Below are 141,801 nucleotides of genomic sequence, written 5' to 3'. Positions count from 1 at the left end.
GTGAGGGGGGGGAGTCAGACATTCCTTGGTGGGAGCTTCACTCCACCCTGTGTCAGAGGTAGAGCCACGGGTAGGTCTTATCATCTAACCGGAAGCTCAGTAGTTGGCTGTGATGCAATGGCAGACATGCAGTGTTTGATGGTATTTTGGGCTTGGAGATTTGTTTGTGGCATCATGGAGGGGGTTGATGACTGTGGTGTGATAACCTAGAGGGTCAGGATGTCACCTGCAATGTCTGGGAGGATCAGGATGGCCATATTGGGGGGTTGGGATGGCAATATCGGAGGTTCAGGATGGCAAAGTTGGGGGGTCAGGATGGCAGTGTCTGGGGTTCAGACTGGCGGTGTCTGGGGGTCAGGATGGCGGTGTCAGGGGGTCAGGATGGCAGTGTTGGGGGTTCAGGATGGCAGTGTCAGGGGGTCAGGATGGCAGTGTCTTGGGGATCAGGATGGCAGCGTCTTGGGGTTCAGGATTTGGACTGCGAGGCTCTGGTGGGGGGTTGGGGATGCTTAGTCTGCCTTGATCTGGGTATAACCACAATGTAAATTTGCTCGCGTTGGGATTCCCCCCTGGTAAGGGGAAGCCGGGACGGGGGATTCCCTTCGTTCAACCCCGATGCTAAAGGAGCTTGCAGGGAGTGGCTGCCTGGGGAAGCGGTCGGTCATGGCCGTCATGGTTCCTGCCTTCGCCCTGAGCGACCCTCTGAGGCTGCTCACCATCGGGCCCCTCCCCTGGCTCCCTCACCCCCGCCTCTGCTCCCCCAGGGCCCGCAGTGGGTGGAAGGCGACCTGCCGCGCTGACCTCGCCACGTCTCTGAGCCAGTAGGAGGCGCCTTGTCCTCCACTTCCTGTTTCCGGTATCTGGGCCTCCGCCGTTGCCAGGGAAACCAGCCTCAAATACCCGGAAGCCAACCGGCGCTGGCCTCTAGGTTCCGAGAGCGGGGTGGGGGTGGGGGGGCCTGAGAGTAATTGAGTTGGAAGGGAAGCTGGTTTTCAAGTGGGCTTTATGTTAAAATGTATCCTTTGGTCAGTTTGAAATCTGCCCTTAATAACTGCATATCCCCGATGTCATCTGCCTGCTTGGCAGCTTACGGCTTTTAAGGAGAAGTTATCCGAAAGCAGGGAATGGAATGGGCTGTAGCAAATGTTTGTTATCCAGGTCCCAGGTGTATTAAAACCAGGATTCAGGGTGAAACGAGGACAGGGGATTAGGACCACGGGGAGCGTGTGAAAGGAGACAGCCGTGGCTCAGGTGGAAGATGAGGCTGGGAGGGGCCAGGCAATTTATAAATAAAGGGCGTTCATGTCAGAGAGAAAATAGGTGAGGGTGGGGGTAGGGTCTGGAGCCAAAGGAAGGCAGGGGCAATGATGAGTCATGCTTAGGAGGGAGGGGCTCCTTGGAGGAGACCCACTCTTTGTGGGCCCATTACACAAAGCATTTGGGAAAGGTTCCCTGCAAAGATGATTTATATCTATATCTATATAGCTATATATCCATGTCTATATCATCTCTATTTCTATATATCTGTATCTGTAACTATATAACCATATCTATCCATAACTCTATATATCATAACTCTATATATCATCTGTATCTATCTACATGTATGTAAATATGCTAATGCATATTAATCTTCATCTATATTAACTTAAAAACAACCACAGCAAATAATCAAACAACAAAAAACAAGTAATTTCTTTAACACTTAAACCAAGGGAAATGGTTTAAGTAAGGGAGAAAATGGATTTTTCTTAAAGTAAATGGCCTGGAGGAAACCTCAGGGAAAGTGAGTCACCCAGGCATTTTAGATGAAGTGGTATCCAGAGACTGTGGGTTACTCAGCCCCTTCAGAGTGGGAAAGGAGTGGGTGATCGCCTTTTGCTGCAGGGAGCTGGACAAATACTGATTAAATCATCTCATGCTGGAAGTGCACTCTTGATGGGGGAACGCTGGATGCTGAAATCAGAGGTTGGTGTCTCCAGCTTGCCAGGTAGCTCTAGGCAAAATATTAATCCACTCTGTTCCATGCTTAGAGTTGTCAGGCACTGGGACCACCCAGTAGCCCCTCACACCCCCACCACCTCCACCCCCACTCCCAGGGACAGGATTTGATGGGACAGTAGCTCATCCAGCTCCCACAAGATTTGAGGAGGCCCTTGTTCTCCACATTGGAGGCATTGTTTTTCCTTCCATTCTGAGAACTGTCCCAGGAGACCCACAAATTTCTGCTTGGCTTTGTTTCACGTTGCTCAGCCAGAAATCTCCAAAGGAGGGTTTAATAAGGCCTTTAGCTCATGATGCCTGCTGGGATCAAAGGTGAGGGTGTGTGGGGAAGCTGTTTGGTTTAGGACTAGCAGGAAACACATACTGTACAAAAGTACGTTCCATGTACGGGGCTCACTGGCTTGGGCTCGCTGACTTGTGTGGCTCCCAGCTCTGATTCTTCTGAGATTCCCTGAACCTTAGTTTCCCTCAGATGGAAGAGGCAGATAATAAGAGTCTCCTTGTTGAAGAGAGGGGCTAGTCAATGGAAACAGTCTGGCACAGCACTGGGCTGCACTGCCCCCTGTGAGACCACCCCAGGCAGCCTGCAGTCACATCTGGCAGCTGGGACCCTGTGCTTCTCTGATCACATCCACCCCTGTCCCCAGCAGAGGAGAGAGGCACAGGCAGGCCCAGAACATGGCCCCCTGCCCCGCAGCACCCTGCCTGCAGCTCCTTACCACACTGTGGGCTAAAGCCCAAGGCCAGAGATCTGAGGCTCCCTTGCTGAGCCCCCAGCTGGGTGGAAGCCAGGATGACCAACCTCCATGTCCTGGGGCACTGCCCAGCCCCCTTCTGGACCATAAGCAGATGTCTATTCCTTATAAAGACCAAGGGAAGAGAAAGGCCAGGAGAGGTCCACTCTGATGAGAGTTTTCATTTAGAATGATGTTTGGGTGTTGGCATCATCAATGGAAGAAGGAAAGGATGGTTGTATCCCTCCCCCCGCCCCCCCAAAAAAACATGGCCTGCCTGGAGTTCAATACCAGCCACAGCCTTGTGGAGACATTTTTTCAAGGCATGTTTGCTGAGGATGTTCTCCCTTCTCTGCCCTAATATTGCTGGCCTGTGAGTTCATTCCCTTCCACTGCTGCAGGTCCCCTGGGAAAATTGCCAACTGTCCACAGGCCCTTTGGACACCTTTTCCCTGGGTACCATTCACCAGCTCAGCGAGGGGCATGGAGAGAGGTTGGGGATTTGCTTTGTGGGCTTCCATCGCAGGGCAAAGGAGGTGTGGTACAATGAGTGCGAGCAGGGCTGTTATCTGCTCCTTTCTAGAGCATAGAATCTAGTTGGGATTAGGGGAGGCTGAGAAAGCTTTAGATCCATCCCGTGTACACAGAGAGGCATGAGGTCCCAGCTGCCAGGAATGAAATTTAGCTCCCAAGATTTTCTTTAGCTCTAGAAAACCTGATCTGGTAGAATCTCACTTGGAAGGCAAATCTATTAAACAGTTGTAAAAGCAGCCGTGTGGTGGTTGCAATAGTTAGGGAGCTGGGGAGGGAAGTCTTGAAGCTCACTGACACAGCCTCCCCTGCCCAGGCATCTCCAGGCTTTTCTATGCTATTGCATTTGGGAAACTGAGAACCCAAGACTAGAGAGTGCGGTCGCAGTTGACTCGTCTGGGGGAGGGTGGCGGCCGGTTGTTAAATCCTAGGCTCTCAGGATTGCTCCGAGGGTACCGGCGGCGGGGGCTCTTTCCCGGAGGCGAGGGCGAGGCGGGGGACTTGGCCAGGTCCCCGGCGGGAGGCGTGCAAAGTTTGGAGGGCGGCGAGAAAGGAACAGGCGGAACACGTTTCTTTTTGGGTGATGAAAACCAAGAGAGAGTTTATTAGGGGAGAGTACAAGCTTATATTGGGCGGTTTGGAGGGCGGGGTAGCTATAAGGGTTAAAGGCTTGGATTGGTTCTGAGAGGACGCGGAAGCTGTTTGCCGTGGGCAGGAGTTGCTCTGGCAACGGTGCATGCGCACTGGCGGTGGGGGAGTCGCTCTGGCAACGGGGAGTGTCTGGGCAAGATAAGGGGGTGGGGAAAAGGCGGTTCCCTCCGGCAAGCCTCCCCTAACAGTGGTATTTTGGGTGAGGAAATGGGGCCTGCCTCCGGCCTCACTTTCCCAGGCCCGGGGGGCTGTGGAGGGTGCACTCACCCGTACCCACTACCCTCCCCAGGGGTGGATCCGGTCCCCCAGCCCAGGCCCGCCAAGTTGAAGCACGTAATCAGTGTCCCGCAAGAGAGGCTTGGTTATGTAGCAATAGCAAGCATATGGCAGTTGCTGGGGCCAGAAAGCAGATTTCCTGGGGAGGATATGGTATGGTTGACCCAGGACATCCTTTCCTAACTTGAGATGGTTTTGTGACTCCCTCATTCTCCCTCCTGCCCCCAGCACTCTTTCTGCTCCAGCCTCCTGCCCCTGAGACAGCAGCAGGGCCACACGGACCCTTCCCACTGGCCTAGAGCCTGCCGACTTAGAGTTCCTCACTGCCCTCAGCTCAGCCTCCCAGTTCCAGCAATTACTCAGGGAAATGGGAGGCTTTGTCTATCCTCCAAGGTACTGCTTCTACCCTTGCTTGTCAATTTTGAGTCTTACTAAAAGTTGGCTTTGGCCAGGAATCAAATGCCCCCCAGCCCCTATGATGCCACATTCCCAGGAGGGCCTGGTGGCTGCTGCTGATTCACAGAGTGGTAATTGCTTGTTGTGCAGTGATTGCCAGCCCTGAGACCCCACCCTCCCTGAGCTGGGGGTGACACTGTTAACATGCCGTGGTCTGCTCTGCTTTGTACAAATTGCCCCACATTCTCAGGGCTCAGAAGTTCCAACCAGTGAGCCAGGTTACAGGCACCAGTAGACAGGGTAGCCTGGTGAGGAAGTAGAAGCCACCTTTCACAGCTCAGGTGAGCTGCTTTACCTGGGGGCGGCAGCGGTTGGTGCCCCCGGGAGCCTCGTTTGGGGTTCAGGTCAGGGGGTGTCCTAGTGAGTAAGGAGGGAGCACGGGCAGGTGGGTGGGGGGAATAGGAGTTCCTCGCTTCCCTCACAAGCTGTTCTAATAGAGACTCCAGGCTGTGCACAGAAGAGAAATAAACTTCATTGTCTTCTTGGATTAGCATTCTTACTGCGTGTTTCCCGAGGAAAATGTCAACCGTTCCGAACCCTTGTGCAGAACCGCTTGCAACAGAGCAGAGAACCAAAACACTGCTGCCTCATTCGAGTAAAAGGAAAAGAGGCAATTAAGAACTGCATTATAAGTAACATGTATTGCTTCTTTTTGAAGATAACATTGATACATGCTCGTTTTGGGTAGAATGTTTAGAAAATACAGATAAATGAAAAGAAGAATATAAAAGTCAGTTGTAATCTCCGAACCAAGAAATAAATGCCTTTCCAGTGCTTTTTTTTTTTATCATTTTTCTTCCATCCATACATAGAGAATATGTGTATTTACAAAATTATTTACTGCCTATATGTTTTATATCCAGACTTACCCACATGCTGCTATATTGGGAGTATTTCCCCATTCTTTTATTTTTCAGAAGTATCATTTTCAATGGAAACACATTCAACCTTACAGAGAGCCATCATTTATTTTATCATCCTATATGATGAATATTCATGTATTTTTGCCATATTAGTATAGAATAGTGTTGCAATGAACATTCAAAATAAATACAATTTTAGTTATATCTATATTTCCTTATCACTTTTTTTTAAGAAGTAGAATTAACAAACCAAGGATAATAAATTATTTTAGGCCCTTGATGCACTTGAAACATATTTTCAAACTATTTACAGAAAGGTTCACAATTTTCACATCTACCGTTAGTAATGGGAATTTCTGTTATATCATATACTCAAAGCACAGAGTAATTTAGTAAACATTTTTGTTAATTTAGTAGCAAAATGAAAAATTGAATGTTACTAAATTTGCATTGCTGATTTGTGAGTTTATACATTTTATTTTTTATTTTTTTTGTCATTACAGTTTATGTATTTTAGATCCTGTAGGAAGTAAATAGTGGAGTTATAAATAAAAAATGCAGTAGTATTGGTATTTATATATACCATGTGATCTTTACTGGAAATCTTTATTTCTTCATGTAGTATCAGTCAATTGTTTAGTGTCTCTTCCTTTCAGCCTGCTCAACTCCCTTTAGTATTTCTTATAGGACTGATTACTGGTGATGAAGTCCCTCAGCTTTTGATTATCTGGGCATGTTTTTATCTCCCCCTCATTTTTATCCTCCAGGTGTTTGTGAATTCTCCAAGTCTCTGATGGTTATTGACTTCTATTTGTATTCCACTGTGGTCAGAGAATGTACTTTGAACAAATTCATTTTTTTTTTTTTTTAATTTATTGAGGCTTGTTTTTATGCCCCAGCATACGGTCCATTCTGGGAAAAGATCTGTGATCACTAGAGAAGAATGTGTGTCCCAGTGACCTGGGATGTAATATTCTATATATGTCTGTTAAAATTTTCTATATCTCTCTCTCCTTTCTTTGTTTCTCTGTCGGTAGGCCTCCCTTTAGTATCTGAAGTAGGGCAGCTCTTTTATTAGCAAAATCTCTCAGCATTTGTTTGCTGTGAAAAATTTAAGGTCTCCCTCAAATTTGAAGGAGAGTTTTGCTGGATAAAGTATTCTTGGTTGGAAATTTTTCTCTCTCAGAATTTTAAATATGTCATGCCACTGCCTTCTCACCTCCATGGTGGCTGCTGAGTAGTCACTACTTAGTGTTATGTTGTTTCCTTTGTACGTGGTGAATTGCTTTTCTCTTGCTCCTTTCAGAACTTGCTCCTTCTCTTCAGTATTTGAGAGTCTGATCAGAATATGTCTCGGAGTGGATTTATTTGGATTTATTCTATTTGGAGTTCTCTTGGCATTTATGCTTTGTATATTTATATTGTGTAGAAGGTTTGGGAAGTTTTCCCCAACAATTTCTTTGAATACTCTTTCTAGACCTTTACCCTTCTCTTCCCCTTCTGGGACACCAATGAGTCTTAAATTTGGACATTTTATTTTATCTATTGTATCCCTGAGATCCATTTCAAGTTTTTTGACTTTTTTCTCCATTCTTTCTTTTGTTCTTTCATTTTCTGTTCTGTGTTCCTCAAGGAGGCTGAGTTGTTGTTCAGCTTCCTCTAATCTTGTATTATGAGTATCCAGAGTCTTTTTTTTTTCATTATTGTAAATGCTATTTTTTTTATTTTAAGTCTTCATTTTATTGACATATATTCACATACCACGCAGTCATAGAAAACAAATCGTACATTCGATTGTTCACAGTACCATTACATAGTTGTACATTCATCACCTAAACCAATCCCTGACACCTTCATTAGCACACACACAAAAATAACAAGAATAATAATTAAAGTAAAAAAAGAACACTGGGTGCCTTTGTCTGTTTGTTTGTTTCCTTCCCCTATTTTTCTACTCTTCCATCCATAAACTAGACAAAGGGGAGTATGGTCCTTATGACTTTCCCGAGCCCATTGTCACCCCTCATAAGCTACATTTTTATACAATTGTCTTCGAGATTCATGGGTTCTGGGTTGTAGTTTGATAGTTTCAGGTATCTACCACCAGCTACCCCAATTCATTAGAAACTAAAAAGGGTTGTCTAAATTGTGCGTAAGAGTGCCACCAGAATGACCTCTCAGCTCCTTTTGGAATCTCTCTGCCACTGAAGCTTATTTCATTTCCTTTCACATCCCCCTTTTGGTCAAGAAGATGTTCTCCATCCCATGATGCCAGGTCTACATTCCTCCCCTGGAGTCATATTCCACATTGCCAGGGAGATTCACTCCCCTGGGTGTCTTATCCCATGTAGGGAGGAGGGCAGTGATTTCACCTTTCAAGTTGGCTTTCAAGAGGGCCACATCTGAGCAACAAAGAGACATTCAGGAGGAGGTTCTTAGGCACAATTATAGGGAGGCCTAGTCTCTCCATTGCAGCAACAGTCTTCCCAAGGGTGAATCCTGTGGTAGAGAGCTCAACTCATCAAACCACCAGGCCCCTATGTCTGTGGTCATGTTAGCAACCATCGAGGTGCGGTAGGCCAATACCCCTGCATTCTCTACAGGCTCCTCAAGGGGGCCCTACATATTTTTTTCCTTGTTTTTTTTTAACTTTTTTTTTTTAAATCAACTGTATGAAAAATAAAAAAATAAAAAAAAAATTTTTTAAAAACATACAATAAAAGAACATTTCAAACAGACCATAACAAGGGAGTAAGAAAAAGACAACTAACCTAAGATAACTACTATAGTCCCAACATGTTCCTACTCTACCCCAAGAAAGTAACCTCATATAGCAACATTTCTGTGAACTTGTTCCTACTCTACCCATCAGAAATTAACAGACCATAGTCATTCCTGGGCATTCCCAGAACATTAAATTTACCCACGATAGCTTATCTGTTCTTATTGGATTATTGTTCCCCCTTCCTTAATTGCTCTCTATCACTAATTCCCCTACATTCTACATTATAAACCATTTGTTTTACATTTTTCAAACTTCACATTAGTGGTAACATATAATATTTCTCTTTTTGTGCCTGGCTTATTTCGCTCAGCATTATGTCTTCAAGGTTCATCCATATTGTCATATGTTTCATGACATTGTTCCTTCTTACTGCTGTGTAGTATTCCATCGTGTGTATATACCACATTTTATTTATCCACTCATCTGTTGAAGGACATTTGGGTTGTTTCCATCTCTTGGCAATTGTGAATAATGCTGCTGTGAACATTGGCGTGCAGATATCTGTTCGTGTCACTGCTTTCCGATCTTCTGGGTATATACCGAGAAGTGCAATCGCTGGATTGAATGGTAGCTCTATATCTAGTTTTCCAATGAACTGCCAGACTGACTTCCAGAGTGGCTGAACCATTATACAGTCCCACCAACAATGAATAAGAGTTCCAATTTCTCCACATCCCCTCCAGCATTTGTAGTTTCCTGTTTGTTTAATGGCAGCCACTCTAACCGGTGTTAGATGGTATCTCATTGTGGTCTTAATTTGTATCTCTCTAAAAGCTGAACATTTTTTCATGTGTTTTTTTGCCTATTTGTATTTCCTCTTCAGAGAAATGTCTTTTCATATCTTTTGCCCATTTTATAATTGGGCTGTCTGTACTATTGTCATTGAGTTGTAGGATGTCTTTATGTACGCAAGATATCAGTCTTTTGTCAGATACATGATGTCCATCATAACTGTCTCCAAAAGGGTCAACGTCCTCATGCTGCCCACAGCAGATGAGTAAGTTATTAGTCAAAAACATGCATTCCCCTTGGCCTCTCCAGGCAGATCTGGAGCCTTCTGCCTGGGCAGTGCAGGAGTGAGTCTCAGTGCCCCCCACCCCCAGCCCTGGCCCCTTGGTCCCCTGAAGAGCCCCTGGCACCCGCAGGTGACTGCAGCGCCCAGTGTTCGTCCTCACCCCAGTCCCCCTCCTCCCCCTGATCCCGTCCATCCCAGCCCCTCCCTGCAGTGCTCCACTCTCGCCTTAGAACCTCTGAGGATTCTGGGGATCCAGGGAGGCTGGGGGAGAGACGTGTGCACCCATTTCCAGCACCACCCTGTGCTCTGGGCACCTGCTGTCTGCAGGTCCCTCTCTCTCCTAGGCTAGTGGGAGGAGGGGAGACAGGGCCAGAACCATGCAGGCTGAGCCCAGCACCAGCGGAAATGGGGGACAGTGGGGGTGCCAGGGCCTTTAGTAGAGGGGAGGGGATCCCACAGTGGGTCCCAAAAGAGGAGCCTGCAAGCAGGGTCTTGGCACCAGGCTGGGCTGGGACGTTCAAGGAGGGTTTGGGGAGCGCACATCCGGGGGGGGGCCTCGAGGGGCCTGAACAGGAGCTCGCGGAGCTCTTGAGGGTTCAGGGCATTCAGGGATGCAAGAGCCTGGCACCCAATCCAGAGTGGAGGCCCAAAAGAGAGGTGAGGACACTTCGGCATGCAAGGGGCACCCGGGTTTGGGATGCAGGGAGCACTTCAGCACCTTGGAGAGAAGCCAGGGCTGCAGGGGAAGCAGGAGGCAGAGCCAAGGGGAGGAGGGGGTGCAGTGGAGCCAGGGGATGAGGACAGCCTTCTCTGCGTCTGGCTCCCAGGAAGCAAGTACGTGGGAAGGACCCTGGCAGGTGGCTCAAGTGCAGACAAACTCAGAAGCCTCCAGGGGTGCTGTCAGGGGAGTGGAAGAACCCAGAAGAGGGGTGCTGGGGATATGTCTTCCTAGAGGAGGGGAGCTTACCCTGGAAGGCAGGAGCCTGCAGACCTTCCTGTAGGGCAGCCCCAGGGAGGAGCTGCTCAGCCTAGAGCTCTGGGGGTGCAGCAGGCAGAGGTCGGCAGGGCTGGGGGTGAGGAGGGGAGGCGGCTGGTGCTGGGGAGGGTGGGGCCTGGTTTCTCCTCCAGGGGCCTGGGACAAGGCCTCCTCACCTCCTCAGCTGGGCCGGGCCCCCCCCCCCCACTGCGGCCAACCCTCTGCCCCTGGCCTGAGGCCAGCCTGGCTGGGCCGGCTCCACCACATCATGTCAGATTAGCCTGACCCCAGGCCCCTGTCCCCAGGGCCATCGCTGCCTGCCCCGGCCCGCGCATCTCCTCTGACAGCAGCTGAGAGGGTTGCACTGGCAGCCCGGGGGGCTCACTGCTCCCAGCATTTGGCCTTTTCCTCTGAGGAGCACAGGAACCCCAGGGCCCTGGCACTCTGATTCAGCGTGTCTGCTCCTTCCCCTAGCGCTGACTCGAGGGGAAAGCAGCCAGTGGGACTGAGTCCACCTCAGGGGTCTGTGGCAGTGGGAGGGGGGCCCGGATAAGCAGGAGGCACCTTTCTAAACTCAGCCCTCCCCGTGGGCCTTGACTCACAGCTCCAAAGGCGTGAAACATTCCCCGATCTGACTGGGGACGTCCGAGGCAGGGCTCCGGGTGGGGCTTGTAGGGGCTGGAGGCTGTGGGGTCAGGGATGAGCTCCGCCCAGCCAGGCTGGGCCCATGGGGACAGCAGAGCAAGGCCCCGCTGTGCTGACCAGCCCAGGGTCAGGAGGCCAGAGCAGTGTCCCCCAGGTCAGTCACCCCTGCATCTTTGTCCACCCATGAGGGGTGATTGGTTAACAACCACCCCCATCTCAACCCCCTTTTCTCTGTTTTTTTTTTTTTTTTCAGAGAAAGTATTAACTCCGTTGAACAGAAACTTCGGTATGAAGTTGCTGATGGGCCTCTAAACCTGGATGAAGGACTTAAAAAGTTACCAGCTGCTGGAGCCTGGAGAATTTTTCCAGATTGACAAAATTCTCAGGATATTTCTTGGATCATCTAACCCCTCTTCTCCCAACATTTCCTCACTTTGTTGCAGGCAAATTAGCAGATTAAGAAGCAGATCCACTGGGGCAAGATGGCGGCATAGAGAGGAGTGGAAGCTAAGTAGTCCCCCTGGAGCAAGTACAAAAAACCAGAAACAACTAGTAAATAATCCAGAATAACTGCGGGGGGACAAACGAGACCATCCATTCATCATACACCAACCTGAATTGGGAGGAATGCCCGAGAAAACAGCATAAAATCTGTAAGTAAAACCTGCGGAACCAGGTCGGGAGACCCCCTCCCCCATAGCCCGAGCTGCAAAGCCTCATGGTGCCAGAGAGAAGCTCTCTCCCAGCAAGCAAATACAGCTCAGCTGAGCTCCAACTGGGGTTTTAAGTAGCGAGTGTGAACTGCTCACTACAGGTACGCATCCCCAAAAAACAGACAGAGGCTTTGGGTGACGACTGACCTGGGAGAGCCGGAGGGTTGCCTTGGACTGGGTCTGAAGGGGACTATCTGTTTCTTTTTTGGCTCAGTGGAGAAAGCCCCAGTCATTTTCAGTTTCCAGGGCTGTGACTCTGGGAAGGGTGGAGACACCACAAGCAGAGAGAGACACCATTGAAATGCTAATAACCCCCCACTAGGAGGTCTATCTTCTCTAAGAGGAAAGGGGTGGGGCCCTTTCCATTCAGAACCAGACCCCAGAGCCTGGGGGAACACGGCCCTACCTCCTCACACCAGTCAAGAATTATAGGCCAACAGGCGTCACCTGCTGGGCAGAAAAGCACAGTGACCCGAGGCATCAAAGGGTGGAGCAATTTTCTAAGACACACCCACAGGGAAACCAGATACTGAATATTTCTTCCCTCTGGGACCTGAGCTTGTTCTGGTCTGGGAAAACCTGATTTGGATAACCAAGGAAACCATGCCTAGACAACAGAAAATTACAACCTACACTAAGAAAAACAAAGTTATGGCCCAGTCAAAGGAACAAACGTACACTTCAACAGAGATACAGGAATTTAAACAACTAATGCTAAATTAATTCAAAAAGTTTAGAGAAGATATTGCAAAAGAGATAGAGGCTGTAAAGGAAGCACTGGACATGTATACGGCAGAAATCAAAAGTTCAAAAAACCTACTAGTAGAATCTATGGAAATGAAAGGCACAACACAAGAGATGAAAGACACAATGGAAACATACAACAGCAGATCTCAAGAGGCAGAAGAAAACACTCAGGAACTGGAGAACAAAACACCTGAAAGCCTACACGCAAAGGAGCAGATGGAGAAAAGAATGAAAAAATATGAGCAACGTCTCCGGGAACTCAAGGATGAAACAAAGTACAATAATGTACGTATCATTGGTGTCCTAGAAGGAGAAGAGAAGGGAAAGGGGGCAGAAGCAATAATAGAGGAAATAATTAATGAAAATTTCCCGTCTCTTATGAAAGACATAAAATTACAGATCCAAGAAGCGCAGCGTACTCCAAACAGAAGAGATATGAATAGGCCTACGCCAAGACACTTAATAATCAGATTATCAAATGTCAAAGACAAAGAGAGAATCCTGAAAGCAGCAAGAGAAAAGCGATCCATTACATACAAAGGAAGCTTAATAAGACTTTGTGCGATCTCTCAGCAGAAACCATGGAGGCAAGAAGGAAGTGGTGTGATATATTTAAGATACTGAAAGAGAAAAACCACCAACCAAGAATCCTGTATCCAGCAAAGCTGTCCTTCAAATGTGAGGGAGAGCTCAAAATATTTTCTGACAAACAGACAATGAGAGACTTTGTGAACAAGACACCTGCCCTACAGGAAATACTAAAGGGACCACTACAGGGTGATAGAAGACAGGAGTGCGTGGTTTGGAACACAATTTTGGGAGATGGTAGCACAGCAATGTAAGTACACTGAACAAAGGTAACTATGAATATGGTTGAGAGAGGAAGGTGGGGAGCATGTGAGACACCACAAGAAAGGAGGAAAGATAAAGAGTGGGACTGTGTAACTTGGTGAAATCTAGAGTATTCAACAGTTGTGATAAAATGTACAAATATGTTCTTTTACGAGGGAGAACAAGCAAATGTGAACCTTGCAAGGTGTTAAAAATGGGGAGGCATTGGGGGAGGGATCCAATCAGCATAAACTAGAGACTGTAACTAATAGAATCATTGTATTATGCTTCCTTTAATGTAACAAAGGTGATATACCAAGGTGAATGCAGATAAGAGGGGGGGATAGGAGAGGCATGTTAGACACTTGACATTGGTGGTGTTGTCTGATTCTTTATTCTACTTTGATTTAAGGTTATTTTTCCTTTTGCTGCTTCCTAGCTGTCATTTTTTTGTTTCCTCTTTCTTTTGCCTCTCTACCTTCTTTGACTCTCCCTCCTGCCTTGTGGAAGAAATGTAGATGCTCTTGCTTAGTATGAGCAGAATGTTCAATTAGGATGAACTTAAATGTTTGGAAATGAACAGGGGTGTTGGTAGCAAGATGTGAGAATAACTAACAGTGCTGAATGGTGTGTGAATGAGGTGGAAAGGGGAAGCTCAGAGTCATATATGTCACCAGAAGGAAAGTTGGAGGTGAAAAGATGGAAATGTGTAAAACTGAATCCTATGGTGGGCAATGTCCATGATCAACTGTACAAATACTAGAAATCACTTCATGAACCAGAACGAATGTATGACAATACAATTAGAAGTTAATAATAGAGGGGCATATAGGGAAGAACTATATACCTATTACAAACTATATACTACAGTTAGTAGTATTTCAACATTTTTTCATGAACAGTAACAAACATACTATATCAATACTAGGAGTCAACAATTGAGGGGGGTTGGTTAGGGATAGGGGAGGTTTAGAGTTTCCTTTTTTTCTTTTTTCATCTTTCACTTTATTTCTTTCTGGAGTAATGAAAAGTTTCTAAAAATTGAACAAAAATTAAGTGTGATGGATGCACAGCTGTATGAGGGTACCCAGGGGCAAGTGATTGTACACTTTGGATCTTTGGATAATTGTATGGTATCTGAACAATCTCAATAAAAATGAAAAAAAAAAAGAAAAAAGAAGCAGATCCAGGGAGGTAAGTGGCTCCTGGACGTCGGTGTCCCAGGTGCAGATGGCAAAGCCAGGCTTGGGGGGCAGCGAGGTCCGGGTTCCAGTTCCAGCACAGCCACGTTCGTGGCAGGACCAGAGGGAACATAGCATGGAGCTCTTCCTCATAAGCCTATGCCATGTCCTTGCAGGAAGCCCTAACATTGGAGTTCAAGGAAATGCTTTTCGACTGCAGTGTCGAAGGAGAGAGTTATCTGCAGATTCAAGTTCAGCAGAACCAACATCGATGGTAAATACCCACCTCGAAGCCTCTGAGTCTCAAATGGTCCCACACAAGGCCACATTTCTGCTGAGACAACCGAGTCTTCCCAGCCCTGGCTGACCACTCGCTGTGGACATGGTGGGGTTGGAGGCAGTGTGGGCTAGTGGGATACAGACCAGGCCAGGGGGACTGACCGCCTTTCACCTCATCTGTAAAGTGGGGAGTCTTTAATCCCCAGTGCACTGGAGCATCTGGAGCAGGGCTGAGCTCTCGGCCGAGGCAGGCTGCAGGGGCTGGGCTGCCCTCCCAGGGTGTCCTCCCCGAGAGCCAGGGATGGAGGCCACAGCTCTCTTGCTGGCAGGAATCATCGGCATCCTGGCTCTGCCCCTTGCCTGGTGGTAGCATGTCCAGGGCAGGTCTGTTTGTCCCCACTTGAGAGAAGGAGCCCCTGCCAGGCCTGGGCTCCAGCATCAGAGGCCCAGACCCGATGGAGCCTTCCTTTCTGAGCCTCTGTTTTCTTTCCTGTAAAATGGGGCCAAGGGTAGTTGCACTAACAAAACAAGATCACGTCTGTACATCATGAGGTGCACTTGAGGGCCTAATAACTGTAAAAATTTAAAACGGAACCCATTACTTGGAAGTCCTCGGGTGTCAGGCAAGTCCCATGGAGGGCAGGGGGCCCAGGAAGCTGAAGGTCCAGGCTGGCGTCGTCTTGGAGCTGAGGTGGGGTGGGCTTCCTCAAAGCCGGGGCTGGGGGACTTCCCACGTCACCCTCCCCTCCCCAGCGGGCCCCTCGAGACCTTCATTTGCTCCGATTCTATCTTTCCATCCAATGAGGTCTTCTTGGGGCCATCTGGTCAACCTGGAACCGCTCCCATCCCCAGCACTCCTCAGTGTCTCTGCTCCTCTCTGTGAGCACAGGGAGTGGGGGGGCCCTCGCCACTGGCCCACCGCCCTGCAGCATCTGTGGTGGCCTCAGAATGCCGTTCCCCTTTACCTGTACCTTCTCAGAGTGTGTGGGGACCAGCACCCCCTAATCCTGGGAGCCAGAAGTGGCAGAGGACTCCCTATGGCAGTAGAGCACCCAGTGCTGGGGACGCTCCAGCTCCAAGAGTCCTCACCGCCACCCAATGGGGATTCCTGTGTGTGGATCGGGAACTGGGGCAGGGGAGGTTGAAGTGTCTGTCCAAGGCCCCAGGTGATGTGGCCCCAGGTGTCGTGAAGAGAGGCGGCTCCTGTTCCTGAGAAGAGAGGTCCTGGGGCCGCCGGAGCCCCCTGACTGCCCCGGGAATGTGTCCAGATCTGTCCGGGCAGCCTGCAGTCCCTGTGCCCAACCTGGGGCCACTGCTGTCCCTTGCAGGCAGTCCTGGGGGACGGGCACACGGCCACAGCACACAGGCAGGGCCTGGGCTGTCTGCAGCCGCATCCAAGGCACATCGCCAGGAGTTCCGATGCACCAGGGAGGATTTGTCCCATTTCTGATCTCATTTTCCTCTTGTTAACATATCTGGGACAACACTTTGGAAAACGCAGACCAGAAAACAGAAATGTAAAAGTCATTGCTTCTCTGTGTTGCACATTTTCTGACTTTGGCACGTGCTATTTCTACAATGGAAAGAAGGTTCGTAAATGTGGCAAATGAAGACTTTGGTTTGATGAGCTAATCCAGGGACAGCCTCCTTCCTGGTGGCCCGGCCGGCTGGTCACTCACTCCCGGCAGCCCCCGAGCCGTCGGGTGGGCAGGTGGGTGCCTGCAGACCCCTGCTCGCCTGCTCCAGACCACGGATGTTTGCAAGCCAACCCCACCCCCTCAGACCCCGCTTTCAGGTTAACCCCAGCCCGCCCACCCCTCAGAGCCAACCCTGTCCTCGGACCCGGCTTTGGAGATTAGTGCCCAGGAGCGCTCAGATGATGGAGTCACGGCTCAGCTGATGGTTGAGGGGCCACAGCTGGTCCCCGGGGAAACGACCGTGCTGCTGAGGATGGCCCCGATCCGTGGTAGAAAAGAGAAAAGCAAAGATGAGTACTAGAGCTTCTTAATTGCAAGACTGATGCACAGCAGGAAAAGGAAAACAAAGAAAAGAATGTAGAGCAAAATAGGACCCCAGTCCCACACCCAGAGATAACTACTGCTGACACGCTCATGTTTTTCTCAACTTTGATGGAAGGAAAGGAAACTCAGGTGGAAACGAAGAAACTGTCGTGTCCCACAAATGTTTCCTCACGAGACCTGTTAGTGCATGAGAACAGCTCTCCACCTGCTGGTTTCTGTTAAACACCAGGGTTAGAATGGGTGACCAGGCCTTCCTTTTATAGGGACAGTTTCTTATTAGGAGAATTTAGGCTATTTGTATGTGAAGTGATGCGATGTCTGGGATTTGCTTGCAGGAGGGTGTCCCTGAGAGCGTCTGGAGGGCTGGCCAGCTGCGGTCAGTGTGTCCTTCTGCTGGAGCAGGCAGTGCAGCTCCCGTCAGCTCCGAGCTCACCCCTCATGGGGCGCAGGGCTTGGGGGACCCCGCCTCCCTCCTGCAGACAGACAGGCAGATGCCGTGGTGTGGGAAACTGAGTCTTCCATGTTGCCTGAGGCATATCTAGGGTGGTGGCTTAGAACGCTGAGCTGCAGGCCTGCATAGAATGCCATGCAGGCCCACCCTGTAAAGATGTGTGTCTTGTGACTACCATTGTCTTAAACCTAGATTGTATTCACCTGATGTAAACCTAGATTGGATACACCTGATGTAAATATAGGTATCTGGTGGGCTCTCCCCCACCTGAGCACCTTTAGCATATACACCTGATCTTCTGAAATAAATAGCTGGAGCAAGGCTGCATTGTCGCCCACTTAGCACGAGATGCAAGTGGGCCCCCTGCTCCCTTAATTCTTAGCTTTGTGTCCGTGTCTCATTCCTGTGTCGCCCTGTCAGCAATATCCCTCTTTTTTCCTTACTTTCCTTTATTCTAAAAAATTGTTCCATTCTCGATTTGCAGAATCATGATCAAAATTCTTACCCATTGCATATCATCAAATTTGTCTCATCAAATTTGTCTGAATATCACTAAATAATAAATCATCTGGGCTCTAAAAATTACTAATTGGGAAGTAATCTGCTTTGATTACATTGGTTTATTTTACATTGGTTTATTCCCTATGCTTTAAACCAGCTGCTTTAATAAAGGAATTCCTGATTTAAAATGAGAATGTAGGGTAAGAGAGCTAGTCTTATTGTTGGACTGGTCATGCTCCTTCAAGGCCCTTTGAAAACACAATTAAGTTTTAATACACAATAAATGTACCTTTTACATATGTTTCAGTCTTAGGTCAACTTATAAAGAATAGACTAAATAAATACATATTTAAATTATAATGTCATGTAAAAAGGTTGACTGAATAGAGTTTATGGCCCTGATGTGGAAGACATCAACATTAAATAATTAATTTTAAACTATTAAGTATTTATACTGTTTGCTTTTCAAAATAAATGCATGTTCCTCTAAAAAAAAAAAAACAAACAGGAAGCCAATAATGGTGCAAAGGAGGGATAAAAATGTATAAGACATACAAAAAGCAAGAAGCAAAATGTTAGAAGCAAGTCTTTCCTTTTAAATAATTATCTTAAGTGTAAATGGATTAAACACTCCAATAAAAAGGCAAAGATTGTCAGAATGAATAAATAAGCATGATCCAACTATATGCTGTTTATGAGAGACTCATTTTAAATCCAAAGACACAAATAGGTGGAAAGTGAAAAGATGGAAAATAATGTTCCACACAGATTATAACCAAAAGAGAGCCAAGGTGGATACTCATTTCAGATAAAATAGACAGTATGTCAAAAACTCTACAAGTGGCAAAGATGGATATTATATATTGATAAAAGGGCCAATTCAACAAGCAGATATAACAATTATAAACATATGTGCACCTGACAACAGGGTCCCCAAATACATGAAGCAAACCTAGAAAAGAGTTGAAGGGAGAAATAGACAGTACTATAATAATAGGCAGAGGTATCAGCATTATTTTCCACACTGCATAGAACATTGAGACAGAAAGTCAACATGGGATTAGAAGACTTGAACAGCACCATAAGCCGTATAGATCTAATGGACATACATAGAACAATTCACCCAATGACAGCAGAATACATATTTTTCTCAAGTACTCATGGATCACTCTGTAAGAAGACCATATGTTAAGGCATAAGACAAATCAATAAATTTTAAAAGACTGAAATCATGCAAAGTAGCTTCTTTTTTTTTTTTTTTTGATTTTTTAAAAAGTTCAGTTTTATTGAGATATATTCACATACCATACAATCATCCATGGTGTACAATCAACTGTTCACAGTATCATCATATAGTTGTGTATTCATCACCCCAATCTATTTTTGAACATTTTCCTTACATCAGAAAGAAACAGAAGAAAAAATAAAAGTGAAAAAGGACACCCAAATCATCCTCCCCCATCCCACCCTATTTTTCATTTAGTTTTTGTCCCCATTTTTCTACTCATCCATCCGTACATGAGATAAAGGGAGTGCGATCCACAAGGTTTTCACAATCACACTGTCACCCCTTGTAAGCTACATTGTTATACAGTCGTCTTCAAGAGTCAAGGCTACTTGGGTTGCAGTTTGATAGTTTCAGGCCTTTACTTCTAGCTATTCCAGTACATCGAAACCTAAAAAGTGTTCTCTATATAGTGTGCAAGAATGTCCGCCAGAGTGACCTCTCAATTCCATTTGAAATCTCTCAGCCACTGAAGCTTTTTTTTGTTTCATTTCACATCCCCCTTTTGGTCAAGAAGAGGTTTTCAATTCCACAATGCCGGGTCCAGATTCACCCCCAGGAGTCATATCCTGCATTGCCAGGGATATTTACACCCCTGGGAGTCGGGTCCCATAGAGGGGAGGGCAGTGAGTTCACCTGTCGAGATGGCTCAGTTAGAGAGAGAGAGAGAGGGCCACATCTGAGCAACAAAGAGGTACTCAGGGGGAGACTCCTAGGCACAATTATAAGCAGGTTTAGCCTCTCCTTTGCAGTAACAAGCTTCATAGGGGCAAGCCCCAAGACAGAGGGCTCAGCATATCAAGCCATGAGTCCCCAGTTTTTGTGAGAACATCAGAAGCAATCCAGGTGAGGAAGTCCAACACCTCCGCATCCTCCCCCAGCTCTTCAGGTGGTCCCCGAATATATATTTTTATTCCAAGCCCAAATTACTTTGGGATATGTTGAAATAGCTTGATTTTTAAAAATACAAATGGATGACTTTTAAAAAGTGAGTTTAATCTATTCACATTTGGACTTATTTCAAATATCCTTTGTATTTTCTGCTTATCACCTTTTTTGTTTACATTTTTTCACTCAGATTAATGAATTATTTTAATGATCCCTTTTTCCTCCATGCTGAGGTGGAAGCTATAAATTGTGCATTTCTTTTTTTTTTTTAATTAAATTCAGTTTTATTGAAATACATTCACACACCATACAATCATCCATGATATACAATCCACTGTCCACAGTATGACAACATAGTTACGTGTTCATCACCACAATCTTTCTCTGAACATTTTCCTTACATCAGAAAGAACCAGAACAAGAATAAAAAATAAAAGTAAAAAAAACACCCAAATCATCCCCCCATCCCACCCCATTTGTCCTTTAGTTTTTATCCCCATTCCTCCACTCATCCATACACTAGATAAAGGGGGTGTGATCCACAAGGTCTTCACAATCACACTGTCACCCCTTGTAATCTACATTATTACATAATTGTCTTTAGGAGTCCAGACTGCTGGATTGGAGTTTGGTAGTTTCAGGTATTTACTTCTAGCTATTCTAATACATTAAAACCTAAGAGGTGTTATCTATATAGTGCATAAGAATGTCCACCAGAGTGACCTCTCGACTCCATTTGGAATCTCTCAGCCACTGAAACTATTTCGTCTCATTTTGCATCCCCCTTTTGGTCAAGAAGATACTCTCAGTCCCACGATGCCGGGTCCACATTCATCCCCGGGAGTCATATTCTGCATTGCCAGGGAGATTTACACCCCTGGGAGTCCGGTCCCATGTAGGGGGGAGGGCAGTGAGTTCACCTGTTGAGATGGCTCAGAGAGAAAGAGGGGGCCACATCTGAGCAACAAAGAGGTACTCAGGGGGAGACTCTTAGGCACCATTACATACAACTTTAGATTCTCCTTTGTGGTAATGAGCTTCATAAGGCTAAGGGGCATTCTTAAAAGGGAAGCAGCAACTTAGCAAATAAACCAGAACCTCCCAGTTAGAAAGCATGGGCTCACCGCGCACTTCCTATGGCGGAAACCCACAGGGCAAAGGGAATGGGACACTAATGGATGAGAAAGGGCAAACAAATTTTCAAATGACAGAGCATAGACCATCAAGGGGAGGGAGGAGCCAATGTTCTATCCAGGGCAGAAAGACCCAGAAGCACCCAGACCCGTCAAGGGTCGCGTGCAGGGGAATTGCCTCAAATCCTGAGATCCCGGGTCCCCTCTTGCTACCCAGAGGGGCAGACCCGACTTTACCCTCTGGGGAAAATGAACCCCTGGAGCTCTGGGCTTTGGGCACCAGGCACGGCAGAGGCTGGGGATAAAGAGGGGCTGACAAGATGGGAACGAAGTGGAAGTCTGTATGGGGAAACCGAGGCTCAAGAACCCAGGCAGCCAGACTTAAACCCCAGCAGGAAATTGTGGATACTTCTCTGGAAAAGCTGAGCTACCCAGAGATTAGCTGTCCACCGCTCAAGCTTTCCAGGGCAATGGCGTCCCCCACTCACATCCCCTGGGGAGGTCCACCAGCCAGCAAGCCCTGTCCTTGCACTCAGCTTCCAGCCAGCTTCCGGTGCCCCCTCATGCTGGATGAGAACAGAACGACCCCCAGCCAGGTCCAGAGAGGGAGGCCGGGAAGGAAGGCCTGGGCTCTCTCCCACACCACCCAGATGCCCCTACTTCTCAGAACCTCTCAAACCTTTCTGGCTCTGGTAGGCAAAGCACAGATTTCCCCAGGGGGGTGGGGGAGGGGGAATCCCATTTCCCAGCAGCTGCTGCCAGGGGTCCGGGCACTCCTTTCCTGGCTGGGAAGCAGGAAATGCCTCCCAGTGAAGACCAGTCCAGGAGGCACCGCCCATGGGGCCAGTGGCTTTGACAGGGTTGATGGGCCTGCCCTCTTGGGCACTTCCTGCTTTGAATGTCCCTTCCACCCCAACCCCCCAGGGCTTCCCCAGAGCCTGGCGGCTGAGCAGGGTAGGTGGGCTGTGAAGGAGTGGACAGAAGCCCAGAGAAGGCCTGGCTCCGGGCCTCCCCCCACACCTGCACTCAGGGCTGAGACCCGCTGGGCCTGGCAGGTCTGCCCCGCACCCGAACCCCCATGGGGGGTCCTGGTGCTGGGCTCAGAGCATCACCTGGGAAATGTGTGTCCAGTGAATATCTCAATGAGATGGTGACGCCTTTGTCTAACGGAGCCCAGCATTTAGAGACAGCCAAGAGCATTCCAGATGGGCTGTTCAGAAGCCAGGTCCTGGATTTTGCTTGGACATTTATCCCTTCATTCCTCAAAGATTTGTTGAGCACCTGCTCTGGGTCTGGCCACAGGTCAAGGGCTGGGGACTGGGGAAAGAGGCCTCAGAGCAAAAGACATTGTGGGATTGGCCCCAGGAGTGCCGGGAAAGAGAAGGACAGGTGTGCTGCAAGCCTCCGGTGTGGGGTGTGTGTGTGTGTGTGTGTGTGTGTCAAGGTCAGGAAAGCGTGAGTAGGAGGTGGATGGGGGGACAGGCCGGGGATAGTTCTGTGGCAGAGGCCCAAGGCAGGGACAGCAAGGGGCAGAAGGGGGCACGGAGGGCAGAGGTGGGGAGAGTGTGAGGAAAGATGTTACAGAGGGTCCGGGTGGACCACAAGGGCCCCCCTGTACAGAGTCACAGCAAAGACCACTTTTTCTCCTGAAAGTAAAAGGTTGCCAAACGGGATCAGCTTTGCATTTTGTAGTCTCCCTGGGGCTGAAGGGCCAAGACCAGGTCTGTCCTGCCTGTAAGAAGACTGGAATATTCCTGCAGAAATCCAGAAATGGCCCAGCACCAGGTACGATAGATAATCAGTATAATGGCGCCAATGCTCATTATGTGCTGGTGATGATGGCAAACACGTATGCAGTCTTAGCATGATGCGGGTGCTGCCGTGAGCACTTTCAAATATTGCCTTATTTACTAGTCAGACTGCCCTAGGAGAATAAGACATTTCCCCCCACTCAGCAGGGAGATGAGGGCAGCCTGGCAAAAGATGGGGTGGGGGCGCCTTTCAGCAGCAGGACAGAGGCAGGCCCTGAGGGGGCGTTTGGAGTCCCATGAAAGTCCCCCTTTTTAAAAAACATTTCTATTATGGTAATATAGACCTAACATAAAAAATTTACCATTTCAACCACTTTTAAGTGTACAATTCAGCGGCATTAATTACATTCACAAAGTTGTGCAGCCACCACCACTCTTTCCAAAATTTCCCATCCCCCCCAAAGAGAAACTCCGTACCCCTTAAGCAATAACTCCCCCTCCTCCTCCCCCCAGCCCCTTGGATTCATAGCCAAAATATATCAAACCACCCACAGAATAAAAAAAAAAAAAAAAAGACTAGCAAATGCAGAAGAAGAGTGGGAAAGATTAGCAGTCCCAGTAACCTCTAATCTACCTCCTGCCCCCTAAGAAATTGCCTATTGTGGATATTTCACATGAGCGGAATCAGAAAATGTTTGTGAGAGCACTGGCTTGGCGAGCTAAGTTTCTGTTTGCACCCCGGCTTTCAGTTCCTTTATATGGTAGTTCTGTGCTTCCGCTTTCTGAAGCACCTGGGGCAAATCACGTTTCCTCTCAGCCCCTGCGACCCTTGACTCCCTAAAACCCAAGCTCTGCTGTCACGGGGTCAGCGAGCTGGCTTTCCTCCCGAGAAGAGGTTCCGGCTTCCCTTCCTGAATCGGTCGTCCCCTCTGGGTCTGAAGCTACAGATCAGGCTAGCAAAGGAATTAGGCTGATTATCAATGACCTGTGATCGGCCGAAACTGAGGGCTGGGAAAGGAATTTCCCACAGAGAAACAGCCTCCGGGCATTAGTGATGCGCAGCCCGACGTCATCCTTCCGCTGGCAAGGAGGCTGCGCCCTCAGGGACCCACGGAAAAGAAGACTAAAGAGAGCAGGTTGTCACCCTCCCATTCGCAAGCGACAACAGAGTTACATTAACAATTGCAACAGTGTCATCGGTGCAGGAAAAGACAAACGTACCCATGAGCCAGGCTGGAGCCCAGTAGCAGCCCATATCCATGGGGAAATGGGTGTGTGATCCTTGGGTCCAGAAGGAAAAGGATGGATTATTTAATAAATGGTGCTGGAAACCTAGACATGCATTTAAACATTGTAGATAATTGTCGGTAATCCCATCAAAATAAATTTCAAAGTAAAGAACTAAAGTGTAAAAATAAAACTGTAAACGCATCGGGAGAAACTGTTTGACAAACTTGTGCATAAACTTAGGAAGGGCCTTGGAAAGCCACACACACACACCCATGCCCAAAAGAAAATACAAAATGCAGACGCTGTGTAAAAGAAAAGACTGAGACATTCAATTCCACCAATATTTTAAAACTTCTTAAAAAAAACCATAGACACTATAAACGGAAATAAAAGACAAATGGAAGGCTGGGAGAACAGATCTACAACACTTATAACACAGGATTCAGATCTAGAATATATAGAAAAAGAAGTGGCAGTGCAGTCAAAGAATGGGGAAAAGAACATCAACAGGGAAATTATAGAGTAGAAAGCCCCCATGTGGGAAAAGGGTCCTCCAGCTTCCTTCTGTTGAGGGAAGTGTAAACTGATGTGCCATTTAGACTGGCAGTTTTGCTATTTAAATTTTTAAAAATGAACATATCCCTTTGATCCAGCAATTCCAGTTGTAGTTTCTTTTTCCTGGCCATTTATGTGCACAGGTACACAAAGAAGCATGTGCAGAGGTGTTTGTTTTAAAATTGCAGCTTATGAGGGCAAGGATGACAAGCAATGGCCTGCTCTTACTATTCAACGCTAAACCAGCAGTTTAAAATAGATGTGGTAGATCTACATTTAGGGATGTAGAAATAGCTCAAAGATCTATGGCTAAGTGACAAAAGCTTGTTGTGAAATGGTACAGGCAATAGGATAATGTTTCTGTTAATAATAATTTTTAAAAAAACATTCTAAGAAGAATCTGGCCTGGACGCTTCCCAAATATTAATGTCATGAATGATTCAGAAAGGCTGAAAATCCATTCTGGATGAAAAGAGATTAAAAAGACTCAGTGACAAAATGCAAAGCAAGACCCCGGATGGAGGGGTAACTGATGTTTGATTTTGAATATAGACTGGATGTTAGATATTAGCATCGTGTCACTGTCAAATTTCCTGAGTTTCACAGCAGGACTGTGGTTCCTTAAGAGAAGATCCTCATTTTAGGAAATAGACACCTAGTTATTCAGGGATTGAAAGTTCTCGTCATGTCTGCAGCACCTCAAATGATTCAGAGGGGGAAAATGTACGTGAGTGTGTGAACGCAGGATTGGGCCAGACATTACAAGTTGGTGCATTTGGGTGAAGGGCATTTGGGAGTTTTGTGTACCGGTCTTTCCCCTCTTCTGTTCAGACTGAAATTATTTCAAAAGAAAACAGTTTACAAATTCTCACACGTGGACACAGAATTCTCTCCCTCATGCACGTGTGTATGTGCTCGTGGGTCTAGAAGGCTCTCACCAAGCAGACAGCAGCGTTTACTTAGGAGCAGACTGGAATTACAAATTGGGGGCAGGGAACATTTGATTCACCCAAAATGTTGGAATATACACAGAAAAAACACATGCATTTATATTATTTTTTAATGGTCTTTTTAGGCACAGAGTGTGTTTTGGGGCAGCAGGTGCCAGCTCTGGAGGAGGGTGAAGCTGGTGGGAGCCTTGATTTCCCGGCCTGCAGGGTGAGGGGAGGGTGAGGCCATTGGAAACGCCTGCTTGGCCAGGGCCCCAGCCCCTCGTGGGGAGAGAGGCAAGAGCAGTGTCTGGCCGGCTGTATCCCTGGACCAGGCCCAGAACCTCTTCGGTGCCTGGGCAGTGTCAAAGCCTGCTCACCTGGAGATGACTGTCCTGGGTTCTGAGCTTTTGACCCACCTGGCTTCTGGGTGTTAGTGTGGTGTTGCTTGCACAAGATAATGGCGATGGGTGATATGAATTTGGAAGGAGGGGTGTTTAGTTGGTTCTTTTGAATGCCTGACTTGGCAAAATAAAAGCTTGGCAAAACTGGTGGGTCCCTGCTTTTTAAACACTGGCCTGTGATATCAGGAAGTCAGGGAACCGTTGTTTTGGGAAGCTCTGCTGCGACTTTTGCCATAATATGGTTTAGTACAAAGAAGAAGTTTTGGGGCTGAGCAAGCTAACATCGTAGTCTGCCTCTACCCACTGCTTGTGCAAATAGGCACGTAGTTTGAGCTCAGCTTCGGCCTCTGCAGAAAGGAAAATCCCATCTCCTGCAAGGGTCATGGTGGGGACCGGTGAGCACAGTGATCCCGTTTGTGGTTCCATGGTGTACTTTAGTGAGCACTGCCCTGTGGGGGGCCTGGTGCCATGTAAATTATGTGGGTGAGGGGGCATCGCTGCCCCCCTCACATGTGCCCTGGGTCACCCCAATGGTCAATGGGGGAATCTTCAGTTACGATGGTGGGTTCTGGGAGCTCCCTGGGTCCCAAGGACTGAATGGAATACAGAGCCCCTCATCATTCCCCTTGCGGGATACACAGTGGACAGTTACACCATTAAATAAGGGAGCCGGGCGGCTTGGAGTTTTCTCCATGATGACAATCCTCTTGCTTTTCTTTAGAATATCAGAATCATTCCAAAGTTTTTTTCTCATCCAGGTGCTCGGGCGACTGATTGGGGATACTAGGTTGTGGGGCCACAGGGTCCTGGGGGGCAGCACTGTCAGAAGAACCTTCTGGTAGCTTGGGGCTTCTGCCTCAATGGTGTGGAGATGTCCATGCCGCTTGCCGCTAGCTGATCCAGGGTGACTTCATCGAATAAGAGCTTCCACGAGAGCCCCTGTCCCTGTCCCTGCTGATCAGACACTGTGGCAGTGAGGGATGACATAAGGCCCGGCTCTTCTCTCAGCAGCTATCCCCTCCCCACATACTTCCCCAGGCTCAGAAGATGCTGTGCCAACACCTCGGGGTGCATTCTGCCTGTGGGGTCTCTCCCCTGCCCCCCGGGATGGGGTGTCAAGGCAGAGGAGTTTTGCTAGCAGGGCCCAAAAGGACCTTGAGAGCCTCCAAACCCTAAAGATATTATAATGCCCCTTCCTTACAAAGAACTTTAAAATAATCATGACAGCAAGCAGAAGCCTGAGGAGGCCCCGTAAAATATGAACCTGCCTTATGATCACTTTTTGGATTTTTTTTTTTTTTTTGGAGGTCTCCAATGTGAAGTGCTTTACAATAGTTACTATCAGCTGCCTGTGCTTTGCTGGCCCCCCACAAAGGTACCCCCATAGGAGTTTCAGGAGCTCCTTGAAGATGGGGAAACTGAGACTCTGATCCAGCAAGGCCAAGGCCCCAGAGCATGCCCACTCCGTCCCTCCCGAGGGCAGAACCGCTCCTTCCTCCCAAGGAGGGCTGGCCTGGCTCCTCCCAGACCCTTGCCCTCGGCCCACCTTTGTCATGCGGCATCCCTGGGATGACGCAGGGCCGAGGGTGCCCACCCACCGGGCGTGCCCACCCGGGACGCAGACATAAGGCAGGCAGAGCCGCCGCCCGCCCCTGTGGGCTGTGCTCGCCATGGGGAGCCGGGCAGGCCTGGCCCTGCTGCTCTTGGGCCTGGGGGTGCTTGCAATGGAGGACCAGGCGTGGAAGAAGGAGAAGCTGGTGTGGGAGATGGGGCACCTGTTCAAGCTGGAGGAGCTGGGCCACGCACAGGGCCCTTCTCAGCCCCCACCCAGCTTCATGCTGGACCTCTTCAAGAGGGTGGCTGACACCAATGGGGTCACCAAGGACCCGAAGGCTCTCAGGGGCAACATGGTGCGATGCTTCCAGGAAAAGGGTGAGGGGGGCTGCCCGGGCTGGTTGGGGGGCAGAGAGGCTGGAGGGCCTCCCCTCCTCACCCCAGAGTGGGGGGTGCTGGCTGAGGGTGGGAAGCCAGGAGCGAGGCCAGGCCATCCTAATTTGCAGGGCAATGAACGCCACCTCCAGCCCCATCTCCCCTTCTCACTGACCCAGCCACCCCCAGCCCCTCGGCCTTACCTTTCTCTTGCCCCAGCCCCCCTTCCACGGGTGAGAGCAAGGGGCCCTGTCTCTGCAGCAGGCCCAACTGCTGTCTCCCTCCCCCTCCTCCATGGTCTTTTGCAGTACACATCAACCAGTCCCACTTTTTCTTCAACCTCTCCTCGGTGGGGAAGCACGAGAAGGTTCTGAGAGCTGAGCTCCATGTGTTCAAACTCCGGCACCTCCAGGACAGCCCCAGCCACGACCAGGCCCACCATTACCACCGGGTGAGTGGGTCCTGGAAGGCCACACTGTGCTGGGAAGGGACAGCTGGCTCTGGCTTGTCCAAATGCATGTCCCCTGGGGCATCTGTGGGCACCGTGTGGAGGGGGAGAGAATCCACGGGGGGCAGTTTCTCTGGCTTTGGGGGCCTCCTTGCAAAGGAAGGAGGTGGGGTGGGCTGGCTGGAGAGCCGTGGGCCACTCTCGTGTCCATGATCCATGTCCTCAGCTGGCGCACGCAGGTGGCAGGGGGTGGGTGCTTAGCATTTCTGGGGTGAATTTCAGCAGGTCCCCAAATACCCTCTTTCCTTTCCCACCCTTGTCCCCCGCTCCTCTTTCTCGTCTATGTGGTCATGTTTATCGAGCATCAACTGTGTGTCATGCATCCATTCTCCAAGGAGCTCTGATCTGGGCAGGGGTTGAGGCTGGCAATGAGCCAGCAAGAGGCAGACTGAGTGGATGCTCCGGTTAGGGCCAGACAGGGGGATGTTCCCGCTGGGCCTACAGGGCAGCCCCATCCCATAATCGTCTACTGGGCACCCGCTGTGGGACAGGAGGCATCCCTGTCCAGCTGAGCCTCGAAAGATGCAGGGAAGGTATTCCCGGAGAGGGATCAGCAGGAAAAGGGAGGTGGTGTGGGAAGGTGGGTTGCGTTGCTATGGGTTGGGGTAATCGTAGAAGCCTGGAGTGGCCTCAAGAAACCTGGCACAGAGCTAACGGAGGAAATTTAGAAATCCTTTAAAATATAAAGAACAAATAAAGACGGCTATAATTATACCACTCCTGGGCAACTAGAATTAACATCTGGAGGGAATTCCTTCCTGTCTTTTTTTCTTCTATTTTTTTCTCAGTACATCATGCCTTACATACTATTTCTTCCATCTGGGGTCTTAAGTGAATCATTTCTCCAAGTTCAGGATCCTTTTGGTCACAAAATAATAATGTAACAATGCAGATGAGCCACCATTTTCTCCACATGTGTCGCTTTCCCGTTTTCTCCTGTTATCAACGGTGCTGGCGAGCACTGCCACGCTCGGAGCTCTCCTCTCTCCTCTCGTTCTGGGTCAGGCTCTCGGAAGGATCCCGGGGTCTGCGCGGTGCTTGGCCGGCGTGGCTGTGCCAGCGTCCCGGTCTCTATCATAACGGAGCCTCCTTCTCTCTGGGGAAGGTGCGCTCAGCTCACGGCCGCGCTGCTGTTTCCCCAGGTGGAAGTCCACGAGGTCCTGGGCGCCACCCCCGAGTCAGAGCGGGGCCGCCTCCTGTGGGCCCGGGAGCTGCCCCTCACCTCCCGCGGCTGGCTCGTGTTTGACGTCACCCACACGGTAAGGGCGGGGGTCCCCGGGGGTCCGGCTGGAGGGGCCCAGGGCAAGGCCCTGCCGCGGGCCTCGCGCGCCGCCGTGCGCCCTCGGGCTCCAGGTTCCAGCAGGCGCGGCCCCTGGGCGCCACCGGGTGGGGAGCTCGCTGGGGGCGGGGCCTGAGTCCCGGGCGAGGCCATGCCCCCCACCTTATCCCCCTCACGCCCTAGCCCCGCTCTTTCGTCAGGATCCGGGTCGGCGCTCTGAGGGCGTTCCTTCTTAAAATGTCTTTATGTGCAACAATTTAAACTTACAGGAAAGTTGTGAGAATGGCACAGAGAACGCCCATGCGCCCTCCCCCAGCAGCACCAGGGTTTACTTTATCATTTGTGAGTGTGCTCTCCTTTTCTGCTCTTGCTGTCTCTCCCTTGCTTTGTCTTGCTCTCTTTCTCTGCCCTCTTTCTTTTCTTTCTCTTGCTCTCTCCCTTGCTCTCCCTTGCTCGCTTGCTCTCTCTCGCTCTCTCTCTCACACACTTTCTTTCTTCCTCTTTACACACAAACACGTGTTTTCCCCCGAGCCACTTGAGGGTAAGTTGCAGACAGCATGCCCCTTTACTCTGAATATTTTCCTGTGTATTTCCTAAGAACAAGGACAATCCCTTAGATGACCACAGCGTGGTTGTCACAATCAGGACATTTAGCGTTGATACAATACTATTATCTAATACGTAGCCCATGTTCAAATTGTGTCCATCCCCCCAATATTGTCCTCTAAAGCTTGCTTCCCCTGCTCCTGCCTGCCTGTCCAGGGTCACACACCGAATCTGGTCGTCACAGCACTTTAGTCTCCTTTCTTGGGGGGCTTTCCTTGGCTTTCGTGACCATCACTACTTGAAAGAGTATATGTCAGATATTTTGTAGGCGATCTCTCGATTTGGCTCTGTCCCTGGTTTAGGTGATACATTTGTAGCAGATGTAGTGCTGGGTCTTTGTTGTGCATTGTATCGGGAGGCATGAGATGTGGGTTTGTCCCGTTTTGAGGGAGGCCGCCTGCATCACCTGGGTCAGGTGGGCTCCACCAGGTTCTCCTGTAAGATACTCTTTCCCCCTTTGTGCTCATTAAGTAATTTGTGGGGAAATACTTTTCAGTTGACAGGAATCACTGTTGATCTTCAAACTTTCACCCACTGGTTTTAACCTTCATTGACCATTTTTACCTGAATCACATATTACTAGGATGATTGCCAAGTGGTTTTCTAACTCCGCCATTCCTTCTACATTTATTATTGCCATTTCATCTAAGGAGGTTCCCCTATTTACATATTTACATCAGGATGGGCTCTTGGAATTTTATTGTATTCAATAGATCAAAATCCACTACTACCGTCATCAGTTTTGATGCTCATATGTTCTCACACTTGGGCAGGACCCCCTTTAAACTAAATCTGTGGGCTCTTGTCTCGCTCCCATCTCTTCCTCAGACAAAATGCGTCACACTCATCTCAGACTTTCCCTGAGGCCTTCTGTCCACCCCCCCCCTTTTTTTCACTCCTTTTTATTCTGAAATAATTTCAAACTTACGTGCAATTTATAAGCCTGGTTCCTGTTTTAGGGGAAATGCTATTTAGACTTCAAGCCCTACATGTGCTCACTGTTACTGGGATGCCATTTATATTATAGCATTATATTATGTTATGTTTATCCTTGTGAACACGGGATACTTAGGATAGTGCTAAAAAGTGGCCATTTAGAGTAATTTGTGGTTATCGGTGCTAGGTGATTTATAGAAAAATATTATGTCGATAAAGGAGCCTGGGTGAGTCAAGTGCTGTGAAGGTGGGACGTGAACACCTGAAGTCAGGGAAGCCCTGTGCCTCGCTGGTTTTGAGCCCCTACCTCTTGGATGCTGGGGAAACCCAGCTCTTGGGAAAGTTGCTTTGGGAAAAGAAAACTAGTTCATCCCTACCATGTTCTATCAACAAGCCTATGAGGCTTGTCCATTATTATTACTGTTGTACAGATGGGGAAACCAAGGCATGAAAAGGCCACTTGGCTGCTAAGAGCCAGAGTTTGGACCCAGGCATCGTGGCTCTGGGGCCATCCTGTTGAGCTGTCAGATTTTGTCCCCAGGTGGCCTCCTGGATCCAGAGGGAGGCCTCGGCCCGGAGCTTTCTGGTGCTGACCTCAAGGAACATGGGCAGGCTGCTCAACTACAGCTCCAGCGGGATTGACCGCAAGTGGGACCCCAGGGAGAACAGGAACTCCTTGCTGGTCGTCTACACCAACAACCGGGACCGGGAGCCCCCCCGGAAGGACCTCCTGACAGACATGCCCTCTGGTGAGGCCGACCCCATGGCAGCCCAGAGGGGAGGGGCCCCGGGCCAGGCTGGTGGGAGCTGTGACCCCAGTGCGCTTGGTGTCACTGGCCCCTGGGAGGGAGTCAGCGGGCCGGAGGCTGCCCCAGTGGGTGGGGGGTGTGGGTGGGGTGTCTGTGCCCCAGGCCCTGCACAGCCCTTCTCGGATTAGGCCAGTACTATAAGTGAGGAAACTGAGGCACAGGGGCCAGTTGGAGGCAGTAGCTTGTGGTTTAAAACATGGACCCTAAAGCCTGGCTGCCTGGGTTCAAGTCCCAGGTCTGACATTTACTTCCAGATGCCAGTGATCTTCTAACTTAAGCCCCCCACGCCCTACTTCCTTTTCCATAAAGGGATGTCCACACTTGCACCTCTCTAGATGGCTGGGAGGAATGAAATGAGTGGATCGGTGTCTGTCCTATGGGTGGTGGTGTTCAAGGGCTCACAGGAGGGCAGAGGTGAGATCTTTTCCAGTAGGTTCTGCTCACTCTCACTCCCCTATGAAGTCACAGAAAGCGTGAGGGCTGGGGGAGGTGGGACAGGGTGGGAGCCAAGCCCAGACCCCCACGCTGAGCTGCCCTCTCGATTCCACCACCCCCACCCCCAGCTCAGTGGCTGCCCTCGGAGTGGAATTGCCCACCCCAGCAGGAGCCGCCCCCCAACGTCACCACCAGCCACTGCAGGCAGCCACGGAGCGTGCGGCCCCAGCCGAGGGGGCCCGTGGCCTGCCAGAAGCACCCACTCTACGTGGACTTCCAGGACATCGGCTGGAACAGCTGGGTCATCTCGCCCCGCGGCTACCAGGTCAACTACTGCAAGGGTGACTGCGTCTACCCGCTGGGCCACCGCACCAACGCCTCCAACCACGCGTCCTTCATGTCCTTCCTCTCCTACTTCAAAGTCCGCGCCGACATCTCCAGACCCTCCTGCGTCCCCAACAAGCTCAACTCCATCAGCCTCCTCTACTTTGACGAGCAGAGGACGGTCGTGCTGCGGCAGTACACAGACATGATGGTGGACACCTGCGGCTGCCACTGAGGCCCGGGCGGGCTGGGGCGGGGTGGGGGTGGGGCCAGGGCCACCCGGGCACGTGCGTCACTTGATTGATGGGTGGGTGGGAGGAGGGAGGAAAGGAAACAATATCCAGCAGGGAGCTGGAGCCCTGGGTTCTCATTTCTGGGGAGGGTTGGGCACCCTGGGTGAGCTTGGGCAAGGTGTAGATTCTCTGAGCCTCAGTTTATCCATCTGCAAACTGAAGTTGACTTGGTGGACCCCAGAGGTCGGGAATGGCACCCCGGGGGGTTCCGGGAAAGGGCCTGTCACTGCTCTTGTCACTGTCCCCAGGAGCTCGGCGTAGATCAGGCCCCGGCACCCTTTGGATGACTCATGAGTGGATTGGAGGCTTGTGTAGTTGATTTTCTCCCTCGGAGCCAGGTCTAGGTTGGCAAAACAGGAAAGAGTCGTCTCTCTTTTCTGCCTCCCTCCCTTTGCCCCAGGGCTCAGGCTCAGCCATCCTGGATGGATGGACGGACAGACGGTGGATGGAGTGGGGGAGCTGTCTTCCACCCCCAAAGATCGGCCTAGTCCCAGCCCCACACCTTGCCTTCCTGTCGGGTAACGGTGGGGCCCGGGGGGCTGTGCCCGGGGAGTAGGCACAGATGGGACCTAAATGTGTCATTTGGGGTCTGCCTGGTTGGAGCAGCAGCGGAAGCAAGAGGTGAAGGAGAGACCCTCTCCCACCCTCCGGCATCCCAGGGAGGGTGTAGTGTTCCAGTTACAGCAGGGGCCTTGCCAGTGAGCTGCCAGCTGGTGGAGAAAGAGGGACGTCTTCCTCTGGGGTCCACTGTGGACACGTGGCATTGCTAGATCAAAGCGGAGCCAACTCGAGAGAGAAGAGACCCTGCCAGCAAATCTTTCAGTCCATCAATGAGAAACCTACTATTTGAAAATTTTGAGATGGGGGGACCTCACTATCCACCCAGGGGGGACTAACCCAGCAAAAGGATGATCCCCCCCCCCGCCCCGTCCCACCCATCCCAGTTATGGAGAAGACACTGAAGAGAATCCTTGCAGCATGATGTTCACTGCACGGTGTTGAATAAAAAGTAAACACTGGTTACAAAAGTCTGTGCAATAGGTTCCTGTTTGGCTTACACGTATGTGCATAGAGAAAACACTAGAAGGAGATACATTTCGGTCAATAGTGGTTTTCCTTGGATCAGTGAGACCACGTGTGATTGTTGTTTTCTTCTTACTTAGCTATATTTTCTAACTTTTCTACATTGAAGATACATTAATTTTATGCATGGGAGAAAAAAAATACGAACTTATTTGTGTTTTTGGGTGAGATGCGAGTCCAGGACGGGGAAAAGGAAGGGGGTTTGGTGGGGATTTGTCCAGCGCCCCCCCCCCCGCCACGATCTGGGCTGTGGGGTGGGGGCCCTTGCCTTATAGCAGTGAGGCTCTCTGTCACCTCTGAGGCCTCTCCCAACTTGGGGATTCCCAGGCCAACTAAATTCAATTCAAGAACCATTTCTCCAGACCCCGGAGACCCAGAGATGAAGACAGCTGTGTCCCAGCCCCTGTGTACCGAGGACAAAGTCAGCTTCCTATGTTTGAATCCTGCTCTGCTCCCGGCCAGCCGGCTGTGTGACCTTAGGAAAACACCTTCACCTCTCTGAGCTGCAGGCTCCTTATCTGTAAGGAGTGGGAACAGTATCCCTCTCTCAAAGGGCTTATAGAGGAATAAATGGCACAGTGAGCAAATAAAACAGAAAGAAGCTCTGCTGTGGAAGACTAAATAAAGCAAGTTTATATAGAGGGGGCAGCGATGCTCCCCAGGGCAGGGCCGGGGTGCTCAGAGAGCAGGGCTTTGCTGCACCTTTTTCTGAAGTGCCGGGCCTGGCTCCCAGCTGGTGTTTGGGAAACGTCTGTTGATTGATGAAGCTGTGAGGAAGGTCATGGGAGGAAGAGGGGGTGGCTCGGTGCGTCAGTGGAGGGGACACTGGAGCTGGCCTGTAGCTAGCACTCAGAAAATAAGTGTTGCATAAAGGGATGAATGGAGGAGCTGGGTTTAGAAGAGGGTTTCTGGGCCTCGGCAGTGCCCACATGTGGGGCCAGGGCATTCTATGGGATGGGGGTGGGGGGAAGGCTTGGATACGCAGGACCGAGAGCAGGAGTGCCCACCGATGGCCCAGGCGAGCCCTGCGCAGTGGCCTTCCCCAGCCTCCCGGAGCTTGGTGCCTCACTCTCTCCTGGGGGCTTTTCCCAGCCAGCTCCAGCCTGGGGCTGCTCGGCCCCCACTTGGGAATGTGTCCCAAGGGCACAACCCCTGAGCCTGGAGACGTGGGCTCTTAGCCCTGGTGATGGGCGCAGGGGGAAGACAGGCGGTGCCTTGTCCCTGCCCCGCCTCTGTCACCCCACGGTCTGAGAGTACCGCTGCCTCACTGACCTCCTAGGGTGCCTGTCCCCAGAGGCCCTGGCCTGCAGGTCCCACTGCTCCCGACCACCTGCCTTCCCTGGGTCCCCACCCCGGAGAGACACGTCATCTGTCTGCGATGAGCACTCAGCTGGAGAGCGTGACTGGACCTCAGCAGACTGGCAAAGCCCACCATGCCCCGGCCCACAGGGTGCTCAGGGACCGTTTGTTGATTGACTAAACGAAAGCACATGCAATACTCATTTGCTTCAAATAATCCCACAGCGGTCATTAGGAGCCAGACAAGCCCCCTCATTGTGAAGCATCGAGGACATGTCCCTCAGCTCTCCTCCAAGTTTGTGTCTGCCCAGGACCAGCCCCAGGCTGGGTCAGAAACCCCACAGGAGAGGAGCTCACTCCTTCCTTCTGGACTAGAGCCTCCAATGGTCAGGGCCAGTTTGTGGGGATGTGGTTCCGGAGAGCCAAGGCGCCATCTGAGGCCTCAGCTCTTCCCAAAGTCCCCCCACCTTCCTGCAGCCTGACGCACACTCCCCAGATCCCCCCATCCTCTGAGGACCCGAAGCACCAGCTGGAGGCAGCCTTGGTTTGCAGAGCTGGGTGGAAATCAACTCTCCCCCACCCCTTTCCCCCACAGGCCTGGGCACTGACATGTTGAGTGGTCTTTCTGTCAAAAACACTATAAACATAAGTAAAAGACAACCCACTGTGCTAGGCTGTGTCTCCACATAGTACCCTGTGTCATATCCCCTCTATTTCCTCTCCCCTTTCTTCTCTCACTGATGCTGGGGTCCTTTTTTCCATCCCGGCCCTTTCTGAAACAGAGACGAAGATTCAAAGCAGCCCGGAGTGGAAACGTCCAGTGTGCCATGAGCGAGCTGGTCACTCCCTAAGTCTGGATCGGCCTGGAAGTGGGAGGGAGGGAGGATGAGGGGGTGAATGTCGGTGGGAGGAAGGCAGCTCCCTTCTTAGGAGGGGGTCAGAAAACCAGAGGAGGAGTCTGGACTTGGGTCCCTGCCCTCACCTGAGCACCAGCTGGGTTCGTCGTGAGAAAACACACAGTCTTGTCCCACAGAACAACCGAGAAGAACAGCTTCAAAGCGGAAGACAAAAGATTGAAATCTCCATATGTCGGGAGTGCTACAGATCGCTAAGAAAAGCTGAGCCCTCCAATGGGAAAATAGGCACAGAAAAAAAAAACCACCAAAAAAGGGAAAAGAAACAAAAAGAGTCAACATGCATAAGATTAACTGCTTAACCCTATGAAAGGAAAGAAATACAAGAGAAAACAACACGGTGCTTTTCTTGAGTGTAGCTTTAGATGGTCAGAAATGATTTTAAGTTACCAGCATCCCATGAATGTAGGGGAGCAAATCTGGGCACCTAGCCCTGTGGTCCCCAGGTCCTCAGATGCCCCCCAGTGGGTGGACATTCCATCTGCTGGGGCGGCAGCTCGGAGCCAACAATGGGCTGATGAATCAGCGAAGGGGGTTCTGGGCAGGGGAGTCGGTTGGGGTGACTTAAACCAAAGCTAAAGAGCAAGGCTGCCTCTTCCCAGCAGCCCTGGTGCCCGTGGATGTTCTAAATTATCTCCTTCTGTGCAGCCGCACCGGAGTTTCACTATGGCCCATTAAACAGCAATAATTGAAACAAAATATATTGGGATTGTTTATCCTGGACTTGGTGAGGAAATGAGGTTTGCCGTGGTGTTGGCTCGGAGCTGAGGACCTTAGAAGGGTAATTAAGGAGAAGCTGCTTTTTTAGAGTGAAGGTGCAACTCTTGGCGAGTCCTGACTGGGGCTGGTGGAGGGGACGCTCGTCCAAGTGGCAGAGGGGCTGGGCTGCATGGAGCATCCCCCCAGTCCAGACGCCCTTCTAGGTCCTGGGATGAGATTGTGGAGCTCGCCGCCTAGCAGCAAAACTGGTGCAAGTCATGCCAGTGTCAGAAGGCATTGCCAGCTGAGAGGGAAGATGAGGCAGGAGATGGAGTGGTGGAGTGTGGTAGTCTGGGAGGTCTTCTCTGAACAGGTGACTTTGAGCTGAGAATGGAGGAATCCAGGGGAAAGCTTCTCGGGTGACAGAGAACAGCAAGGACAAGTGTGGGAGGGCAGTGGGTGCAGGGGGTTGTGAGGGGATGGGCGTGGGCACAGGAAGGGGCTTTCACCTCTGTTGCCCCCCGGGTGGGGTGCAGAGTGTGGTGACACCCCCCAGGGACTCCTTCTTTGGCATCAGTGGTGGATCTGATCCCCACTGAGTTGTGCCATAAAGACCCTCCCCTGGGTTCTGGACCCCGGATGGAGCCGGGAGGCAGAGGCATCCGGGAAAGCCCGTTCTTGAGTTGGGTCTAAGACACAGCTTTGGCTTCCTCTGCAGTGAGGACTTCAAGCAGAAACGGGGTGTTTGCCTCCCAGGGTAGGAATCAACTCCATTTGTCCATCCCACGGTCCATCCCTCTGTCCATCCCTCTGCCCGTCCGTCCACCTCCAGCCTCCAACCGGTAGGCACTTGCACATTTTCCGAGCCCTCGGTCTGTGCAGAGCCTTGGTAGGAGCTGAGAACACCCAGAGAAAGCGGCAGGGCCCTCGACGCCCTTAGGACGCTGCCTCTGCAGCTGGGCCTGGCCCAAGCGGAAGGAGCTCCCTTTGTCCTTTGGTGCCACCTGGTGGCGGTTGTTGGCTCTGCCTTAAATCGATGGGGGGCACACCTGGGTTGGGTGCCTGCAGGTGGCTTCAGGGGAGCAGAAGCAGTTTCGGAAGTCGCCCAGGTGGCCGGCACCCCTCTCTCAGCCTAACCTGAGGAATCGGGCTGAGAGAACACTGGGGACAGAGAGACACCCCCATGCTGTCCCTGCATGGCAGGGTGGGGTCTTGCAGTACTTCTACCCGGCCTCCCTCCCCCTGTCTCCCTGGGAGCCAGCAGCTGCTAATCTGAGTTTGCATTGCCCTGCTGGTAGGAGTCCCCTGAGACCCAGCAGGAGGAGCCGCGAGGGTTCAGGGAGGCTCTGAGGATGCTTCAGGGGACCCTGCCTTGAGGGAGAGAGCCAGCCAGTGGTCTGGGGTCTCGCATCCCCTGGTATTTCACCTTATGAACATCTCTGATGACAGCTGATGCCCCCATCCCCAGCCCTGACACTTTGTAGCTGCCCTGGGACCCACCTCTCCAGTATCCCAGCTCCCACCCCAGCATCCTTTTGCCCTGAGTTTCCAGGTTGTGACCTCTGCCCCAAACCAGCCTCTTTACCCAACACCTGTCTGAGGTGGGTGGGTGGGGGGGTCAAGGGCTTCTATCCAGACCCCCTTCCCTGACCCCTGTGCCCTCATCAGGCTGTCCCTGAGACCCTGCCTCATTCCAACTTTGCCTCCCCCTGACCAGAGGGGCCTGATACAGAGGCCTGTGGGATTTGGGTTATGAGTGTGGGTTTCAACCTGAAGTTATGGTCATTGGCACTCGCAGGTGATCTCCCCGATGAAAGATGGAGAGCTGCAGGATGCTCAAGGTGGAAGGGAAGCCAAAAGAAATAATATTTAGGCAGCTGTTGGACAACAGTGAGTTTCCCAGAAATGGGAAGAGATCTTCCTGCTTAGGTTCTTATTCATTGATCAAATAATTTCTCTACTGAAAATGTATCTCAGGAAGATAACAATAGATATATTTGTGTCCTACAATTGTCCCCTGAATGGAATACAATCGTGGCAGGTACTTATGGTTGTCCCCCAATATCCGTTCTCCTTCCTCCCATAATAACAGAGCCCCCAATGTTCATCTGGGCACAGGGATTCCAAGACAAAAAGTGTTTCTAAGCCTCCCTAGCAGCTCCGTGTGGCCAGATGACTGAGTTCTGGCTGACGAGAGGAGAGCAGAGGTGATGCCTGAAACTTCCCCGTGGGAGCGCCTCAAAGGAAGGGGCGTGGCCTCTGCTCTCCTTCTCTAACCTCCCAGCTGCGTGCAGGTGTGGAGAGAAGTCATCTCGGACCGCTGGGAGGTGAGTTACACCTGGGAATGGTGGAAAACCAGGTTGAAGAGAACTCCCTCCCCCTTCCTCATGGAACAGGGTCACCACCCCAGGTTGGACATTTACATAAGAGGGCAGTAAACTCCCAGTCTTGTTTAAGCATTGTTATGTTACAGCACCTGGACGTGTATCCTAACTATGTGCAGAATAGCTAATAATATTGTAGAAGAATATATAGTGACATGGAAAGATGCTCACAATATATTGTTTAGTGAAAAAGCCTCATGATCCTATTTTTTCTTTAGAAAGTATTCAAGCAATAGATTCAAATAAAAATATTGCTAAGCCATATAATAATACATTAATAATGGTTATCTTTAGGTTTTGGGGCTATGGGTGATTTAAAATTTTTTGACTTATCTTTTATTTTTAACATTTTAACATTTAATTTGTTGATCGCTTTATTTTTCCTTTAGACAACATTTTCTGAAGTGCACAATAAAAGGAAAGTTAGCCATGAACCCACCACTTTAAAAAAAAAATCTATTCGGGGTTTGGAAGTTCAGATGCCTTCAGCTGTCAGACAGAAATCGCCAGGGCTTGGAGGGGCCAGAGGATACACCGAAGGGCGGAGTGTGGACTGTGGCCAGTTGTGTTCTGTGCAGGGGTCCTCCCATTTTAAACAGTATAAAAAAATAAACCCACATCAATTCTGGTCAAACACAGCAATGTTCACCGTGGGTGGACACCCGTCAGCAAACTCTGCATAAAGCAAGAAACGAGGATCCCCTCCCCTTCACCCTTTCTCCATTCCTATGTGCCCCCCACTTCCAACACTGATTGGGGCTAAAGGGGGGAGGCAGTGAGGGGTCAGGGCTGACACAGAACAGGAGGGAAAGGACAGAGGCCACCAGCACCCAGCAGGGGTTAGCGTAGACATGGCTAGAGACGTGGAGAGTTTTGGGGGGCTGAGAGGAAGCAGCAGGGAGAGAGGGGTGGGGAGAGGAGAGCTAGAGAGAAGAGAGGCAGCAGGAAGGAAAAGTAGGGACCTCACTTCTGGAATAAGGACAGAAGTGCAGAGATGAAAGGGATGCCCCCCCAACACCCCCTCCCCTCATTTTCTGTGTCACAAAAGGAGAGCCATCGCTGGTACGTCTATGGGGTATTTAGTTATCTCCTAAAGCCCTGGCACATACTTCTTCTGAGATGGGACTTATTTCTCTTTTGCAGATGGAGAGACCAGTGTTGCAAAGGTGAGATAACTTGAGAGCCACAGAGCTGGAAAGTAGCGGCAGGGGTCTTGGACACACCCCTGTAGTCATTCTGTGGTTTGGGTTGGGAGAGAGGAGGAGCTCGGATGGCTGGTGAGTAGAATTGAGAGGGACAGATTAGGGAGAGGGGCTCTTTGATGGCGCTCGTCTTGCTCTGAAACCACGTGTGTCTGGCGTCTATTCAAAAGTCGTCAGCAACAGATAGGAACAGATACAGGAAAGACGAGCCCATTGCCCCTCTTTGATTCCTGCTCTGCTTATGCCCTGCCTTGTCCCCAAGAGGGTAGCGGCCACAAGGGCAGTGCCATGCTGTTTGCATTTGTCTACATGGTCCCAGGCACTAGGAGCCAAATGCCTTGTTTGTCTCTCTGTCTGCTATGACCCAGGGCAGTAGATCTTGCCTTGTTAATTGATGCATTCAACAGAGATTTACTGACTGCTTACTCCAGTGCCCGGCATTGAGCTAAGTAGTGGGTATATAATGGTGAGCCCCATCAGACCTGGTCTCTACCCTCATGGAAGTTACAGCCCATTTGTGGAGACAATACTAGTTAAAACACACACACACACACACACACACACATGAATTTATTAAAGGGTTTTTAAATATAAAATATGTTCTATTAAAAGGTAAAAGAAAAGACGTCTCCTTTCTCTTGCCCCCAGCCCAAGGTGGCACAAACGTGGCTGTCAGTGAAGCGTCTGTGGAGGGAATGCCAGGGTGAAGGAGGAGAGGGCTGTGAGGGCTTCAGGCTGCACAGCTGGAAGGCCGGGCTGGGGATTGCCTCCTTCCCGGCCAGGTTGGAGGCCAGGTCCTCCTGCTTCAGCTGCCCCCCGACACCCCTGGGGCTGAGGGAGGCTGGGGAGGGAGGATACGGTGGCCAACCCCGCTGGCTGGGACTCTGGGGCCCGCGATGCCAGTGGTGTGGGGGCAACTTCCCAACAGCTGGTGCCTCCTGGAGGTGCAGCCTGGGGCCTCTTGTCTGGTGCTTAAGCCCGGCTTTGGCAAGTGCTGTTTTAAGGCTGCAAGAGGCTCTCCCCGGATTCCTGGTCACAGGCACATCCCCCAAACATTACCTGGTACACAAGTGGTGCTCCATAGCTATGTGAGGGATGAGTTAAGGAACACATGGAGAGACAGAGAAGCCATGGATGCTGCCGGAATGTTCTGGAATATCATGCTGAGCCTGGCCCCTCTCCAGGCTGGCCTGTGGGGGGCTACAGGCGGATGGGCCACCTGACCGAGAGGTGGAAACTGCCTGCGCCAGCCCTGCACACAGCAGCCAGTTTCATTCTGTAAATGCGCTGGGACCTAGATGTGCTCTGAGGGCTGCTGCTGGGGAGACCGAGGCCCCAGAGAGGGGAGGAGGCGGGCAGTGTGCTGGGGAGCTGGGCTGGGCAGACGCTCGGGGAGGTGACCACGAGCAGAGCCACAGATACAGAACTAGACGGCTGTGTGAGCGGGACGTCCCGACGTAAAGAGGGGCAGCTTCCCAGAGACGGGGTCCTGACCTGGACAGGAGGAGGCTGGCCAGGTGGGGAAAGGGAGGGTTAGCAATGGAAAAATCACACTCACTAGGCATCTACTGTGTGGAGGGGAGGGAGAGACAGAGAGGAGGGAGACAGGGAGGGGGGAGAGACAGATGGGGGGGAGAGGGACAGAGAGAGGAGGGGGGAAGGGAGGGAGGGGAAGGAAAGAGGGAGGAGAGAATGCATGTATGTGAGGGAGAGAGAAAGAGAAAGAGACAGAGGGAAGGAGAGAGTTTGAGAGGGGAGGGGAGAATGCGTGTGTGTTTGAGAGAGAGTGAGGGAGTTTGAGAGAGAGAAAACAGACAGACAAACAGACAATGGCCACTGATGACCAGAGCTCAGTACTGAACGGCAGGCATCGCCAATCCCACTTTGGTCACAAGGAAACTGAGGTTTAAGAAGCAGCCAAATTTGACCCCAACCACCTGATTTAAAGCCCCTTCCCCTTCCACTGTAGCTGTTTCCATAATTCAATTTGGTTGGAAATTGGAAGGCTTTCATTGTGTTTACTAATCATTCATGTAGCAAACGTCTTTCGTTCCTTTCATAGTCATTTCAATTAAATTCCGTGCATTTATTGAGTACTTAGCATGGGCCACTGACTGCATTTTGTTTCAGGGGAAACATGTTTTATTAAAGAGGGTGCGGCAAAGGGTGCTGGCCTGGGGGTTGGGGGGTCTGAATTTCCACCTGCTGGGGTTTAGGGGCTCTGTTGGTCACCTGTATTCATGGATTTCACATCTCACGTCTTCCTCCCTCCATCCCCTACTCTGCACCTTCTCCAGCTTTATTCTTAAGCTGTCATGGAGAATTGCTTTGCACCAAAGAGCTGTCCTTTAAAGTGAATTTCCCTAGAGGTTTATTGATGAGACCATCTCAGTTTGGAGACTGAGAACTTCTTTTTTCAGGTTGATCATATTTGAGATTTGGTTTTCTTTATTAGCGTATCATCATCACCATCTTAATGATGATCAGCTAGACTTACTAAATTTTACAAAAAATTTTTTCTCCTGGCCAGAAGCTCTAGTAGATAAACCAAAGTAGCCCTGGATGCTGGGTCTTAGAGATTGAACCTGTGGGTGATATGCACCTGTAGGCCGTGTGCAGACGGATGGGAGGTATCGACCATCTGAATTCTCAATTCAGCTGGAACCGGGAAGCAGGAGGTTTGAAGGATGAACCTGTCAAGACTCCTCAACTGTGGTGTGATGGTCTGGGCTCTGGGGATAGAGAGGACACCCTGTCTGGGGCCTCCGGAGAGAGAAGGTGCTTCTCCATCCAAAGTTGCGTGAGGGCCCATGAGGATGGGAGCCCCTCCCCTGTGACTGGGGTGGGCTGATTTCTGAGAGGCTGCTCTTGAGGAAGTCCCCCCGGGCAGTGGAGTGGAGGCCCAGTGAATCCGCTTCTTTCTGTTGTTTCCCTTCTACCCGCTACCCCCTCTCCCTTCCCAGCTAGAATCTCTGAGGCCAGGAGCTCAGCTGTGTGCCCTCTGCCACCAGCCCAGGGAAGGTGCCAGGTAAGTGTTTGTTGAAACAGACTGAAATAGATCCCAAAACTCCTCCAGAAGGAGGGGGCTTGTTTTTCTGCAACACACTACATTTCCATCCTAACGTTTGGCAAGAAGTCACCATCAGCCTGGAAATAATGATGGACTTGTGGAGAATTTACATCAGGGCAGGAAAGCCAGAAGCCTGCAGGAGCCAGGCAGGTCACACAAATGGGAGGGTGGCCTGGTGCGAACTGCTGTGGCCAAGCGGAGACGACATGGCCAGTCTAAAGGCAATCGATCTAAATTCCTAAAAGAACTGGCCAAATCAGATGCCTGGGATCCAGCTAAAAGGCCCTGGGTTTAGGTTTTCTAGCCAAATAGGTGTGCTGAGTAAAGCTCAACAGACCAGACAATTAACTGCGAAGAATGGAAAAATGTAATCAAGCAAGCTTGGCGGACGGTCCAACAGGACAGCCACCGACAAATTCTCCAGGGGTTGGAGCTGCTTTGGCCCAAGTGGCTCACCCTGGAGACAACTGGAGGTGAAGTTATTGGAAAGTGGCTTGCATTTAATAAACTTTTATTACTTTTACATGTCAGTGAAACTGATGAAGTATAGGGAATTTCCAAGATAATAAAATGTGCATCTATCCCAGTTGTGTATATATATTTTCTGTTCACAAGTCCCCTGTTCATCTGGAATTTCAATTAACTGCTACATTTATCATGTACTCTAGCGTGTTTAGCTAACCCAAGCTTTACTTGGCAATTTCTGAAAGTACAAAATGACAATAGATTTGCCAGCAAGTAGGGATGGGCTGTGTTCACACTGAGCCCACATATGCCGTACCTTCTGCCTGGGGAGAGCTGTGTGTCCACCAGGGATTACTCTAGGAAGGCTTTTTGGTTGCCTAATAACAAAACGACAACACTAAAAATCTCCTGGACCCTCCCAAAACACATGATTAGGAATTCGGTGTGGTTTTTTTGCTCCTTGAAAATAGAAATATTTTATCTCTTTTACCCCATCATTATGGACTCAAACCATATTTACTGAAATTGTTTCTGCCAAAGAAAAGTTTTCAAAAGGAGGTTAGGAAAATCCCTTCTGGGCACCACTGAGATGTCAAGTCCAACATACGTTCATATATTTGGGCTCAAAAGTTGTTGACAGTGGCATCTCCTAATGTTTCCCCTATTTTCCTACAATAGTACAAGCGGTAAGAAGTGTGTGGTGTTTGAAACCCTGTGTGGTGTTTGAAACCGTTTGTGGTGTTTGAAACATCAACCCTCAGCCTAAAACTCATGCATTTTCAAAAGGCTTTGCTTTGGTTCAGTACTCTTTTCAGGAATCAATTTTAAACGATTCATAACTGAACTGACAGACAATTTAGGGCTTGCAGGTATAGATACTCCAGTTCCCAGCATTTTATTGCTGCTCTCTGTGTTTTTGAAATGACAGCTTTCCCTTCATGGAACAATCTTTAAATTAGAAAAAAAATCAAACACCCATTAGAGAAAGCAGATTTGCTCTCCTATTAATTGATATAGAGATATAAAGCTCCCATCACCTGGGAGACATTTTCAGGGATGAGGGCCTGGGTCATCAGTCCATTTGGCCTTAGCTGGAGCTGCCTGTCTTTGTGAGCTGGGGTTTTGGGGGAGCTGCCTCCACAACAAAATCTGCACACGAGTCTTGGGTGGGTGATCTGTGTCACTCTCCACCCACTTTATCTTACTATTTAAAAGTGAGCAACCTTGAAAGTTGATCTTCCCGCTCCGTTCTGTCTTCTCTCTGCCCTGCTGGACTGGAGGTAAAGCAGCTCGCCCTATTTAGTAGCCAGAAAATGATTCTTAATAGGGAATGCTGACTCTGGCTGCTGTGTATTAAATACCAGGAGCAGGAACCCTGAACACCACAGAACTGTCTCCTTCCAGAAGCTGAAAGAACCTGAGGTCGGGGTGGGGTGTGTGAGAATCTGTTGAAATATGACACGGCCCTGGTTTTAACTTTAAATAAGCATTTCCGACCTCACAGGGCCCCCCTCTAATGTCTCCTGCAGCTTTGATTTCGGGACCGACCTCACAGGGCCCCCCTCTAATGTCTCCTGCAGCTTTGATTTCGGGACCCGTCACATTCCTCATTAAAGCAATCACTGTTAAAACATAAAGCAACACAGGATTTATTTCTTCATTAAACTGATGATCCGTATATGAAGCCAATTAACATTATGAGTCTGGTGAACATCAAGTGTAAAGAGGTTAGAGAAAATTAAAAGCAGTCACCTTGGTCTTTAGATAAAGAAAGTACACTTTTAGGTTGTAAATTATCAGAGTGTCCAAGCGGGACAGATCGGCGAATTTGGTTAATTGGAAAACACATTTTACCGCACAAGAATTCAGGAAAAATAACCTTTTCGTTACTGACAGCCTTTTGGGGGGCGGGGAAGGGACAGTAATGAATATATCAGTCACTTCCTCTGGGTCGACGGGGAAACAATCGAAAAAAAAGGGGGCTGGCATCATCAAAGTTTGCTGCGGCCTTTCGTTTCTACGGTTGTTTGGTTGGTTGTTTATTTGCCATTTTGTCAACAGGAAGGAGCCCGGCTTCACGTCTCAGGGAGGCGTCTGGCCAGGGGCGGTCGACGGCCCCGAGCTGCCTCCGAGCCGCGTGCGAGGTGGGTGTTTTCCGCTGGGTGACCCCCAGGGAGGCGGCCGGGCTCGCGTCGGGGGGCGCTGGGAGCGCCGGGCCCGGCGGCGAGGGACCGCGGGACGCTTCCCGGCCGAAGCCGCCAGGCAGGAGCCGCGCGCTGGGCGGTGGAGTCGAGAGGTGGGACCTTTCTGCGAGAGCTGAGAGCGCGTCCCAAAGTAACTTTCGCAGATTTGCACCGGGAGAGGATTGGGGTCGGTTCTTGAACTCTCGAAATACGGCCTTGACGGTCCCCCAGGGCGCAGCGCAGGGCCCGGGCTAGACCTTCGGGGCCGGCTTCCTGGAGCGCGCCGCGCGCGTGGAGCCGGCGCCGCTGTCCAGGGTTCTGACCGGGCAGGGACGCGCGAGGAGAGCACCGCCCGCGACACAGAACGAGCCTGTCCAGTCGCCGGGACACTTCAAGGCCTTGAGAGGAACCTGCTTCGGTGGATTTCAGGATGGGGAGCTGAGACCTGGGCTCGTACCTTACTGGTTTCTGGGGCCAACGCGGCGCCTGGCGCTGGGCTGCAGGAACTGAGGGGCTGGCGCCTGGAGCATCTTGGCTGAGCCGGCCCGGACTCCTTCCTCACCTCAGTTCAAGGTGTCCCCGCGTCGGTGCGGGGAGTGGCCGGTAGGACAGGTAGGAGCTGAAGAGGGCTTTTAGCAGACCCAGGAGCGTAAAGAGAGCCTCAGGCTCTTGAAAAGGGCTCCAAGAGAGCAGGGGTTCTCCGAGGGCGGCAGGGAGAGCGAGCGCGAGCGCGAGCCAGCCTTTTGGCCCGGGCTGAGAGCCGACCGGCTCTGGGGCGCCAGCCCTCTCTGGATAAAGCAGCTCGGAGCTGCCCCGGAGGGCCCCGTCTGCCCCCGCATCCGCCTCGCCATCCTGCGGACATGCTCTCCCCAGTCGAACCGCCGGGACTCGTGGCGTCGATGGCCCTGGCGGAGGTGGCGTGGCCGGGCTTCTCCGCTCTGAATCGAGTTTCCAGGAGTTCCTTCCCTGCGCCGGTGCGGGCTGAATCCAGGAGCTGCCATTTCAGGCCCAGCCGGCTCGGACTTGCCTGGGTCAGGGCGGCGCCTTCCTCCCAGCAGTTTTCGGCGGGGGAACCATGGGCCTGTCAGGGCGCGGGCCCTCTAACTCCACGCGCCTCGCCCGGGGCCGGTGTCCACGTGTAGACCGCCAGGCCCTTTGTTTCCAACGCTCTGTGTCTTTAAGATCACGGCAGGATCCCGGGCCGAGCAGGGACCTGACCCACCGCCTCCCCGCAGCTCCCGAACACAGCATTAGAATGTTTATAAAATATTCAATTTATGCAGTCTGTCCAAGAAGCCATCGTCCCAAAATAAAATCAGTAGTCTAGACGGAACAGACACCAGAACTTATCAACAGTTGTCTGACTTGCATCTTTTGATGCATCTTGAGTGGGTCATAATACCAACTTTATTTTCAGTGGTGCATAAATTAATTACACGCATTTAATAACCAAAATATCATTATATTCCCCCTTTAATATCATAAAGGCTTTCCGCCAGGGAAGCACTTAATAGTGCAGGGGGCCGTAACGGGCTATTATCCTGGTGTAATGCTATTACAGAACCAATTATGTGCCATTAGACTTGCTTTTTTTGCAGTTTATGTGATTTGATCCAATCCCGGGCCCCTGACTTGAAAATTTCAGGCCGGCACTTTAGAGTTTAATTTTCACCCAGGCAGAGGGAAGGGCGGTCTCTCTCCGCTGAGTGTCTGCCTCCGATGCATTTTAAAAGTAATTGCGAAGGGTCCCACCGCATATCATTTGCATGGAGAAGCGAACATAAATTCAGGGACCCCTTGCTGAGAACAAAATCAAACTTTCCTTTTGTACGATCGCTTGGAAAGGGAAAGCCGTGTGCACAGAGTTCCCCCAAAACCCATCCGGCGGCGACAATTAGCAGCGCTTTGTCAATTCGCAGCCCCGGAGTCGCCGGGCCTCTGACGAGGGTGAGCCCAAACCCAAACTCTATCCTTGAAAGAAGGTTCGTGACAGAGAAGGCACGGGAGGGGTGGGAGTATTTAGAAAATAATGCCTTTGGGGATGGTGGTGATGGTTTCTACCCCCTTTTAAAAGAAAGAGAAAAACATTCCTGATGTTTGCTGAGAAATGACGGATTTTTTTTTTTTTTTTACACCACGTGGGCCATTTGTAAGGCCCAATAGACCTATCCAAGTTACTCGCTGTAGACAGCGCTGAAAATAATCAGATTAAGGCCAATTATGCGTGAGATTATAAAGGCGAGTGCTGAGCGGCGGCGCGCGCTGTAGACAGACAGCAAGACATCTGGCCACTTCCCGAGTCACTTCTCTGGTCCTGCGGGCGCCAGCCGCGCCGAGCCCCGCCCGCCGCCAGCCGAGCCGGGTGTGCGGACCCAGGCGGTCACGCTCCGGCCTCCCTCTCCGCCGCCCGCGGAGGTACGCCGGGCTCCCGGCCGACCGGCCCCGAGCGCCCCGGCCTTGGGACTCGGCTGCCGCCCTCGCAGGTGGCCTGCGCGGCCGGAGGACCCGGGGTGCAGCGGACCCCTGAGAGCCTGGAAACCGAACCGCGCGGGCTTGGTGTTGGGGCCCGGGTGGGGACGCCGCTGGCCGGGAGGTGGACCCCACCCGAGAGGTTGCCTCGCGGGGACCCCGGTTGGCGGCGGCGCTGCCAACTCCCCTCCTATAGCCCGCAGTGGGCTGAGGGCGTTGGGAGGGGGTTTACCAAGAGGCGAGCGCCCCTGCGCTCCAGGGCCAGGCTGGGGAGCAGGCAGAGCGAGACTTAGGCTCTGTTGCTGTTTGCTTTGCAGCCAGGCCGGGAGCTGAGCGCGCCTGTCTGCCTCACGACCACCCTCTCCGGCCCTCGCCGTCCAGCTGATCCAGCCGTCGGCGATGTTTTATTTCCACTGTCCACCACAGCTGGAGGGTGAGTAAGCGCCGCGCCGGTGCTGGGAAAAGTCCCGGAGTCTCGGGGCTGCTCGGCGAGGCCGGTACCGGCTGGAAAGGGCCCGAGTGGCGGTGGGGCTGGGGGGCGTTAGGGTCCCCGCCCCGCGAGGGGCGCAGCCGCCCGGCAATGACTAGGGGCGCCCCTGGACCCCTCCCCACACCCTCGCTCCAGGCCCCCGCCCCCTTGCCACCTGCCTCCCACTTCCCTCCCCGCCTGGGCTGGGGCGGCCCCGGGCTATGCGCGCCGTGGGGACCGGCTTCCCAGCACAGATGCTGGTGTCACGCCTCTAATCGGGGCTCCCCCGTTCAAGGGGCCGCATCAATCTTTCACGGTGTTTTGCCAACATCCCGGAAGGCCAAGGCGCACTCGGGAGTTGGCCCGCTGCGTCCTGCGGCGCAACCTAGAGCCGGGAAGGGAGCTCTACCAGGGTTGCTCTTGCACGTGGTGGAGGCCTCTGCTTCGGGGAGCAGCCCAAGGTTCCATTCCCGGAGGGTGCAGCCCCAGAGCCTGGTACCCCTTTCCACCTCCTGCCCCAGTGTCCTGGATCTGCTTGGCTCTTCCTGACTCACTGGGTTTCTGACCCTTAATGCCAACCACTCCCCTCTTTTCTGCTTGCCAAGGGGCAGCCCCAGGGCCAATACTGGGGCCTTAGAAGAAATTTCTCCTCAGATCCCCTAGTGTGGTCTCTGCACCCGATGATTAAGTGTAGTGGGGTGGTGAGAAGAGGGTAGCTTGGGCCTCTGGTGCCCCCTCCCCGGGCAGTGGGGATCCAGGAGTGGGCCCTCCACATAGGGGGTTAATATTTCGGGTAAATATGGACTCTTTAACAAGGGCTTCTGCAGAAGAGTTACTCAGCCTAGAAACTTTAGGACTTTGATCACTGTGTATGCAATACCAGATTGGGCTTTGACAACCTATTCCTTTAATTTATTTGTGGGAGAGTTTTGCGGGCAAAGAAATCGAGGGAGAGAGGGAGTAGGCCAAATGGTGAGACTGTGGGGCTTCCGGGACATTGGAATATGCAAGTCCCCCTTGCCCCAGGTGGCTGTTAGCAGGTGCCAGGCCTCGGTTGACCAACGCATACAGGGATCTCAGAAAGTTTTTTTTTCTTTCCCGTGTAAGATCTTAGAGTTCAGTAGGGTTTTTGAAAGGAGCTAAGCAGGACCAGTGTTTAAGCCAGCCAACTCTGTAAGCATGCCTAAGAAGAGAATGCCAGACAGTGGCTTGCCTTTCACTTCCCTCTACCCCCAAAGACCTGCACAGATGGGTTTTATCAAATCTCGGAGAGGAGCCTTCACTGACTGTGCAGCCCGGAGCAGGATGTCTGCCTGTGCAGTGGGCAAGCGGGAGAGCCTCCTCTGTGCTCTGAGCCCCTGGTCTGGAGTAATCGCCACGCTGGTCAAAGTGGGGGAGGCAGAGGCTTGGGCATTTAGCCAGTGGTAGATTTTCCGGCTGCCTTAAGGTGAAAGTGCTGCCTGCAGGGCGGGTATCAGAAGTCACTTGGGGAGACTCCTGGCCCCAGAACCCCGAGCTGCTTTCAGTTCTGCCCTGTCTGTTCACCTCTCATCTCCGTGCACATTCCAGATGTGATTCTGATTGATACTCCCAGAAGAGGAGGAGATGGGTTTTTTTTCTGAGAACCCTTGGATACTTTTGCCGATGAGTTTCTGTGCCAGTTTTGCAGAAAGAGGTGTTTTGTTTTAGTTTTGTGTTGCAGGGGGGAGGTGATTTGCTGCAATTGAAAAGGCTAGCAGTATACCTTGAGAATATGAGATCTCATTAAAGCCTGCCCACTTTTTAAATTTTATTTTTTATTCATATGGAGAGGCAAAAAGAAGACAGTAAAACATAGCTCATAATCTCATCCTTCAGATCATTTTGCTAATATTAAATTAAAAAGTGCAACATACACTTGCTTAGGAAATTCAAATAGAAAGGAAATGTATACATGGAAAGGTAAAATCCTCCATCTCTATAGCTTTTGCTAAAGGAATTTGCTCTTGTTTTCTTATGATTCCTTCAAGAAAAACATACTTTTATCATCATTATGTGTTTTTCTCTGTATAGGTCTTATTTACACTGAGATCTTACTGCAACATATTTCATACTTTGCTTTTCCACTTCATAATATATCTTGGAGACTTTTCTATGTCAACACATACACATCTGCTGCTCTCTTTTAAACAGCTGTGTAGTATTCCATTATATGTTCTATAGAAAATGACTACTCATAGCACTTTTTGTTCTAGTTTTTTTTTTCAATGTTCCCAGGAACATTTTTGTTTTTCTGTTTTGCACACGTTGATAAATATATTCATAGATTAAATACGTCTGTGTGCACTTAAATTTTTGGTGGATATAGAAAAATCCATTAAATGGCAAAGGAGAATGCACATTTTATTACACTCTTACCTGTACTAGTATCATTATGCTCTTTATTTTTGCCAAAATGGTGAAAATAGTGTTTCATTATTCTCTTTTGTTTTTCTTAATTATTACAGAGGTTTAGCATTTTCATCACATTTTTGGCCATTATCCTTATTTATGAGTAAAATGCCTTTTCTCATCTTTTTCTCACTTTTCTTTTAGGTTGTTCATCTTTTTTTCCTGATTATTTTGAGGAACCATGTCTTCCTGGGGATAAAATCTGACATGTATTTTTCACTTAAAGATATTATGTGTGTTATGTGTAGATGTTGTGCAACAATTTTGGGGAAGAAGGTATAATTTAGAGGACTGGGGAAAATGGTGATTGTAAATCATTGGGGATTGTACTCCAGCCTTACCAGTTGGGTGCTTTGCTTCAAAAGGAGACAATTCAGTTTCCTGCAAAATAAAGGAAATCAGGCTGCTTTGAGGGTCTCTCTCTAACGTTTCCAATGAGTTGGGGAGAAATGTTTGTGGCTAGCCTCTCAAAGAGGAAGCCGATTTCGCCAGGAAGAGGGAAGGAGGAGGCTTTAGCAGAGAGTAGGGGTGTTGTGGCAAAGGATGTGGCCCTGGAGAGTGAAACAGTGGAAGAGGACTTCCCTTTGGCAGAGAGACTTTCACAAAACCCCAAGGACTCTGCTTCTTTGGGACTGAGGTCCTTCTGAGGGACGTGGTTTGGTCAGTGTGACTTGTAAGCTCCGAAAGCCAAACGTGCAGTGATTCTGAGAACAGAGTCCATGGCAGGTGAAACATTCACTGCTTAATGGAAACATGCTCATTTGTTTTCCTAAGAAGCCATCGTGGACTATCAAGTAAATAGTGCACATTTGGAAAACGATCTGAAAGCACATTTGGGGCCAGACTCTGTTCTGGCTTTATTAGCAAGCTTTGGAGGCTGCTGGGAAGGACAAAGCCTTTCTCTTCCAGGGAAGCAGAAGCTGTAGGGCCTCTAGAAGTCTTGGCCAGAGGGTGGGGTCCCCTGAGAGAGTGGCCCTATTCAAGTCTGCTTGGCATTCAGGATGGCTGGTATTGGTGCGGATCTTTTTTTAATTGACATCTGTATAACAGATCCACGATGGTGCTGATGAGCTGTGACCAAGGGTAATTAATATTCATTTATAAACTTCTTACCTCGTCGTGTCCTAAAGTTCCAGGAGAAAAGCACTGTGAAAAGGTCTTCGCATTTCCTTCCCTCCCCCACCCTCCCCCACCCCCGGCCTTTAACCCTTGTCGCCTATAGAGACAAGGGATGGTAAACTAATAGGCTGGCAAAAGGGGGCACCAGACAGAGGTGCAACTGGGAGCTGGAGGGCAGGTGAAGTGTCCACCCCAAACCTGTGTCCTTGCTGGCTCAGAGTCCAGAAATTCACAAGAGGTGGACTTGGTTGCCTTGAAGATTTAACTGGGTCCAAAGTCAAGGAGTTTTGGGAAAGAGTGAAAGAGCAAGAGAGAGAGAGGCTTACTGAGAGGAGCAGAGAAAGAGACTTTGTCGGGCAGGGTTTTCTGTCTGGAGAGACTGAGGTTGGTATCTTCCCAATCACGTGAGTGGCCAGCCGCTGTGGCGGGGTACGGTGAGGGGCCTGGGGAGCCCCTCTGCTCACAGTGATCCAGTTTGCTCCCACTAGGCTCTGCACCCTTTGGCAACCACTCTACGGGGGATTTTGATGATGGGTTTCTGCGCAGAAAACAGCGCCGCAATCGAACGACATTCACTCTTCAGCAGGTACAAGTGCCCATTCCCTTCTGAAAATCAGTTACTTTCTGCCTCCCGCAAAATCAAATTTGATCCACTCTTTGTTTTTTAAAATGAAGTCAATCAATTATGCTAACTGGATCTTTCTGTTTCCTCACACACTTTGTGTGTCAAGGAATCTGTTTGGTGGGGGTGGCCATGGCTTTGACCTTGAGATCCCTGGTAGAAAGTGATTCCCCCATTTGCCATAGGTTTATAGATTGAATGACATTTCCACCTAAGCAATATCATTGGAACCTCACGATAACCCTATGAACCAGGCAGGTCAGAATTCTTATCCCCAAAATGCAAACTGGGGCCCAAAATGATGACTGACTTGTGCAAGGCATTGCTGCCATTAGGTGGGAGAGCTATAGCTGGAACCTTGATATTGAATTTCCCAGACCTGGATGGGCTCTTTCCCTTAGGCCAGCCTCTGTCCCACTCCTGGAGCAAACTGGAGCCATCTGAAAAGTGACCCAAGTGCCCAAATGCCCCAAAGCGATTTCTGCATGAGGGCCAGCTTTCTGCAAGTTTCTCCTGTGCTCCTATGCCCTGTGACAAAATCTCAGGCAGTTGCTCTCCTTCACAAGAAGACCCTTAGATTTTTTTATTCCAATGAATATATTGAAACGTCAACATATGTAAATATTTGCACCCCTCTTATTTCGACTTCTTCGGAGAGCAACTGAGGTTGCTAGTAAGTCTTAGCTCTTCAGGCATCTGTGGTTGCAATTTTAATTCTGCGGGATGTTTTCAAATGGCTCTTCTCACTCTTCTTCCTGCAGTTGAAGAAAGGCTCCCTCACCACTCACAGTGGATTTGCAATATGCATCTGTTTCCCCTCACCAAGCCACAACCTCTCACCAGTAAATATATATATATATTTTTTTGCCTTTTACCAGCTGGAAGCTCTCGAGGCAGTTTTTGCCCAAACACACTACCCAGATGTCTTCACCAGAGAAGAGCTTGCTATGAAAATCAACCTCACAGAAGCTAGAGTGCAGGTAAACATTCTTTTTAATTATTTAACTTGCTAATATTAAAACTGGCAAACTTTTTTTTTTTTTTTTGACATCATGACTGCAGAGTGCACATTTGGCCAAAGAAAGCAAATGAAGACTATCTGTCATTTTCATGATGCACTTTAATAACATCAACATAATGTGGAATATTAGATTAGGTTGATTAATCGGTCATTCATAATTAACTAGTGATAATGTTCTACACTAATTTGTCCGCGTCTCTAAGGTACTAAATTACATCAATGCACATCCATTTCCTTGCTTTGGAAAAAAAAAAAAAAAAGAGCTGAGATGCTATTCTTGAAGCAGCTCTGACGGCCCTGGGGTAAGGCCGGTCAATTGCAGAGAACCGTGTTTTCAGATGGGAAGCAGGGCAGGATCTGCTTTCCAGAAATTGCATCATGTCCAACTTTTTCCCCCCGGCCACGGTTTCAGCGAAGTGGATCCAGGGAACTTGTGACGTTTAAAAATCTTTAAACGGCAGCAGTGAGAGGGCCAGCCCCTCGGTGAGCATAGCTGGCGGTGACCAGCTCCGAGCAGGATTTCTTTTTCGAGGCTGCACGGCGATTATGTTGATGTGCACAGACCCCTCGAGCCCGGCAGATGGGCCGGCAGCGCGCAGGAGACGCAGCTTCGCGGTGCCGCCTCTCCGGGCGAGCCATTCTCTGAGCACAATTATATATTCATTTTATTTATGGGGGTTTCCAACATGCTGTTTCTGTTCTTTTTATGTGGGGGCTTGGGGTTAAGACTATGCAAAGATCTAATTGTAGGAAATATAATAGTTTGCTTTCGGTTCCCCTGGGTCATGTTAGTATCTCTTAAAAACCAATGGCTGAAAAGAGATAATGGAATTCTGAGCAGTAAATTGGGGGTTGTAAACAAATTATTTCCCCTATAATCAGATTATGTGATCCTGATTATTAAATCTGAACATGAATCATTGGTCATATGCGGGCAAATTAAACTGATTATTATTTGGAAATGAAAATCTCCTTTGGCCAGGATGCTGTCTATCCTTTTTTTTTTTTTTAATGCCGGCTTGCCAATAGCTGCCTAAAGACTGAACTGCAAATTGAGATAAATGACACAATTATTGAGCAGTCAGAAGTGGAAGATCATAACTTCTCCCTGAAAGGTGCAAGGGTGAGATAGGGGTGGTGACAATTAAACCCGGGAATTGTAGTCTGGCTGTTGTTGGCTATTATGCCAACGGACAATGGCTGGGAAGCATTTGTTTAGTGATGCTTCGGCGTGGGGCCCCGGGCTCCGGTGGCGGGAAGGGAGATGTGTTTACGTTTAGACCCCTTGCTCGTTCAAATATGATTAATGTTCTATAAAGCAGGGTCTTAATCGAAGCTGATGTTGTCAAACAATAACTAAATAGGGAAACAAATGACTCCATCACACGCTTTCCTCAGAAGCAGGCAAATTGTCAGTGCAAAGTCATTAAAATATGATAATGAAAAATAGCTCAATTAAATGTTGTTATCGCTGTGACCTTCATTCAATTAAGAGGCAAGGAAGTGTCTGCATTTTGCTTTGCATTTAACTGCCCTAAATTTAGAATATAGATAAAATCATTATTCAATGGTTGCTGATATGTGCAATGAAAAGCCAACACAATTAAAAAGGAAAGAAAGAGACCAAGTTAGAGGAGAATTTGAATTAGGAGGTGGGCTGGGCTGGCAAGGGGGCTCAGCCTGGGGACCCTGGCTCTCGCCCATGCTGGGGAGGGGAGGGCTGCCTGGGATGTCCAGCCAAGCCCTTCCCGGCCAGGGATTATCAAACAGGGGAGAAGGGAACGGTCTTGCTGGATGGAGTAAAGAGGAGCAGGATTTCCCTGACTTCAGTGAACACACTGGGGCAGGGGCAGGCTGCCTGGCTTCCACGAGGCTGTCCTTCTGCAAATGCAGTTTTGATTTCCATGGATTAGGGAACCTGACACCAGCTTCTAAGAAGGTGCTCAGCCCAGGTGAATCATCAGCTTCTTCTCGACCGGGATGGTGGTGATGATGGCACTAGCTAATGTTTCCTGAGTGATTGATCACTCTGCTCTGCCCTCCAAGCTCAGGGCTGGGAATGCATCTCTGGGTTCATCTTTTTAACAATCTTGGAGGTGACCTTGGTTATCATTATCCCCAAGCAGTTTGGATCATGGTCTCTGGCTGCAAATCTTGGACCTGCCATTTACCCCCAAGAACAGCCTTGGACAAATGAATGAACCTCTCTGAGCTTAATTTTGTCATCTGTAAAATGGGAATAAGAAGACTACCTATCTCACAGGAAGGTGGTAGACTCTAAACCAGGTTGACATACATGTGGAATTCTGAGCCAGGCTGGCGCCAGAGCAGTGTTTCTAAGAGGTGCTGCCCATGAACTTGTTAGGATGTGTAACTCTGGGTTAAATCATAGACTTGAGGACTAGTCTGAGGTATTCAGAGCACGCTTGCTAGAAAGACAAATGAGTATTTTGGATTGAGGAAGCCCTGGGGCAGTGATTTTCCACCTGCTTTGATCACGACCCCCAGTAGGAGCTACATATCCCATCAAATAAACGTACTTGCATGTGACTCAACATGGAACGTTTCCACAGAACATCTTACTATGGGCAATGCATTCAGATAGTTTCACTTATTTAACATTTCATTAAGTAAAAACCCTGTCACACCTTCTAAACTGGTTTCCTGCCCACACGCTTGGCTGCCAGGGGAGACAAGGGCCCTGGGAAAGGGGCCGAGGCCTTTGCTTTGGGCTGTGGTTCCCACATCCTGTCTGATTGTCTCTGTCGGGTGTGTGTTTCCCTCGGGAACTCAGGTTTGGTTCCAGAACCGAAGGGCCAAATGGAGGAAGACGGAGCGGGGGGCCTCGGAACAGGAGCCCGGGGCCAAGGAGCTGATGGCAGAGGTGACACCCCCGCCGGTGAGAAATCTCAACTCCCCGCCCCCCGGGGATCAGGCCCGTGGCAAGAAGGAGGCCCTGGAGGCCCAGCAGAGGTGAGGCTGGCAGGCCCCTGGGCCTGGGGAGGCGGTGGGCAGTGGGTCCAGATTCAGGGCCAGGAACTCAACGTGCTTTTCTCCCTCCATCAGCCTGGGCCGAACTGTGGGTCCCACAGGGCCTTTCTTCCCCTCTTGCTTGCCGGGGACCCTCCTGAACACAGCCACATACGCCCAGGCCTTGTCACACGTTGCCTCCCTGAAAGGTGAGTTTGGGGCTGGGCAGCCTGGCTGGGTGGGGACAGGGGGGCTGCTGCGTTCCCAGGCAATCCCGGTACCTGGGGCTGGGGCAGCCCCCTCTCTCCTTGTGGGAATCACAGCCAGGTCTCGGAGAGTGTCTGCTGTCGCTCGGGCTGACTTGTTTGATTTTTACAAGGCCTGCTGGTAATGTAGGTGAAAGCAGAAAGTATCATCGCACTTGACAGGTGGCTTGTTTGAGAGGCACAGGCTTTAAAAATGACCACCCTCTTTTCACAGACTCCCTCCTCTCTCGGTGACAGCTTTGGGTGCTAACCTGCAGCCCATGGGGGCTTGCGCTTCTGCATTCCCTGGGGACTCTGATGTCGGAGGGCTGAAGCACTGGGATTTGTGGTTTTCCGAGATTTACTCTGTTCTCAGTGGCGTTTTTGTCTGAAGCATGGAAACTGTTGGGGATGTTTTGTTAGGCTCAGAGGAGGCTTGGGGATTTCTGGGGTGCTCCGATTGGATGGATAGGCCCCTCCAGTGCCTCTCAGTTCCTGGCCTCAGGCCTATTCCCTCCTCTGTGCAGGCAGGGGCAGGGCTGCCCCCCGAGAAGGTGTGCAGGCTGACTGCTAGTGTATCACTTGGAGCTCCTCTCACCGGGTCTTGGGGTGTGGGGTGCAGGCACAGGTGCTAAGCTACTTCTCTGCGTAAATGTGGCCAGAAGCCTCTGTGATGTAAGGCATTCCTTGCTTACCTTGTGCTAAGGTCTGGTGTCTCCTGGCCCTGGAGGGGGTCCCCCTATAGCAGGTGGGCCCACCTAGACACAGAGTGCAGACCATCTGCATTGCAAATGCGGTTCCTTGAGGATAAATGCATCCCCCGGGGCCAGGGAAGTTTCCAGATGAAGCAGAGATGGGCATTCCAGGGATGACAAACACAGCATGTGCGGAAGCCTGATGGGGAGGGAGAAGCGGGCTTGTTAGGAGGTGCGGGAATTGGACAAGGCTGGACAAGGCTGGTCCATTGGGTGCTGGGGGCAGTGTGGTGAGGTGTGACAGAGGTGGCCTCAGCAGGGCTCGAAGGCCCCAAATGCCAGGCTCCCTGTTGCACTTTCCCCTGGAGGAGGTGGGGCCTCTGGGTTTGGCACCCCTGAGGCCTGGAGACACTTCTGAGCCATCCAGATTGTTGGATGAATCCCCTTGCTTCCGAGGCCAGTGCTGGCTGATGAGGCTCGAGGTTCGGCTCCCTACAGCCCTGGGCCCCAGGGTACCCCCTTCTTCCAGGGCCCAAGAGCTCTGGGCTGAGGTCGGTTATAAACCCCCTCCCCACCACAGAGCGGCTTTAGGACATAGACACAGGACACGATAGGCACGACAGAGGTGGGCTCCTCCCAGAAGGAGATTCCGGGGGTATCTGGGCTCGTTTTGACAAAGGAGCAATCTCAGGGTCCCTCAGATCCCAGACGGCAGGCCCCAGCATCAGCCTCTGGAAGGGCCAGCCCAGCTACTGAGGGTGTCAGCCTGTTGTCCGACTGTTATTCATTGGCCCCTACTCCAGCCCCACTAGTTGGAGGCAATTGCTTCGTCTTTCTTCCGTGGGAGCCCACTGGGGCCTCCCCAGGAAGCCCACCCCGGGAGGGACTGGGGCCAGGCTGCCGGGGAAGGTGGGTGGGAGGGTGTCTGTATTTGGGTGTCTGTATTTGCGTGGCAGATGGAACTGGTCCGGGCGGGGGCGGGGGGGTGCTGCTCCCAGTTCAGCACCAGCTCGGAAGGACAGAGCCCCGGGGCTGTGGGGAGACTGGTGGGAGGGGCGGGACCAGGCCAGTGTGGTTCATACAAACCTTGGGGTCCTGGTCCCCTGTCCATGCTTCTCTCTTCTTCCCTCTCTCTGTACTCGTGCTGATGGTGGCCAAGTGGGAATGTGGACATGGTGTGGCCAAATGTTCTGCATTTTCAAGAGAAGATAGAGATCTGGATTTTTATTTGAAATGTGCCCTTTTTTAGAATATCGTCTGCAAATCTTCTTGCCAAATGGGCACATCTTCGTTAGTGGTTGTCCCGGGATCTCCACGCACAGGCTGGCTGTGTGCCCCTTCTCCCGCTCCCGCCTCTGCTTGTGGCTTCTCCGGCTGCCTCGTCCCTTGTCAGTCCCTCCTGGCCCCCTCTGCTCTCTTCCTTCCCCTCCGTCTGTCCTGACACCAGACCGTACTCATTTGAGACTCATTCCCTCGTGGTCTCACTGAAAACTGGACTTTTTATTTTAAATTATTTAATTTGCCAATTTAATAGATTTTATTTATTTAATTTGATTTTAATTTAAATTCACCATTTTAACAATTTTTTAAGCTTTTAATTTTCATTTTATTTTATATTTTTTCATTTTAACCATATTAAGTGTACAATTCAGTGGTTTAATCACATTCACAATGCTGTGCAAACATCACCACTATCTATTTCCAAAGCCTTTTCATCACCCTAAACAGAAACGCTATTACCCATTAAGCAGTAACTCTCCGATTCCCTTTCCCCCTGGCCCCTGGAAACCTCTGATTTCCTTTCTGTCCCTATGAATTTGTTTATTCCAGATATTCCATATAAGTGGCATCATTCAATATTTGTCCTTTTGCGTCTGGCTTATTTTACTCCACATGATGTCTTCAGGGCTCATCCATGTTGTTGCAAGCATCAGGACTCCATTCCTTTTCACAGCTGAATAATACGCCGTTGTTTCTATGTACCACGTTTTGTTTATCCATTCATCTGTTGATGGACATTTGGCTTGCTTCACTTACTGTTTTGAAAAATGCTGCTAAGAATGTTGCTGCACAAATATCTGTGCAATCCCTGCTTTCACTTCTTTTGTGTATATCCCTTGGAGTGGTGCAGTTGGCTTTTTAATCTCTGGCAAACTAAAAAGGGAAGGCAAAAGAGCAGTTATTGCAAACTCTTCTGTACCCTGCCAGGTGGTTTTGTGTTTGTCGTCCCATTCAATTCTTTCTGAGCTAATGACTGATATGGTTGGGGTGTCTGCATTCTAAGAGTGCCTGACCCCGTGGGGGGCATTTTGGACTTAAGGTTTCTTGAACTGGAGTCTTTCTGAGTCAGAGGCCAATGGTTGCCTCTCTCCAACCCAGTGTGCTGGGGACATGTGGGGGGAGCTGGGACAGGGGCGAGCAGGGTGGGCTGCCAGCAGTCAGCTACCAAACATGCAGTTGTTTTGCAATACCAGAGATCTGGGGCCAGCACAGCTTTATGCCTCTTGCAGTGGCCCCCTCCCTCTCTTTCTCCCAGGCCTCCCCAAGTTTCAGGAATTAAGTGCATAGCCCAGATTGGGCCCGGGAGAGGAGTGGCCCAATTTTCTATGGCCTGGGCATCTCGCCTTCCCTGCATTCCCAGAGGGGGCCTTGCAGCCAGGGGCTGGGCAGGGCTGGTGGCCCCTCTCTAGGACCCGGGCACCACTTCCCAGGGGCCAGTGGTCCATGAGGGGCGGCCTCAGCTTGCTGGGAGGAGTGTCATGCCTGCTTGAAGTCACCTGTCTAGCCTTCTGGGTCCATTCCTCTTTCCACAAATGGGAAACTGAGGCTCAGGGAGGGGAAGCCACTTGCTCAAACATCACTTACTCACCTTGGTCACCCATTTGAGGTCTGGGGTGCTCTCCGTGGGACCCTGATGTCCCCTTGTGCCCTTCTTGCCTGTCCCCCAGAGGCAGGATCATTCATTCTCCTGGAGGGACTCCTGCTAGGCCTTGGCCCCCTACCTGCTTATCCTCAGCCCATGAGGACTCACTTGGGAATATCTGAGACCAGCACCAGTGTGCCCCGAGCCCTGGCCCCTCCCAGCCCAGACATCCCAACCCACTTGCTTGGGTCTGTTGCAACTTGCAAATGACCCAGAATGAAACGTATCAAACTGATTTCAGCTCCCAGACCCAAACAAGGGTCTGTATCTCCACCCAGCCCTGGATTGAAGACAGCATGTGCCCAGGGGTGGGCCCCTGAGGTTCTGGCCCAGCTCCTAGACACCACCCTGGGTACTGCTCCCCCAGGGCCCCAGGCTGGGTGCACAGCCAGAGGGAGTCCTGGGCTGCATCAGTGCCTGCAAGGGTGGCAAGAAAACAGAGAGGGCACGGGTCTCCCCCTCAGGCACAGGAAGCACCGCAGCCTCGTGGTCCCAGTGTGAACTGCTCACAGTTCTCTGCCTGCTCACAGACCTGGGGTCCTGAGCAGAGGGCCTGGCCTTCTGGCTCCAGCCTTCATTGTGACAGATGGCACCTGAAGTCCTTGTCTTGGAAGGATCGAGAGAGCCTCCAGGCATGTTTGTAGGCTCAACAGAGGTGCAGCTTGCTGAACTCCTCTAAGTAGCCGCCCTTCAGTTCCTTAGGGCTTCTAGTTTTATGGGTGTCCACTTGCCTTTAGCTTTGAAAATGTTCTGACGCTGGGAGAGCTCTGGGCCTACTAGCTCAGCAGGCCAGCCCTGGCAGGTGGGACAGGAAGTGGGGACAGATTGTGGGGCACAGAGCGCAGACGGCATACAGCCCCGGGGTCCCCACACATTGGATCCCAGAGCGCAGACCACGTGGTGATGGCCAAGCCCCCCTTTGAATGAGTGGGGGGTCTGCTGGGTGTGGGGGGCTCAGGAACTGAGGGCTACTCCTTCTGCCTCAACTGAACACAGAAGAAAATCCCCATGGGGCATCTAGCCTCTGCTTTTTTGTCTTTAAATCATGGGAGGAAAGAGTGGCCCAGGAAATATGTAGGGGAGCAGACCCTCCAGCCACTATTCTGAGCTTGGTCACCCAGACTGAGAAATCAGGAGCAGAAAGTTCTGGAATATAATTTTCTTAGGAAATTACAGAGATGAGTTTTCATTCCTTGGAGCTACCTGTCAAGGGCGAGGCGTGTAGGGTTCAGAAGCACCTGGAGAGCTGGGAAAACCAAGAGCCAGCTGGAAATAAACACTGTCTTTGGGGAATCCACACGTCTTGGAACTAAAGTTCCAAAAGACCTTATGGTTCTGTCTGAGGCAGGGAGCAGGGGCAGATGCCGTCTTGAGCTTTGCCCTCTTGCCTGAGCAGCTTCTTCTTTTTTTTTGTTTTTACTTGTCTGTTTGTTTGTTTCCTTCCCCTATTTTTCTTTTTTTTTTTTTTTTTTTTTTTAATAAAAAACAAATTGTACTTTCGATTGTTTACAGTAACATTACATAGTTGTACATTCATCACCTAAATCAATCCCTGACACCTTCATTAGCACACACACAAAAATAACAAGAATAATAATTAGAGTGAAAAAGAGCAATTGAAGTAAAAAAGAACACTAGGTACCTTTGTCTGTTTGTTTGCTTCCCCTACTTTTCTACACATCCATCCATAAACTAGACAAAGTGGAGTTTGGTCCTTATGGCATTCCCAATCCCACTGTCACCCCTCATAAGCTACATTTTTATACAACTGTCTTCGAGATTCATGGGTTCTGGGTTGTAGTTTAATAGTTTCAGGTATCCACCACCAGCTACCCCAATTCTTTAGAACCTAAAAAAGGTTGTCTAAAGTGTGCGTAAGAGTGCCCACCAGAGTGACCTCTCGGCTCCTTTTGGAATCTCTCTGCCACTGAAGCTTATTTCATTTCCTTTCACTTCCCCCTTTTGGTCAAGAAGATGTTCTCCGTCCCACAATGCCAGGTCTACATTCCTCCCCGGGAGTCATATTCCACGTTGCCAGGGAGATTCACTCCCCTGGGTGTCTGATCCCACGGTGGGGGGAGGGCAGTGATTTCACCTTTCAGGTTGGCTTAGCCAGAGAGAGAGGGCCACATCTGAGCAACAAAGGGGCATTCGGGAGGAGGCTCTTAGCCACAATTATAGGGAGGCCTAGCCTCTCCTTTGCAGCAACCGTCTTCCCAAGAATAAAACCTATGGTAGAGAGCTCAACCCATCAAACCACCAGGCCCCTATGTCTGTGGTCATGTTAGCAACCATCGAGGTGGGGTAGGCCAATACCCCTGCATTCTCCACAGGCTCCTCAAGGGGGCTCTGCATTTTTTTTCCTTGTTTTTTTTTTTTTTTTAAAATAAACTGTATGAAAAAAAAAATAATAAAAAAAAAACATACAATAAAAGAACATTTCAAAGAGACCATATAAGGGAGTAAGAAAAAGACAACTAACCTAAGATAACTGCTTTACTTCCAACATGTTCCTACTCTACCCCAAGAAAGTTACCTAATATAGCAACATTTCTGTGAACTTGTTCCTACTATATCCATCAGAAATTAACAGACCATAGTCATTCCTGGGCATCCCCAGAACATTAAATAGCTTATCTGTTCTTCTTGGATTATTGTTCCCCCTTCCTTAATTGCTCTCTATTGCTAGTTCCCCTACATTCTACATTATAAACCATTTGTTTTACATTTTTCAAAGTTCACATTAGTGGTAGCATATAATATTTCTCTTTTTGGAGCAGCTTCTTCTTAACCAGGCTGCTGCCCTGGGGGTTTCTGCTCTGCTCCCAGCCAAGTTCCGGGGCTCAGTCAGGGTCTCTGGAGATTCAGCTCTGAGCCAGGGTCACTGGGGATGCTAGTTTGTCACCCCCAGTGTCTAGTTTCCCTGCAGGCACATGGGAAAGAAGCATCTGGAAAGGGCAGCAGGGCCTGCTCTGGCAATAGAGAGCCATCCAAGGGCCCTTGGTGGGAGCAGCAGGTCCTCAGTGGGCAGGAGGTCACAGCCAGGTGGGGCGTCCCCAGGTGGAGGTGTGGAAGTCCAGCCTCCTGCTCCACCTGGCGGGCCTTTGGTGGGCACTGGGCTGCCTCCATCAAGGAGGAAACTGCCATCAGGGGAACAGAGCCAGGTAATGAAAACCAAGCCCTTTGGGGGTTTCCTCCTTTATCCTTTAATTCTCAGTCAGCAGAACAGCAGGATGGTTTGAGTCATGAGCAAATTACCTGTGCCTCAACTTCCTCATCTATAAAATGGGGACTTTGTAAGACCGAATGAGGGCTCCCCAAGTGAGAACAGGGTTTTAGGCACCCAGCAAACGACGTCACTAGTGACCACTTCCCTCCAACCTCATTTCCAACTGCAGCCCCTGGCTCCCACTTACCTTTAAGGACCTAATGAAATGTTGGCTTTCCCCAAACTTGTCCCATTTCTGTCAACTGTGATGCTGCTGAAAGCTCCCCCTTTCCTCACATCCTCCATCACCCCGTTTTGGGCCATCTTGGGGATCCTCCCTGTCCCTGCTAGGAGGCCCTGGTTGCGGTGCTGGCTGCCCCAGGCTTCACAGGGATGGCCAGAGGGGACCCATCAGGGCCAGGGATCACAGCACGTGGCATGGTTGGGTGTTTCGGGGGAACTCTCAAATAAAAAGGCGGGAGGACCCTGCGCCACCCAGAGTGGGTTTGCATAACAAGAATGGGCGTCCAGAGGAAAAAGCCCTTTGCAACATGCAGGATTTTCCTGCCCTGCCCTAATGGCCAAGTTGTGCTCGCAATTCATTAATACAGAGCAGGTTATTAATGGCCGAGGGAGGCGTTAGGCTTGGTTCTGGGGAAGTGCCGCCCGCAGGATGGCGGGGAGGCTGGAGCCACAGTGAGCCGAGGCGAGCTCTCCAGTGCACTTAGCCTGGGAAGCCTCTAACCTGTGATTTGCAGCGCTGGGTGTGAGGTGGAAAATAATTACAGCTGCCAGCGGAGAGCTTTCATAACTCACCTCGGCTCGCTCTGTGGGAGTCACAGCCAATCTCCTGCACTGGGGGAGCTGCCAGCTGACCGTCCCCAACGGGAGAGAGGCAGACAGGTGTGATGGGTGGGGGGCACTCAGTCCCTGGCATGGTTTGATTTTGCTTCCCTGGAGTTGGACCAACGTGAGAGCAGCAGAGCAATGCAATAAGGCCTGACCCTTCCAGGGTGGGATGGGCCAGCCCTGACGCATGGGATGGAAGAGACAGGCCGAGGCTGCAATCGAGACTCACTGTCCCTGCACGAGTCCATCAGTTCAGCTCCTGGTGGCTGCAAGGACGGAAGGAGGTGCCCTCTGTAACACATCTAATGCTACAGGAGCACACAGTAGGCGCTCAATAGACTTGAGCCACTTTTAAATTAGAATGGCCAGGTGCATGTGAGGATGAATGAGGGTGGTGGTGAGGAGGTGATGGACAGAATGGGGGCTCGAGCTGTGTCCTTGCTGAAGGCAAAGCCGCCGAAGCCAAGAACTTGCCAGCCTGCTTCCTTCTGATCTTGGTCTCAGGGCTTCCGGCCAGGGCAAAGCTTCCAGATTCTGAGCCTGAAAGGGCTTTATCTGCCTGTAAACATTGGCCACTGAGGCTAAGCTCAGAGTCGGGAGCAAATCTTCCTCCTTTAAGCCCTGGAAGCACTTTTTTTCCCTCCTATTCTCTAATCACTTTTTTTTTTTGCTTTGTGTTGTGTTTTTTAAAAACTGTTTTGGTATGAAATATGATATTCATTAGATTGATTCATAAAACATGGATATAGAGCTTGATGAATGGTTTGAAACACCCACGTGAATGCCATCTAGGTGAAGAAATAGGGCCCTTGCTTGCACCCCAGGAGCCCCCAATTCCATGTGCTCCTTTTCCCCTCACTCCTCGTCCTTCTAAACTTACCCGCTGTCTTTTAGGGACATCGTTTCCCTGCTTTTCTTCCTAGCTTTACCACCTGCGTCAGCATTCCAGAACACCAGTGTGTAGACCTGACTTTTTAGAACTTTCCATACACATACAAAAGGGAGCAAAAAAATGTGTTTTTTGTGTGTCTGGCTTCTTTCACTCAGCGTTGTGTTTGCGACACCTATGCACGTGATTGGGTTTAGCTGTAGATCCTTTAAGATATATTCTATGTGATATATATATTTACAGATATATCATCTGTAAATAAAGACCATTTGTTCCTTCTTTTCTGATCCTGATGCTTTCTATTTTGTTTTCTTGTCTTATTGTGTTGACTAGGACCTCTAGTGCAGGGTTGAATACAAGTGGTAATAATTGGCAGCCTTGCCTCCTTCTGTTTAAAACAGCTTTATGGACATTTAATTCACATGCTGTACAATTCACCCATTAGAGTGTACAAAGTGATGGATTTTAGCATATCCACAGAGTTGTGCAACCATCACTATAGTCAGTTATAGGAAATTTTCATCACCCACCAAACAAGCCCTGCACCTCTTAGCAGTCGCTCCCCATTTCTCCTCAACTCCCCCAGCTCCTGGCAACCACTAATCGACTTTTGTCTCTATGGACTTGCCTGTTCTGGACATTTCATATAAATGGAATCATACAGTATGCAGTCTTTTATGACTGATTCTTGCCTTATTTTTTAGGTAGTAGTCAAAGGTTCAATTTTATAAAGTTTTCCAAATACAAAGGATTATATAAATATTTGACTACATCCTCATTTAAACCACAGATCCATATTAATGATAAAAAATTCATTACCCAATAGTAGGGAGAACATAAAGTTGATTTCAATGACAATAAAAAGTAGCAACAGTAGTTTCTGATTACTTGGTAGAATTGGCTAAAAAATATAATTTTACAAAGGCATAATGACATATGATCTTTCCATTTTAGAAGAGCATTACAATTTAATATGCTTAGTCTGGTCATGTTAAAGTTTGTTATTTTTTCTGCTTTTGAGTTTCTCTTCTCAGTAGTAATAGCTATATTTGTTTTATACCACTGCTAGCAGATTAGAACCATCTCCTTTACCAGATAAAAATTTTTCCATTTGCATTTGGAGTTTCGCATCACCTTAATTTACAGATTTTAAAAATCTATTTGTATTTATTTGGTATTATTAGCAAAACTCATTGTATGTGTACATATCTTCATTAAAATGATAAATCATTGTAATGAAGGTTGTACCTCTTTTTTAACCTCTCCAATGTGTGACCCTCTTCATTCATTGCTAGTTGAGTAATTATTCTGTCTTTTATCCTCCCACTGATTTAATTCTGTGGTCCCGGCACAAAATTGTCATGATGCAGCCAGAGCTGATGTGGAATTTCTATTTTCATAATACTGTGAGTTTTTTAAGAAGTCCTTTAAAGACCTTTGATGGAAGGACTTGGTGGTGGCTGTTGTTGTTTTCATCTCCTCTGGAACTTCTGGATCAGCCCAACACACACCACAGGGCTGGGAAATCTGGGAATCAGACAAGAAAGATTCAGAATGGAGTGCGGCTGGCTTCAACCGATGGTGGGGTTAGTCTTGAATGCCCACGAGGGCTTCCTTCACACACATGACTCCTCAGTGTGCATCTGGGGTGGCTGTCTCCAGCCAGCCTTTGCTGCCTTTTTTTTTTTTTTTTTTTTAAGATTCCCTTTATCAGGTAAAGATATTGTCTTCTGGTCCTGGTTTCCCAAGAGTTTTATTTATTTATTTATTTATTTAAAATTAAATTCAGTTTTATTGAGATATATCCACATACCATACAATCATCTGTGGTGTACAATCAACTGTTCACAGTACAATCATATAGTTATGCATTCATCACCCCAATCTATTTTTGAACATTTTCCTTACACCAGAAAGAATCAGAATAAGAATAAAAAATAAAAGTAAAAAAGAACACCCAAATCACCCTCCCCAATCCCACCCTATTTTTCATTTAGTTTTTGTCTCCATTTTTCTACTCATCCATCCATACACTGGATAAAGGGAGTGCGATCCACAGGGTTTTCACAATCACACTGTCGCCCCTTATAAGCTGCATTGTTATAGAATCATCTTCAGGAGTCTGATAGCTTCAAATATTTACTTCTGGCTATCCTAATACATTAAAACCTGAAAAGGGTTATCTATATAGTGCGTAAGAATGCCCGCCAGAGTGACCTCTTGACTCTATTTGAAATGTCTCAGCCACTGAAACTTTATTTTGTTTCCCAAGAGTTTTATTTTAATGTTTAGTTAAAAACTCATAAATATAAATGAATGTTGAATTTTATCAAATACTTTTTCTGCATTTGTTGAGATGATGGCATGATTTTTTATTTTTTAATATGTCAATATAGTGACTCACAGTGATTGCTTTTTTAAATGTTAATCCAACTGCACATTCCTGGAATAAGCCCAAATTAGATGTGACATATTATCTTTTTTATGGATAGCTGGATTCAGTTGGCTAATATTTTGTTTAGGGTTTTTTTGCATCCATGGTTGTAAAGAGATTGATCTGCAATTTTCTTTTCTTGTGATCTCCATTTCAGATTTTGGTAGTTCTACTCAGCAGCAATTAGACCAAATCTTAATATAATAAAACAGCTGCTTCATTCTCTCTCATGATGCCCTGCTGGGCAGTTCTGCTGCTGCTTTTGCTTGGGGTCTCTTGTGGGGTTGCCATTGGGGGGCAGCAGGGGCACATGCATGTGAGATGGCTTCACTTATACATCTGTTGCCTCAGCAGAGATAGTTGGAAGACTGGCACCGCTCTCTCTCAACGTGGCCCTCCCCATGGCTGGCTCGTCTGGGTTTGGGCTGTGGTTGGTTTACAAGGGTGCAAAAACTCTCAAGAGGCTAGGTCTTCTTGAGTCTGAAACCTGAACTGGCATGGTGTCTGATTCAAGCAGGTCACAGGTAGGGGGACTGCACAGGTTGTGAATACTGGGGGACATGGCTCATTCCAGGGCAAAGTGTCAAGTTCCCTCGGTGTCGTGACATGAGTTGGGGCTGCTTGCCTTTGAACCCACCTTACCTCCCCACTTATGCTCTTTAAGGTTGGAGACCCCATCAAGGTCCTTCCAAGCCATCATTCTGGCTCTATCCTGGAGTATGGGACAGAGCAGGGTGTGATGGTGTTTGGATAAGGGAGGAAAGAAGGGGAGAAGCACCTCATTAGCACCCTCTGGGGAGACTGGCCCTCACCACCTGCTAGACCCCGGGGACCACAGGGCTCTCCTGTTCTTTGGTCACCTCCCGCTGATCACCCACTGCCAGCCTTGAGCCAGGGACTGGGCATCTGGTGATGGACTGGACATCTCTCTGCCCAGCAGGATCCCTGTAGGCTGGGGATGGCCTCTGAGAGACAGACAGACAGACAACAAGGAATTCTATCCAATCGACCCAGTCCAGTGTTCTTACAGGGGTTTAAAAAAACCCAAAAATTGAAACATACAAAGTGTGGGGGAATCACAGAGTAGGGAGGGACTCTTTCCTTGTAGGAATAAGGAAGGCTTTATGGAGGAGAAGTTTAAGTTGGGTTTTGACGGAAGTGTAGGAGTTGGCTAGTGGGTGAAGGTACCCAAGGCAGAGAGAACAGCATGGCAAAAGCAAGGAGGCATGGGGGAGCCTGATGGAGCTGTGGTCCTGGGAGGAGGACTGCATGGCCTTGTGGGCAGCATGGGAGCTGGACTCAGGATGGCCAGGGCCCGGCACCACCTGCCTGCTCATTATTTGTGCAACATCGGGCAGCCCTTAGTGTCCTTACCTGCAAAGTGAGGCTCCTAATAGCATCACCTTCTAATGCCTGTTGTATGGATTGTGTGTTTCCATGCCTGGCCCATCAAAGTGCTGGCTATTGCTGTTCGCGTTATAATGATGAAGACAGTAAGGGTTAAGGTTTCTGAGATGGAAGTTCTGGAGCAGAGCATCCTGGCTCCTGCAGGCATTTGCTCCCCAATGGGAGAGCCTCCCAGCCTCTGGGGCATAGCTGAGTGTGGTCTGTGGGGTGTGGACAGCACACGAGATGCTCCAGGAAAGCATCACAGCTGCTAGGAGGTGTTTGGGATTCAGAGGACCTGAGGAGCAGAACTGGGCCAGGGCTCACAGGGAAAGCAGCTGGGTCAGTGCCACTGGGTCAACGACCACCCGAGAAGCCCCTGATGTCAGGAAGACAGGGCAGAGAGTCCAGAACTTAAGATTTGTAAGCAGTCTCCTTCATGAGCATGTTACCACTGCCTTCCCAGCATACAATTGGGGAAACTGAGGCTCAAGGAAGGGTCAGGGTGTCCAAGAGCACTTGGTGAGTCTGCTGGCAGCGGGACCAACAAGGGACCCCAGCTGTACCAACTTGCAGCCCACAGTACCCTGCATTGATCGGATTCCTTTTACAGGCACCTGCTGTCATTCTCCAGCTTTAAAATGGCAATCCAGAGCCATTTCCTAAGGGTGCTGAGGGGTTTGACCTTCCTGCTAATCAATGGGTCTCTGGAGTGCAGGGAGCTGAGCAGGGGGCCTGGCTTGTGCCCAGAGGCAGTAGGGAAAGCCTGGCACAACCCGAGTCCTAGGGTGGAAAGAGGGCGTTTGTGCTAATTGTCACCTGACCGACGTACCGTGATGGATTTCCCTGCTTTCCCAGACTGTGCCGCGGGTCTTTGGACTTGGGTGCTGCCATTATTTGTTTGCCCCTTTAAAGACAACTAGTCAGAAAAGAAACCACTTGCACTGGCCCCGAGACTATCTTGGCACAAACGGCCGGCGCGGAGGGTTACTGAGCATGCTCCCTCCCAGGTGTTTGCTGAGCGAATAAACGAATGAGGAGGCAATGAGAGTGTGGGTGAGGAGCTGAATCAAGGCAGGGGTGGAATTTAGGGTTAGTTCCATCAGACTAACCTGCCAAATTAACTCGGGAGTTCGGGATGTTAACCAGATCGGGCAACTTTGTCATGGCCACAGTTTTTAATTCCGTGTGGAGCTGAGGAAACAGAACCTGGGAGGTGTGATGGTGAGGCAGAAGAATTCGCTCGGCCAGGAAATATGGGCGGGAAGTGGCTCAGCTTTTCTCTCTTCCCTCCTTCCTCCTCCAGATAGTTGTCTAATGTTTATTCTGTGCCAAATGGGGACAGTTTGTTTTGGGGATCAGGAGCGTGGAGGTGAAGGATGGAGATAGATTGCTTACACACAGTTTGGGAGTGAGGGGTGTTTTTTTAAAAAAACAACACAGCTCATGGAGAAAAGGTGATAAATATCATAAAAGGGGGACAGAAAAAAACTATTTCAGGGGGTCCACAGTAGACGGCGATGCTTCTGGCTGAATTTGACCTTGTTGAGCATCTGATTATTGTAGAATCTGCTTAGCCACAGTGTCTAAAAATCTACTCTTAAATATTGTAGGCATCCACCCACGTTCCTTCTTAAACACTGCTTGTGAGCTGTGAGGAACTGGCACTATGACAAACAAAATGGTTTAATACTATTTTTCCTATACAGCAAAAAGAAATGAACTGTGGCATATGGGTTAAAAATCACATAAATCCATACATTCATTTCCTTGATCATCAATTAATCTGAACATTCCAAAAAATAATAATAAAAAAGGAGTGCCAGAGAGTTCTATTCGTAACCCAAATTGTAGTTTACGTGACTTACGATGCAAATGTGCTATCGGCAGAGACGAGGCAGAACTAATTTAATTTTTCCTGTCAGTCTCTGTGGTAGATCAATTAAACTGCCAAGGAGATCAAACATTTCAGACTGTATTTATTACATTAAGTATTTATGTCTGGGCCAAGCCTTTAGTGCATGATGTCATCTAGGAATGCAGACTGATTAGATCAATTCAGCAGAATTTGCTGTAACGTAATGGAAATCTAATTGTGTGTCTTAATTTAGTGTTCAGGAGGTAGTATGTTCTCCAAACAGGACAATCTCAGGATGTGTTTAAGGACAAGGATGGCTCTGTCATCAGACTTTGGCGATGGCACCTTTTGGCCTGGAGGCGGGTGCATGGGGTCCTTTCCAGGGCTCGCCGGCTGGGGGTCAGTAACTTTGAAGTTCCTGGGTGACACTTTCCTTGAGCATCCTCAGCCCTGTGTCTGTCGGCCAGTACCTACAGTGCAGACGGGGACCCCACTGTCAGTCTTGGGGTCCAAGCTGGACATTCTTCATACCTTAGCTGCTTGCGGAGCTCTGTTGTAAGGAGGACATCTATTTCCATATCTGCCTAAAGGGAGAAAAGAAATCACATGTTAAAGAGAAAGGATGTCTTTTTTAATGAGAGCAAGACTTCATTGGCTTAGAAAAATTGGAAGATATTGTAAAGCACAAAGAAAAAAATCATTTGTAATCTTAGCACCCAGAATCAACCACTAGGGCAATTTTGTCATCGATATGTCTGTTTTTTTCATTTCTAAATGTGTATACTCATATATATCTCCAATAAATTTATATATTTTTATAACACTCATATGTTTAAAAATTTAATTTTAAATTTATAAATATTTTCTGTTTAGAAATAAATTTATGTGTATAAATGTATACCTACATATATACCTAACGTGTATACACACACCTGTGAGCACATTTTGATAAGTATGTACATATGTGTACACATGCACACATATACACTATGAATATTTATATATGTATGTATATTTTTTATGTATACTTATACCAAAATGGAATCATAGTGACTTATTCTGTCTTAACCTGCCCTTTCCTTAAGGTGAAAATTTTTGTAATCAATTTTATTGTGTTAAAGTATATATAACATAAAATTTTCCGTTTTACCCTTTTTTTATGTGGACAATTCGAGAGTAGTATTTACATTCACAATATTGTGCTATCATCACCACCATCCATTACCTAAACTTTTTCATCACCTTAGAGACTCTGCATCCATTAAACTATATTCCCGATTTCCCCTCCCCTTTCTCTGGTAACCATAATCTACTTTCTGTCTGTATGAATTTGCTTATCCTAGATATTTCATAGAAGTGGAAACATACACTATTTGTCCTTTTGCATCTAGATTCTTTCACTCAATATGATGGCTTCAAGCTTCATCCATGTTGTAGAATGTATCTGTACTTCTTTTTCTTTATGGCTGAATAATATTCCATGATGTATGTATACCACATTTTGTTTATCCATTCATCTGTTGATGGGTACTTGAGTTCTTGAGTGGTTTACACTTTTTTTTATTGTGAATCATGCTGCTAGGAACATTGGTGTACAAATATGTTTTCATTTCTTTTGTGTATGTACCTAGGAGTGGAATCAGTAGGTCATATGGTAATTCTCTATTCAACTTTTTGAGGAACTGTCAAACAGTTTTCCATAGCAGTGTCACCATTCTACATTACCACCGACAATGTACAAACGTTCCAGTTGTTCTGCATCCCCAGCAACAATTGTTATCCACCCCCCTCTTTTAAAAAATTGTAGCCATCCTGGTGGGTGTGAAGTGGTATCTCATTGTGGTTTTGATTTGCATTTCCCTAATGGCTAATGACGTTGAACATTTTTTCTTGTGCTTATTGGCCATTAGTATATCTTTTTTGGAGAAATGTCTATTCAAATCTTTTGCCCCTTTTAAAATTGGGTTGTTTGTCTTTTTGTTGATGAGTTGCAGTCTTAATCTGCTTTTTAAACTCGATATTCTATTAATTTTCATGGCACTAAATGGTCTTTTATAATATGGTTTTGTAATTGCATTCTGTATGGATGATAATAACTAATTTAGACAATTTCCCATTATTCAGTTTTTATTGCTATATGCCAAACTTTGATGACTTTCTTTGTAGCTAACTTCATTTTTAGCACATTCATAAGTATAACCTTTTGAGAGATAAAAAAAAAAAAGAAAGCAGAAAACTGCTGCTCTCTCCTAGAGTTCCCAGTCTTGAAATCTAGTGATTAAAAGATGAGACTTTTAACATTTGTTTGACTTACTCTTCAAAATTCTTTTTGCAGAATACATTGTTCAACCTTTTGGTCAGATGGGAGAGACGTCACTGGGGAACAAATACAGTTGTGAAAAGAAGTGTAGGTGGTGTGCCACGTGCAGAGTGGACAAGCAATGCTGATAAGAATGTTTATTGTCTACAAATACATCTTTATTGCAAATGTCCCTGGCGGTGCCTTTTGGGTTTATTTCTTGGGGACACTGAGAACAAGCCTAGTTCTTCAACTGGCTGTTGAATTGAATTGGAAATTGGAATAAGCTGTGAATTGTAACTTAAAATTGCCCTTTAAATGGCATGAGGTTCTGGAAATAATTTTTTGAAGACTGAGTACTATGCACTTGATGTAACTGATCCCAAAGGTAGATGTTAGTAGCTCCTTTTGTACCAATGAGAAAACAGAAGCTTGGAGAGATGGAAAGTTATCCTATGAGTAGTTAATGGTGGAGCCAGCAGTCACAACTCAGAGCCCACCTTTCGGCTTCGTTGGGATGTACCTAGCTTCCTGGGTGTTACAGGATTCCGAGAATGACAGCTGGGTTTGGGGTAGGCATTTTCTAGAATCTTCTTCCTCTTCCTGACTTAACAAAGAGGGAGACTGAGTCTCTCTATGGCATAATCATCATCGCCCCCACTGTTGTATTCTGGGGATTTCAAAGCCCTTTCAAACACCATCTCTTATGATAATTACAATTTCCATTCCTTCTGTTGGTCAGCAATGGCTGTTGTGAGATGTGATGTGCCACATTGCTTGACCCAACACTAACGGCCCCAGGTTCCTGTGCATTTTGAGATTTTGCTGGCTACGTTTTATAAAATTTTGTTTCCTTTCTCATTATTACTCTTCTACCATTGGCAGCCACATTTCTTTCTCGTTTGCAAATCAACTCTGGTACATCAAGTCTTGTCCACAACTCACGTTAGAAATGCACTCAACAGAAAAACCTTAAGCTCTTGAAGGCTGTGAGTATGATTTTCATGGGCAAAGTGTGTGAGATTTGGGGACTGTATTCTTACTCAGTGAGTATTTGTTACTAAGCCACCCTGGACGCTGCAGAGGACTAAACTCTGTTTTGCTGCTTCTGGTTTTCAGTAGTAGCTGGAGAGATGAAGTTGTTTGGGGAAGTGGCATATAGAGAAGTCTGGTGATGCCACTGGTGCTGTGAGCTCACTGAGAAATCGAGAGTTAGCTTCATAAACATCTTATTGGTGGAAATCATTTTTTCTTTGTTAAATAAATGGCTGTAGGATTTTAGGGACATATTGCTTGTTGGATAAATTGTTAGGTTCCAATCTACTGAAATCCTGCAGACATAGGTTAACATTGGAAGCAGAACTTGGTTTTGTGGTTCACATCCCATTGTACAAACCCAGATCTTTTGGTTGAAAGAGGTTTACAAAATGGTCTTGTCCAATAGTCCATCGTATGCATGACGATTCTCTATAGCACCCTTGCCAGCAACCCAGAACTCCTCACCTCTGGAAAGAGCCCACTGCATACCCATATCATGCCCCTAGAGAGGACAAGATAAACCTTTCCTCTGACTTCCACCCCCCCTGGTTCTGTTCTACTCCTTGAGCCACCTAGAGAGAGTACACTCGTCTTCCACAGAACCATCTTTAGAAAGCTGAGGCTGTTACTGATCTCCAGCTTATCAGCCCTGATTTTTTCACCCCTTTACTCCTCCCTCTCTCCCTCCCTCTCTCCATCCTTCCCTCCATCCCTCCCTCTCTTCCTCCCACCAGGAGATATTTCTGGAGCACACCGTATGTGCAGGTCCTGTCCTAGGTCCCTGGGTACAGAAATGAACAAGAGAAATAAGGTGCCTGCTTTAATGGAATGAGAAAAGAGAAACAATAAGCACGAGAACAAGTATGCTGTATTGGATTGTGAGAAAGGCAGAGAAGGACACCGTGAGCATGCCCAGGCCACGGTAGGGCGGGTGTACTTTATCTGAGTGGACAGAAAAGTCCTTTCTTAGGAGGGGCCACCCAAGCTGAGACCCTAAAGCTGAGAAGGAGCCATTCATGCAACGATCTGGATAAAGAAGGGTGTGCAGGCCCAGGGAGCAGTAGGCAGATGTCTTGGGTGGGCGTGCTTTGGTCTGCCTGACATTCGACATGGCTCTGGGTTCACATTTAGGCAGCAGATCCAAGAAACATTTTGTTAGTGCTTTAATCCTTGGGGTCTTCCTCTATAACATATGGACAATAGCACCTACCTTGCAAGGTGTCAAAAAGATTCCGTGGTATGGTATGTGCCTGTGGCCTGGGGGTGGCAGGTGTGTCTATTGACCGGGGACTTTCTGAGTGGCCTGGCCCTTGCAGCGTGGAGAGGAACGTTACGCTCCCTTTTCTACAGGTTCTGCGTCTTTCAAGGCAACCCGCACCCACACTGGGTGAGGTGAGCTCCCAGTGGAGTCACACTGACCTCAAGCACAGCTGCTGGCCCCCTCCCCTGGTACCCTCATCCTTGAACTCAGATCGTCAACCTCACCCTTTTCCCTGTAAAAGGGATTTGGCACCTTGGTTGCTCTTGGTCTTTTCTACTCTACAGATGGCCTCTCCTGGTCTTGCCCAAATCTACATCCTTGACTGGCACATTCTTTCTGCCCTCATCCAGTTCAGGGCAGAGGAGACAGAGGGTCCCTGGGCACCCCCAGAAGACTCCTCCCTCCAGACACTCAAGGGGTTGCACGGGAGCCATCTTGGATGTGGCTGTTCAGGAGAAGCAGGACAATCAGGAATTGGGGTTCAACCAAATGTGGCTTTTGTTTCCTGTTGTCCCTGCAAACTTCGCGGTGAGCGTCTTCCTCCCCTGTCCTCTACCAGGCTGGAGGTAAGCCAGGAGGGCCAGGGGCTGTGGAGCCCGCCCTCAGGATTCCCCTGGTAAACGTGGTCTGTGGGGTCTGTCCCACTCTGCTCAGTTTCTGCTGCCTGCTGGACTGAGCCTCAGTCAAAGTCGAGGCAGGAGGTGACGGCTGCTTTTGACCTCCTGGTCGTCTGCAGGAGAGCGGTTCTAGTCCCACCTCTGTGATACACTGGGATCTTGGGCCAGGCCCTCTGGAGCCTTGGTTTCCCTACTTGGAAAGTGGGGCTGAGCCCTGCTTGCATCTCAGGGCGGCTGAATATGATGGGAGGCAGCAGGCTGGAGCCCAGGCACGTAGGGGGTGCCGGTCAAGGAGAGCGTCCTTTTCCCAGGGCAGCTTGGAAAGGAGGGGAGTGATGCCCTCAGGTGTCTGAGGGGCCGCAGGGGCCTGGACCAGGCACTGGGAGGCCTGTCCAGATGGAGGATGGGGACATCCCAGCTGCTGGCTAAATGGGGTGTCGGGCTGGGTGATCCTCTCCATCCTCTGGGGGTGGGGGAGCACAGGCATCGTGTCTCATGGTCATCATCGCCCCAGGGGCAGATGGCAGGATTCCAGACCCTGCTCGAGTGGTAGGGCCACAGCTCAAGGTGGCCAGGGGGGCATGTCTGGGCTGGCCATGGCACCGGGGACCAAGCAGATCCTGATCCCGATCCCGCTCTGGACCTCTTTAGGAATTTGTAACCAGTGCAGCATTTGACAGCTGGTCCTGCCATCTTGCCCTCTAAAGTGCACTGAGCAAGGACTAACCCAGGCTGGGAATCAGGGACTCTCCTTTCCATCCAAGGAGCAGCCCCAGGGACTCAGTGGCCCGGCCAAGCTGTCTCAGTGGAAGGGGATTAGGTGCCCGTCTGTAAACCATTTGCTGAGTGTTTCTGTGAGCTGGGCTCTGCGCTGGACCCTGGAGGGCAGGGAGGACAGGACAGTGCAGCCCCTGCCCCAGCAGTTCAGAGTCTGGTGGGGAGGCTGGGCCTGCACCCATAGGTCCCAAGCAGCTGGAAGGGGAGGTCAGATAAGCATCCCGAAGGATGCAGGATGGAGTCCTGAAGGATGAACTGGAGATGTCCTGGAGATGCTCCCAGCTGAGGACGACTGGAGCACCTAGGGATCCTGATGGGAGGGTGGTGGGCATGGGGAGAGGTACAGAGGGACCCTTTGGGAAGGTTAGCTGAGGTCAGACAGAGCATCACAGATGAGGGGCTCTCTCCTAAGTCTGGAAGGATGACTAGAACCGAGCCCAGGAGACAGGGTCTCTAACAGTCGCTGGGTGGGGGAATAGGGCCCAGCAGGGGTGCATGTGACCAGGGGGTCTGGAGAGCTATAAACAGTTTTGTGCTGCTGGAGCAGGGACGAGGGCCTTAGGGATACAGGGGCATGGGCAAAGGTACAGCTGTGGTGTGGGGATCTTGTGTGCTGTCCTAACATTTGGATGCTCATGCTCTCAAGACATCAATGGTGACAGCTCTCCAGCTTTGGCAGCACTTGGAGGTCAGGTGCAGATCTACGGAAGGGCTGCTTGGGGCTTCTTCTCTTGTCAGGCCACTGCCCTGTTCTCTGGTTCCAGGGCTCATCCACTAGAGCCTCCTTTCTTTCTTCTCCCTCCTTTCCTCCTTTCTCCCTCCTTCCCTACTTTCTCCCTCCCTCCTTTTCCTTTTTTCTCACAGATATTTCACAGGGGCTCGTCTTGTGCCAGGTGCTGGGGATAAAGTAGTGAACAAGACAGAGAAGGTACCTGCCCTCTGGGAGCCTATTACCTTGCAGGGAAGGGGTTACGGGGTGGGGCAGGAGGAGATAATAAATAAGCAAACAAGCCACTAACATTCCAAATATGTTTATGGCAAATGCTATGAAAGGTGTGAGCAGATGCTCTGATGGGCATAGCCAGGGGGTCTGACTCAGATGGGAAGGTCCCCAAAGTCTCCTTGAGGAGGTGATGGTTGAACAGAGCCCTAGAGGAAAAGAGAGGAGTCACCGTGAGAAGAGTGTCCCAAGGCAGAGGGGCCTCTTCACAGGCAGAACCTGGCCAAGGGTTCAAGGTGGTGCAGTGTCCTCTTCAGAGTTAAGGAGTGGGTCCTGGAGCCCTCTGCCTGGTGGGAAATCCAACTCCATCACTCATTTATGAAGGAAAAAGCTACTTAACCTCAGTCTCTTCACTGGCGAAAGGGGTAATAGAGCCTATTTCACAGAATTGTTCTGAAGATGAGAGGAGTTAAGGTATAACATGTTTAGAATGGTGCCCACTACATGCAAATGCTTGGCATAATATAGAGCTTCCTGCATGAGGATTTGCTGTGGTGGTGATGATGGTGGTGATGGTGGTGGTGGTGATGATGATGATGATGATGACAATGATGATGGTGATGATTATGATGGTGATGATGAAGGCAATGATGTTGTTAATGGTGATGATGGTGGTGATGATTATGATGGTGATGGTGGTGATGGTGATGAGGGTGATGATGGTAATAGTGATGATGGTGACGATGGTGGTGGTGATGGCGATGGTGGTGGTGATGGTGGTGGTGACGATGGTGGTGGTGATGGTGATGGTGGTGATGATGGTGGTGATGGTGGTGGTGGTGGTGATGGTGGTGGTAATTATGATGGTGATGGAGGTGGTGGTGGTGATGGTGATGATGATGGTGGTGGTGACAATGGTGATGGTGGTGATGATGGTGGTGATGATGGTGATGATGGTGGTGGTGGTGATGGTGGTGGTGATGGTGGTGGTGACGATGGTGGTGGTGATGGTGATGGTGGTGATGATGGTGATGGTGGTGATGGTGGTGGTGGTGGTGATAGTGGTGGTAATTATGATGGTGATGGAGGTGGTGGTGGTGATGGTGGTGATGATGGTGATGATGGCGATAATGGCAATGATAAAGTTTGAGGATCTGAAGGGAGGACTGTGTGGTGCATGAGACAGGGTGGAGAGGACAGTGGGACCAGATCATGCAAGGCCGCAGTCAGGAATTTGGATTTCATTCAACAAATATGGATTTTAGTCCCCAGTTACTTCTGATTTGCAAAGACTGTTTCCAAAGTCTGTGAGTGCTTTCAGGAAGAGCTGCAGGGCTGGGTGAAGGACGGAGGGAATGTTGCCCTTCCCTCATCAGAAGGGGAGAAGTGGCTGGTGGCCATGGCTGACCCCGTTTCAGGCCTCAGGGACAGGCACCAAATTCCACCCATCACTGGCAGTGCTTAGATGGACCGTCTCCTTCCTGCCCTGGTCATTCTGGCCCAGCTTGCTGGGGGCTGAGGCTGTAGTCATGTACATCCCCTGGGGGATCACATATTACATGTTCACTCAAATTATGTCATGATGGCAGCTCGGTCCCCCTACCTCAGCTCTTTACTTTTGCAATCTCTTCCCTCTACCCATGATACTCTTTTCTTACATAGTCACAGGGTTCTCTCTGTCTTGCTTCATTCAGGTCTCTGCTCAGACATCACGGCCCACCCCTTTACTGGCTTCCCCTTCTCCACGCACTTATCCTCATCTGACTTTGTTTTATGGCATCTGAGTGTGCCAGGCTGTGGCGTGCCTCCCCACTGGAGCACGTGCTCCAGGAGGGCAGGGCTGGCTGCCTTGTTCCTGCAGATTTTCTGGGGCCTGGAAAACTGCTTGGTGCTCGTGGAATAGTTGTGTTGACTAAATGTATGAAGGAATGAGTGAAGGAATCTATAACCACCGAGGACAACACCAAAGTGGCTCCTCATCAAGGGTCCTGCTCTCTCTGTCCTGAGTGGCTGGCAGGCTCTGAGCCAGGCCACTTTCCCCAGGCCCCGTTCTGCAGTCAGGCCTGTGCTAAGTGCTTTCCAAACTGGTTACTCCAGAGGATCTCAATCCGTCTTAGCTCACAGTACCATTGGGGTCTCATTCATTTTTCACAACTCCTCTGGGTCATAAGAAATATCCACCAGTTTCGTTCATTAGATAGTTAGATCCATGTATTTATGTTTTGATCTTTTAGTTGCCATTTGAAAAAATATTGACAAATTGAAGAAATTTTTTTCCATTAAGCGATTACCATTCCTTTCTGGCAGGATGTGCGTCTGATGGACTCTGTGTGACTCCTGTAAGCTTTGAATTGTGTTGGGCCCACTACACTCATTTTCTGTTCCACATGTGTTTCTGTGCTTGCACAATCCAACTTCACAAAGTTATGACATCTTTGAAAGGAATCCTTGAAAGGTCCAAAGTGGATCTGTGAACACCTCAAGCTTTGTTGGTGGATGTGGCTGTGCTTCCTTGAACATTTACAATATCCCTGCAATGCCCCCGTGAGCCCTTTGGGGTGCCTTGGCACGTAGTTTGTGGGGTGTGGGAATGCTTCACTGAATCCTCATAATGATCCTGTGAAGCAGGTGTTGTCCCATTTTGCAGAAGTAGAAGTTGAGGCCCACGGAAGCCACAGAACTGGTCCAAAGTGAAGGTCAATGAGGCCGGGCCTCCCTTGGACTTTCAACTAGACCTCTGGAGTTCTGCATCCTTGGGGCTTTGACCACTGGTCACCCCTCCCTTAAGTGTCCAAAACACCACCAGACAGAATACATCAGCCCCTCCTCCAGGCCCATGCCCTGAGTGCCAGCATGCACACCACAATAACGCCTGTTGTTTTCCCTTCTTCCAGGGGGCCCACTGTGCTCTTGCTGCATCCCAGACCCCATGGGTCTCTCCTTCCTGCCCACCTACGGCTGCCAGAGCCACCGCACGGCCAGCGTGGCCGCCCTGCGCATGAAGGCCCGCGAGCACTCCGAGGCCGTCCTGCAGTCCGCCAACCTCCTGCCGTCCAGCAGCGGCAGCCCCGGCCCCGCAGCCAAGCCGGCGCCTCCCGACGGCAGCCAGGCCAAGACGCCTCCCATCAAGGACCAGAGTGAGGGTGAGAAGAGTGTATGAGGGGGCAGCGTCCACGCCCGGCGTGCCCCACCCCCGGCCCCCTGCTTTGCCCAACCTCAGCCCCCGCGGAAAACTCTTGGAATAGCAAGGAGAGGCCTGCTGCCCCAAGGCCCTCTTCGGGGACCCGGAAAGCAAAAGCAAGACACACAACAAACTCGGTGCCCGGTGCGGCCCCTCTGGGGCCCTGCCTCTTTGGCAATAGGCCCGTTTGTTGCTGGACGACTCCAGTGGCAACAGGGTCCTCTCGGTGGTGAGACCACTGGGGTTTCCATGCAGACCCAGAAGTCTTGGGAGGACGTAGAATTGCTCACCCCATCACCCTCTCTGTCCCCAACCTGGGCCACTGTCTGAAAGTCTCGTCAACCCAAAGAACCGTGGCACGGATCGTCCTTGAGAGAAGGCCCAGGGCTGAGTTCTCATGGGTCTGCCCCTGTTACCTTGTTTAGGAACCGGGAGACCAGTGTCATCCCACCAACTCTGATCTCTCCAACCAAGACTAGCGGCAATGTCCTTCCCTCTCTTGTTGGAGGGTGTTGGCTGTGGGCTCGGTGAGAAGGCAGCCTGGGATGCCATGGGGGCAGGGGGCTGCCTGCCAGACACAGCCTGTCCCAGCAGGGACTGGGGTCTCCACCCCGAGGAGCTCTCAGGGGCCCAGTCTGGCCAGGGAGGCCGGGCCCATCAGGCAGACCGTCGGCTCCGTGAACCAAGCTGGACTCTGCAGGCACCGAGGCAGGTGTGGGCTCCCCACAATCGAAGCTCCCACTCCAGCCCCTGCATCTCCGGAATGGACCTCCAGGTTGGCGGGAAGTCTAGGGAAGGCTGGGCACCCTTGGAGGTAGGAGAAGCCCTCCAGGAACGTCTCCAAAATCATTATGCCCCTGGATGAGCTCTCTCTCAGGTCTCCGGCACAGGGAGATGGCTCTTTAGTGGTGTTGCTTTCTACTGAGAAAAAAAAAAAGAAAAAAAGTAGGAAAATGAGACTGGAATGGTGTATGTGCAGAAATGGAGCACGGGAAAGAGGGTTTCCTTGTGGCGAAGAGACAATTCATTCTTAAGGGCCAACTCTGATTGAGATTTCTGTTTGGGTCTAGGTTTCTCTGTTCTCTCATATGGATAGTAAACTTGAAGATCTCAAAGGGAAAATGTGCAATAGCGAGCTCTCTGCCACTGTCTAGCTGGGGGTGCCTGGTACCTGAAAAGTTGCCATCTTTGATAGCTCACCGATGTTGATGGTGTTTCCGTGCAAATGGTTATTGTTTTTATGACAATTATTCTCATTTTCAATTATGATAATCAAAAGGTTCTACTTGCAGATCCCTCAGTCCCCTTTCTACCCTTTATCCCTAAACCAATCCCCTAAATGTTTGCGCCTCGTCTCTGATTACTGCAAAGCATTTGATGAAATACATGGTCTCCTTAAAAAAAAAAAAAAAAGATCAAATCCTTCTTCCTGCTGTATTTTGCTTGTTGAGTACAAAGATGAAACGATTTGCCAAAAAGTGGCAAAGTTGCTTCCGTTTCCCTGTAATTACGAATGTCCGGTTGAACGATGTAAGCACAAGCCCTTCTGTACACTAACTCTTCAATCTAATTGTTTGATTAAACTCGTATTTCCTCCAGAAAGGTACATAAATAAGTGAACTGTTCAGCAAATTAAGAATACTTAACAGCGTTGCATCTGAAAAGTAGTTACGCTGATTAAATTTTGTGTCCTTGAGGACTTTCAGGAAATTACTTTTGATCGTCAATAACACAATTAAGTAAACTACACACACATTAGCATGAATAATTGATAAGAAATTATGTATTACCACGAAGCACTGATTTAATAATTCATGATGCGACACACTCTAGTGACTGTGCAAAAGTGGAGAACATCGAAAAGTCTGCCTGATGATACTGAAAGAAAGAAAGAAAGAAAAAAGCACCAAACCTTTGCAGAGATACCGAGTATTCAGTTTTGTTGTACAAAGGCAAAAAAGTAAACTGATGCATGATGTAGTTTCTGTTTGTTTAGATACCCAAATAAATTTAGGAGCGTTTAAAAGAAAGACAGAAATCGCCGAGGTTGGCTCTTTGTTCCTCTGGGCCCTGTGGCTGCTTGGGTGGAGTCTACTTTGGCCACGATGCAATTAGGGACCTTCTAGAAGCTTCCAGGAGGAAGGCTTAGAAACCTTTTAGCAGATGCTGGGACAAGACAGAGGCCCTTCCAGGGGTGGGCACCTGCAGGGGTCAGACCTTCAGCCCTAGGATGCACCTTTGGAGCTGTCCTTGGTGAAGCCCCTCTCAGGCACTGCCGACCCCCTAGCACTGCTGTCCCTGGAGCCCCTGCAGGCTGCCCTGTCTGCAGAAGTTCATAATGCAGCTATAAAAGGCAGCCGGGCTTCATTCTGGGCAGGAGGCTCAGGGCCCAGGGGTTGATTGATTGATTAATTATTATTATTCATTTATTAGTTGACGCACTCTGAAGAGCATTCCTTAATGCACTCCAAGTTATGGGAAAGGAGAATAGAAACCACCAAAGCCAGGACTGGGGGCAGCAGCCAAAGCTTTTTGGGGATGAGGGTCTTCTGGGCTGGGGAGCAACAGCAGGGGGTGCAGGGATTCAGGGGTGGTGGCTCTGGGGGCATAGCAGCTCCATTCTCCATCCCCCAGTTGGGGCTCCAGTTAGAAATGCCCAACCCCATGGCCTCTCAGTCATGTGCAAGGATCTGCCTTGAGAAATGATCCCCATTTAGGAAGCCTCTAACCTTGTTTCTTGCCTTGGAACTTTACATGTGTTGGCTCACTTAATCCCAACGATCAACCCACAAGGTGTGGCAGTTCCCATCGGCAGATGAGGAAACTGAGGTGCAGTAGGGTTGGCCAACTCCTCCAGAGTTATGTGGGCAGTAGCCTCTGCAGGGGAAGAGGGAGAGCTCAGCTTCATTGCCTGTTGCACAGCGAGGGCTTAATGAATGAATGAATGGGATTCACTGTGCTCAATCTTCAAGGTCCAAGAAGACAATGGAGGCATAACTAGGGGTGGGACAGAGGGCCTCCTGAATCAGCTCTGCTGTCACATGCCAGAGGACAGTCATGGGTCACTGCCTTGTTTGGTCACTGATGGTGGTGGTGGTGGTGGATAGGGGTGCTGCCTGGAATTGTAGGCAGGGCTGGGGGTCAGGGGTAGGAGGAGGTACCACCAAAGGACTTCGTGGACCTGGCTCAGCATCTCTATCTCCTGAGTCAACACTGGCAGGAACTGAGGACACCTGGACTCCATTTTACCCGCCCCAGGGCCGGCCGAACCTGACCTCCAGATTTGTGCCAGTGGTGCAGACTCAGGCCAAGCAGCGATTCCTCAACCACTTCACGTAATGGACATTTTTTTTGTCTGCTTCTTAATTTCCTGGTGGGAAGCCTTAGAAAAAATGAAACTTCTATGAATTTAGAACCTGGCTGAAGTATTTAAGGGCCTGAAGTTCTGCCTGCATTCCAAATTCCTGGCTCTAGGGGCTGTGTGACTCTGGGTAAGTTACTGAACCTCTCTGGGCTTTGGTTCTCTCATGTAAAATGGAGAAAATAACAGTATCAGTCTCAGATGGTTCTCTGATGATTATACTGCCCAGAGGATGAGTTATCTAAATGCTCACTCTTGCTCCCACCCAGCCCCACATATACCAAAGGCTTGAAGAATTCTTTCCAGTGCAAACCTCACATTCTCAATAAGGAAGCAGGATTGGTTGACTTTTGGCTTTGAAGCGTCCACAGAGGGATTTGGGATGGCCACATCCACCTCCCGAGCAAATCCTGCAGGCCGTCGGAGAGTGTGTTGTCCAGGAGGAGGCCAGCTGTGGGCCCATCTTCTCTGCTAGTCTTAGGACTTGAAACCTGGTGGGGGCTGTGGTGCCCGGAAGCGAGGGAAAGAAAACGTCTTAGTAAAGCCTCTTATAGTTGCAAGTAACGGGAACTCCAGAAGCTATCGTAGGTGGAAAAGTGACTGTATTACAAGAATCCAGGGACAATTCATGGGGCTCAGGAAGGCCAGGACTCCAGGGGATGGGCACTAAGAGCCAGAGGCTGTCGGGAGCCCTTCTTCCTTGTTTCTCTCTCTCTCTGCTGTACTTTTCTTCCTGAAGTTCTGCTCCCTCTGCTTTGTCATGCACACAGAGGCCTCTCCATTCCTGACCTTCCGTGGCCTAAGTTGCCCCAGGCAGAGATTTACTGCATGTTTGGACACCCCTGTCAGGTGTCCGTCTCTGGTCCAATCTGCTGTGGCCACTCAAGGCTGTGAGGAGGGGACATGGGGCATGCTGATCTGGACAGCCACCATGCAGGCCCACTCCCGAGAGCTCACGGTAGGTGCAGAGGAGGGCAAGTTAAACCCAGGGCTGATAGTCATGTTCCTTAAAGACAGAGACTTTAGGGACTTAACAAGATTTGGTTTTAACAAGTGAGAATACAGCTCTGTATCTGAGCTCTGCTCCCCCACACAGGCAGCCATGCTTCCAGAGAAGCAGTTGGCTGTTTTTCCCTCTGGGATGTGGCCAAGTCCTTGCCACATCAGCTCCTGAGAACCCTGGTTCATCCCAAGAGCTGGGGGAGTACCCAGCCCCTCGCTCAGGAGGCGGGTGGATCCTGCGGCCATGGAACCCAGGTGGTTCCTTGAATGTCCTTGTCTGCCCATCCATTTCCAGAACCTCCTCCCTATGACCCCCGGGGCTTGGCACCACCCACTGCTATTCAGGGGTGTGGAGGCCTGTGTGGTCAGTGCCAGGCTGGCAGGCACCAGGAGCTCTAGAGCCTTCATTCCAAGAGCAGCTTGGGCGCATCTGCTCCCTCCATTGGCAGGAGGCAGGGGAAGGGGTTTGGCAAAACTGGGATCCAACCCCCTCCCCAGCCCCACTGTGCTCCTTAGAGAGGGGCTGTCCTGCCCTGACATGGACTTCTGAGCCACCTCAAGGCGAAGGAGGCCTCCTGGTGCAAACAGGCCTCTCCTGGGGGCCTCCTGCTCGGCGCTCTGCCCCCTGGGCCTGAGGGGACTGGCTTTGGAGTGCAGCGTTCTCTTGCTGCGACTGCCTGCAATCAGCTACCAGGCCCCTGAGCTGGGAGGATGGCCCCTCTGGGCTAATCTGCTTCTTTTCAGAGCCTGGCCATGTCCAGGAGATGGGCTGTTCCTCTTTAGCACTCTTCTTTAGGATTCATGCCCAGCTGCTCCCCTCTACCTTGGCTCTCCGACTCTACTGGGTGCAGCCTGGCTCCAGGGCTGGAGTGGGGAAAAGAACACGTGGTCAGACAGAGCTGGGCTGCGCTGCAGCCCCCTGGCCTGGGGCACTGGGTGGGAGGACATGTGTCTGGCTTGAGCAAAGGGTCCTCACTGCATGGGGGGTACAGGATGAAAGTACCCAAGCTGGGGGACTGCCGGGTCCAGACTGTAGCTTTCTTGTCCCCCTGCCAATAAGAAGCGTTCCAGGAGGGGAGGCTTTAGCCTCTGGGGCCTGGCGCCTCCACTATGTAGAGTGGAGCATCCCCTGACCTTACCTAAGGCCCGGAGACCCTCTTTGAGGCTGTTGGCATCCCCCATACGTGGTAAGAATCCAGGATCTGGGCTCCAGCAGCATGGGACAGGAGAAGCCCCCCAGGTCTGGGAATCAATCCCTTCTGTGACACATATATTAGCTGTGTGACCTTGACTATGCTGCTTAACCTCTCTGTGCCTCTCTTCTTTATCTGTATAATGGAAATAATAATATTGATATCCACTTCATAGGGTTGCTGTGAGGCCCCAGGGAGCTCACACGTATAGAGGTGATCTGTGAACAATTCTCAGGAGGACAAGGTTGTAGGTGGCACGTTAAAACTCTGCCATTAACGCAGACCTGACAACATGCAGGCAGAAGGATAGAAGGGGATGAGCGGCCAGGAGGTGAGGGGTGGGCCGGGCTCGCCTCCCCCTGCCGCGGCCCTCCCGCACTCTAGGTCTGGACGGGGCAGCGAGGGGGGCTAAATGACTGTGTAATGGCCACATCTGTCAGCGCCCGCCAAATGGGTTTTCCAGGAGCTGGTGAGCTAATGGCTCTGCAGTCGGGAGAGAGCTTCTCCCAAGTGGAGCACTTTACCCCACAACGTAAGGCCGGCGCGGACCCAGAACAGCTGCTGTTTCTGCAGCCTTGAATTAGGCCTCCTGTCCTGGTTGGTTTGCCCGCACCTGCTGCCAGGGGCCATCCCCCAGGTGGCTCACAGGTAGTTTACGGTCATTTTATCTTCCTTTTTTTTTCTCCTCCAAGTATTGGTAACATACATATATATACCTACATATATATATACATATATATATAACACATTTTAACCATCATTAAGGTTACAATTCAGTGGCATTAATTACTTTAAAATGCTATATATCACCACCCTCCATTACCAAAACGTTTTTATCTCTCCAAGTAGAAACTCTGCACCCCTTGAGCAATAACTCCCCATTTTCCCTTCCCTGCCTCTAATCTACTTTCCATCTCCACGAATTTGCTTATTCTGGATGCTTCATGTAAGTGGAATCATACAATATTTTGTCCTTCTGTGTCTGGCTTCTTTCACTCAACACGATGTTTTCAAGGTTCATCCACGTTGTCACATGAATCAAAACTTCTTTCCTTCATTCCTGAATGTTCTTCCAGTGTGTGTATCCACCACGGTTTGTTTATCCGTTCACCTGTCGATGGACCCTGGGGTTGTTTCCACCGTTTGGCTACTGGGAATCAGACTCGGCTTTGAACCCAGATCCAACATCACCCACTGGCTGTAGGACTTTGGAGAGCTGCTTGTCCTCTCCGAGACTCTCGTCTGTGAGACGGAGGCCGCAGGGTTCCTGGGATGGGAGGAGCGCCAGTGCCGTGCCCGCGGGCGGTGTGCTGGCTGGCTTCTGCCCTGGTTCCCACTGCCCCTGCCGCCGAGGGGTGGGAGATCTTCTGGATGAGGATGGGGCCGTCAGTCAGATGGGTGGCAGGAGAAAACCGCCCTGGGCTAAAGGGGCGTGAGAGTGTGGGAAACCCAGGTTGCAGAGTGCATGGCACGGACAAGCCCTTGTTTCCTATAATATACCTGCGGAGGTGTGAAAGTGGTGTGTGCAAACTCTAGCCACAGCTCACACATCACAAATGTGTTCTGTTTCCAGAGAGCCACGAAATATCGTAACTTCTACAATTACTGGGTCTCTCGTGTTTTTTTTCTTTTTTTTTTCAAAATTTTGAAATTATTATATTTGATAAACTTTAAAATTTTTGGACCAATTTTAGGTTTAAAGGAAAATTGCATGGAAAATACAGAGCATTCCCATAAGCCACTGCCCCTTCCCAACCTATCCCTTACTATTGACATCTTGCATTAGTGTGGCACATTTATTACAATTGATCAACCAATATTGATACATTATTAGCAATGGAAGTCCGTAGTTTACATCAGAGTTCACTCTTCATGTTGCACAATTCTATGGATTTTGACAAATGCATGATGTCACATGTCTACCATTATAGCATCATACACAATAGTTTCAATGCTCCAAAAATGTTCTGAGCTCCACCTCCTCTTCCCTCCCTTCTCCTCTCCACCCCTCACCCTCCTCCCAACCCATGACAACCACTGTTTCTATTGTTTTGCCTTTCTCACAATGTTATGTAGTAGCAATTGTATAGTACATAGCCTTTTCAGACTGGCTACTTTCACTTAGTGATATGTGCATAAGACTCCTCTTTTTTTTTTTTTTTTGTGGCTTAATAGCTTGTTTCTTTTTATCACTGGGACAATATTCCATTGTACAGATGTGCCACGGTTTGTTTATCCCTTGACCTATGGAAGGGCATCTTGGTTGTTTCAATTTTGGCAATTGTGAATAAAGCTGCTGCAAACATTCACGTGCAGGCTTTTGTGTGGACATCAGTTTTCGACTCCTTCAGGTAAAAACCCAGGAGCATGATTGCTGGAGTGTATGGTAAGCCTATGTTTAGCTTCGTGATAAACTGCTCAACTGTCTCCCAAAGTGGCTGTGCCATTTTGCATTTTCCCCAGCAATGAGTGAAAGTTCCTGTGCCTCTCCATCCTTGTCAGCATTTGGTGTTAATGTCTTGGATTTTAGCCATTCTAATAGGTGTATAAGTGGGATCTCATTGAATTTGCCCAATCTCATCTGATCTTGGAGATACATGTGTTTTTTTTTAGAGACTCTTTTTATTTAGAAACAATTTTAGACGTAGAAGTTGCAAAAAAGTACCTCTATTTTTGGAAGCCTCTCACCCAACTCCCACCAAAGAAAACATTGACAAAACCATAGTACAATTGTCAAAACCAGGGAATAGACATTGGCACAACCCTATTAATTAAGCTACAGAACTTATCTGGACTTCACCAGTTTTTACACCTACTCATTTTTTGTGGGAGGGCATGGATCTATGAAATGTTATCACATGTATAGATTTGTGTAGCCACTACCACAATTAGATACAGAACTATTTCATCGCTCCAAAGAAACACGCTTAGCCCTTTTATGGTCATACCTACCCACCCCCCACTGACCTTACCCCGTGCCATTGTCTGACCTCTTCTCCATCATTTTGAATCTGTTATATACATGAGATCATATAGTGGCTGTACACCCTTTTAAAAACCAGTGTTAAACATGAATTCATGATGATTTACAACATTAAATGTAGACAGTAAACATTAACCATATTCAACATAATTAACTTCTAAAGGACTTTCTCTAAATTCTAATTCTAGTTCTGTTGGATATCATACAGTGACATTTATGGGGTAGAAGAAATTATTTTTAATGTGGAAAAAGCCTTACTGTGGGGATTCTGCAAAGGATTGAGTTGGAGAACATAAAGCTGACTCTGGTGATGGCTTATTAACTTTTTTGGAACAATTTGTCAAGAAGAGATGGAATGCCAGCCTTCTCTTCTCTTGGTGATGGGATCTGTGGCAAGCTATAAGTGTAACATATGGACTCACGAATTTTCTCTGCATCTGGGTCATTATATTACAAAACACAATCACGTGGTGAAAAAAAAGGAAGCAGGACGAATGATACCATCTCCCACTGTTGACCTCACATTCTCCAATTCCTCTCTCCAGATGCCCCCACTGCTACCAAACTCTTGCATCTCCTAGAGACATACATACACATACACCTCTTTTCTCACAAATGGTAGGATATCAATCATACACATTTCTTGCCTTTGCTTTTTTCCTCTTAAATGCATATTTTTGGGGTGAGTCCCATGTCAGTGCATATTGTTCTGGCTCTGGAATGTTTTTTGAAGCTAATTCTGTCTGTGAAAAGATCTTTCCATTCCCTCCATCGATGTGCTTAGCTTCTAAGCACTCTCTTCCATGTTCTGGTCCCAGCATTTGTCTGTGTTCTCTCTCTGGTTTACTCCTTCCACAGATGAGCGCCCAGTTGACCAGATGTTTCCAATGACCGTCAGCGTGAAAGCAGATATTTGTTGGTAGCAGTGCACCTAATGAATGATTTTTATCTTTTTCTGCTTTAATTCTGCTTGACAACTTAATATCCTCCTTTCTGCTTTTTTAAAGCTAATAAAGACCAACCATCCAGCATAACACAAACACTTCTGTATTGATAAATGTGCTGATACTACACTGTTGACCTTGCAGCTGTCCATTTATTGGCTGAAAGTTCTAAAGTCTGCCTTCAACTTTAGAAAGTTGATTTGGCGGTTCTATTAGAATGTATAGAAATCCCACTCAGGTGAAAACTGAAGGATACATGTCAAGAGTCAGTGCTGTCCTGAGGGAAAAATCTAAGGCAGGAGGGGACTGGGGTAGGAAGAGGAGGTTGGGAACACAGGTTGGGGGCATGTGAGAATAAAATTAAGTTCAGCTTTCACACAAGGTGATATAGAACAGGGGAAATGGAGACTCAGGTGAAGAAACTCCTAAAATAGCCTTGTAACTTGTTACCAAACTAGCTCAAACTGGCTCTGCGGTTGAAAAACAAAGGAGAGAGGCCTCACAAGCATAGGAGTGGTGTCAGTGCTTTATAACAGTTATAGTCAGGGGTGGAGACTTGTTTCAAATGTTTCAAATTTGTGCAGGTTAGTTAGGCCTGTCGAATAGGCTGTTACCTCTGGAGTATCCAGCCAGTGGAGAAACAGGGGAGGGACTTGCGTGTTAGCTTTAGGGAACAAGTAGTGCTGTGTTCTATTGTTCGGCGCGCCAACCACCATATTTAGGTTGTGTGCCAGTTCTTACAAGATCGTGAATAAATTCTTTTCTCCTACACAATTGGGTGAGCGTTTATTCTCTTTCAGGTACAGCTTTCTTTCCAACAGGCAGACTACAAGGGACCTGGTGAACCAGGTAAAAATTTGAGCTTTACCTGGTAGGTGGGGCAGGGAAATATTAGAATATCGAGGGTTGCTGGGTTGACATTGTTTTTTATTATAATAAAAAGATCATTTACGGGTGCCATCTATGCGCCAGGTACTCCACCAGACGCTTCTCACGTATGTCTCATGCTCACACAAATGTATCAGGTTGGTGTTATTTTTCTCACTTAATATATGAGAAAGACCAAGGCTTGGAGGGTTTGAGAGTCTCATCCAGAGTTGTGTGGCTCATGACCGATGGAGCCAGAGTTTCCACTGGGCCATCTGATGCCCAAGCCTGGGCTCTTTCATGTTCATGCTTACTTTCCCGGTGCACTGGCCCCTGTTGGAGGCAATTTCTGGAGTCCTTGCCACACCAGCAGGAGCCTTCCCGCCATATTGGAGGGGAGAGCTGGTTGACCAGTTGGCCAGTTGATTGGATGGTGCACTTTCTCCCCAAGCCCTCAGCCCTGCCCTCTCCAAATCAACCAGCTTGACTCTCTGTCTGCTGAGATGTAGACCCAGGTGTCTCACATCCCATCCCTCAAGGCGGCTTCAGGGACAATGCCTCTCACTCTGATCAGACTGGAATTCCCAAGAATAGAGCTGGAGCAGAGCGTCCCAGGGTTCAGGCTGCACTGCGTTAGTGTCGTGGGAAACATTTTTAGGTGGTTTGTGCCTTAACGTTATTTTTACCTAGATAGGTATGAATTTAATTTGTCTAATTTTTTTTATTGAAGACACATATATACAACATAAAGTTTCCCATTTGAAACACTTTCAAATACACAATTCAGTGGGATTAATCACATTCACAATGTTGGGCTACATCATCACTATCCATTACCAAAACCAACACCCAAATCAGAAACCCTGTGTCCATTTACCAAAAACTCCCCTTTCCCCTGACCCCCCTCATCTGGGAACCTGTAACCTACTTTCTGTTTCTGTGAGTTTGCATATTCTAGTTATTTCATATAAGTGAAATAGTATCATAGCTGTTCTTTTGTGTCTGTTTTATTTCATTCAGTATGATGTCTTCAAGGTTCATTCTTGTTGTTACATGTATCAAAACTTTGTTCCTTTTTATGACTGAATGCTATTCCATTGTATGTATATATGACATTTTGTTTATCCATTCATCTGTTGATGGACATTTGGGTTGCGTCCACCTTTTAGCTATTGTGAATAATGCTGCTATGAACATCAGTGTGCAAATAGCTGTTATAGTTCCCTCTTTCAATTATTTTTGGTATATACCTAGAAATAGGATTGCTGGTCATATGGTAATTCTTTATTTTTAATTAAATTTATTTATCAAAAAATAAAAAAATAAAAAAACCACATTTCCTAATAAAATAAAACAAAGGAAGAGGAAAAGCAAATACCCTGATATAACTTCATTGATATAACTGATATAACTTCATTGCTTCCAATATGCTCCTACCATACCTCCAAAAAAAAAAAAATAATATGGTAATTCTATACTATATTTTCTGATGAATCACCAAATCATTTGCCACAGCAGCTGCACCATTTTACATCCCCACCAACAACGCCTGGGTGCTCCTACTTTTCCACATCGTTGCCAACACTTGTTACTTTCCATTTTTAAATAATTGCCATGCTGGAGCGAAGTGCTAGCTCATTGTGGTTTTGATTTGCATTTCCGTAATGGCTAATGAAGTTGAGTATCTTCATGTGCTTTGACCACTTGTATAGATCTATATTAATTTTAACATTAATTATTAAGAAACATTAAGAAAGAAATAACTGGTGTAGCCAATCTTTGAAATCAAGTTTCCTTTTAGGATATTTTATTTAAATAAAAAAGTGAGTTGATTTAAAGCAAAGGCATTAAGTAAATCATGATACTGAAAGCACTGGTCCAAGGTCAACCTCAGACAGGGGTCAGGGGCCACACTGAGCTGATGGGTGAGTGCAGCTCCCCCAGCGAGCTGCAGCCACAAGTCTTGTCTGCACCTCTGGGCAGCTTCGGGGTAAAGTCAGACCCCCCCCCAAAGGCCAGCTGGGGTCACCGGAGGAGAATCCACACTGACTGCAGACTGGTAAGATGCCCAGATACCCCGATGGCCATTGGTCATGCTTGGGCAGCTCGTTTCACTGCCACCTAGACCTCCTCCTCGTCTTCTGTCCAGTTCCCACCCACCTGGTCTCCACCTGCTCCCAGCTCTGGGCTGATTCCCAGGGTCTGCAGCCACCCTCAGTTGGGGTCATTCAGGAGGATTTAACAAAGGAACTTTTCAAGATTGTGGGCAGGGAGAGGGGAAACCAGCCAGAGAAGGTGGGGCTCTGGGGGTCAGCAATAGTGGAGAGCTGTAACCCCTCAGGCCAGAAGGGGCAGGGGAGGGGGCATCTGAGCCAGCGGGCCCTGCCATTTGGAAGGGCTCTGGGCAGGTGCTCTGGTCCTTGGATTCTGGAAGAATCTGGCCACCACCAGCTGGTGGTCTCCTGGCCCGAAGCCAGGGGACAAAGCCATTCGTCCCCCTCCTTCCTCCTGCCCTCGGATCCCTGCTGGGTCTCCGCTGGCTGAAGGGGAGCCAAAGGGCAAGGGGCCTGTCAGTGCAGCCCGGTGGGGTGGGTGGAGGAGACCCTGGAGCCCTGCAACTTTCCACCCTTCTGGATCTCTGGAACCAGGTCTGGACTCAGCCTCCCACCGATCCAACTTGGCCCTCGCACAGCGATGGAAGGAAGCAGGGCTGGGGGCAGGAAGTGGAGGAGAGCATGGAGCTGCAGGGAAGTCCTGAGCAGAAGTTTCTGGGCCTTTGGGGCCCCCTGAGGCCGTCTCCCATCACTGGCTCTGTCGGTTTCCAGAGGTGCAGCCCTGCCCAGCCTGTCCTACTGGTTTAAGAGGTCACTAGTTCCTCATGGAAATGAATGGTGTCCACTCTCTCCCCATCACTTATGTCCAGGGCCCTTTCTCTAGGGGTCTGGGAACAGCTGTTCCCCCAGTGCCAGTCGGAGCCCTGAGGACAGAGGTTGGACCCTGACAAGATGATCTCCTCCCTGTCCTGGGGCAGGGCTGGGAGCTGAGAGAGAAGGGGATGGACACGCAGCAGCCGTCTCAGGGCCGCTGGCCACACTGACCCTGTCTTGCTCTGTCCAAGGATCCCCTAGTGCTCCCCGCTTTTTGGTGTCTCTGTCACCACAGATGTGGGAGCAGATGTGGGGTTCACAGTCACAAATTCCTTGTTACTTTTTGAGTACTTTGTCCAGCAGGGGAAGGTGCAAAAACAACTTGGGAGAAATATTTCATCTTGTAAATGAATTCCCTCCTTTCCCTTCCTCCTTCCTTTCTTTCCTTCCATCCTCCCTTCCTCCTTTCTTCCATCCTTCCCTTTTCTCTCCCTCCCTCCTTCCCTCCCTCCCTTGCTTCTTTCCTCCCTCCCTCCCTCCCTTTCAGCTTCTTTGACCTAGCGCCTTCTGCTCAGCTGGCAGGCCCCCCTGCCTCTCAGCTCCATCTGGTCAACTCTCCCACCCCCCATACACTCAGGTGGCTGTGGTGGGCAACCTCTAAGACAGCCCCCAATTATCCCCCGCTTTCTGGAATCCATGCTTGACTGTAATCTCCTCCCCTTGAGAGTGGACTGGGATTAATAACTTATTTCTGACTTTCTTCTAGAAGAAGTTACGGGTTGTCATTCCTCAGATAAGGCTATAAAAAGGCGGCAGCTCCCATCTCGGGTATCTGTTCCCTCTCTTTCTTGGCCACTCACCGTGGGGAAAGCCAGCTACCGGGTCATGGGGAAATCCTGCGGGGAGGGCCACGTGGCAGGAGCTGAGGGAGGCCTCTGGCCGATGGCCCTCGAGGATCAGAGGACCTCCCGGGTAGGCTCGGAAGGGTGGCCTTCCCCAGCAGCCTTTGGATGCGACCACAGCCCGGCTGACAGCTTGAATGTAACCACATGTGACGCCTTCAGACAGAGGCTTTCAGCCAACATGTGCCAATCCCCGATGCACGGAAACAGCGAGGTAATGTTTGTTGTTTGAAGCTGCTAAGCTTTGGCATATTTTACGTGGCTCTGGTGGGGGAGATGGTCACTGAGACATGGGAAGGAGAAGTGGAACCAGGACACGCGTTGGAGGCTTGTTCGTGCCTCCAGGAGTGACACCAAGGGAGCTGGCTGCCTCCCGATGGTGACATCACCTGGCAGCCCCCATCCCACCCATCTCAGGGCTGCTATCACTTAGAGCTCAAGGCCAAAGGTTGAAGACTTTATTGGGGTGGAGAAGGCTGGAAGTCCCCTTTCCTTTCTTATCGACCGAACTCAAGGTCTATTTGATTAATAATACATGCCTGGCGATGTCTGTGAATGAACGTGCAGCTCCCCAGTCTAATTGTTCTGGCGGGCGGTCCTCCCATAGATTCATCATCCCTTCTCGGTTCTTTATTTAGCAGTTTTATTGCCAGCGATTAGTGATGGTACCAGTTGGAGTCCATCTTTATGGGGAAGATTCATCTCCGTTTACTTGACGGGGTGAATTAGGAAGTAAGGGGCTTTCTGGAGGTAGGAATCTGGCACTCTCGCTCCAACACCCCAGAACTGGTCACACAAAGCATCAGTCCCACCCTCCTGACTGGGCCTCGGATGCCTCTGCAGGGTCTGAGCAGCCCCATTGTCATCAGGAGGCCTCTCCTGGGCAGGGATTGTCTCAGGACCTCCCTCCCTGCACCACCCCCACCTCAGCACCATCTCCTTACATCAAATTCTTAGGAGGCTTCTCAAGCTGGGGAGATGCTTCTTGAGCAGATCTGGGGTTGAGGGTAATTTGCTGGGGCCCCACGTGTATGACATTCTCCATTGCTTGATCACTATTGGAGCCAGTCCAACCATACCGAGGGATAGAAGGGGTCAGGAGCTTTCTAACTCTGGGTGAATATGATGTTTTGTTCCAGTGGCCCTCGCTGACTACAAAATCTCTAGGGGTTGCCCAAAGTCTGTAGGACAGAAGACCAGGTTTAGGGTCCGATGTCCCTGGGATAACCTGCCTGGGCTGGGTGCGTCTTCCCTCCTGCTCCTGCTTTTAAGTCTGATTCCTTGGAACCAAATGGAATATATAGCTTGGCCCCCTCCTGTCTTTGTCAGAGAAGGTGTGTTGGAGCTGTAGGGATGAGGCAGGCTGGCCATGGAGGCTTTGTGGGGATAAGCCTGCCAGAGACCCGAGTGGAGGTCATTAGACACCAGTCCTCTGCTCGGGCCACTGACCCTTGCCGAGGTCAGGCTCCCAGTTTGCCTGGAGTTGCAGGGGCCAGGGCCCCCCGTCTGTCACCTCCCATTCCGATCCAGTCTGCACAGCACAAATGGCTGTCGCCTAAATGATTCACAGTGGTGGCGAAGCAACTTGGGCTTTGCAATTGGACAAGCCTGGGGTTGGGGTCCCAGCTCCCCTCCTTTTGAGCTGAATGACTGCGGCATGCACTTAACTGCTTGGGGCTCGGTTTTTTTCATTAGTTCAATGGACATAATAATAGCTTATCTGCAAGGGGCTTACCAGGCCCCTAATGAGCTCAGTGCTTCAAATGTAAGGAGGGCAGGCCTGATCTCATAGCCTCGGCTCTTGCTCCCAAGATTTTCCTGACTGCTATCTTACTAAATACTGCCACCTCTTCCATGCTGGCCTCCAGGGATGCTCTCCTTTAACCCAAGCACAGACACCCCATCTTTCCCCATAGTGGAGTCCAGCTGGAATGCTCCATTATTCTGTTGTCTATTACTCAATGACAAATGACTTACAAACAGTGGCTTAACAAGTCAATGATGCTTCATTAAATCTCGTGGGCTCTGTGGGCCAGGAATTTGGGAAAGCCCAGGCTGGGGGTTCTGGCTTGGGTTTTCAGGGGGGTCACCATCAGATGGTGGCTGGAGCTGGAAAGGCTGAGCAGATGGGGGAAGACTGGATGTCTCTCTCTCCACACACCCCAGGGCCTCCCTGTCGTCTGCCCATGTAGGCTCCCTCACAGTGTGGTGGCCTCGGACTTCTGACTCGTCTGCAACGTGTCTGGAGAGAGCGCGAGGCAGCAGCCATATCACCTTGTGCAGCCCAGACTTGGAAGTCACCTCGGGTCACTTCCACTGTACTCCAGAGGTCGAGGCTGCCACAAAGGCCTGCCCAGGTGCAAGGTGAGGGCAAGTGGCAAGTTCCCAGGGGAGTGTGTGTGACGGGAAGTGTTTTTGCAACATTTTTTGGAAAATGCCATTTGCCTTATTCATTGTACAGGGAAATGGTCATCAAAGAGGCCTGTAGCCTTAGTCAGTCTGAGGTCAATGTGAGGCCCTCTGTCCTTCTCTCCCTCTCTCCCTCCCTCCCCCCCATCGTTTCTTCCACAAGTATTCACTGAGCATCTACTATGTTCTCAGTGCTTTGGATTCAACTGAGAAGCAAACAGAAAGAGATCCCTGTTCTCCATGGCTTATATTTTAGTTGAGGGGGAGATAGACAGTAAACAATAGACATGACTTAATCTTAAATTTCATGGTGTGTTAGAAGGTGACATGTAGTGAGGGAAAAGCAGCAAAGAGGCATCAGAGAGGGGCCCTGACAGGGTCAAGTGATGGAGCCAGTGGGCAGTGAGGGGGCTCAGTATGAAGTGGGCTACTGAGGACAGGCCTGGTTGAGAAGGTCCTGTAGGAGTGGAGCCTTGAAGGACGCAAACGAAGAAGCCAGGTGCGGGTCTGGGGAAGTGGAAACAGCCAGTGCAAAGGCCCTGCGGCTGCGGCATTAGAGGAGCAGCAGGAGCCAGTGTGGCAGAGGTCTCGTGGGACATGAAGTCAGATGGTGACAACGAGGGGTGGGGGGTGTCAGCTGGGCCTGCTGGGCCATCATAAGGCCTGGAGCAGGCCCAGAATACCCCGGGGAGGTGGGCCAGGGGTACCTCTGCCCACACTCACTTCCCTGGATTCTGGTTTTATTGTGGGTGGAAGGAAGGAAGGATCACTTTGCAATTAAGCCACATGCACTTTGCTTCATCATCTGAATACAATTCTCCTTCAGCCCCTCTGTCCACGAATTATCCTTTATTAAACACAGCCTTCCCCATGAGTGCAAGGGCTTGAACTGCAATTGCAGCAGGATCCCAAGTGCTCCCCCAGGTGCCCCGCAGCCCCTGCTACTGCCTGGAGTTTCTCCTCGCGCAGCTTTTTCAGTTCTGCTTGGCCGGAGGTGGGCGCAGCAAGTAGTTACCCCAGAGGCCTCCAGGAATGAAAGCTGTGGGTGCAGTGAGCAGGGCCCCTGTCTGGCTCAGAGGGCTGTCTGCCACTCAGCCCTCCAAGTCTGCAGCAGGGCCAACCGGGACGTGGGGCCTCTGCTGAGGCAGGCGATAGCAGCAAGGCGCTGTAGCTGAGGGAAGCAGAGTGTGAAGGTAATGGTATCTTATGCTTACTGAGAATTTAAGGTGTGCTGGCACTGGGTCAAATGTTTTACTCACCTAATTAATGGATTAACTCACCTAATCCTCATCACCATTATACAAGGCTGGGATGAGAATGATTCCCATTTTACAGAAGAAGATACCGAGGGTCAGAGTGACCAGTTCAGTCACCTCAAAAGTGGTCCAGAGGGATGAGAACCCAGGCAGCTTGACTCCAGGCCTGTGCCTTAGCTCTTTGTGGACGCTGCTCCTCTTTAGTAATGCCAGTGAGGAGCCTCTGTGGGGTTGAGTTTGGGAGTGGTGGTGCCTTCCTACCCTGGCATGGTTTGGTTGCAGGTTTTCAGGGCTGCCCTTCTCCGCGAGCCTCTATCTTCTCCAGACCCTTTGACGGGTCAGCTGCTGAGTTCCACCTACTCGATGCCAAGCACTCTTGTAGGCCCTGGGGACAGAGCAGTAGCCGAAACAGACGGGCAAGGGGTGAACATGTAAAACGAACCCAGCACCAGATGGTGGTAAGTGCCCTCAGGAAAAATAAGGCAAGTGGGATGTGTCTTGGCAAGCTAGGGTGGGGTCTGATTAGGATTTCAAAAAGGAGCACTGAAGGGTGACATTGGACATTTGAGCAAGGCCCCAAGAGCACAGAGGGGTGCGCACTGCCCCAGCATCTTGGGTTGGGGTGGGGAGGGTTGTGTCTCCAGATTCTGCGTGGATGCTGGAGGTGGAGGAGGAAGGCACTGATTCAGGTTAGGCCTGGGGTGGGGGGGTGTGGTGGTTAGTGAGTGGCAATTCTCCCTCTACGTCTATGGGGGGAGGGTCTGGGTCTCCCTACCTCTATAGATGAGGCAACTGGAGTCTGGGGGGATGGAAGAGATGTCCAGGCCCTTGTGGGGGGCTGCCCTGCAGGGGCTCTGTGCTCTGCTTGCCCCCACCTTCCCTTTCTGAAACTCTGTGCTCTGCAGTGAGCAAAGCGGGCTGCATCTCAGAGTCTAATGCCCCCTTCTGTGCGGGGAAGGGAGAGGCCCAAGCTCTGTTTGGAGACCCCCTGGCCGTTGCAGCACGCTAGGGCCCCACGCTCTTTCCTCTTTTCACGTGGCCAGGTCCCAAAGCATGACCGAGTGCAGAAAAGGCTCCCCGGGGCCCATTCTCACGGCTTCCATCCAGCTCCTCATCGGGAGGCCGCGGGGAGAGGCAGTGCGGTTGCCGCCGGTCAGCCCCGAGCATCCGCGGCCAGTGGAGACCCGGGGATCCGGGCCGGGAAGTTACCACGCAGCGACAGCTGCCTTTCCACCTCCTTGCCAGCGTCCAGCTCTCCTTGGGTGGCGGAAGGAGCCTGGTGCCCGGCACCCTGGAGACTCAGCCATCGTTACTGGGTGGCGCAGATGTCAAGGACACAGAGTGTGTTTGCTTTTTCTTTTCTTTTCTGAAATCTGGAGGGGTGGGGTGAGGTGGTTCGGCCACCCAGCTGGAGCCGGGGGTATCTGGGGGAGCCAGGACCCCCTGTAGTGAACCTTAAATGTCACGTGTGAGTGTGGGACATTTGGAATTTACTCCGCGCTGTCTTGTGCAAATGATTGGCTGTGTGTGATGAATGAGCAAAAGTGTGTTAATCCAAAAACAATAATTGAGTTATTCCCCAGTTTAGGGTGCTGGGCCAGGTGTGGTGAGAGGGTGGGGGTGCTTGACATCCGGAGGGGGCAGGAGGCGACCCTTCTCCATCCCCACCTCCCAATTCCTGGGGCAGGCTCCACCTGTCTGGACTGATGAATGCAGCTTGTTACCAGGCGTCTCTACCTCCTCCCCGGGTCCTGGGCTGTGGGCGGGACCCGGGCCTGAGGCTGAGTCTCCTCCCTCCTTCCCAGCCAAGCTCCGCCCCGTGAAGCTCAGCCACACCCCCGTTCTTCCCGTCTGCTTCAAGCTTCTGTGTCTTCGCGTAGGCTGTTCCCCCTTTCCAGAACCCTGCCTCTTCCTGGCTTCCGGGTAGAACTCCTGTTCGTGGTGGAGGACGTTTGTGGGGCATTGCCAGTGTGTGTGGGTTGTGTGTGTGTTTCCCCTCGCCCCTTACCCTTTTCATGAGTGAGGGGCGTGGTCCTTGGAGCCTGGGAAGGGAAGACACGGTACAATATGTGAAAGAAAGCAGACCAATTCCAGCCTGTTTCCAAGTTTGGGCTTACAAGAGAGGCTTGGAGGAAGCGTGATGAATAAGGACGAAGCCTGCTTGCTCCTTGAGACTTGGATGGGCAAGAGGCTTGGGTGCTGCAGTTGCTGGAGGGAGGTGAGGGCAGAAGCAGCCACAGAGCTACAGATCAGCTAATGTGCGTCCGAGAGTACAGGGGACCGTCCCCCTGCCCAGCACAGAGCTCAGCAGGGCAAGGCCACAAGGTCACGTAGGGGGTAGGGGTGGCCCTACCTTCCCAGGGTTTCCGAGGCCGCGGTACCAGCTGGTTTCCAGAGCGTGTGAAAGCAGCACAGGGTGTCCCTGAAGCCTTGTGGCCCTAAGTGAGGGAAGACCCAGCAGTGACCAGAGGCAACATACCTTCAAGCCTGGAAGGGGACACAAACGACCACGCAGGTGCCGGAGTGGAGGAGCCATGCTCTTGAAGACCAGGGAGCCCCCCAGCCCCAACCACACAAGCCGACTGGATGCAGATGTCACCGCAGGGAGATGGGGAGGAGCTGTGCCCTGCTCAAGACTCAGTTTCCTTCCCTTGGAGGAAAGAGGTTAGATATGGAAATTAAGTCATAGAAAAAAAAATTGAAAGTCCTTTTCTTGCCCACTGGAGTTTACAGACTTGGATTCTTATCCGCACCACTTCCTCCTCCAGCACCAGCTCAGACCACTCCCCTGTCCCTTCTCAGACTGGCAGGAACATTTCTCTAGGGCACTGGCCACACCATCTACACCTGGCTCTCTCCCCTCTGCCCTTGGAGCTCCTTAAAAACAAGATTATTTGCTTGCAGGCACCTGGCAACTGTTTATTGAAGCCATGGCTGAATTGTTGCAAACATAATTGCAGGATAGTGTGTTTTACATAGGATGGGGTGCTGTCTTTATCACAAGAGAGATGGTTTGCTTTGGGCTGGGGTCATCTAAGGAGGTGCTCTTGAATGGAGACTCGAAGGGTGGATGTAAATTTGATGGACGGTACTGGGGAAGGGTAGTCTGAGTGCAGGGAACAGTGTGAGGAACAGCATGGAAGTAAGAGAGTGCTGGGCTAGTCAAAGAGCTGGAGATTGGCCAGTTTGGGGCTTAAGTTCTGTGCTGGCTCAAATGATCGTATAATTTACATGCCGATCCAGTTCACTCTTGAGAGGGGGAGTGAGCTATTAATAACGACTCCAGGAAGACTAGCAAAAACCCGAGTCTCCTGGCAAACAGGGAAGTCTCAGAGCAGTGGGCAGTGATGCTGACTGTTAGCTTGGGCCTGTCTGTAAGGGACTGATGCTTTCTTCAGGACTTACTATATCAGTAGCTGCACAGAGACCCTGCAGTTTTCCAGTGGGGGTGGAGATGCGACCTAATCAGTTTCCCAGAGGTCAGGGAGGTGAATCCAGCAGTGTGTGCAGGTGGTAGGATGGGACAGCACTGGAGGAGGCCAGTCAGGGGGTGACGACCACAGTTCAGGTACAAAGGGTGTGCTTATTGTATCTGGGAGAAAGCAGGAGGAACTGGGAGGGGAGGGAGGGGTGTTTTTACATTTAATGGGGGAGGATCAGTGCATACTGTTTCATTTTGGATAACTTGAGCAATATGTGTTTAATTAAGGGTTTAAGATTTAAAAGTAACTGGGTTACTTTTATATCCAAATTATCGAGAAAAGTACGTACCTACATACTGACATGCACATACAGTCATATATGACTAAACGTATTTGTTAAAGCCAAAAGTAAAGACAGATAAACTCATTAATTTTGAGTTAAAAAACTCAAATAAAGTCAGTCTATAAGAAGCACAGAGAATTTTATAGTAGGAGGGCTGGAAAAGTAACTTATGCCAAAACAAACCAGAAAGAAGGCAGGGGGTGAAACGAAAATACAACAAAAATATCAGACAATTTGAATTTAAGGTAAAAAACAAAGCATTAAATGGGCAAAGGGGTCCACTTTTTATGGATGAATGGAACAAATCAAAATGAAGATAAAAGTTTCAAGTATCTTTATTTGAGAAATAATATAACATGGACACGCTTATTTAAAGTAAAAAGCTGTTAGATATCCAGAGGACTTCTAATTAAAGATGACTTTAACTACTACATGACTTCTAATATGAAGGCATGTATTAGCTTCATTCCCTCCCCAGACTCTGCCAAAACCAAATAAAAGGGTTTAAGAAACACACACACACACATGCACACACACACAGCCAGAAGGAATAAATGCACAAGGACGAAGAAAAGAAAAGAGGCGGCAACGGCAATACAATTTTGTATATGGATGATCAATAACTGATTTAGAAGACACTGCCAACTGTGGAGAAGTGGGGAAGCAAGCTGAGTTACACTGGAACCCAATGACTCAGCACTTTACAGTACTATGTACTCTGTAAGCGGGGATGAAGGTCGGGCTAAATTAAAAAATACATTTAAAAAGTGGTTTGATCTCAACATCTCTCCCCCCACTCGATGTAATGCGAAGACCACCCCTCCAAAAAAATCCATTTTATTTTTCTAATGTAGGATTAAACAAGTATATAAAGTGTGCAGAAAAGTATATAAAGCAAATGCATGGTATAAAGAAGAATAATAAAGCAAATATCCATGAAAACACCACCCATGCCAAGAAATAGCTCACGGCTGGCCCCAGGAGCCCTGTGTGTGTCCCTGCTCGGATGTAAAGTGTTTCCTTCCCCGGAGGCTGGCGTGCACAGTAATCTGCCTTGATTTTGTCCGTACTTATACCAAATAAGTCTATAATTTAGTGTTGCCTATTTTGAACTTAATCTAAAAATAATATTGCAATCTATTTTTGCCTTGCTTCTTTAGCTCAGTATCTTTTAAACTCTCTTTTGGTGAGAAATAGAGCAAACATGTAAAAGTACATAAACGTGTTTAGTTGAATGAATTTTAAATGAACGTGTGTGTGACCCCACCCACGCAAAGAGAAGCTTATTCGGAACTCCAGAAGCCCTCTGTATATTTCTTTCTGATTTCTTTTCCTCCCCCTGACTTTCATGTTACTTCTTTGCTTTTTTTAAGAAATTTACTGCCCAATATTAATTCCTAAGTAATATAGTTTAATTTTTCTGTTCTTTTTAAATTTATATACATGGGAAGTATTCTATCTTGCTTCTTTGGTTCAACATTATGTCTTTATGATTCAGTGTTATTTTGTGTATAGGTATTCATTTTCATTAGTCAGTGCTTTCATTTCCTAGATGCTAAAACAAGCACCATGCAGTGGGTTGGCTTAAGCAACAGGAATTTATTGGCTCATGGTTTTGAGGCCAAAAGTCCGACATCCAGGTGTCAGCAGGGTGATGCTTTCTTCCTGTAGGCTGTGGCCATCTGTGATCCTTGGGTATGGTTGATAGCGGGGGTGCAGATAAGTGATGGATTGATGGCTACCTAGAGGTAGAGCACTGGGGGCAGGAGATGGGGAGTGGTTGGGATGGTGCCCAGGACTCCGGCTTGGGTGACCAGATGCCTGGCTTTGCAGTTGCTGATAATGGGGGCCAGGAAAGGAGGACCTGGTCTGGGGAAAATCCTCTGGTAGGTCTACTGTAAACATCTGCTGGAGGTTCCTTTCCCTCCATTCTTCTCTGTGGAGTCAGACATAGTTGCTCCTCCATCTGGAGAGCAATGCACCACAGCCTTGAGAAATGGAGCATTCCCACCTAACTAACCCTCAGAATTCTGAATCCTGCCCTCTCTGGCCTCTTGCTCCTCTGTCCACAGGAGAAGGTGGACCAGGAGAAGCTGGGGGTACTCAGCCTGTGCTTGTCCCTCAAGGAGGCCCTTTAAACCATAAAGCCTGCCCTGGCACCTTCTGAGAGTGAATGGGGTGTTCCATGCTGCCCAAAAGGTTTTGTTTCAAAGAATTTCCCTGCTCTGGGAAATGAGCAACACAGAACATGGGAAATGTCAACGTGGGTGGTTCAAGCTGGATGGAGCGGGGCACCGAAATCGCCTGCCTGGGCACGTAGGTCCCCCAAACCACCTGCAGATGCTTTCCCAACACAGGTCATGGGATGAGCTACATGTGCAGGGAAGAGCGGCCACTGGGGCTTCACCTGTGGCACCTGGGGCTGGAACCAGAACATCTGGTTGGCTTGGCTTGCTGACACTTCCATCATTCAGAAAGTGGGGAAAAGTTATGATCAGCAAGGAAAGGGAGGCTGGGGAAAGTGTAGGAGTGTTGGATGAGATAGACCACAGAATCTAGAGTTTGTGGACGTGAAAGAAGAGCACACCAATCAACAATTTTCCAAATTCAGAGGGAAGACTAGAAATGACCATGGGAGACCCGAGAGAAGGGGATTCAGTAAGGAAGGAGGTATGAGCAGTGTAATCCAGAAGCATTACCACAAGGAGGGGAGGAGGGGATGCAAAGAGAGCAACGAGCCCATATGAGCTCGGAAACCATGGACGCAGAGAGGGGAGCAGGGGCCGAGACCCCAGAGAAGTGTGGATGACAGGGGAGAAGCTAGGAAAATGGTGTCAGTGGGGCCAGTGCCCAGAATAAGCTGAGGCTTGAGAAGGATGCTGTAAACAGTGAAAAGACTTGAAACAAAAACTATATTTGGATCGAATGATGAACGTGATAGCTTGGGCTCTCAGCTGGGGGATGAGGATCTGTGTAACTCCTTCATCCACACTTGTATTGGTCCAAGCACCAGGCTTTGTCACACTGGCCATACCCATCCTACTTCCTCTCTTTGGGCATACCTGGAGGCAGGCATGTGGCAGTGGCAGGAGACAGAATGGTCAGCCTGGCTGGTCATGCCCATGTGCAAGGCCCAGCTCTGGGTAGGGCTGGTGGCTGCACTGGGCAGCTCCAGAGCCTGGCCACACCTTTGCCTTCCACAATCTTTCGCCTGGACAAGATGGGCAAGATAGTTCCTCTGAATGTCCCTGCTCCCAGAAGGGCCAAGATGTCCCCCTTCTTTCTCCTCACCTGGAAGAGAAACCCACTCAAGTTTCCTCTGGGTCAAACCCTGGCCCAGGTAAATCCAGCCGCAGCAGCATCTCCCAGGAACTTTTAAATCTCCAGCAACCCATCCCCCCACTGGGAAAGCCTGAGGGCGTGAATTGGCAGTGGGGCCGAAAACCACGCCGTGAACTAGTGTCCTGGTGATTCTCAAGTCCAGACAGGTGACCAGGGGAGGTAGAACTGGCAGCCCGGTGGCAATAAGCCCTGGTGTCTGTGCTGGTGCCGTGGCTGGAGCTTGCGCTGCACACCTCAGGCTTCATTTTTTAGAGAGGGGTCTAACTACACCCCTGGCCACCGGGGCCAAAATGTTTGCCCACCTGCAGAAAATTTGGGTTGGACAGAGAGCTGCTCTTTAATATGCAAATGGTCCTTTCATATGGCAGCCCACCATTTAGACTTTGGACCCAAAACCATGATGTCCTAGAGCTCCAAAGAAGCTTGGGGTCTCAGGGATATACCTGACAAAGGAACTGCTCCATCCCTGTCTTACATAAGTGGTCATCAGCTTCTACTTGATTGCTTCCAGTGACAGGGAGCTCACTACTTCTCTGAGTCACTCATTTCACATCTTCACGACTCTAGTCATTAGAGACATTGTTGTTATATTGAGTGTAAATCAGCCTCCCTGCAACTTCTATGGCAATAGGAAGACATCTGATGCATCTCTGTAAATCTTATATTCAGGCTAAACCGGCCAGATAGGTTTCTCTAAGCTGAATGGGCAAACAGATCACCTAGGGCCCTTGTGGAAATGCAGATCCTCGTTCAGGAGGCCTCGGGTTGGACCTGCGATTCTGGATCTCTAACAGGCTTCCAGGAAGTGAGGAGGAGGCTGGTCTGTGCACTTGACACTTAGAGCCTTGATGGTGGCTTGGAGAACCCATCTACAAGTTGGAGAGGACAGAGTTCCTGGCTTGGCTCCCATTGAGTGGCTGTGGGCCACGGAAAGTCGATTCACCACCCAGTGCCCTTTTCCCTTTTCAGTAAAAGGGGGCAAATGAGTGTGCCTCTTGCAATGGCTTGTTGTGAGGGCTGCAGGCAGACCCCGGCTCCCAGCAGGGGCTGGCACACAGGAAGTGTGAAACAAGGAGAACTGCTGGGCACTTAGGGCTGAATAGCCCCAGGACCCGCAGCCTTGCCCTCTGGTTGCTCCAGATTAATGTTCCCACTCCTCAGAGCTTTTTGCTGTAATGGGGTTGAGGCCTCCAGCTGAGTCTTTGGGCAACCAGGTTTCCAGGGTGGGGGCAGATATTAAATACCCTGTTCCTTCCTCTTTTACATCTACAGGGGCAAAGAGGACCGGGGAGCTAACCCTGACCTCCAAGTGTCCACTCTTTATGTTTTTACCTCAATCCCTAACCTTGTCTACATTGCTTCTAATCCAGAATTGAGGCAGAACTCAAGCTGTTTCCCCAAATGTAAGCTTGCCAAGTATGATGGTTTGAAGCTCTCTGTACCCCAGAAGAATATATTCTGAAATCTAATCCATTCCTGTGGGTATGGGCCCATTGTAAGTAGGATCTACTGATGAGGCTACTTCAGTTACTTCAATCAAGATGGGTCTTAATCCTCTTACTGGAGTCCTTTATAAACAGAATGAAGAGAGAGAGAGCTAGAGAGAAAGAGAGAGAGAGAGCGCGCCACGGATGCCAGAAGCTGAAATCAATGAAACCCAGAAGAGAAGGGAGACACCAGCAGATGCCGCCGTGTGCTTTGCCATGTGACAGAGGAGCCGAGGATCGCCGGCAGCTGGTCTTTGGGAAGAAAGTATCTCCCTGATGATGCCTTGATTTGCACATTTTCTTGGCCTCAAACTGTAAGCTAATACATTCCCACTGCTTAAGCTGATCTATTTCACGGTGTTTGCTTTAAGCAGCCTAGGAAACTAAAATACCAAGGTAATATTTTTCCTGGTGGGGATGTAGTTATCATAACATTGTTTCACTGAAGGACTCTTGTTTTATCAGGCAGTTCTTTCTCTGGAGTCCTAAGGAATTTAAAAATAAGACATTAGTTTTCATATTTTAGTAAGAGGAGAACATGGTGGAGAGGATGCTTGGTGACTGGTGACAGTATTGAGAAGAACAGCTTCGTCCCCTTTGTGAGTGCCAGCGAGTGACTCGTGGGACATGAACTTTTTGATGATCACTGGCCTTGATTCCTGGGAATCCATTAGCCTGACTCATGGGTGGGAGCCAGACCCAACTGTACCGGGCTGGGGGATCTTGCACGATGAAATTAAGGTGTGGCTGCACTTGTTGGGAGAAATAAATCTATATAAAACCCCAAACCCCTATCAAGACCCGGAATATGCTGACAGCCCCTGTGTGTGTCTACTCCACGAACCTCCCTATCATCCCAGCCTCAAAACTGCATCTTTGCAAACCAGGCAAGGATGATGCACTTCACTTGGTCCCCTGGGACTTGGCAGGTCCCTTCAGTGGCTGGGGTCCTAAATGAAGAGGGAGGAGCTCTTCATCCCCATGTTTCCAATAGCATGAGAATTCAGAGATTTCTGCAAAAGTCCTCTCAGCTTTGCTTCCGACAAATCCTTGCTGCTCTCTTAGGGGCAGGGGCAGTGACTACATTGTGTTGCCTGGGTTTGATTCAGATACTGCTCTCCAAATCCCAAAGGCCGGGGGTGCAGGGAAAATAGCATTTTCTTTTGAGGGCAGGATCCCCAGGAGGCCTCCACGGGGGCTGAAAGCACGAGGAGGGTTCGCTGGGGTTGGGGCTGCAGCAGACACTGGGGGCATCTCCGCTCAGACACAGAAGCTTCCGCGGATAGCCACGAAGGCATCTGGGTCCTTACGGCCCACTGAAAAAAAAGACAGGCCTGGGGACAGAGCCACATTTGCAAACTTGTTTCACTTTTTAAAAGGCAGCCTCTTCTTTATCAGAACATAGCCCTCAGAAGAAAGTTTCATCACAGATGGGAGAAAAAACATTCTATTCAAATAAACTTGTCAAACACGGCATCCTATTGCCTTACTTAGTCTGGGGAACTCTGCAGCTGAGCCGGCTTTTGCTGGCGGTGACCTGGAAACTGGGCATGTGTTGGATATTGCTCTGTGACTCTGAGTTAGGGTTGGGGAGGGGGTCCTGTCTGTGCCGTGCCTCGATTCTGTGTGGTTGGGTGGGGGGTGCTCTGCTGTCACCATGCAGCTGTGTGCTCCGTGTGCCACGGCTCCTGCCGAGCAGGACCCCCAAGCACAGCCATGGGGGGCGCCACAGGGTCTTGCTCGCTGTGAGGGTCTGACCTTGAGAAGGAGTGGGGTGGGGGTCTCCAGGAAACAATCCTGGTGGCAGGGGCAGATGTCCAGGAGAAGGGTGGGGAGGGGAAGGTGAAAGCAGTGGGATATGTGTGTGTGCGTGTGCGTGTGTGTGGAGCGGGAAGGGGCACTGAGGGGGCATTTCATGCAAACAGCACCCCCCGCACCTCCCCCACCTGAAAACTCACTCTGGAGATGGTGGGCAGGGCCCAGGGGGGCCTTTAGGTGGTTTTTTTCTCAAACCCCTCAAGTCCTTTTGAACTGTGGGGTTCCCAAATAGCTTACCATGTGGGGATGGCTACATATGTCTGTGTGCGTACGTGTGTGCGTGCATGTGTGTGTGTGTAAGACAGTCTTTATTCTGGGGTAGGGGGGACGTAAGCTCTTATGGGTTCATCGGGGAGGGGGGCTTTTCTGCTTAAATTTTCAAGAGATGCCTTCCGTGGCGAAGTCCTCTAAGTCGTCGGTGGAGATGATCTCCAGGCTTGGTGCTTCTCCTTCCTCCTTTTCCGGGCTCTGGGGAAGCCCGTCGGGTTTCTGGCTTGCAGAGTGCTGGGCGCCATCACCGTACGGCCATGGGGCCCGCTGCCTGGCATCGGTGTCGTGGAGGCTCTGATGGCTGCCACCCACCCGGGGGATGTGAGGACCCTGCCTTGGAAAGGTGGGGGCTGAGAGCTGAGAGGAGCACCTCGGGAGCATCAGGGATGTCACGGGCAAGGGCTGGAAAGTAGGGTACAGCGTGCAGGCAGCAGCAAGCTCATCTTGGGAGGGGGGTTCAGAGGAGTCCCCCTCCAAGGACGGGATGGAGACCTTGACATATTTGCCCGTGTCTGGGTCGTAGAAGGTCTTGATTTTCACCTGGACCGGCAGATCAAAGATGAAGTACTCCCCAGACTGGGGGTCTTGGAGGACCTTCTGAGTGGCAGGGTAAGGGGGCAGGGGCGTGGCTGATGGGGGCTCCCCCGGCCACCTCCTAACGAGCTCAGAGAAGCCGGACACGGAGTGGCGGTGTGCAGAAGGGGGCAGGGCACGGACCACGGGGAAGTTGGGTAGGGGTATCTCTCCAGGGGACTGCGGCCTGGGCTCCGTCCACTCTGAGTCCTGGAGGGGAAGCCGTTCCCCCCGGGGCTCGCTGTCTCTCTCTTGCATCTGGGCCGTCTTTCTCCTCTTGTTGGCCAGCTTCTTGGCCCGCCGCAGGGCCTTTTCGGTTTTGGGTGGCACCACCGGCGGTTTGCCCGCTGCCCTCTCTGGCTGGACGGGGGCTGCTTCCGCTTTCTCAGGGAGGCCCGCTGAGCTGGTAACCGCATCTGGCAACGAGCCTCTAGGGGACAGTGCCCGGAGGTCCTCCGCCGCCGCCTCGAGTTGGGGGTCCCCTGCCTCCCACACCAGGGCGTGCGTCAGGAGCTCCCTCTTGGTGGTTTGGGCAGGGCCGTGGCTGGCCCAGGAGCTGGCAGGGGTTCCCTCTTCTGGCAGCCACCCCAGTTCCCCGGGGACCTGGGAAACATCGTCCCAGACACCACTGGTGGCAGGGGAGTAGGCCTCGCTCTCTTCCGGAGAGCTGGGGTCTGGGGAAGCCGCCATCTCTCCAGGGACCGGCCGTCTCCCCACTGGCCTTCTCCCCGGGGGCCCTGCTCTGGGTACAGACAAAAAGTGATTCTGGGAACTCTGCATCTGCTCTTCCCGACCCGGCCCTGGCTGGTGTGGGCCTGGCTCATCTTCCCCGTCTCCTTCGGGTAAAGCAATCGTGGGGATGTGCCTGGGAGTGGCGGGCTTCCCCTCGTGTGTGGACCTCCTCTGGCCATCCTTCCCTGCACCCATGCTCTCCCCGTCGCCTGCCAGCGGAGGAGACAGCAGCGTCCCCTTTGTGGCTGGCTGAAAGGGTCCCCTCCTGGCTGTGGCCTCCGCGTCCCTGCAGGCTGTGTGCCTCCACTGTGCGCCCTGCCCGCTGGCAGGCAGGAGATGGCTGGGTGTCAGGGAGCAGGGACTTTCGTGGCTCTCTGGGGGATAGAAGCTGGCATTCTCGCTGGGCCTCGGCAACGACTCTTCTTTGTGGCCACCTCCGGGCGAGTCCTCAGATGACAGGGTCCTCAGGAGGGGCAGCATGATGGGTTTGATCACAGGGGTGGCCCTGAGGGTGTTGTCTTTAATGGCAAACAAGATGAGCTTGTTTGACGTGGATGATGGTGAGGTGGGGAGCTCTTTGGCCTGCGAAAGGGCTGTATCCTGGCTTCCCCCACTCCACGTGCCTCTGAAATGAGCTTCCTCTGCACAAGACTTCATTCGACGACCTACAGACAGACCTTCTCCCGCTCTTGGAGGCCTTTCACCTTCGCCTTTCTCTTCCACGCATGTGCGCCCATCACCTAGAGCATCTTTCCCCATCGCTTCCTCCTTCTCATCCTTCTGACTCTCGTCTGCACTCGTGGCAGCCCTCCTGCCTTCCCGCTGGCTCTCGGTAAACCATGTCTTCTGCTGATCATCGAATGAAGCAAAGGATTGATCGGAAGAGCTGGTGCTGAATTTGGTCTTCATTTTGAGGCCTGGGATAAAATCGGACTGGCTGTCACTGTAAAACACGTCTTCCTCCTCTGGGGAGAGGGGCCCCGGAGAGACTTTCTGGTTGAAGTTGCGGTTCTGGAGCCCTGCCTCGCGCTCGGGTTCCATCTCCTGGGAGACGGATCTGGAGAACCCGTTCTCCAGCCAGGGGCCCCTTGGCACCTCTGTAGCGTTGCTGACCTCAGGCTCTTGGCCACAGAGCTTCAGGGACAGACGCTTCCGGAGAGAGTGTCCACCAGAGTCTGGACACCACCCTGAGCCGGTGGGACTGATTTCCGGGTCTCTGTTGGCATTGTCCTTCTCGTAACTGTTCATCTCAATGGGCTCCCCATTGACACAGAAGGTGATAGCTGGAGGTGAGCTACAAGTTAGGTGGTCACCTGCAGAGGACGAGCTGGCATCGGTTTTAGGGTCCTTCTGCATACCAACAAATGACCCAGGAGGGGCACCAGGTGGTTTCTCCTCCGAAAGCTCATTCAGGGGGTTCTCCTCCAGCCCGTTGGGAAAGGGGACTCCATTGCTAACCGTTTCCTGCTTGCCATCAACCTTACCCCTGGTTTTCTCATCGGGGCCTCTGGAGAGGGGCGAGGGGCTATAGGTGCTTTTGACACATTTCCGCACATCCTTGAGGCTGAACAGCAGGCTGGAGGCTTTGGACTTGTAGCTGTCCCGGGATTGGCACTCGCCGGGCTCCTTCTCCTGGTACCCATTGGGCTGTCCTGGGGGGGATGGGGTTGCCTCCACTGGCTGGCCATCCGACGAGTCCAGGGCGGACTTGGTGGGTATGACGGGCGTCAGAAGCTTGCTGATGTTGAAAGGAGGGTCATAACACAACTTGGGGTCCATGGGCACGTCAAGAACGTTGCTTTCTGGAAACTGTCCTGGGGGATTCTGCTTCCTACACAAAGCTGGACCCCCCCTGGGGATTGGCTGCTTTTCTTCTGGAGCCTCTCGGAGATGTTCTCTCCTTCCCTTGCCAGGCTTTGGTTTCCTCCATGGTGGCTGGGTCATCTTCACCGGAGGGTCAGGTTGTGAGCCTGGAGCGTTCCCCTCCATGGCAGACACCGGGGCTCCAGCGTCCCTCGGCTCCCAGGACCCCGATGTAGAGAGAGCCCCCGCAGCCGGCCAGGTCTCCTCCTGGCTGCAGCTGGCCCGGCCTTGGCTGGGAGAGACGTTGCCCTCCGCTGGGTGGGTTTCCCCGTGGCGTCGGGGAGCTTTGCTTTCTGGGCCCGTCTCGCCGGAGTCCCTTCTTTCCGACAGCCTTGGTTGGTGGACTTTCCAAGACTGAAAGGCGCTGTTCTCGCTGTGAAGGAACGTGCCTTTCCGCATCCACTCCTGACCCCTTCCCGGCTCGCCCTGGGCTGGCCCGGTGGGAGGAGAGAGGAACCTTGGCTCAAGGGAACCGGAGGCCTTGTTGGGCGTTGGGAGGAAGCTTCTGGAGTGGCGGCACGCCGTTTCTGGGTTCTCGGGGGACTCCTGCTCCCCGTGCTCCCTGCCGGCCTGAAGGGGGTTGGAGACCTCGGCAGGCACCCGCCTGACGGTTAAAAAGGCTGAGTCAAAGCAGAAGTTGACCCCGCTTTCTGGAAGAGGAGCGAATTTGGGCGGATGTTTCAGAGCCGGGGGCTTGCTGGTGGTGGGCCTGCTGTCACAGCACTGGCTCTCTGTGCTGTCGAAAGATTTAATTAGCGATGACACTTTGGAAGTGGGCTTGTTGCCGCCTCTCAGGCCGGACACCTGTGCCTCCAGTCTCCTCTGGACCGGCGTTGGCGGGGGGCTGCCTTTGGGGTACTTTCCCTCTCCTTGGACGTACTTGGGCAACTGCTGGACCGTGGCCGCCCAGCCGGCATGCTCCGTGCCCTGAGACGGAAGCTGACTCCAGATGCCACTTTTCCGGTGGGCATGGCTCACGGTTCCCCGGTGGAGACTCCCTGTCACCTGGTGGGTGATATCTGGGGACCTGGCCAGGTCAGGGTCATTGAAGGACATGTCCTCCGAGATGCACAAGCTCCGGAACGCCCTGTCCGTGAGGGTGCTCACCTCGCGGTCCGCGTCGTCCAGCACACTCCCGATGCTTGAGGTGTCACTGAACCCGTCCGTGCACTTCTTGTTTCCCTGCATTGTCTGTCTGCTCCGGGAAGCCTGGCCACGGGCAGCTGGGGAGAGCTTCTGGGGGAAACTTCTGGTGAGTAATAAATGCAGCCCTCTGCCTGTAAAGCAAGGTCCGCTGACCAGTTGCAGATGCAAAGTGGGGATTTTTCTTTTTTCTCTGCAAAAGAAATAAGTAGAGGGTATGAAGAGGCTATGCACCTCAGTAGCTCTGTGCCAAAAATGACATGGGGTAGTGGTGCCTGAAGCTTGGTGTCCTTCTTTGCAGAGATGACTTCCCCTGGCCATTGCATGTGATGTACCCCTTCTCCTGTCACGCTCTCACAGAACCCCATTTATTTTCTGCATGGTACTGAGCACTATTTAAAATTAAATGTACTCCTTTGTATCCCGTCCCATCGTTAGACCGCAAGCACCAGGAGCTTTGGGCCACTGTGGTGGTTATTCTGACTGGTCTTGATCCTGGATGCACTGCAAGAGGGCAGAGCCCCTGCAGCCTGTGTCACCTGGGCCTCCTAACTCTCCAGCTTCCACTGGGTTAGGCCCAGGGGAGGCATGGGAAGGAGTTTGGAAGGAGGGATGTGAGCGGCCCCAGGACCTCTGCCCCCATCCCCACCTTCCTTAATGGGGTGCAGAGTCCTGGCAATACCACTGTCCTCTAGACGAGGCCCCTTCCTCCTGGGCTCCAGCAATCCTGCCCGCCTCTGCAGCCTCTCTGCGTGAGGAGTGCAATGCCCCCTTGCTTCTGCCCACACCTCTGCTGTGGATCCTTCACGAAGTCCTCTTCTAGATCCTGTCTGGGGCTCCTGCTCTCTGCTGGGACCCAGATACCCCCACGAGACCTCCGACAGCCCGCCTGGGGTGCACACACAAAGGTGGCAGGATGGCAGGTGCAGAGCTAGTGTGGCCCAGCTGGTGGAGACTTCAGTGGGCGTTGGGGACAATGACCACCTGGAAGAGTGTGCTGCTTTGAGCTCCTCAACTGGAAGACGAAACACAGCAGGGGGCCCTCACCCTCCCCTCCTTACTTGGCCCGGCCTTTGCCATAAGACTGCCAGGCAAACATAAGCACTCGGTCCCAGTCAGGGAAGTTGGTCCCTCATGTCAGGCGTCCTGTAATCCTACCCAGCACCCCCTGATCCCATGTAGGGGCCCAGGAGCTCATCCGTGGTCCTCTGGACAGGTGCTGGCTGCCCGTGGCCTCCGTGGACTCCCAGCGCCCATGTCCCGGGCCAGTGTGGCTCTAACCACGTTCTCCCTGTCTGCGGAAGGGGGTCCTGTTCTCCCTGCATGGCCCTTGGTTGGTTGGAGACTGCACAAGGTGCCCCAGGATGGCTGATGCAGCCAGCAATGGGCATTATGTGTGTCTCGGCTCTGGAGGCCAGCCTTCCTTGGAGTTTGGTGGTTTCTGCCTCTTGACCACAGCTGTCCAGTGCATTTTGAATGCTAGTTCACAGGCAGCCAGATTTGCTTTCACGAATGAAAGAACTGAGCTGGGACTGCTGGAGAAAGGAAGGGGCCCAGAGTTCTAGCAAATGCCTTTTAGAAGGTCACCTGAAGGGGGACAGCATCAGCCCATGTACTAGGTGGTGGGGAGACCCCACATCGCTTTCCACCCTGTGTCCTCTGCCCACCTCCACCATAAAAGCTGCACCCTGGTGTTCTCAGACTCCCACACACTGTGTGGTTGACAGACGTGGAAGCAGATGGACTTTTGGGAAGATGCCCACCTCTGATCAAAGGGGCAATTTCTGCTAGCTCCAGCCTGTTTCCTCCTTACTTCCTGCTTCGAATGCAGGCATGAAGCCTGGAAATGAGGCATCCACTTTGCACCCCCAAGGGACAAGCAATGAGGGCTAGAGGTCACCCTGCTAAAGGCAGCAGAGCGGGCAGAGCAGTCATGGCCCCGATGACACTGGGGACAAGCGAGCTCGGGACAGCGGCCACCTCCTGTTCCAAGGCCTGCAGCTGCCTTAAGTCAGGTGTCCCGCCCGCTACAATTGTGATCTCCGTAATGACTGAACTCAGAAATACTGGGGGTTTCTCCACTTCCACACGAAGATGAAAATAGGATAGTTGGAGATGTAAATGTAGACTCTCAGAGTCCATTCAACACCCCCAGCCAGTTAAAGACCCCCTACTGAGAGCAGACATTTGTTACTTTTTTTTTGGAAACTTCAGCTTCTATGTCCGTTCTTTGAGTTGAAACACTTCCTTGATACCTTTTGGGGAATTTTCCCCTCCCTCCCTCCCCCCAACCAGGGTGTCCTGTGTTGGTGGGGTCAAGAATCTGCCCAGGTCCCCAGGGCAAGTGAAACACGAGGCCCAGGCCAGGCTGATGGTCCTGTTTCTCCCGGAACTTGGTGCTCCAACTGGAGAGGTGCAAGAACGGAGAACGTGCTCAGGGTGTTCTTTCTGGTTTTAGGGTGCCTGGTATGTTCCGTGGCTGCCTGGTCGCTGACCCTTGCCAGCCTGGATCTTTGGCTTCACATCGAGTCCACAGAAGTCCCAATTTCCTTTTAATTACCCGTTTTGGCTTAATCTGTTCAGTTTCTGTCTCTGTTACTTGCAACCAGACTTTGGGTCTGCCTCCTGATTTCAAATAGCAGGGAGGCACATTCACTATTATTTAGTAAATTTAGAAAACAACCAACTTCCTTTCCCTCAGCAAAAAGGGGGACTTCTTCCTGCTAGCTCTTTTCAGATTATTTCTTCAATTCTGATTTTGTTTACCTGGAGTCATATAGGAGTCATAGAGTTGGCTCCATCCCCCAATTCCTCCCCCTACCCCCAGCTATGGGTCCCCAGTGGGATCCTCCAGCAGAGTTTTTGGACTTTGGCTCTTGAATTGTTTCCATACCTGTCTGAGGAGCTGGGGCTGCCAGTGCCTCCTTCACTGGTTTTTAGGATCTGTAGTTAGGAAACTTTTCGTGCTCATATTTGGTATCATCACTGCCCATCTAGAAAGAAGAGGAAAAATAATTTTGGTGGAGCCTCATGGACCGACTGACCCCAGGGCTGGGTTCAGGGCATGGAGTGGATGTTGTTGAATGAATGAATGAATAAATGAAGGGAGGAAGGAACAAATGCCTGAAAGAGGCATCTTTGAGTGTCAATAACAAATATCACATAGGTGGCCTTGAATTTATTTCCTTAATCCACACTTGAACTCAACAAAATTCTAAACATAGGCATTTAGGGTGAATACCCAAATAATGTCAATTTATGTCACTTCCGATAGTCAAAAATGTGTCCTGGTCCAAGAAATCTTCTGGAACCCATTTTAAGCCTCTGGGACTTCTACCATGGAAGGAGGTTTAAGCAAGATTAGTCCAGTTTCAAATAATATTTTTTGCTGGTAAAATCTGACCAAAGCCCATTATCCTACATGAAATCATAACTCAGGTTTTGCTGTAAAGAGAATAGGAGGGGCTAACTTGAGTCCACTCAGCAAGCTAGAACAAGCACAGCATTCGATTTACTGTTGGTGGGAGGCTTGAGTGTCTGTTTTGACAGCTAAAAGAACCAAAAAGTACAGAAGGATTTTAAGAGTGCAAAGAATGAAGTCTAAAGTACTACGTAAATTTTAGATGCAGACCATTGGGTTACAAGTTCTTCTTAGCTCAAAGCTCCTGGCTATTAGTCTTGTCTGAGGTCATTTATTAATATTAATAATCATAATAATTCAAATTTGTGGGGTGTATTTCTTTGGACACTCACAACAGCACTTTGTTTCTCCCACCCTTTGGGGAAGCCCGTCCCTGGGTCCCCATGCTGGCTTGGGCAGTCTCCTCGGCATCCCACAGCGTGCTGGGTTAACTTTCCAGTAGCTCCTATCGTATCATCATGCATCATGTATCATAACCCATATGTTCAGATTGGTGATTGCTTCTCTGTCTTCTCAACTAGAAAGCAAGTTCTTCAACCCACAACAGAGTCTTATTTGCCTTTGAATATGGAGCACATCCACACAGAAACTCAATCGATGTTTGTGTTCATGCTCTGAATGGGGTAAAAAACATCCGTATCCCTGATTTTTCTGTGGGGTAAACTGAGGCACAGAAAAAAGGAGCAAGGTAGTAGCAATTCTATGGAGAAACGCCCCTCACCTTGGGTCTTAAGGCCTCGTGAAGAATTCAGATTGTCCCCTTTGTCGCTCACTTGTAAATCTATCCTGCTGCCTGCAGCTTCATGAGAAAGGACTTACGGAGGAAATCGAGCTGCTGGCCACACAGAGACTGAGGCTTAGGTGCAGAAGGAGTTGGTGGCACTTGTCTTGTGAGAGTTCAGGGGCCCCGTCACTCTGTGCTTGGGCTAGGGCCCTCCCCTGGTTGCTGCACGGACTCGCTGTCACTCTCACTGCGGTGTCTTCCAGAGGCCACCCCATATGGCCTCGCTCATTCCTTTGATCCCTTTGGGGAAGCCAACCTGAATTTGGTGAAGAGCCTCACTTTGCAGCTACAAGGGTGCAGTTTCCCTCCGGAAACATGAATGAGGATAAACTGCAGGTTGCCAGGTTGCAATTAAGGTCTTGGAATCTGCTCTAAGGAATACATAGAAACAAAAACGAGGACTTAATCATTTCATGGTAAATTTCTACTTATGTCCATGGCCTTCAAAAGTAGTTTATTTGCTCAAATGTGTCCTTTCTCCTTATTTCAGTTTGCTAAAGCTGCTGGAATGCAATATACCGGGAATGGGTTGGCTTTTTCAATGAGGTTTTACTAAGTTACAAATTTATGGTTCTAAAGCTGTGAAAATGTCCAAATTAAGGCATCAATAGAAGACACCTTCCCTGAGGAGAGGCTGCTGGTGATCTGGGTCTCCTCTGACACCTGGGAAGGCACATGGCGATGTCTGCTGGTCATTCTCTCCTGGTTCTGGTTTCAGTGGCTGTCTCCAAATGTCCCTGGGCATTATCTCTCTTTTATCCTCATAAAGGACCCCAGTAAAGGGATTAAGACTCACTCTGAATGGGCTGGGTTAAATCTCAATTGAACCAAAAAGTCCCATCCACAACAGGTCTGCCCCCCAGGGATAAATCAAAAGAACATGGCCTTTTGTGGGGTACATAACAGCCCCAAATCATTTCCTTAACCCATTTCCCTCTGCCTTTAGTCCCCTCCACTTCTCCCAAATTTATCTTCCAATCCATGTGCTCCTTGTCTGACTTAACCTCTGACTGCACTTGAGACTATTGGCACCTATCTTCTTTTTAAAATTTTATTTATAAATTCCCCAAATTTCCAAACACTCTATATTCACTGAACAACAGCTCCCTCTTCCCCACTCTGCCCCATCTCCTGGAAACCTCTAATCTACTTTGTGTCTACAATTGGCTATTTTTAGATATTTCTTACATGTGAAGTTATAAAATATTTGTCCTTATGGGTCTTTTTAAAGGCTCATCTACGTTGTGGCATGTATCAGAACTTCACTACTTTTTACTGTGGAACAATATTCCATTGTGTGTTTAGATGGTATTTTGTTTGTCCATTCATTGGTTGATGGACACTTGGGTTGTTTCCACCTTTCGGCAATTGTGAATAATGTGCAAGTATTCATTTGTGTCCCTGTTTTCAATTTCTTTGGATGTATGCCTAGGAGTGGGATTGCTGGGTCACCTGGTGATTCTATATGTAGCATTTTGAGGAACTACTATTGTGCTTTCCACAGTGGCTGCACCACTTCACCCTCCCAGGCCACCGTCTCCTTGAGATGCTCTGTCGCCCTGACTTCCTGGACCCACACTCTACTTCTCCCTCTCCTTGTCTGGACCATGAAATGTTGAATTTCCTCTGTTCTCCGTCTGGGAACCTCTTTTCACCTCACTCTGCCACTTCTGCAGAGGCAACACTAAGCATACTCCTGGTCTTAGCGCATGTTTCGGTTTGGTAATGCTGCCGAAATGCAATATACCAGAAATGGATTGGCTTTTATATAGGGGGATTTATTAGGTTACAAAGTTACAGTTCTAAGGCCATAGAAGTGTCCAGACTAAGGCATCAACAAGAGGATAACTTCACTGAAGAACGGCCGATGGCATCCAGAACACCTCTATCAGCTGGGAAGGGACGTGGCTGGTGTCTGCTGGTCTTTTGCTCCTGGGTTGTTTCAAAATGGCTTTCTCCAAAATGTCCCTGGGCTCCTCCCCCTCAGCTGCTGTGTGCTTTTGCTTCTTTCTTGCAGGGTGTTTCTCTCTAAGCGTCTGCGGGTCCTCTCTTAGCTTCTCTGGGGCAGACTCTGGGCTTCATCTCTTAGCTTAGCATCTCCAAGTGTCCTTCTGTCTGCATCTCCAAGCATCTCTAAACGTTAGCAAGCATCTGGGTCTGTGTCGGCTGTTAGCTTCTCTCTTAAATACCCCAGTGAACTAATCAAGACCATCCTGAGTGGGCGGAGCCACACCTCCATGGAAATCATCTAATCAAAGGTCTCACCCACAGTTGGGTGAGTCACATCGCCATAGAAACACTCAATTGAAAGGTTCCACCCTAATCAAAGACTAATAAATCTGCCCCCCACAAGATTGCATTAAAGAATATGGGTTTTTGGGAGACATAATATATTTAAACCAGCACAGTGCCCATTCACAAACATCCAGGCTGTTTCTTTGCTCCAGGCCTGTTATCCAAGTGCCTGCTGGGCGTCCTCAAGCTGAGTCTGCCTCTTCTTCACCCTCCCAGTGCCTCCCCCTCCAGTCCTTTTCCGAGTCCCATGAGTTCCCTCTTTTAAAGGTCACTGGCAGTTGTCCCCATCTCCCCTGTCACTGCGTGGTCCAAGCTGTCACCACCTTCCTGGGGAGGCCTGCAATAGCCCATGTTCACCCTGTCCTGCACACGGAGCAGCTTTTAAAGATCAGATCTGCAGGCCAACCTCTTGCTTAGACCCCCTCAAGGAGTTCCCAGTTTTATAGAATGGAAATCAGTCTCCTTAACAAGTAGCCTCCCTTTGCATCCTCATCTTGGACTATTTGCTCCCTCACTCTTGGCTTTCTAGCCACACAGGCCTTTTTCCAGCTTCTTTCTGCCTTGGTGCCTTTGCACATGTTGTTTCCCCTGCCTGGAATTGTTTACCTCCACCTTTTCCCTGTTACTTGGCTAACTCCTATATACGCTTCAGAACCCAGTTCAATTGTCCCTTCAGCAAGGCAGCTTCTTTAAACCCTCTTAAGTCCCCTGATTTATACTCTCAAAGCATGAAATATCCATGTCCTTTGCAGCACTTATCATAATTACAATTAACTACTTAACTGGGTGATTTGTTGTTTAAGGTCTGTCTCGCCTGCTAGACAGGTTGCTATACTGTTGCTTATCTGAAATTTAAATAATTTTTTAGTATAAGTATACCCTAAATATTGCATGGGATATACTTATATTTTAAAAAAATATTTGTTGTTTATCTGAAATTCAAATTTCACTGGGCATCCTGTATTTTATCTGGTAACCCTGGGCCTTGCCAACTTTTAGGGCCCGAGGTTGATCACAATGTGAGATGCAGCTGATATGGGGTTTCCGTAGTGGAATGATGTCTGTGACAATAATGACTTGTGTTTGCACATCACACTGCTGCTTATGACATGCTTTGACACCCACAATCTTTTATTTTAATTACAGAAGTAGGTTTACAGAAAAATCTTGCATTAAATGCAGAGTTCCCACATGCCAACATCCATGACCTTGTTTGCTTCTCATGACCCCTGGGAGGTAGGCTGAGTAGGGCCTATTGTCACTCTTTTCAAGGTGAAGAAATAAAGGCTCAGAGAGATGCGGACATTGCTCAATGTCACACAGCATGTAAGTAGGAGACTTGGGGCTGGGACTCAGCTCAGACTCACCCCTTCGCCACCCTGTGCTTTCTTTAGAACGGGACCCTGAACCCCTGGTCTACGGGGTCTGGCTCAGATGGGTATGTCCTGGGTCCCTGCACTCCATCACAGCCAGGGGTGGTGTGTCGCCGGCTCTGCTTATGGACTGGGGTGGAGCTCAGGGAGGAATCACAGAGCACAGGCAGAGAAGCCTGTTGAGTGTGCTCAGCTCGGCTTTTGCAGCAACCACGAGAGTGGGACCGTGGATTCCACTGGCTGACACAGTGTGCACTGTTTGGGGAGGGCGGCTCAGGGAGCCAGGGGTGCAGAACTGGGAGGCAGCCCCTCCCACGCCTGGCCCATGCTCCTGAGCTGCTAAGGATGAGCTTTGTGCTCCTTCTCGCCCCTGCCGGTCCTTTCCACAGGAAGCCATCGGGTTTGCTTTGCTGTTGGGTTTGACCACTTGCCTGCATGTGGTTTTTGAGCCTGAGATCTTTGGGTGGATTTAATTACTTTAATTGAATGGTGTTTTCACTGCTCAGGAAAGGGGAAGCAGGAAGACAGTGGGGATGACAGGGCCTGCTTTATCACACCCAGAAGGCCCTGACAAATTGCAATTGATTCCACTAGCTCCTCTTTCTGGCCATTTTCTGAGACAGCGAAGTGGGTGGCCTGGAGGAGTGCTTCTCTGTGGTTAAATGTTGCAGCTCCGTGTCTCACACATGGGCAGGCGAGAGGCCAAGTTCTGCCCCGTGAATGCAAGCACAACCTCCTCTACCCAGCCCGCTCCAGGCAGCACACTCTGTTATCAAGACTTGCTGGTCAGGCTTGAGTCAAGCTCTTGACCTCTCTGTGCAATTGCCAACAACCCTGCCATTTGGCTGTTGCAGAGGGAATGTCCTTGTCCACGTCCTAAATTTTATGACATGAATGGTGGCATGGTGACATTGATGTCCTCTCTTGGGGCCCTCCTGGAGAGGGGAGCAGGCCCGTGTGTGGGGGGTTGGGGGCATCTATCGAGGTGCAGGCTCCAGGCCACGGCTGCACATGCCTGCACTTATTTATTCCTCACTAAGAATCTGCAAGTCAGCCTTGCTCCATTTTACAGCTGGGGAAACTGAGGCTACTTGGGCAAACCACTTGCCTCTTGCTCAGGTCCCCAGCCAGTGCCAGAGCCAGACTCACACCCTTGGTTTTGACCCCGGCACCCTAGTTCTTTTGGCCCTCCTGATGGTGCCTTCTCTACTGTCCCCCAGTGGGGTGCTTTCTCTGACCTTACAAACTCTTTTGACTTTGGGAAATCAGAATTAAAAAAAAATTTTTTTTAATCATGGTAACATGTATACAGCACAGTATTTCCCATTTAACCACTTTCAACTGTACAGTTCAATGGCATCAATCATAGTTGCAGTATTGAATCCACAACAGCATTACCAAAACTTTTCCATCACCCAAACAGAGACTTTGCCTCCAGTAAGCAGTGACTCCCCTTCCTACCCTCTTCCCCAGCCCCTGCCAACCTCGAGTCTACTTTCTGTCTTGGTGAATTTGCTTATTCTAGATATTTCATATAGGTGGAATTATTCAATATTTATCCCTTTGTGTCTGACTTATCTCACTGAATATAATGTTTTCAAGGTTCATCTGTGTTGTGTATATCTGAACTTCTTTTCCTTTCAGGGCTGAATAATCTTCCCTTGTGTGTATGGACCACATCTTGCTTATCCGGACCTTTGGGTTGCTTCGGCCTCTTGGCTATTGTGGATAATGCTGCTATGAACATCGGTGTACATGTATCTATCAGGAATCCCTGCTTGCAATACTTTCAGGGTGTATGTCTAGAAATGGGATTTTCAGGTCATAGGAAACAGAAAGCCTAAGTTCATTATACCCCACCTGAAGAAAGCATGGGATCTCCTAAGCCACGCACCCCTCCAGCTCCAGGTGCTGCCGACACTGTCGGGGACAGGCCCTGTCCCTGTGGAAACGGGTCGAGTTGTGGCTGTGAGACGCCTGCTTTGTAAATGTGTACAGACCTCAGACTTCCTGGGTTGTACATTCCCTTTGACCATTTGGCCTCACTGGTCTGGTTCTCGGCTCCCCGTTATAAACTGGGAGGCCTGGCCTGCACCCTGGGCTGGCCCGGTTTGAATGGCCCCATCCGGGAGCTAGAACCAGGCAAGCCAAGGGCCCTCGAGCCGATCCTAAGGTGCGGGTGCCCCGGGAGAGGACCAGGCAGCTTCATCCAGCCCCAGGAAAGCGATGTGAGTGGTACTGGGGGACCCCATAGCCCGCCCTGGCCACTGAGTGGGTGTGCAGCGAATATGGACATGTGCCCCGGGAGGGAGCTGTGGAGGTGAAATGCTTTCTCCATGGTGCTCGTCCCAGCATGAATCCCATTTCTGGCCCATGCAGCTGACTGCCACATCTAGATGGTTAGTTTCCCCAGAAGCCCCTGGGCAGTGCCTGGACCCGGAGCCCCATCTGCGGTTAGAAGCTGAGCTGGTTGGCTTAAGCTCCTGACAATGAGAGGGTCCCTGGTCAGGGGAGGAAAAAGCCAGACGTGGAGGAAAGGGGAGCGAGAGGAACGGGCTACCTTTCCTGTTTCCTCATGCCTGGGCACTTGTATCTGACCAGGGGTGGTCTCGCCGAAGCAGAACAACTGTGTCTCTGGGGGAAAGCACCCTGCCTGGCAGTATTTGCCGATGTCCGTGGCCCATTTCTGGGGCCAGTTTCAAGCTACTGACCTGCCATCACTGGTGGCTGATTTGGGAAGAGGGGTGCATCTGGGGTCTCCCGTGGCTCTAGGTGGGCTTGGGCAGGCCCCCAGAATCCCAGCAGCCTGCCAGCTGCACTTGAATTTGCTTCAAGGAGCATCTCTGGGTGTGAATGTCACTCCACAAGGCCCACAGTGGGGTCAGGAGCAGCCCATCACTGTGCCATTTCTGACCATTTCTGCAGGAAAACTGCTCCTCCCATGTCCTGGTGACCAGACGGGCTGGCATCAGTCAGGGCGGTGTCTCTAGATGCTTCATCCGTGGAGAAGCAATGCTCCATCAGGAGCTCTCAGATCCCAAGGGCTAGAGCCAGCAGCCAGGAGCCCTCCCTGCTGTCCTCAGCAGCTCCTTGTCCTGGACTCACACGTGCCCCGATTTACCTTCACAAGCAACTGGCTGGCATCAAAGGTGACTGGAGCAGAGAAGAGCAACCCCAAACCACTTGGCTTTCCTACCCTCATGCCTTTTCCAGAGCTAGGGACTGAATCATGCTCCCCATAAAGACACATTCAAGTCCCGACTCCCCATCCTGTGGGTGTGAACCCATTTATCACCAGGGCCTTTGGAGATGTTATCATTAGTTAAGGTGTGGAGCCATTTGTGAATAGGGTCTTTGAAGACACCACTTAGAGGAGGCCAAATTGAGGCAGGGTGAGGCTGAATCCGTATCACCTTATGAGCAAAGGAAATTGGACACGGAGGAAGAAGCTGGAAGTTAGCAGAACCCAGAGGAGCAGATCCAAGGAGAGAGATTGAAAGAGAGCCATAGGATGGAGGATCCTGGAACGCTACAGCCTCGGGGAGAAAAGCAGGACCCTGCCAACACCTCCACGTTGGACTGTCAGCCTCCAAAACCATGAGACAATGAATCCCTGTTGCTTAAGCCAGCTAGCCTGTGGGACTTGTCCCAGCAGCCCCGGCAAATGAAGGTAGTGTCATTTATGCCCCACTGTCCGAGGAGGACCGTGTAGGGGAGTTGCTGAAAGGTGGGAAGCTGGGAAGCAGCTGGCAGGAGTGGTTTTGCTGCTCCTTGTTGGACCGACCCAAAGCCTGTGCCACGCCCACTCTCAGACCAGGCTGGAGAGGGGACACGTCCACTCCCTCGGAACCGCGGGGGCAGCCAAAGTGGAGGGTCCCCTTGGGAATCTGGGTGCAGCTCCTGGGGCTGCTCAACATTCGCTGAGCAAAACCTTGGCTGAATTGCACCAGGTCGGGATCCTCAGTTTTCCTGTCTGTAAAATGGAGCTAGATGGACACCTGGTAGAGTTGTTAATGACGGGGTCTCGACTTTGGCACTATTGACATTGCCAAAGCCTCCGGGGGGCAAAATTGCCCCCAAATCAAGGAGATAGCATTAGCCCAGAGTCTGACACATCATTCGTTCATTTGTTCACCCATTCATTTGTTCGTGTGTTTGTTTACTCAGCCCTTCCATTCTTTCCAGGAACACCTTGCCTTGGATTCTGCAAATGGGAGGGGACCGACAGGAGGGAGACATCAAAGAGGCAGCTCCGGGCAGTGGAAGGAGCTGGACACCAAGTCCTGATTTGAAGTCGAGTTTTGGGCCAGTCTTTTAACCCCTACCCCTGTAAAATAGGGACGACAAAAAATAATCCTGCTCTACCCACCCTGCAGGACTGCCCCACGCTGGGGAGGGCTGTGGAACGGAGCTGTGAAATTGGGCCCGCGGCAGGCACCATTTGAGTGTCCTGGATGCTCAGAGCCCGACTCACCAGGTCCTGGGTGCACCCCAGGACACCCTGGTAAGTTGAGCCCTGGGCGGTGAGCAGTTATGAGCATCCCATCCTCCCCACACCTCTCCAGAACAGACGTTTTCGACTTGTTTTTCCCTCAACCCAGAGTAAGAAATACATTTACTGCATGGCACAGAACGTGCATGGAAACACATAGATAAATGAAGAATTTCCTGAAATAAAACTTACTGTTCTCGTATGTACCACTCTGATATTTTTATTTTCTATTCCATTCCATTCCATTCTATTCTACCCTCTTCTGTTCTACCCCATTCAATTCCATCCATCCCATTCCGTTCCATTCTACATTTTCAAATAATCTGTTTGCAATTTATCCCATGATTTCATGGCCCATCAGTGAATACTGGTTTGCAGTGTTTTTAAAAACTATCCTGGAGCAGACACTCCAGGCATCCCTGACTAAACCCAGTTTCCTGCCGCCCTGTTCACAGTGATGCTGGGTTGTCATCTGGATGGGGAAATGGCACCATGAGGACTGGCAGGGTCCGCCCAGGTTCCCAAGGGGTGGGAAGGAGACCTCCCGGGGTGGCGGGTCCGTGGGGCAGGCCCTTGCCTCTCCGTGCCGGCGCCGTGTCCCCAGCCCCTGGCACAGAGCTGGCCATCACGTTACATGAGGGAATGAATGAATGAATAGAAGAAATCCCCATATACTGAGCACCTGTTATAAGATAGGCACTTTCTATAGTCCAATATTATTGATTCATAGTTATTATTATTCTCTAATTTGATACAACACTCCTGGGAGGCAGGAACCACTCTCATTCTTTACAGGGGAGGAACATGGGGTTCAGAGAAGCTGTGCTGGGTCTCAAACTCGAGGCTGCTGGACCCTCAGATATAATCTCTGGAGTAAGAGAAGTTCCTGCAACTTGCATTTAGAAAAGCTTCTCCAGGAGCTCCAGTGATGCCTGCCCTGTGTAGGGAACCTCTGCTCAGGGCCGCGCTACCCCTTTTTGGGAAGCCGGTGACCTGGATGGCCAGCCCAGGCCACTCCCCGGCCACACTGGCCATGCCCCAGCCATGCCCAAGCCACGCCCCCTACACCCCTAGTTCCTGGTTCCTCCCCCCTGTCTCCTGGGAGCTGCCTCTTAGCACCCCTGGCCACAAGAGCTCTTCTGAAACTTTGCACCCTCACCCCTGGGATTCTGCAGCCTGGGAGACAAAGACCTTGAGACCACAGCCTGCTTAACAGCTTTGGAATCAGACAGACTTTGGACAAGTCATTAAGTTCTCAGAGGCTCAGTCTCGTCCTTGTCAAATGGGTAAACCCCCTCTCAGTCACTCGGGGCCGATGGAAGGCAGATCCAGCCTGCTGGCGCTGCAGAGTCCCTCGTGGATCAACTGCTGTAGCCAGGATGCCTGCGTTGGGTGGGCCAGGCTTCATCCTGGAGAGCCTTGCCTGGAGAGGAGGCTCCCAGAGAAAGGAGCACTTGGGTTTGTTAGGAGTGGGGATGCCCCATCAGGAAGAGGGCCAGGCAATGTGGGGGGGCCCCTCAGAGCAGCCCTGGAGTGCCCCAGCCTTGGGCATCTGGAGGAGACTCCAGGACTCCCCAGAACTGCGGGAGGGCAGGGGGCACTGCAGCATTCTCCACCCCTTCTATGGACCCAATGGTGCCACCGGATTGGGTGACAAAGCCAGAGAAGCAGAGACAGAAGTGCCCATTCATCGAGCTGCTTTTACCTGCCCAGCACTTTATACCCGTGATCTCCTTCAACTGTCAAAACAGACTAGGCCTGATGCCAAAGGAAGCTGAGATGGAGAAATCGGGGCTCAGAGAGGTTAAGGCACTCACTCAAGGCCACACAGCCTAGGAGGTGGCAGGGTGCGGATTCAGATTCAGGCCCCGACACCCTCATGCAGCGAGGTCAGTGCCCTGGCACCTTCACCTCTCTCCCACGGCCATTCACCTCCCAACAAGGGAGGACATCTTTCCTTATCCCTGGACGGCCAGGATGGCATGTGTGCCTGGGGTGAGGAGACGGTACCCTCCCAGGAGGAGATGGCACCGCAAATTCTCTCAGCCTCGGCACAAGTCAGAGCCTCACTGGCTCCTGCCTTCTCCTTCTCTGCTGGAGGCTGGGGAGCAGACGACTGCTGCACTATTCTCGTGAACCAGCCAGCTCGGAAAGGGAGAGAAGAGCTTCCACAGGGATCCCCCAACATCCCGCCTTCTTTCACATCCCTGCAGAATGCCTACAGAGGCAACAAAAACCTGTGGCCACCCAGTTTATGCTTCTAAATTTTAAAACTGAACCACTCGCTCTGCCTGCAGACAGGGGTATTTAAAAATAACCTCGAAGGCTCAAGTTGATGTAAAAACAATCGACTTCTTGGAGAATCTCCTGGGGCATCTGAGAACTTCGGCTGAGCCCTGTCCCCCTGTCCTTTCCTAAGGCAGTGGCCCTCGGGTCTCCCAGAATCCCCGGGAGGCCGGGTTCAACACAGCTCTGTGGCTTCACCCTAAGATACGGTAGGTCCAGGTGGGGTGTTTCTAACAAGCTCCCTGGGGGTGCTGGTGCCACTGGTCCAGGCCCCACCCTTGGAACCCCTGAGGTATAGGATCTCATGGTTGTTTTGGGCCGTGTGTCCTTATCCTGCATCTTGCTCAAGGCAGGCATGGATTACAAATGCCCCTGGAGGGGAGAACAGGTAAGCACCGTGCAGGCTGCAGACAGTCCACCAAGAGGAAGGAGAGAGAGCTCTCCTCAGGCTAGGCTTGTGCAAAAGTAGCTCCAGGAGAGTTCTGGCTGCCAGTCCATGCACAAGAACTCGGTGGGGTCCAGAGCTGGTCATCTTGGCTCAAAGGAGAGGGTCATGCAGAACCATGAAGGTTTAGCATCTGACTAGGGAGCGGCCAAGCACTCCCACTTCCGAGGTCTGTGTGACCTTGGGTGATCTTGGCACACTGCCTCGCCTCTCTGAGCCCCAGTTCGTTCATCTGCTGTAACCTGTACTTGTTGGGCAGCTGTGAGAAGTCTGGGTAAAAAATGTAAAGGGTGCAGAAGAGGTGCATGTAGCTTCACCACCAAAGACCTTTTGGAAGAGACAGCGAGCGGATGGACTCCCAGATCTACCCACTGACGAGTGAGAACATAGTAGCTGCTCACAAAATACAGGCTCCCATCGCTTCTCACCCCCTAGATGGACTAGAGCCTGACTCCCTGAGCTGGGATCCACGCCACGCTTGCTGGTGTGTCCCCGAGTTCTGAAACCAATTTGTGCCTTGCTGTGCTCATCTGTAAAATGAAAGTGGGACTAGGACCTGCCTCATGGGGCGGTTATGAACGCGTGCAGTGGTTGGCACCTGGTAACTGTCCAACATGTGCTAGCTGTCATTGCCATCATCATGGGCTGTACTGTTTAATCCAGGGCCAGGGGCTGGGGTCTTGGTGGCTGCTGGGCTGCCACGGTTTGCTTTGATTTCCCCAATACGAAAGGGAATGAGGGAAAGTGGCTGACCAGAGCCCCAGGAGGGCTTTCCTGGCCTGGGCCCCCGTCCCCCATGTTCGCCCTCCTTTTGGGTTCTCAGTCTTGGTGAGCCGCTCATTTCCCTCCCTGCTCGGGATAAGTCTCAGCCATCCTTTTGCACCTGCATGTGGTGGCAGCATCAGTGTTCAGTGCTCCCCTGGAGAGACACATCTGTGACCTCCAAGTAGACATGAGGGTGCGGACATCTGAACCTACAAGCCCTTGTCCCTGGGCAGGAATCACTGCAGGGAAATCTTGCATGCTCAGTTACAATTTGGACCCTGGCTCTTGCCCTTGTGATTTAAGATTAACATCAGGCAAATACCACGTTTTAACTCCCCTTCTCTGCCTTTGGAAGGGTGGGGCAGAACTAGGGTGTCAGGGGCTGCTCCGCGGCAAGGGGCACAGAGGAAAGGAAACGATGGGGGAGGGTCTGGAGGTCACGGTGGGTGAAGTCTGTCCTGCAAGGGGTCCCCGCTCTGCAGTTCTGCCATGAGAACGAGCCTGCTGCACCCTGAAGCCTCAGGGTTTGGAGTTTAAGCAGGAGAAGGAAAAAAAAATCACGAAATAGAGCAGTCGAGAGGAGAAAGCTGCTCTCACCTTTGTACCTTGTGCCAGGTGCTTGTTTAATGCTTACGTTTGGGTGCTGTCCTCCTCTGCAGGTGACAGAGGAGGATGCAGAGATCCAGGGGGCTTGCTGAGCAGGGGCAGAGCCAGCTGCCTTGCCAGAGCTGCCCACCCCAGGGCCCTGGCCAAGCCCCTCGGGCAGGCCTCCTGGGGGCTGTGCAGAATCTCCCTCGTGGGGGAGGGCCCAGGGAAGGGGGTGAGGCTCCACAGTCACGCTGGGCTCCCACAGGGTGATTTGGACTCTTCGGTGAATCTGCGGGATGCTTGTGCAAGCTCTGAGTATAGGGAGGCAGGAAGGGTAAGACACTAGTTTTGGGTTCAGACTCCAAGTTCAGATCGCAGCCCTTCTTCCACAGGGTATCCTCTGGTGAGTTATGGAACCTCTCTAAACCACTGCTGCTGCCTCTGCCAAGGGGGACCGTACAGCCTACTCTGCCAGCTGACGGCGAGAATAGCACCAGATAATCTCAGCAGTGCCCTTGCACTTGGAGCACAAACAATGACCACCACGATGGGGACGGGGTCAGCCAAGGGTGAGGGTGGCTCTGGCCAGGTGGGGATTTTTAGCGCAGTGGGTATGAACTCTGTCTTCTTGACCTCTGTGGCCATCACACCTGACTTTCTCTGGAGAGGAGCAGACAGAACCAGGAAGGGGGATGAGTGGGCACATCAGGGGCAGCTCCAGAGTAACCCTGTGCTTTGCAGGCTGGGCTGGGCCGTACCAGGTTGGAATCCAGCCTCAGTCACGGCCCAGCCCTTGCCCAGCTGGGTGGGTGAGTGCAGCCCTCCCTCCGTGCTGATCGCTGCTTCTAGCAGAAGCCCCGGGAAATTCCTTCAGAGCTTTTCAAGCAAATCAAAGCTTTTCCTCTCTCCCCCTTCCCTTCCTTAGGACAGGTGAGAGGCTGGGACTAGTTCTCTCCCTTGTTTCAGCCCTGCCATCCATCAGAAGTGGGTCACCGTGGTCCAGCCTGCTAGGGAAGGGGCCTCTCAGGGAAGGAAGGGGCCAACTGAGGCAGGGAGCAGAGGCCCTAGGGAGCCCTGGCCCTGCTGAAGGCTGTGGGTGCTGCCTCCCCTTGGGTTAGACCTCCCAGGTTCCTGCCCACGAGACCAGTACTTTTGTCCGTTCATCTGGGCTGGAGCCTGGGAGGTCGGCAAAGCCAAGTAAGGCGTCCCACTCCCGCAGGCCTGCTCCCCACTTTACCACACCACGGCGGAGAAGGATGCCCCCATCCCCCTTCTTACTAAGCAAGGGGGTCTTCCAAGTCCTGGACGAAAGCCATTCATGGTTTTTTGGTTCTTCTGATGCTCTTGCTGCCTGATTCTCAAACATTTCAATTCCTGCTCCCAAGTTGCTCATGACAGAATCAGGAGGGAATACACTTTGCACGAAGCAGACTTTAGGCTGCCACCTGCAAGCTGAGGTCAGCTGGCCTCATGCCCCATCAGGGCCCAGCTCTGCCTCCACCTTGGCATCATAAGGCCACCTATTACTCATGCCAGCCTGCGTCATACATGCAGCCCCCTCCAGGGCATGTTCCAGAATGATACTGATGACCTCCATCGGGGATGACACATACACCTCATTTTTTTGGGTCTTGATCCATGGACCTTGACCCATCTCCTTTTCCTCTGCTACCCCTCTGCCCCTGCCAGCTCATGCCATGAGTAACCCAACAGAAAATATGGAGGGGGTCTGAGTTTTTCCAACTCACTATGTGAAAAACAAGATTTAGTTCTAGGATGATGGATTGGCCGGGTTTGGTGAAATGTGGTTTGAACACTCAAAAGGAGATGAAACCAAGATCCACTCCAACCTCATGGCACTCAGGTTGTCTCTAAAAACCCTTTGCTTCTCTCCAGCCACTCTGTGCAGATGGAGTGAAATCCCAAGAGCTAATAAGGAAGATGGCCCAGCTCTGTCTTCCACTGTAGGTTTCGGTTACCTAGATTTCTGGGGCTATTTCAAGATGAGGGACTTTTCCTCTTCGGTAAGGGTCTTCAAGGCTTCCTGAGGGTCAGGAGAAAGAAGCTGAAAACCCAAAGGACACTCACCCTGGCAAAGTCCCCAGAGTGGATACTCACCCCCCGCCCCCAGGGACCCCTGGCCTTCTCTGGCTGTCCCTGTCTCCTCAGGGCTCTCCAGGGTTTCCAGGGAGCTCGGGCTCCTTTGCCTCCAGGATCCCAGCCTTCCGCCAGCTCTCTCCTCCTTCCTGTACTAATACAGTCGCTCATCCCAAAGGCCCAGGGCAGACGTATTCTGGACCCAGGTCACCAGTAGGTGTCTATTTATAAATCACCCCGATAAGCACAATCCACTCTGCCCTGCCCGGGCCACACAGACAGGCTGGGTGGCTGGTGACTCCATACCCAGGATCCCTGTCAAACTGCCCCAGAAGCAAAAGGAACCTTTTCTCCACCAGCAAGACTTGAACACAGGCCCAGGGTAGTGCTAGGGGGCCCCGGGACCCGCCATGGGCTCTGAAGGGCCCAGCTCAGGGGCAAGTTTAACAGGCAGAGCTCTCACTGCAGTTTTTTTTTTTTTTTTTGGTACAAATGGACCCATCTCAGGGACAGCAAACTTTTTCTGTAAGGGCCAAATAGTAAATATTTTCAGATTGGTGGTCTGTGGGGTACTTGACTCTACCATCCTAGTCTAGAAACAGCCAACGGACACACATGGCTGCGTTCCAATAAAACTTTATTTACAAAAACAGGTGTTTGGCCCACAGGCTGGAGCTTGCCAACTACTGCTGTAAAGGGAACTCATGTGTCTGAAAGAGGACCTCAGCTGACACCCACATGTGTATAATTCACTCTCCGGGATCCCTGTAAGGAAGGGGGTGTTTTCACATCCTAGGGTGATCGGGCTTCCCACGGTACCCAGAAGTGCTCTTTGCAGAGATTAGTTCTTCTCCAGGAGAAAGAGACACACTTCTGAATTTGGTCATGCCCGCCCTGCCTGGTTGGGGAACCTGAGGGTGTGTGAGAAGCCAGCAGTCTGAGAAGGGGGGTCACACTTGTTCCCAGAGTCCATGGGCCAGAATTTTCCAGAAAGTGATGTTCCCATTTGTTACCAGCTGGGATATACCCTTGTGTGGGCTGGTGCTTGGGTCGACCAGATGGCTGGCCCTTTTGGCCTCCACCTGCCAGCCAAGGAAGCTATGAGCGTGCCTTCACACCCATGTAGCATCTCAGCAACTTGGGGGCACACACAGGCATGAGCTGCCCTGCCATGGGGAGCAGAGTGCCCTGCAGACAGCACAGGGCGAAGTCCCCAGATATGTACCAGATCTTCTGTAGCACTGACCCCTCACCATGCACACAGCACATCTCAGCACCCCCAAAAACCACATGGGAGAACATCAACACGCCCCACGTCCACACTACAGTGCCCAGCTCAGCCCAACACACGCACCCGGCATGGAGAGTGGCATGTCCAGCCCTCTGCCAGCCCTTGAACACGTCTCCCAGCACCAGCCGGAGCCTCCCTGCCCAGGCCGAGGGGCCCACCACCTGCTCACCGTAACTTCCACGCTCCGCCGCTCCGCCAGGGCAGGCCTCCCGGAACCGGACGACACCCCGGTGCGTCAAGCAGCCTGGCTCTGCCCGCAGTCAAACTTCTTTTCCCCTCTGTGGGTGGGTGGCCCAGAGACAGTGTACAGATTCAAGACCCGCACTTCTTATTTTTCACAAAACCTGATCACCGGAGGGAAATCCTACCAGAAAATATAATGCCAGGGGCCGGCGAGACCCTGGAAGCCGGTGAAACAAACCTAAACAGAGGACCCAGCCGGGGGAAACCAAATGGTGTGCTTGGGGAAGCAGCAAGCAGCACGGCCCAAGCAGCACCCGCGGGGTGTCAAGTAACAGTCAGATTAAACAAACAGCCCGGCAGCTATTTTTACCTCCAGACCGGCCAGGGGTAATAGATAACTTGGGGTGGGGGAGTGAGAAATTGCTGGCTGCTTAGCCGGACCCCAGCCGCCACCCCAGCTTCCCTCCAGAACGATCCCCACAAGCCAAGCCGGCCGCGCGATGCAAATAAAAATCTCTCCAGGTGCAAAGGGAAATGTTTGTTTAAGGAAACGTTACAAGCATCACAGGGTGTACCTCGGGGCCAGCGCCCAGGCCTGCTGATGTCCTGGAGCAGAAATAGCCCGTTTCATCATCGGCCCTGGACGACCGCAGCCTGCATTCCTCGAGTAAGGAGCCCGGCGCTGCTGCCGTCCTTTGGAGTGAAGTATCATGCCCAGCTGCGGGCTGGGGGAAGGCCAGGCCCGGCTTTGGGGTGAGGACGGCAGAGGGACGTGAAATCACTGGCGAAGGGGGCAAGGTAAGTGCACTCTTCAGAGGCCTGGCCCTGGGCTGGTGATTTGCAAGGTCCTGGGTGTGGCTGTAACGGCCCCCAGGCTGCATGGGACAGCTCTCCTCGTGTCTCCTTCCCGGTGGCCACTGTCTGTCTGCCTCGGCCTGGGGTTGTCACCTGCACCCCAGGCTGCTTGCAGACCTCAGATACTGACCACCTCCTGGGGGGCCCCCTTACCCACCCAAGCCAGCCTCGGGAATCTATGCAGCTGCCAGGATTGAAGGGCAGAGGCTTTTCTCTCTTCCTAGAGCCCTTCCTTGAGTCCTCCCCCCCCGCCCCCACTCACACCCCAATCCTGGGGTCTCCTCAAGGGCAGTAGCTTCTCCCCAGCCCTAACTTAGGTCCTGGCGCAAGCCCCAGTCAGACCCTCGGCTGCAGGGGTCACAGACACCTGCCCGGGGTCCTTGGAAGGGATGACTCTTTGGTGCCCCCCAGGGGCGGGCGGCAGAGTGCAGCCTACAGGGACGCCATGTGGGTGGTTTGAGACCCTCCTCCTCTCAGGGACCCCCCACTTGCCTTTGGCCCTAAGAACTCCAGGACCGGGCTCCAGGATGCCCGCTCGCCACTCAGCCCTCAAGAAAGTCCCAAAGGGAGCCCCTCAGTTTTACCCTACCCCACCCACCCTGCTTGTCCAAACCAAACCCAGTGAGAAGAATCAACTTTAGAAAGGAGGCAGCATGTCCAAAATAAAACAAAATAAAATGAAAGTACCCAGGATCTTGGAGCCTGCCCCATTGTGCCCCATTATTTCCCAACTCATGTAATTTCCCTGAGCCTCAGTATACCCGTCTGTGAGATGGACAGAGTTTCTCTGCTTTGTGGGACTGTCAGGGTCAAAGGCACCCACTGACAGGATATGCCGGAATACGACACAGCTTCCCAGATACCAGTGCTTTGTGTGTCATTTCCCTGATTTTTGCCATACCCTCAACCCTCTGCTACCGCTCACCTATTTTTCTTTAAAGAGAATTTAAGCCAACTTAGCTTTATAAACCAAGCTTTATGATAAACCCCATACCTGTGATAACTCAGATTTGATGTTCTGGTTAACCTTTTTTTTCCTAATACCCATAGATACAAATTTATAACCAGTTTACGGTATCATCGCATTTGACCCAAATCATTTTGCCCCTGTATTTTAGGAAATGGTGCATGATTAAATATTATTTTATGGAGGAGTTTGCCCTGGGGCGTGGGTGAAATGAGCTGAGACTGTTGCGTGGGGCTCCTGGTTTTTCTCACTTTGCTTTCTTCTCCTCTATGCAATGCCTTTAAGTCTTCACAGGTGGAGAATATGACCTCATGCCTTCTTTGGGATCTTAGAAACCGGCAGCTCTGCTCCACGGCAGGAGCCGATGGTGTTTACTTGAAGTGGCTGATTGAGAAAAGAAAGCCAAGAGGACGATTGAAGGGAACATTTGGGGTGGGCTAAAGGGAGCGGGGCAGTGGCAGGCTGCTTGGCCGAAGACGTCAGCTGCAGGGTGGAAAGAGAACGATAAAGCACAGCTGACCCAGCAGGAGCCCGTCCTGGGGGAAGGCAGGTCCCAGAGCTGCCCCTGAGCTCCACCCTGACTGTCCATGTCTCCCCGAGAACACCTCCACCTGCTCCCCAGACCAGAGACTTCGAGTCTGCACCAGGGGGGCTTCAGCACGGACCACCTCCAGCACAAAGCACGGCCAGAGAACACAGGGGTCTGCACGGGCTGGAGCTGGCCTGTCCCCGAGCGCCTGGCCAGGGCCAAGTGACCGCCGTCTGCCCGTCCAGGAGCCGTGAGCTGCGTGGAAAGAATGTGAATGAAGCCACAATTCTAAATGTAGACTCGTGGGCGCTATGTGAGCTGGCGTGCTCCCTTATCGTCCAGAAAAACAAGGTCTGCTTGTACATTCTGCAGGAGCATAAATAAAGCTGTCCCCGGCCGCTGTGCCACCGTGTCTTCATCCTCGCTCTGACCTCACTGGCCAAACTCTCCGCAGAACCACCGGGGTGTCTGTAGACGGCAATGCGAGCGTCCCGCTGCCTATGCGAACCCCGCCGGTGGCCGCTTTGGCACATGGGTTGAGTGCTTACTTGATTGTAGCAAATTTAATCCGTTCTGTCTCTGCATTAATTAGGAATGGTCAAAGGCTGGTGATGAGGGCCACACGGTATATGTCCTTCAGACCAGGTTCTGTGTCTGGGTGTCTGAAGCTCATGTCCCTGCAAATGACAGGAGGCAACTTCCCAAGTTGTTCCACCCTGGGGCCTGGTTGCGCGTGACTTCTTGTCAGAAGGGCTCGTGAGGGATTTCTTCACTGGAGCTCAGCTTTCCTTAGGAGTCATTTCCCTAAACTTCTCGTGGAGGCGGATGTTTTTGCCTGGCTTGGTAATGACAATTAGCAATAATAATAATAAGGCAAGCTAATACATACAGAACTCTTGCTCTGTGCCACCCTTACATTAATTAACCCACTAGGTCACTGTAAGGCTCTCTTATCCTACGTGCCGGCACAGATTTTTTCTACCCCTATCAGCCTCTCCTTGTTGAAGAGCCGGGGAAAGACAAGATCAGGAAACTGATATGTCCCAAGCACCTATATGCTTTCTTCACTATAAACCTCTCCACCCCTGTAGGGTGGCAGGCAGTGCTCCCACTTTACAGATGCGGGAGCTGAGGCTAGCAGAGGTCCCGGGAGACGCTCAGCTGCAGTGGAGGCAGAACCAGGCTGTCCTCCTGTTACCCACCCCCAGCTGTTACGCAGCCCCCTCCTGCCCACCTGAGCTCCTTGCCTCACCCTGGGCTACCCATGTGTTATGAAATGCAAGGGGGTTCTGTGCCTTGGTTGTTGTCACACAAAAGGCTGCCCTCAGGGCTGGTGGCAAGATGACACACCTGGAGAAGGAGGGTGGGTCGCCAGCCCTCGGATGCCCCCTTGGGACCGAAATCTCCTTATCAGGAGCACAGGGTTGGCCCCACTGGAAGGGCTCTTGTCTGATGATCTGTGTCCGGATCCCACCTTGGAGGGCCCTGTTTGTAGCTTGAGGGCAGCCCCCACCGAGCCAGGCCGATGTCCCCAAGCCCCCTTCTGTAGGGCTGTTGCCCTCCCAGATGGCGAACGTCACAGCCAACTTAGGGCCACCCTGGACTGGAGCCCCTCCTCAGCCTTTCTTTCAGGATCCTTTGCTCAGGACCTCACTATGAAAGGTTTAAATGAAAGACACAGAATCTGTGCTGTGAAATGAAGTAAATGCAGTTTCATAAAAATGTGAACCAAATGTGAAGAAGTACAGGGTGATTAACTGGGGGTGGGGGTGGGGGCAGGCTCCCTGGGGTCTGGGGTCTCATAAGTCATTGGAGGGACCTGGACACCCAGTCTGGAGTGGCTGAGGGACACGTGTGAGGCCGTGCTTTCCGGAGCAGGAACCGACAAACTTACCCTGCAGAGGGCCGGACAGTAAACACTGTCGCTTTGCAGGTCAGGTAGTCTTTGCCACAGGACTGGGCCGTGCCACTGCAATGCAGAGCAGTCATGGGCAATATGTAAGCAAATCAGTGTGGCCCTGTCCCAGTAAAACTTCATGTATGGACACAGATTTGAATTTCATATAACTTTCCTGTGCCACAAGAAAGCCTTGCTTTGATTTTTTTCCCTTCAACAATTTAAATACGTAAAAAACATCCTCAGCTCACAGGGCTGCATAAAAACAGGCAGCAGGCTGGATTCAGCCCACAGGCTGACGTTTGCTGGCCCCTGTAGAGCCACTGGCCACACGTGGCTGACACACACAGGAAATATGGCTATCTGAGCCGATGTGTGCTGTCAGTGTAGGATACATGCAGGATGTCAAAGACTTAGGACCAAAAAAAGAAAAAAAGAATGTAAAAATATCTCAATAATTTTCTGTACATGTCGACATGATAACATTCTGGCTATTCTGGGTTTGAGAAACTATCCGATTAACAGTGTTTCCCCCAGCTTCTTAACATCTTTAATGTAGCTACAAGAAGATGTAAAACTGCACGTGTGGCTGTATTCCGTGTCTGCTGCGTGGTGCTAGGCCACGTCTTCTGGCTCACGGGTCCACTAGCCTGGTTGCTTTCGGGAACTGGGGTGGACGTGCTCCTTGTTAAGCATCTCGCCTTAGGCAGTTGCTTGCTCAGAAATGTCAACAACTGTATTGCCACATCAGTAGCCTTGTTGCTCCTATTTGCTTTTACTATTATTGGTAAAATATTGGATCTTTAGAAATTAAACTTTCTCTAATAATAATAATAATAAAAAGGATGGTAGCTATCACTTTCCAGGCATCTCCCATCTCTACACAGTTGTGCATTTTGATCTGCACAAACTCTCTAGGAGGGAGGTGTTGTCCTCTCCATTCCCAGATGCACAATGAGGTCAGAGAGCTGAAGTAACTTGCCCAAGTTACATCACTGGCAGCAGAGCTCGTCTCAGACTCAGGTCTCCTTGTTTCCCCAGACTGCATTTTTCTCCCCCATGGTGGCCTGTGGCCTGCCATCTGGAAGGACTGTGTCTCCCTACAGGGCAGATTGGTGAGGTGGGTGAGGGGGTTGCACAGAGCAGCCTGGCTTGGGGGAAGAGGGGGTTTCCAAGGCAGAGCTGGGATGCCAAGCCTGAGTGCACCCCCTTGCAGCTGTGCCCCACGGGGCCCCTCCTCCTCTCTCCCCTTTCTGTTTAACTCTCCCACACCCACATCTGAGTGAGCACCCAAAGGCACAGGGCAGCAGGGCCACTCTATCCTCAGAAATGGACCACAGGAAGAATCTCTAGTCCAAACACTGGCTCCAGCCACACATGCGGCTCAACCCTGCCTCGGGGCCTTTGCGCGTGCTGATCCTCTGTCTGGACCACTCTGATCTTTACATGGTTGCTTCCTTCCCCGCTTCAAGCTCAGCTCAAGTGTCACCTCCTCAGGGAGACCCTTCCACCATCACATCTAAAAACCCTCACCCCATCCCCAGCCAGCCTCCATCTTGCTGTTGTGTTTATATACTGCACGGCACTTGCAACTAACATAAATTGCTTTGCTTATTCATTCATAGATTCAGGCTCTGTCTCTGCCCTCCAGAATATGAGCCCCAAGAGGACTTCTACTTTGTCTGCCTTGTTCTCCGCTGTCCCTGTGTCTGGCACAGAGTAGGCAATTATCAAATATGTTGAGCCCTCTCCACACCATTATGGATTTGGGTTGTTGGGATCACTTTGGAGCAGTGGTTCTCAAATCACCTGAAGGGCTTGTTAAAACACAGATTGCCGGGATCACCCTCAGAGCTTCTGATTCAGTAGGTCCAGATGGGGCCTGAGAATTTGCATATCCCAGAATTTCCCAGGTGGTGCCGGCACTGCTGGTCGAGGATCACACTTCGAGAAGCTTTGGAAGAAAGTGCCTCCTGCCGGACACACTGCGCCAACACTGCCCGTCCACCGCTGCTGCTCAACGCAATTCAACAGCCAGATAGCTACTGAGCACTTACTGCAAACCAGGTACTAGTTGGTACCTTTTCATTTGTAATCTCCGTTCATCCTCACTGCATCACTGAGGCAGATGAACAAGCCAGAGAGCTGAGGCTGAAGGGTGAAGTAAATGGTCCAAGATCACATACCCAGCAAAAGCCGCAGCTGGGGCTTGAATTCAGGGATTTGGGCACTCAGACCGCGTATGACCCATCCTGCCAGGCTGCTGCTTTGAAGTCTGCCTCCCTGAAAGACGCCTCTGTACCAGGATTGCAGGTGCCAGGTAGACACAGGTAGCTATTTCCACCTCTCACCTGCGTGGTGCTTGGCAGAGGTACTGAGAAGCTGGGGAGGCGTGGCTGGGAGGGTCTGTAGACCTGAGTTGCTAAATCGTGCCAGCTGGGCATAAAATTTGATTTCTCCAAACCTTGCTCATACGACGGTTGCAAATATTAAACAAGATGCTGCAGGTGCACAGGTATGTGTGGATGGGTATAACAGGCAAATGAAGCTATTTGATTGAAATTGTGGTGGCGTTGGCTGTGTCATGGCTGGGGTGGAGGCCAAGAGCAGGTCTGTGTTGGTGCAAAACCTGGGATCCTGGGATGAGCAGGTGATGAGTGGGGGACAAGAAGCTGAGTGCCTCCTTGCATTTGAGTACCAGGCAGCTGTAGAAAACAATGAGGACCATCTCTTTGGGACAGGGAAGAGAAACATGGGTACATAGGCAACCATTTATTTAAGATGTGCATGTATTTATGTGTAT

General features: G+C 50.5%; 3 protein-coding genes across 3 annotated transcripts; 2 read left to right on the top strand and 1 right to left on the bottom strand.

The window, feature by feature from the left end:
* Positions 1-27,505: 27,505 nt before the first annotated feature.
* LOC119509958 (bone morphogenetic protein 2-A-like) lies at positions 27,506-32,896 on the top strand. The gene is made up of 5 exons (XM_037803912.1): positions 27,506-27,767; positions 28,073-28,215; positions 29,415-29,531; positions 31,635-31,842; positions 32,466-32,896. Exons 1-5 carry the CDS (start codon positions 27,506-27,508, stop codon positions 32,894-32,896), a joined length of 1,161 nt encoding a protein of 386 aa, XP_037659840.1.
* Positions 32,897-49,121: 16,225 nt separating this feature from the next.
* On the top strand, positions 49,122-81,932 carry DRGX (dorsal root ganglia homeobox). Its single transcript, XM_037805391.1, has 6 exons — positions 49,122-49,155; positions 53,229-53,326; positions 54,241-54,342; positions 57,178-57,356; positions 57,450-57,562; positions 81,667-81,932. The coding sequence occupies exons 1-6, from the start codon at positions 49,122-49,124 to the stop codon at positions 81,930-81,932; spliced, it is 792 nt and encodes a 263-aa protein (XP_037661319.1).
* Positions 81,933-110,335: 28,403 nt separating this feature from the next.
* Positions 110,336-117,665, bottom strand: C15H10orf71 (chromosome 15 C10orf71 homolog). Its single transcript, XM_037805247.1, has 2 exons — positions 117,624-117,665; positions 110,336-114,923 (listed from the first exon to the last, which is right to left on the bottom strand). The coding sequence occupies exon 2, from the start codon at positions 114,773-114,775 to the stop codon at positions 110,528-110,530; it is 4,248 nt and encodes a 1,415-aa protein (XP_037661175.1). The 5' UTR covers positions 114,776-114,923; positions 117,624-117,665; the 3' UTR covers positions 110,336-110,527.
* Between the last annotated feature and the right edge of the window lie 24,136 nt (positions 117,666-141,801).

This window comes from Choloepus didactylus, chromosome 15 (genome assembly GCF_015220235.1).
Source record: "Choloepus didactylus isolate mChoDid1 chromosome 15, mChoDid1.pri, whole genome shotgun sequence".
Classification (NCBI taxonomy): Eukaryota; Metazoa; Chordata; class Mammalia; order Pilosa; family Megalonychidae; genus Choloepus; species Choloepus didactylus.
The sequence above is the reverse complement of the archived record's forward strand: the minus strand, read 5'-3'. Positions and strand labels throughout refer to the sequence as shown.

Excerpts from the sequence above, each read along its gene's own strand:
- C15H10orf71 (XM_037805247.1), bottom strand. The coding sequence starts at position 114,775 with ATGCAGGGAAACAAGAAGTGCACGGACGGGTTCAGTGACACCTCAAGC.
- LOC119509958 (XM_037803912.1), top strand. The coding sequence starts at position 27,506 with ATGGGGAGCCGGGCAGGCCTGGCCCTGCTGCTCTTGGGCCTGGGGGTG. Across the intron at positions 27,768-28,072 it reads GCGATGCTTCCAGGAAAAGG|TACACATCAACCAGTCCCAC; the intron begins GTGAGGGGGGCT and ends GGTCTTTTGCAG. Across the intron at positions 31,843-32,465 it reads CCTGACAGACATGCCCTCTG|CTCAGTGGCTGCCCTCGGAG; the intron begins GTGAGGCCGACC and ends CCCCACCCCCAG.
- DRGX (XM_037805391.1), top strand. The coding sequence starts at position 49,122 with ATGTTTTATTTCCACTGTCCACCACAGCTGGAGG. Across the intron at positions 53,327-54,240 it reads CGACATTCACTCTTCAGCAG|CTGGAAGCTCTCGAGGCAGT; the intron begins GTACAAGTGCCC and ends GCCTTTTACCAG. Across the intron at positions 57,563-81,666 it reads ACACGTTGCCTCCCTGAAAG|GGGGCCCACTGTGCTCTTGC; the intron begins GTGAGTTTGGGG and ends CCCTTCTTCCAG.